The sequence below is a fragment of the Chionomys nivalis genome, chromosome 1, assembly GCF_950005125.1.
Source record: "Chionomys nivalis chromosome 1, mChiNiv1.1, whole genome shotgun sequence".
NCBI lineage: Eukaryota > Metazoa > Chordata > Mammalia > Rodentia > Cricetidae > Chionomys > Chionomys nivalis.
This window is the reverse complement of record NC_080086.1, coordinates 79,588,734-79,732,912: the sequence shown is the minus strand read 5'-3', so window position 1 is coordinate 79,732,912 and position 144,179 is coordinate 79,588,734. Positions and strand designations below refer to the sequence as shown.

Below are 144,179 nucleotides of genomic sequence, written 5' to 3'. Positions count from 1 at the left end.
GCTCTCAGGAGGCAGAGGCAGGCGGATCTCTGTGAGTTTGAAGCCAGTCTGGTCTACAGAGCTAGTTTCAGGACAGCCAAGGCTAATGAAGGAAGGGAGGAAGGGAGGGAGGGAGGGAGGGAGGGAGGGAGGGAGGGAGGGAGGGAGGGAGGGAGGGAGGGAGGAAGAAAAGTCATGACCAACCATTATGGTAGCACTTACCTGGAATTAGAGGCAAGAGGATCAAGATTCTAAGACCATCGTCCTGACAAGGTAAGTAGGAGGCCAGTCTAAGAAAACAAACAAGCAAAAAAGACACAGCACACAATAGCATCTCCTATTACTGCTGGAAAATAAACCCTGAAAAGGGAGGGAAAACCCACGGAATAAGAATAAAGCTAAACATTTCCAAATTATAAATGAATTGGTCTACTTTCTGTAACCACATGAAAAACATATCTGTGAATCCAATCAAACACTCTCTCGCGCGCGCTCACTCGTTCGCTCTCTCCTCTCATACACACAGAGGCACACACAGGCAGGCATGCACACACACTCTTTTTCACATACACACAGACATGTAAACATGCATTTGTATGTACTGCCACAGAAGTCTTGCTCCATCTAATCTCAGAGTGGCCAGATGGACACATGTTTACTGACACAGGCCTTGTCTATTAGTCACTGCCTACATTTATTAAGCACTTGTTGTATGCTGGCACTGTGTAGTTTAACTGCACTTCCGCAACCAACCCCTCACAACCTGCTTTACAAAGTGGACCCTGATATTTGTTCAGCCTCTTCTACTTCAAGGAAGTGGAGATTTTTAATTGTCACCCTTTGTACCTAACCGGGGGCACAAGAAGGCGTCTATGCTGAGGGTAAAGAGATTGGGTTAGGGTTCTTTCTGTGTGACTGGGCTCTGGTAATTCATCTAACTTTTCCTATCATCCTTGCTGCGTCTCCGGCTTTTCCTGAAAGTCTACGAGTGGCCTCCGGGCCCAGAAATTCTGCCGATTTCAACACGGTCCTTGTGCACTCACTGAGTGGTTTCTGGTTACCAAGTTTCTCAGAACAGTCCTCTGTTTGCAGGGAGCTCCACATTTCAGACTTTATCTGTACTTCAAAACAGTCTGGGTTATTGCCACAGTTCTTAGTTGCCACTAGAAGTAGACAGTGAGACTGTGTCACTGAAGACTCCACACACTTCCCTGCAGGGTATAAAGAAATCAAGTGAGGATTTGCTGGAGGTGTCCTCCTTGCGGGATGCTTTCATACTGCCAGAAGGGGCTGTGCAGCGTGGGGGGGGTTGGGGGGGACATGGACACAACACTCACCAACAGTCTCACTTGGCTGCAGACAGCTTGTGCTATGCTGTCAGCCTGCCAGGTGTGATACACACTCTGGGGTAATAGGGGCACAATCATCGTGGGGCAACCAGTTGCTTTCTGACTGGGTTTAAGGCCTTTTCTACAGGAAAGAATCCATTCCCCCTGCTGTAGACCTGTAACAAGCCTTGGCAGGCCTCTCAGAATTCCTAACGGGGACACTACTGTTGCTGTTCTGCTCAGGAGTTATTCTTTTTTATCTTCACTGTTGAGAAGCATACATTGGTGTCACAGTTCCATCACCCAGCCATCCACCAGGGAGGAGTTGCTAGCTAGCTAGGGTGCAGGGACGATCCCCTCTCCAGCACCTTCTCCCTTGCTCAGATGAGCTCCTCAAGCAAGGAATAGAACTAGAAAGAAACCTCGGGCCCTCCTACTGGTACCTTGGAGCACCCACCAAGACCACACTTCCTCCCTGGTTTTCAAGGGTACATTAACATAAGACAATGGCACTTTCTAAAAGCCACCTGAAAATAGGGGTGCCTCAACCGGCTTGATTTACAGATTTGTCAGAGCCAGAGGATGCTGTCTGGGATGTTTCCCTTCGCAAGCTCCAGTCAGAGATGACCCCATTCAGGTGAGAGTGTCAGTTCATGACCAAATGATACATTGTGTCTTCTCCTGGAGGGCGGGGTCTGCAGCTGCTCCTTGCTGCATGCCTTTGTAGATGGCAGACAGGCGTGTTATGCCGTGAATTCTGCTGCATCTGGGCAACGGCAATAAAATGTGGGTGGAGGCTAAGCAAGAGGTGAGTGGAAGGGCAGGGCGAAGGCCCTTTCTGCAAGGCTCCCCGCACCTCCCATTGGGCATGAGGACCATTTAGACTCATAGGTGAGAGCAAAGGAAAAGTCTCAGCACTTTTCTTTGCTTCTGTTGAGGATACATTTTTCTTTTGGCTCCCCTTTACACACCTGTAGTATTGGGGGTACAGGAAACTGACCAGGCTCCAGGTCCATTCCAGAGCCCAGGGTGTCTGCTTGCTGTGTTCTTTCCCACTTGGCATATGCTCAGGTGCCTCCTGCCAGGGTGGCCATTGTCTGACAGTCACAGGGGCAGCCGATCTGCCACAAGCCCTGTCTCTGTGTGCCTGGGCTTGTGACAGTTACCAATTCAAACGGGGTCAGATTAAAATGACCAAGAAGTCCATTGTGCCCTTTGGAAGCAAAGGAGTTTGAAAGTGCCTTAGGAAGTGGTTGAGAGGGACCTTGGAAGGGAGAGCAGTTGCCTCCCGGGAGTTGAGGGGAGTCAGGCAGAGCTTCTGCCCCCCACCCCCAGGCTCCCAGCTGCACACCTGCACCCTTTATTGTGGGGATGCTATATAGGGCAGCTCTCCACCCTACAGCACCCCCAAACCTCTGTGTTCGTTGGGGCTGAAGGAGCGAGCTCAGAAAGGCAGACATGCCTGTCACCCCACTCCTTTCCCAGCCTCCTCCAAGTTCCCCGGGCCATCTTGATTTATTCTTTTCTCTCTGCCTTTTCTAGTTAGGTCTGCCCTACTGGCCTGTCACCTTCAAGGCTCACACTAGCTTCTTGAGTACGGCTGAACCCTGCATCTTGAGTGCACAATAAATATATATCAACAACAGGCAGTATGTTTAAAATAAAAGGCAAATAGGGGGTTGGTCTTTATTATTTGAGAGCTCAAGTTAGGTCTCATGTAGCCCAGGCTGACCTTGAACTTGAAGAATGGCAGGCTTACAGGTTCAGACCAATCACAAGCTGTTTACAGAGAGCTGTTTTTCTTCTCTTTTTCTTCTCTGTATTGAACCTACAGCCTCAAATATGGTAGTCAAGTGCTCTACCACTAAGCTATATGCATCCTTAACATAAAATACTTTAAAAATTGGTCTTGACAAATATAATATGATTTTACTTATAGAAGGTACCCAGAGGTCAAATTGATGGAAACAAAAAATACATCAGAGCTGGGCAGTGGTGGCGCATGCCTTTAATCCCAGCACTTGGGAAGCAGAGGCAGGTGGATCTCTGTGAGTTCGAGGCCAGCCTGGTCTACAAGAGCTAGTTCCAGGACAGGCTTCAAAGCTACAGAGAAACCCTGTCTCGAAAAAAAAAATCAAAAACAAAACAACAACAACAAAAAATACAATAGAGAGAAGAGAAGCCCGAGTTAGTGTTTAATGAGCTTGAGTTTGCAGTTTCGGTTTAGGGAATTAGAAAAGTTATGCAAGACCCTGCCTCAAACAAACAAAAAGAATAGATGGTCCTTTGGTCTGAGAGCATACACATACAAGCCCACACATAAAAGTGTGCATACTATGCACACACACACTCATATGTACACAACCAAGACCCCCCCCAGTTCCTCTGGCTGAATAGCAGTCAGCTTCATGGAAACAGAAAACAAAGTAGTGGTTTCTGAGGCTTGAGTAGGGGACCCAATGCTTGTTCGGCGAGTCCCGAATCCTGCTTAGGACAGTGAAGAGGTTCTCATCCGCGAGAGGGGTGATGGCTGCACAGGGCGGGAGCAGGGCTTCTGCCACTGAGCTATCTGCTCAACACTGTGGAGGTGACTCGGGCTATGTGTGTGTTTAAATACAAACACTAGATGACCCCTGAATTGTGTGACAACCTGTGAATGAAGCTAAGACACCGCCAGGCAGGGGGTGAGAACAGCGCTGGGCCGGGCTGGACCAACACCCCAGCATCCGGCTGTGCAGGTCCTGAGGGTGGGGTGTGTCTCTGCCACCAGCACAGCTCCCTGGCAAGGTAACGGGCTTCTATGGCTTTCTTCTTCCTTTTATAGGCATTATTTCTGCTTGTAAATGATCTTTGGACTTTGAAGTTTCTTTAAAAATAATCAACAAAAATCAGGCATGGTGTTGAGAGCCGTAATCCCAGGACGGGCAGGTGGAGGCAGGAGGATCAGAAGTTCAAGGTGTAAGGCCTGGTTTACCTGAGACCCTGTCTCAAAAGAAAAAGTAATTGTAACAATATACACTGCATATTACCTGTAGAAGTTTAGAAATAGGAACAAAAGAACAAGGACCATCTTGGTGTTTTTATTGATGTTTTAAAAATATTTTCACATCATCATAACCATGTTGAATGTCTGTGTTTATAAAATATACTGCAAGCCTCCGGCTCCGTACATGTTTTTCATAATTCTAATACTTCATGTTAAAATTCAAAATCATGCTGTCTATTCCTTTGGAGAAGCATTTCAGCTGCTGCCCACGTTCACATTTGTGTGTATCCCTCGGTGCTGAGTCTGAGATGACAGACATCCACTAAAGCAGCTCTTCATGTTGGAATGACTGGGCACACAGGTGCAAACATTTTTATAGACTGGCTTTTTTTTTTATAAAATATTCTTAAATTTGGGGGAATTGAACCCTGGTCCTCTGGAACGGCGGCCTGTGCTCCTAGCTGCTGAGCCACCTCTCCATTCCCGACTCTGCTTCTTCTTTAACATTAATTTCCACCCCCTAGTCCCCACCCAATCTGACCAGATCAGAGACTACGAAGTATGAAAAATATATATTAAATATTAAGAAAAATAAATTTCTTCATATCCCTAAAAATATTCTTAAATTTTAATTGATATAATTGTAATTTATGGGATACAGGGTCTTACTGTCCCCCCACAAAAAGAATAACAAACAAAAACAGCTTCCTGTATCCCAGACTGGTGTCTAACTCGCTCCACAGTTAAGGATGACCTTGAACCCCCAGTCCTCCTGGCTCTGCCTCCTGAATGCGGGGAGCACAGGCGTGCACCGCCCTTGCCAGGCCTGTTTTGCACTGGCTTCTCTGGAGTGTGCTGCTGAGTTGGTTGAGTCCTCACTGCTCTGCACAGTAATCCCTTGCTGGTTCTTGGCCGTTATTGTCTCCCATTCTGCAGTTGGCCTCATCACTGTCCCCATTGCTGTCAAAAGCTAATTTGTTTGAAATAATTCATTTGTCAGATTTTGGTTTTGTTGCCTGTATTTGGGGGATGATATTCAAAAACATATTTCCCCATTTTTGTGTTACAGATTTTTGTTTATTTTTATTTTATTATTGTGTGTGTGTTACACATGTATGTGCAAGTGTGCCACGGCCCATGTGTATAGTCCAGTTCTCTCTTTCCACCTTTATGTGGGTTCTGGGGATCGAACGCAGGGCACCAGGCTTGTGCAACAAGCTCCTTTACCTGGTAAGCCGTATCGCTGGTCCCAAGCCACAGTGCTTTCTGGGCCACCACTCCCTCCCATTGTCATCCTTCCCCGTGTCGTGTTACAAGCGGTGGTCATCTCTTCAGCACTGATGCAGCTTCATATAAGATTGTCACATCTCCCCGCCCCCCGTTTTTCAAATGATCACATACGCATTGTCCAAAGGAATGGGTTTTCCTTGTGGCATTTTCATGTTTCTGTCATCTTCACTTTTCCGTCTCCCCTTTTTGCCCCCTCACCCATCATTACTGCCCCTTCCTTTCTCCTTATAGACCCCCTTCCATTTTCATGTTACACATTTCCTTTTTAAAAAAATAGATTCTACGTATGAGTGCAAACATACAGACCCACCTTCCTGGGTCAGGCTTATTCTTTTTAACACACTGGTCCCCAGTTCCATCCATTTTCCCATGAATGATGTCATTTACCTTCTTTACGAGTGAGGAGCGTTGCACTGTGTACCGAGGCACCACTAGGTTGGCTCCACGTCTTCACTATTGAAAACGGTGCCACAAGGCACATTTCTCTGCTGCACTGAGGTACTTTTTTCCCCCAGGAATATACCTAGGAATTGTGACACCGAAGCCATCTGGTGGTTCAGCTGATGACTCAGGGTTTCAAGAAATCCCCATATTGATTTCCATAGTGGCTGTCAACTTTTGTTTCTATTAATAATGTGCAATAGGGGCATCTTTCCCCCCATTGTAGCCAACACTTGCCTGTTTGGTTTTTTGTCAGTTTTGAAATTTTATCTACTTATTCAGTATGTGTATATGTGCATGTGAGTGTATATGTGTGTATGTGTGCATACATGCATACAGTCCACATGTGGAGGTCAGAGGATGGCTTGTGGGAACCAGCTTTCCTCTTCTACCATGTGGCTTCCATCCAGGGCTGGAACTACAGGCTTGACAGCAAGCACCTTTATTGGCTGAGCCATCTTACCTGCCCTTGTTTTTCCTTCTTTTCTTTTTTTCCTTCCTTCCTTCTTTTCTTTTTCTTTTGAGAAAGAGTCTCTGTTTGTAACACTAGCTGTCCTGGAATTCACTATGTTGTTCACTCTGTAGATCAGACTGGCCTGGAACTCACAGAGATCTGCCTGCATCTGCCTCCTATGCACTGGGATTAAAGGCGTGCGCCACCATACCAGGTCCCTTGTTTTCTCAATGAAATTCATAGTGATAAGTAAGGTAGAGTCTTAATGCAGCATTGATGGGATTTCTGGATGAGTAGCCAAAATCTTAGCAGTGTGGTTTTCCCAAGAGAGCTCCCTTTCCTTTAAACACGCAGCCTTGTGCTTACAGAGCTGAAGCAGGGCAGAGTGCTGTAAACATGCCAGGAACTCAAAACCCGGGATCCTAAAGTGCTGGGCCGTGCTGGGCTGTACTCAGGGACAAAGCAGGGCACAACGACTCTAGGAACAATCCAGTTTGCAGTCTCTGGATTGAAGCGCCAAGGGCACTGACCTAAGCCACAGACCGAGCCTGAAGCAATGCCCAAGTCAGCATTCCCACGGGGACAGAGCAGGAGAAGCCCACCAGAAGGGCAGGGGACAGGGGATAGAGGCCTCTGAAGCCCAGCTAGCCAAGGACTCACCATTTGGAGAGAGCTGCATTTGTGGGGGCTACCCCGTCACCCGCGACTGAGCTGGGGGCTTGCTAAAAGTGAAAGTGATTTTTGGAGGGCTCTGGAGGCGTTTGCTGCTGGAGAGGAGATGTTCCACCCCCGGGGTCCACACCAGCTTCAAAACAGGGCTTCTGCTTGCTTTCAGCTGAGGCCCCTTGGTTGCCTCTGCTACTTCTAGATGTTTCTGAGGTTACAGCAGGCCACAGCATGTTCCAGCCCAGGCAGAGGCAGAATGAGACCCTCCCCTGCTCCCTCAGCACAGCTCAGCTGAGAACAGAGCCTCCTGCAGGCTCCAGGGTCTCAGCAGCGTCTGGGGCATTGTTCCCTTTCTTCCCAACCAAACGAGAAAGACATCAGCCAGCCTTCCAGCAGGTGAGGAACAGGATCAGAGGAGCTCAGGGCATCCTGGAAATCACACAGCATAAACTGCAGAGCTAGGATTCAGACCCAGTGGCCTGACCTGACACCTTAACCTGTGTGGCCTGTGACAGCTCAGTAGTCCATAAGCAAGCTTTGTGACTGTGGGAAAGGACCAGGGGAGAAAGCCAGCACAGCCTCACAAAAACCCAGAGTTACTGGATTTGAGAGTGATCAGACAAAAGCACAGTTCACCCCTTTAAGAGTCTGTAACTCAAAGCAAATAAAGTCAGAGAGAATCAGAGGCCGGATGGGTTACATAAGACACAAGAAAGAAAGAGAGAGAGCAAGAGCAGGACAGAGGGACAGAGAGAGGGAGGGAGGAAGAAAACAGGAGAGGGAGAGATTAAGATGGAGAGGGAGGAAAAGAGACAGAGAAGGAGAGAGAATGAGAGGGAGAGGGCAGAGCGGGCTGGGGAGAAGACTCTAAAGCACTGGCCCTCAGGACTGAGGACCAGAGTTCAGATCTTCAGAAAGTCACATAAATGTTGGGTGGGCCGTGTGGCCTGACTGTGAGAACAGGGGCAGGATCCCCAGCAAGATCTGAAGAGTCATAGAGGATGATTTGTGACTTCAGCCTCAGATACACACGTGGGCGCGCATACACACACACACCCCACTAGGAAAAAAATGAAAAATGTCATTAAAAAGGAAGATAGGAGTTGGGCACTGGTGGCGCACACCTTTAATCCCAACACTAGGGAGGCGAGGCAGGTGGATCTTTGAGTTCAAGGCCAACCTGTTGAGTTCCAGGAGAGCAAAAGCCACACAGAAAAACCCTGTCTCAACCTCCACCCTGAAAAACATAAATCACGGAGGTATAATTAAATGTCAGGATACGGGGGGAGGGGTTTACGTGTGGGTGGGCTATAGCTCAGTAGGTCGAAGCACACGTGGAGCCCTGGATTCCATCTCAAGACTGGTTTGTGTGACGCTGGGCGTGAAACACATTTGTGTTAGACAACCTCTCTATCAACTGAGCTAACCCCAGACTCATTCTTTTTTTTTTTTAAAGATTTTTTTTAAATTAATTTATTTTTATCTTATGTGCATTGATGTTTGCCTCTGTGTGTGTGTGTGTGTGTGTGTGTGTGTGTGTGTGTGTCTGAGGGTGTTGAAACCACTGAACTAGAAATACAGACAGTTGTGAGCTGCCTTGCAGATGCTGGGAATTGAACTTGAGTCCTCTGGAAGAGCGGTCAGTGCTCTTAACCTCCGAGTCATCTCTTCAGTTCCTCAGACTCATCGTTAAGTCCTTGTGCTAATTTTTATTTGAGACAAACCTTCACTGAGTCATTCAAACTGGTCTTGAGCTCACTCTATAATCCAGGAAGGCCTTCAACTTGCCAGCCTTCTGCCTTGGCCTCCCTTAGAGTGGGATGGCACCATTAGCCCCAGATGAACTATTCTTCAATACAAATAGCAGCGACCATCTTTTTGCAGTTCATACTGAAATTCACGTTAATTAAACATGGCATTAAAACTGAGTGTGACCCTGGGTCACCAGACCCCTGGGTGTGTCTTTGAGGAGGGAGTGTGACTCAGGGTCACCAGACCCCTGGGTGTCTTTGAAGGTAGAGTTTGACCATGGGTGTGTCATTGAGGGTAGAGTATGACCCTGGGTCACCAGACCTCTGGGTGTGTCCTTCAGGGTGGAGTTTGACCCTGGGTCACCAGACCTCTGGGTCTGGTCTGTCTTTGAGGACGCTCCCAAAGCGACTTGTTTGAGGAAGGAAGACCCACTCTAAATGTGCACCGAGGTCCAGGTTCAAATAAAAGAAGTGAACTGAGCACCATGTACCCTCTCTCTGCCTCCTACTGCAGACTCCTTCCAGCTCCCACAGCTCGACCTTCCCCTACAGTAGTAGACTGTGCCCTCAAATTGTGCGCAAAAACACACCTGTCCTTAAGGTGCCTTTCTCTGGTGTTTTGTAGTAACAGCGAGAAAAGTGACTAAGAACCCAGCAGAGACAGGAAAAGGCCCTTTTCCAGCCTGCACACACCTGCTCTGTGCTGCGCACATCACAACGGGCGAGTCTGAGTCTCACAAATGAGCAGTTCCAATAAGGAACACGGGGCCAGGACTGTGAGATGCTCGCTCCCCAGGTCAAGGCTTGCTGCCAAGCCTGGCAGAATGAAGGAATTGTCACCCTCGAGCTGTTCTCGGATTTTCACACGGGGTTTGCACAGACACATAAATAAATAAGCATTTAAAAAGCATAGACGATATACGTTTGTTCTAATATACAAAATCTCATAGCCAGTCACTTATGCAAAACTATGCCTAACGTTATTTACAAAATTAGTCATCAGTCAAAAACCTCAGATTCCAAAAAGCACAGATAGAGCTACAACCTCAGGCTACAAAGAAGTAAAACTATATGTAATGAGTGAGTGAGGGTGAAGTGAAACCATGGGTAGACAGAAAAGTTTACTGGGGATCAAACTGCCTACACTATGGGGGAGGGGGCAGAGAAAGCAAAATGGCAGAAAAGCAAGATTTTATACAACAGTCAACAGGGTGGGGTTTTGAGGTGACGTGAAATGTTCCGATTGACCCAGAACTAGATGCCCTTGTTCAAGGTAGCTGGATCTTTGTGGGCTGATGGAGGAAGGTTCCCGGTCAGTGGAAACCTGGCTTATGAGATCTGCTTCCTGGTAACAAGAAAAGCACCTTTAGGCTTCTGTTTCCCAGCCAGGGACCTCTGTTGGGGTGCTGTCTCCAGCACTGCCCCTCTGGGGGCTGCTTTGGACATCTATCCACTTGGAAATTATAAACTTATTTTAATATCTCTTAGAAAAACTAACAAAAATTGAAGTTGCAGACAATCTCAAAATCACTTGGGCCGTAGCAGAAATGTACAGGACCTGAATGCCCACCTAATTAAGCAGAATTAATGAAACTGTATTCAGTTATCTCTGTGAGCTTCTGGGTACAGATGTGATATAAGAATGTTTCTAAAGCAGGCTGGAAACTGGGATATTCACCCCTAACTCCTCCTCTTAACTCCCCTGAGGTCGGCCCCTATGTCCCTACCCTGTCAATTTCATGTCCTCCTTTTCAGAATCCAATTTGTGCCAACACGGGTCTCATTTTTGGCTTGTAGTTGGGAGAAAGAAATTCTCTTTCCCAATCTCCTCCCCACCCCCATTCCAAATGGCTAATACTGATTCAACACCGCCCCCTGTAGGGTTGATCTTGCTTCAATTTGAGACCGGTGATCAGCAGGGTTAGACACCGGGCTATTTACTATTCCCAATCTGCACGAGTTGATAGAATGCCCATCTTTCCTAGACTTCTGAATTCTTCGTATCTTTCTTCTTTACCATTGTCCTGTAGCACACATGCGCTCCTTTCCTGCATCCTTAGAAAGAATAACATTGGAGCAGGGCGTGGCGGCACGTGCCTATAATCTCAGCACTTGAACCAGCAAGAGGACAAGGAGTTAGTTCAAGGCCAGCGCAGGCTATTTTAGACGCTGCCTCAAAAGAAAACGAGTTGGCCTGCATCTTCTCTGAGTTCACTCCCAACTCCACATTCTAATCCTATAACCCACTAGGACCACCGCCCCCAACTCCAATGCGCCACTCTTAAGTCCCAATTTCTGCCCTGACTCTGCATGCCGAGCTCTACCCTCAGAGCGCAGCTGCAAACTGCCAACACCTGACTTGTACAGAAAATGCCGTTTCCTCCGGCAGCAGTGAGGGAAAGTGCCGGGGGCTCTGTTCTAGGGCTTTCCCTGAACAGAAAAATGAATTCATGTGCCATAGGGGAGGGGAGATCCAGATCCTGCATCAATCCAGCTGGGCATTTGACCTTTGAAGCTAGCCCGGAGACTGGAGATGACCTTGCAAGCCCAGATGTAGTAATCCTACCTCCTCTCTCCAGCCAGCATGCTAGTCGGAAGCCAAGAGCCCTACCTTCCGCCTGGCTGGCTAAACACTTGCCCTTCCTTGACTCCACCCACAGTCAGTCTACAATTTCTTTTGATTCTGTAGCATCTCCTGTAGCCTGTAGCATCTCCTTAATGGTTTAGGTCCGCTGCGCACCTCACTGTGTCATCGCGTGTTCTCTAGAGGTTGTTGCCTTCGCTCCGGTGCCCCAAAGCGCACAAGACTGCAAATCCCACGAGTGACCAGCCCAGAATCCGCAAGCTGCCAATGCACACATCTCGGCAGGCCCCACTTGAGAAGCTGAGACTCTAGGTGTTGGCTCTGACTCTGGACACTTGCAGGGACATCCCAAAGGACTCTGACTGAAAAACGCAGAAGTTAAACTGGGAAACATTGAGTAGAGCTTCTCAACAAAGCCCCTCCCTCAACCCCAACCAAAAGGGGAAGGACATGGGCTGGAAAGATGATGGCTCAGTGGTTAAGAACACTAGCTGTTCTTCCAGAAGACCTGAGTTCAATTCCCAGCACCCACATGGCAGCTCATAGCTGTCTGTAGTTCTGATTTCAGAGGATCCAGCACCATCTTACAGACCTACATGTAGGCAAAACACCAATGCACATACAATTAAAATTTTAAAAAAGAGGAAGGACGGGGCAAGGAATGGAAAGCCCTGCTCCTTTTTCTTCTTCATTCTCCACACTGTGTTTCCCCATTTCTGACTTTCTCCTTCCCCATCATCCAGAGAAGAAACCCTCCACACAGGGTTCCCGACTGCAGAAGAGACCCGTGACTCTGCTGGGTAGCAAAAGCAGGGTCCACCTCCCCCATGTTCCTATCACTGCATCCTCTGTGTTACACAACTCACCTCTCAGGTGGTGGATCCTGAGCTGCTCAGATCCCTTCAGAAAGTCACGCGGGTTTGTCTCTCACCAGTAATGAAGTCACCGTTAAAGAACACCGGAAGGGAAACAGTTATGGTTGAACTGAGGTTGCTAACTGTCTTCTTGGCCTGGGCCCAAATGAAGCCACTTGGGGAAGAAAAAAAAAAAAAAAAACACAAAGTTTCCACTGACTTTTAAAAGTTTCTATTTAGAGTAAACTGTGTTCAAGATGATGGACTACCTCCCACACGACAAGAAAGAGTGCAAACAAGGGCTGTAGCGAGGAGGTCTTTTCCTAGTGTTCTGCCTGAGCTGTTAGGTGGCAGAATTCAGGACAGTCATCAAAGTAAAAGGAAAGTTGAAGACTCATTTGGTTATGGAAATTAACGAAACACCTGGTAGCAAAGAAATCATATTCACTAACCACCAATGAAACTCCTCTTTTAGCTGGGCTAGGTGGGACATCTCACAACCATGCAACACCCAGGGCTATAGAGTAAGGAAATTTAAAAATTAAAAAAAAAAAGAACCCAAATTCCTATTTTTAGAGATCTGAATACGGAAGGTGTATCCATATTCAAATTCACATCCAGTATGGAAAGGTTCCTCAGATCCTGTCATCCTGTTGAGACACCCAGTGGACAAGGAGTCAAAGAGGTGATTCGAGAAAAGGAAGGTTGAGTTGCCCATCAACAAGTGATGATATATTCAGTTTGTACCTTAACAAACTGGGGAGGTTTGAGACTCTCTCTCTCTCTCTCTCTCTCTCTCTCTCTCCATGAATAATAAAATAATAAAAACCCAGAGACAGATATTGAGGTTCAAGGTGAAAATCAGAAAAGCAAAGCAGCCAATCACTAGAGAGGCCTTTTACCTCTACCAAATCCTCAGACCAAATGGGCAAGATTCTGTCTCCACAAATCCTCAAGACTCCACACTCCAGTGAGTTCCTGTCTCTTCCCCTTTATATTCCTCTCTCCACCCAGCCATATCACTTCTACATCCATCTCCCTAGTGCTGGGATTAAATGTGTGTGACTCCCAAACACTGGGATTAAAGGTGTGAGCTACCACTACTTGGATCTGTTTCTGGATTGATCTTTTGTAGCCCAGGGTAGCCTTGAACTCACAGAGATACATCTGCCTCTATCTCCAAGTCCTGGGAAAGGTGTGGGCTACAACCTCCTGGCCTCTAGTGGCTTAACTTTGCATTCTGATGCTCAGGCAAACTTTATTAAAACACAAATATCATTACTCTGTCTCTGTCTCTCTGCCTCTGTCTCTCTCTCCAGTTAGGATGGAGTTCCACTCTGTCCAGTCTGATCTTGAGCTTCCAGTGTAGTGAAGGGTGGCCTTGAACTTCTGATCTTCCTGCTTCTGTCTCTCTGGTCCTGGGATTACATCATATGCTGCTATACTAAATTCATGTGATACTAAGGCTTCGTGTGTCACAAGTGAGCAAGCCTATCCCAGGATGAGAAAACTTGAGATTTGAACTCTACCTAACACATACAGGGATGTTGCTTACAGTGTTGACTGTAATAGCAGAAAAGCAGAGCCAGCCTTAAAGATCTGTCAGAACAGGAATGGATGAATGAACGGCGGCAATGGCTGCAGAACCCTCTTCTTCTTATATTCCCTTTACCTCAAACTTGAAAGTTACACAACCATTTACTCACTTAAAAATGATTGTGGCAAGATGCCTATAGGGCCGTTGTCTTCAGCATTTTGAACTTGGATAGTTAAGTAGCAAACAGATTCACACTGTTAGAGAGATGGCCACAGCCTTCTCGGAAGCATGCCTCACCTTGCAGAAGTGAAACTCGGCCCTATTTCACAGTAACTTCCCTCCCCACAGCCTGCCTGGCAACTACCATCTTATTTCCCTCTGAGGCTGACCTCACTGGCGTCCTAAGGAGCTTATCTCTTCTGAGCCCTTCATATCACTTAACAAGTGGTTTTCAAGCCTCATCCACACTGAAGCACACTTCTGGAAACTCTCCCTTCTTAAAGCCGAACAGTATTATTTTTATTTTATGTGTATGAGTGTTTTCCCTGAATATATGTTTATATACCACATGCTTGCCTGGTGCCCTTGGAGGCGAGAAGAGGGTGTAGGATCCCCGGAACCTGGAGTTACAGACTACCAACCCTTTGTTCTTACCTGCCATGCCTTTTCTCCAGCTCCCTGAGCTGTATATTTCACAGTTTATGATATGCTGCCTTCTGCTTGTGTGTCTACCTGTGCATGGACTGTAGATGGAGCGGCAGGCCGCTTCCCGCACCCCGGGAGAACTCCCGACCACCGGCTAGCTTTACCCGAAATAATTACATGAAAACTATATTCTTTTAAACAGTGCTTGGCCCATTCGCTCTAGCCTCTTACTGGCTAATTCTCACATCTTGATTAACCCATTTCTAATAATCTGTGTAGCACCATGAGGTGGTGGCTTCCCAGGAAGGATCTTAACTTGCATCCATCTTGGAGAGGAGAGCTATAGCATCTGCTTGACTCAGCTTTCTTCCTCCCAGCATTCTGTTCTGTCTTCCCCACCTACCTATGTTCTGACCTATCAGGCCAAGCAGTTTTCTTTGTTAATTAACCAATGAAACAACAGATAGATAGAAGACCCACCTACATCAGTGGACACTGCTTCCATGTTAGCTCTCGTGAATGTTGCTATGAGACTTGTTTTTAACTAGACATCAGTGGCTTTTCATCATCAAATACCTATTTTCCATGGAAAAAAGAGAGCATATTTAACAAGTGGTGCTGGCATAAATGGATATTAAACATGTAGAAGAATGAAAATAGACCCATATCTATCACCATACACAAAACTCAAGTCCAAATGGATCAAAGACCTCAACATAAAGCCAGCCACACTAAACCTTATAGAAGAGAAAGTGGGAAGTACACTTGAACACACTGGCACAGGGAAACACTTCTTAAATAAAACCCCAGCAGCACAGAAACTGAGAGAAAAACAATAAATAAATGGGAACTCCTGAAACTGAAAAGCTTCAGTAAAGCAAAGGACATGGTCAACAAGACAAAACAACAGCCTACAGAATGGGAAAAGAGCTTCACTAACCCCACATCAGACAGAGGTTTGATCTCCAAAACATACAAAGAACTCAAGAAATTGAACACTAAAAGATCACATAATCCAATAAAAAAAATGGAGTACAGACCTAAACAGAGAACTCTCAATCTAAAATGGCTGAAAGACACTTAAAGAAATGTTCAACATTCTTGGTCATCAGAGAAATGCAAATCAAAACAACTCTGAGATTCCATCTTACACCCGTAATGGCCAAGATCAAAAACACTGATGACAACTTATGCTGGAGAGGTTGTGGGAAAAAGGGAACACTTCTGCATTGCTGGTGGGAATGCAAGCTGGTACAACCACCACTTTCGATGTCACTGTGGTGATTTCTCAGAAAATTAGGAAACAACCTTCCTCAAGACCCAGCAATACGACTTTTGGGTATATATTCAAAGGATGCTCAATCGTGCCACAAGGACATGCGCTCAACTATGTTCACAGCAGCTTTATTTGTCATAGCCAGAACCTGGAAACAATCTAAATGTCCCTTGACTGTAGAATGGATCAGGAAAAATGTAGTACATTTACACAATGGAGTACTACACAGCAGAAAAAAATAATGACACCTTGAATTTTGCAAGAAAATGGATGGGGCTAGAAAACATTATTTTGAGTGAGGTAAACCAGATACAGGAAGACAATTATCACATGTACTCACTCACTCATAGGTGGTTTTTAAACATAAAGAAAAGAAAACCAGTCTACAAACCACAATCCCAGAGAACTTAGACAACAGTGCAGACAGTAAGAGAGACTTACATAGATATACTCTACATGGGAAGTAGAAAGTAGAAAAATAAAAGATTTCCTGAGTAAATTGGGAACATGGGGACCTTGGGGGAGGGTTGAAGGGGAGAGGGGAGAGGCAGGGAGGGGAGCAGAGAAAAATGTAGAGCTCAATAATATATATATATATATATATATATATATACACACACACACACACACACACACACACACATACTTATTTCCAATGTAAACCTCAAGGGCAATCTCATGGCCTACAAGCAGCATACCATTCCTACCTCAGCCATCATTCATTTTAAAGACAGAAGAATCTAGTAACTTAGGGGAATTTTTCATTACTTTTTCTTATCTCCTTGAATATAAGATTTTTTAAATGCTTTTTTTTTTTTGAGACTCATGTACCCCATGTTAGATTCGAACTCTACTATGTAATATCGCCGAGGATGGCCTTGAACTAATCCTCCTGCCTTAGCTTCCCAAGTGCTGGAATTACAGGTGTGCACCACCACGTTCAGCTCTGAACATAGGAATTTCACCTCTGTAGAAATTTATTTTTATGTCCCATGTGATATGAAAACAGAAAGGGGTACTGCTTGGGGAGAGGTAGGGACCAGTGAGAGAGTGGCGGGGAGACGGGAGAAGGTGGTGAGGTGGGACGAGAGCAAAGTATAATGGCATATTGGAGCACCGGACTGAAATCTCAAGGTCCAGATCAGGAGCAGAAGGAGAGAGAGCATGAGCAAGGAACTCAGGACCCCGAGGGGTGCACCCACACACTAAGACAATGGGGATATTCTATCGGGAACTCACCAAGGCCAGCTGGCCCGGGTACGAAAAAGCATGGGATAAAACCGGACTCGCAGAACATAGCGGACAACAAGGACTACTGAGAACTCAAGAACAATGGCAATGGGTTTTTGATCCTACTGCACGTACTGGCTTTGTGGGAGCCTAGGCAGTTTGGATGCTCACCTTACTAGACCTGGATGGAGGTGGGTGGTCCTTGGTCTTCGCACAGGGCAGGGAACCCTGATTGCTCTTTGGGCTGATGAGGGAGGGGGACTTGATTGGGAGAGGGGGAGGGAAAAGGGAGGCAGTGGCGGGGAGGAGGCAGAAATCTTTAATAAATAAATAAATAGATTTTTAAAAATAAATAAATAAATCTGAAAAAAAATTTACAAAAAAAAGAATGAGAATGCCATAATAAAAGCCATTATTTTGCATGCTAACTTAAAAATCAAAACATCTTATTTATTAACATCTATTTTATTTTTCTGTATGCGTGTGCTTATGTGAATCTTTGCCACCTGTGGACATCCCCAAGGAGTCCAGAAGAAGGCAATGAATACCCCGGAGCTACAGGCAAGTATGAGACTCTCTACGTAAGTGCTGGGAACCTACTTGGTCCTTTGGAAGAACAACAAGTGCTCTTAACTGCTGAGCTTTCTCCCTGCCCCTGTTTTTTGAGATGGGTCTCATTGTGTAGCCCAGGCTAGCCTCACACTCACCGAGATCCATCTGCCTCTGCTTCCCCAGGGCTGAGATTAAAGATGTGACCCACCATACCCAGCCAATCCATCATATAAATAAACTGAAAGAAAAAAACCATATGATCGTTTCATTAGATGCTGAAAAAGCATTTGACAAAATTCAACATCCCTTTATGATAAAAGTCTTGGAGAGATTAGGGATACAGGGGTCATACCTAAATTTAATTAAAGCTATATACAGCAAGCCGACAGTTAATATCAAATTAAATGGAGAAAAACTTAAAGCCATCCCACTAAAATCAGGAACATGCCAAGGCTGTCCACTCTCTCCATACCTCTTCAATATAGTTCTCGAAGTTTTAGCAATAGCAATAAGACAACATAAGGGGATAAAGGGGATTCAAATTGGAAAGGAAGAAGTTAAACTTGCATTATTTGCAGATGATATGATAGTGTACATGAGCGACCCCAAAAACTCCACCAAAGAACTCCTACAGCTGATAAACGCCTTTAGTAATGTGGCAGGATACAAGATCAATTCCAAAAAATCAGTCGCCCTCTTATACACAAAGGATATGGAAGCAGAGAGGGAAATAAGAGAATCATCACCTTTCACGATAGCCACAAAAAGCATAAAATATCTTGGGGTAACTCTAACCAAGGAAGTGAAAGATCTATTTGACAAGAACTTTAAGGCATTGAAGAAAGAAATTGAAGAGGACACCAGAAAATGGAAGGATCTCCCTTGCTCTTGGATTGGGAGGATCAACATAGTAAAAATGGCAATTCTACCAAGGGCAATTTATAGATTCAATGCAATCCCCATTAAAATCCCATCAAAATTCTTCACAGATCTTGAAAGGACAATAATCAACTTTATATGGAGAAACAAAAAACCCAGGATAGCCAAAACAATCTTATATAATAAAGGAACTTCTGGAGGCATTACCATCCCTGACTTCAAACTCTATTACAGAGCTACAGTAATGAAAACAGCATGGTACTGGCATAAAAACAGAGAAGTCGACCAATGGAATCGTATAGAAGACCTGGATTTTAACCCACAAACCTATGAACATCTGATTTTCCAATAAAAACTTTAAAGCTAAGTAACCTTCAATATCTCATTAGAGTTTTTAGGATGGCGATGTTGGGGGCAGGGATGAGAGGCATGGGGTCGCTTGTGTTGCTCCTTTTGACGGAGTGCCATTGCATTGTCTCACAAGAAAAAGCTCTACCTTAAACATAACTGGAGAGAGTGCCCAGCTCCTAATGAAATTGGTAGATGCCAATAGGAAACCGTTACTTATTTCCACAATGAGTCTGAGTTCAGCATCCATGGTTTTCCTCTTTTGTTTGTTTGCCATGCGGTGTAAGCACTGAAAATCTTAACCTTGCAGGTGAGCAGTTGCTTTGCTACAACTCACTCGTCTTTTGACTTTTGTCAAATATTTTGCAAGAGGAAAAAAGAGGCAAGCATAATAGTAGTCTATCATCACATTTCACTCAGTTTTGTTTGTTTATTTATTTGTGTGCATACGTGCACACAGGTGCACACATTTGTTTATTTATTTGTGTGTATGTACATACGTGCACACATGTGCCCACATTTGCCATGCTACACATATGGAGGTCAACGAAACAGCTTCTAGAACTGGTTTTCTCCTTTTACTCTGGGCTCCAGGAATCAGATTTTGGTCATCAGGCAAAGGCAGGTGCTTCTAAAAGTCAGAGGACAACTTGTGGGTCCCAGGGATCGCATTCAGAGCATCAGGTTGGCAGCAAGCTTCCTTACCTTCTGAGCAATCTCACCACCAGCCCCTGAGTAAATATTTCCTGAAGACTAGATGTGGCACTCTGGTACAAACATGAACCCAACCAGGTCTCTTCTTCAAGAGGCCATGGGTCTGGTAGGCTAGTCCAGATATGCTCAGGGTCCGGATGACACAGAGAGGGACATGCATAGTCTTTATTGCTTGGAATCGGGAATGCTGGGAAAGGATTATTCCAGCAGGAAAGCTGCCTCATCCATCTGGGTCTGTGTTTTATTTTCTCTTGTTTTGTTGAGATGGGCTTTCAGGTAGTCCAGGCTGGCCTTGAACTTCCTAGGAGCTGAGGACGACTGACTTCCTGATTCTCCCGCCACTCTTTTCACGTGCTAGAATTAGAGGTGTGCACCACAATACAGTGCTTGAGCTGAGGCTTGTGGAAGAGTTTGTGAGCAGAGAATAATAGCACATCCGATGGCGCTGAGGCAGGAAGGAGCTGAGTCTCCATGGAGGAATGGATACCAAACCTCGGAGAAGTGAAGTCAACTAGGAGGAAGGGAGGAGATGGGGCCATGGGGACAAGAGTCACAAGGCCTCACAGGCAGCAAAAAGACCAACCAACATTCTCCAAGGGGCCATGGGGAGCCCTTCTTGGCCCATGTACTGAGGTCCCAGGATGAAATTTTTGCTGAAAGAGACAAAAATAAAAAGAAGTTGATCATTTCAGAAACCATTACAAAGGTCCAAAAAGCAACCTAGTTCAACTTGGGGTGGGTGTGTCTCAAGTAGGGGAACATAAAAATGAAAAAAGTGAGACTGATATTTTTATTATGTATGCATATATATATATATCTGTATGTATGTATATATACGTGTGCATGCATGCTAATATGTGCACATGTATATATGTATGTATGCATTGTGTGCATGTATATATGTGGGTATGTATATATGTGTATGCATGTATTCATATATGTGAGTGTGTATGTATGCATGTAGGATGTATTTTGGGTATTATGGGAATTTAAACTCCCATGAACTCATAGGGAGAGGCACTATTAGAGGTGTGACCCTGTTGGAGAAAGTGTGTCATTGTGGGGGTGGGCTTTGAGGTCTCATATATGCTCAACCCATGCCCAGTGTCTCAGTTCACTTCATGTTTGCCTATGGGAGCAAGATGTAGCTCCTTCTCCACTCTCAGCTCCTCCAGCACCACGTCTGCCTGTGTGCCACCTTGTCCCGCCACAATGACAATGTAAACTCTGAAACTGTAAAACACCCAATTAAACGTCTTCCTTTATACGAGTTGCTGTGGTCATGGTGTCCCTTGATAGCAGTGGAAGCCCTAACTCAGACAGGCGTAGCCCTGAGGCTTGAACTGGGGATCTCACATGTGCTCAGGGAGTCCTCTACCAGAGCTCTCCTCTGAGTCCTTCACAGGCAAGTGTTTATAGTATAGTATTTTTGTTTGTTCTTTGAGAAACTCATACATATGTGCAATGTTATTTTGAGATTGTCACCACCACATCCACTCTCTGACTCCTCCCAGGTCCCCCGTCCCTCCTCTTTTCTTGATAACCCACTAAGTCTAATTAACGCTGCCCATACGCACATGGGTATGGGGCCATCCGTGGGAGCATGCTCAGCCTATCAGGGACCACACCCATAAAGAAACCTTACTCTCCATGTCCTCAGAGCCATCAGCTGCCAACAGTTCGGCACTAGTTGTGGGTCCCCAAGTGTCCCTCCCCATGCATGCCCTAGTGCTCGCTGGCTTGGTCTTCAGCTTGGGCAGGGAGTCACAGCTGCTGTGATGTCACGAAAATGAACGGGGCTCTAAAAAGAAGACATGTAAATGGCAAAAACTATTTTTAGCCATTAGGGGAACAAAAATTAAAACCACTTTGTGATTTTCTCTTACTCTAGTTAGAATGACTGAAAAGAAAATAAATGACAACGAAGCTAGCAAGGATGTGGGAAAGGGGGCCTTTCGTTCGCTGCTGGTGGGCGTGTGATCTGGTAAAGCTGCTGTTCAAACCAGGGAGAAGATGACTTAAAAGGCTAGAACTAGGAACACTATGGGACCCAGCGTGTCAAGTATTGTCTACACACATATGCATAGGTATGCTCGCGCGCGCGCGCACACACACACACACACACACACGATGGATTAGAGTGCTGTGTAGCCCATAGTCTGAGTGGACAAACAACGGCTGTCCTCTGACAGAAAGGCCAAAGATCTGGCAGTTGTCAGTCCATGAGACTGGTGTCGCAGCTGCCCCCATCTGGTGCTGGAGTCCCAGGGAAAGCCTACGGACTGGTGAGTTTTCAGACCGTGTTGAAACCCTGAATAAGTAGGCTTTAACACCATTGAAGGGATGTCTCGGGCAGAATCTGCGAGCTTGTCAGGAAAAGTGAGGGCACACAGGAGAAGCACATTCTTCCTTCTTCCACATCATTTTTTCTTATGTGTGCTGCACCAGAAGGTGTGGTCAGATTTAGGATGGATCTTCCACCCCAAGTAATCCAAGAGAAATCCCGCCCAGGTGTTCCCAGCTACTTGGGTTTAGTTAATTCCAGGTGCAGTGAAACTGGCAAGCAAGATTAGCCGTCACAGCCAGCTGTACTACTCCTGGGAATTCACCCAAAGGGTGACAGATCCTGCTCTGGAGACACTTGTTTATCCACACCCAGTGATGCTCTGTTCATAATAGCTAAGACTTGCAGACAGCCTGGATGTCCCTCAACTGACGAATGGTGGCCCAGTTATGCAAAGGACTCTTACTCAGCTGTAAAGAAAAATGATTGTGCAGATTAACAGAACTCTCAGCCCTACTCAGAGAAACTAATATAGTGGAAAGTGTTAATATGATGACTCCCAGCCAGTCAGAGCATCGGAATAAATCTGTGGAGTGCCCAGACAGAAATGGGACATCTCTATCACTCACCCTCCCCAACGCTCAGAGGATGTCATGGAAGGAGGAGGAGGAAAGATTCGAGAGTCAGAGGCTGCTGAAACAGCATCTTCTAGACATAGCAGGACCACTTGACATGTATTTGTAAGATACAATGAGCTCTTGGTAACTCCAGAGTTACCTGTTCTGTCTCTGAGCTGATGAGGGAAGCAGCCGGCTGCTTCGGAGTCACGATTCCAGGATGTCTCTACTGTCTGTGGCACAGAATCCTTATGAACATTGATGGCAGGGGTCTTTCCCACTGCTGTAATTCAGGCTTCTATAGTTAAAATCATTTCACTCCCATGTTTTAAAAACACAGGACAAAGCTCACTCAAGGGTGCCTCGGTTACTTTTCTATTGTGAGAAAACACCATGACCAGATAAAGGGAAGGAAAGATAAGGACCACAACTTATAAAGGGAAGCCTTATTTGGGGATTAAAGTTCCAGAGGGATCGGAATCCATCACCATAATGGCGGGAAGCATAGTGATGGGCAAGCAGACACGGCACTGGAGCAGTAACTGAGAGCTCGCATCCTCATCCACAAAGGGGAAGTAGAGAAAATGACACACTGGAAAGCCCGCTCCCAGTGACACGCCTTCTCCAACAAAACCACACCTCTTAAGCCTTCCCAAACAGTTCCACCAGCGGGTCACCAGATATTCAGCAAATGAACCCGTGGGGTCGTTCTCATTCAAGGCCAGACAAGGGCTACCATCTGTTCTATCCTTCATATCTTTAGAAATAAAGGTCCAGCCATGGCGGTGGGTATCTGTGATCCCAGCATTGGTGAGGCAGAGGCAAGCTGATCTCTGAAAGTCTGAGGCTAGCTTTGTCTACGTAGTAAGTGAGTTCCAGGCAAGCCAGGACTACATAGTGAGAACTTGTCCTTTAAAAAACAGGGCAAGGCGATGGTGGTGCACGCCTTTAATCCCAGCACTTGCAGGCAGGCAGATCTCTGTGAGTTCGAGGCCAGCCTGGCTCTACAAGAGCCAGGACAGGTTCCAAAGCTACAGAGAAACCATGTCTCAGAAAAAAATTAAAAAGGACAAGACATTTGTGCGACGAGTACAGTCATTGTTCTTTGTGCCTCCCCTTTCTTCAAGCTATCCCATGTGCATATCACACGATGGGCGCAGGAGATCAGCTGCTATGATGGACAGGCCCAACCCCCGCTCTCTGCACACCTGGGCTAAGCGAGCAAGCGTCTTAGAACTATGCAGTCACATCAGCTCTGCTGCCTGCTCCAGGGCGGATGTCGCTGTGGTTAACATTGAGACATCGGCTTCTGTGAAAAATATTATTGGGGTCACAGAAGCTCTTTGGTGGGTTTGACATGTTGCTTTGGCATTCCCCTCACCTCCCATGGTGCTCTGTGTCAAGGGGGACGGCACACTAGTGTCTGACAGTTTCTTAGCTGCGAGACTTGAAGACCCCTAAGCTCACTTATGCGAGACTGAAATGGAACGATTTTCACCCCAACTCTCTCCATCATCCTACTTGGGGACCTCGTTCTGAAGATGTACATGACTGAAGGTTAACTGTGGCCCTTGTTTGAAAATACTTTAGCATCTTTCATATTCTTCTCACTGTACCCTTTGGCCAGCAGGGTCCTGCAAACAAGTTTCTGCAGGAGGAGCAGGACCAAGTAAAATAGGAGCCTGTCATCTAAAACAAGCTTTGTTGTATGGCTGGCCTAAGCCTATGCGCTTCCTTGCTGTCCTCATTCATGTAAGTTCAGAGAAGCTGTATCTGCCCAGACACACACACCCTATGCACACAAATATCTATACACACTATATACACATATACACTCTATGTGCATATACACACAAGCATATATACTGTACACATATACACACACTATACATACATACACACTCTCGAAGACACAGGCGTGCACATACACTTGTTGGTCATTACCAAGGCTTTTCCTTCTCTAATGCCCTCGTCTTCTATTTGAAGGCATTGTGTGAGGCACCAGAGCTACCAGGATAAAGGTGCTTATTGCCAAGTCCGGCAACCTGAGTTCAGTCCCTGAAACCCACATAGTAGAAAGAGAAAACTGACCCTCATGGTTGTCTTCTGACCTTTAGTGCTGAGGTACGTTAGGGTACACACACACACGTGCGCGCGCGCACACACAAAATAAATAAATAAATAAATGAATAAATAAATAAATGAATAAATAAATGAATAAATAAGTAAATAGACGTATTCTTTTTCTTGTAGGCCAGGCTGGCCTCAAACTCATGAAGATCTGTCTGTCTCTACCTCCCGAGTGCTGAGATTTAATGTGTGTGCCACCACTAACTACCCTAAACATATTTTTTTAATAGAAAGTGTTGTGTAAACTTTATAATGTCAATGAGACAGTGTTACAGGAATATTACATCTCTGTATACAACAGCCTTGATGGTGCAGTAATTACATGAAACGGGAAACTGCCTAAATGCCTACTAATAGAACCAAATTTTGAGACAGCCGTGTGGAACGCATCCGGGTGAAGAACGAAGGAGGTCTACATTAGTAGTGTGAAAAGTTTTCTCTTCTATTCTCAAGTAGGAAAATTGAAAATATATATAAATTCATAACACTGCCCTTGTGGTACATTATTTGAAATGGTAAACACCTGTGCACAGGCAGCATCTAAGAGGCACAGCCACTGCGCTGGTTTGGACTGAAGGACTGAGGGCAGTGGGGAGAAATGAGATGGAGGCTTTCTCCATGTGCATTCCTGGATTGCCCTACATTTTACAACTGATGGTTGTTTATACCTTGGCATGTGTGCATGTGTGCCTGTGTGGGGGTGCACAAGTATGGGGTTCCAGAAGCACATGTACAAGTGTGCTCAGGAGTGGGGAGGCCTAAAGTTGGTATCTTTCATTGCTCTCCACTTTTTATTTATTTATTTGTTTGTTTGTTTTGTTTTTTCTCTGTGTCACAGTCCTAACAGTCCCTTGTAAATTAGGCTGGCCTCGAACTCACGGAGATCCGCCTGCCTCTGCCTCCTGAGTGTTGGGATTAAAGGCGTGCGCCACCATCACCCAGTGCTCTCCACTTTATATACTGAGCCATAGTCTCTAAGCTGAACCCAGAGCTCACTGATACAACTAGTCTTGTTGGTCAGCTTGCTTCATGCATCCCGTCTCTCCCTGCTAGCAACGGAATCACATGGATGCTGGGGATCCCAGCTCGGGAGCTCAGGCTTGCACAGCAGATATGCTACCCGCAGAGCCATCTCCCCAACCCCTTTGTCTTGTGTAGTAGCCCACAAGTGACTCGGTTTCCATCTGGAGTCCATTCTGGCTTAGGAGCCATTTGAGTTCAAGCTTGCCTGCTCTGCTTGCTCCAGTACCCTTGAGGGCTGTGAGAAAGTTCTGTTTAAAGTGATGGGAAAGAGCATTTTGCCCATGAGAAAAGAACACATTATCTAGTAGAAAGAAAGCTGCTGGTGCCAAACCTTGGGGCACATCCAGACAGAAGAAGCTGCTTGCTCAACGACAGGAATGGTCTTGGGGTTAGATTCTGACTGTGCTGTGTTTTGTTCTGTTTTGTAGAGAAGCTGACTCTGAAATAAACTCAGGGCTGTGCAGAGTAAGCTGGCAGTCCCCCGAATCTATCCTGTGTTTCCTGTAACAATTTCTTTCAATCTGACATTTCCTTAATCCTCACACCCCTACCCAGATACCCCCAGCTGATTTTGTTGGTGCACGCTCTGATATCCTTGTAATTTATAAAGTCACTTCAGAGCCGATGTGAAGTTTGAGTAGGTACTGTGGTTGCCATGGGAGCCTGGTGACCTGAACTCGATCCCCCGGAAACTATGTAAAAGTGGAGGGAGAGAATGAACTCCACAAACTTGTCTTGATTTCCACATTCATGCTGTGGCATGTATGCCCGCCCCCATCCCACACAATAATAATAAAATACATAAAATTATACTTTAAAAATTCTAAAACATAAAGCGTTCAGGTTAGAGTAAGCATTGAGATGTTCTAAGAGTAGGGAGCATTGAAACCAAAGCTGTTTTGAAAATCTCAATACTTGTCTGTGTATGTCAGCCATGTTGAGCTTGGTGGCTCAAGCCTGTAATCCTAGCACCCTGGAGACTGAAGCAATCAGATTACCACGAACCCAGCGCCTGCTTGGATTGTTTAGTGAGTTCCAGGCCAGCCTAGGCTACAGGGCTGAGATCTTGTCTTCAAATAAAAACAACAGAAAAGCAAACCACTTTGGGGGAGTGCAGTTCAGTAAACACATTAGGATGTGACATCACACACACGCGCGCGCACACACACACACACACACACGTGTTCCTGTAAGCTGGACACGGTGGCTCAAGCCTGTAACGCCAGTACTCTAGAAGCCATAGCAAACAGATTGCCACTGGGCAGAATTCGGCGTGTGGCAGAGAATGCCAGGCGACTTGCCTCAAGCTATAATCAAACCTTAGTGTGAGAAGCGCACCCTGTTTGGAAAAACACCCCTAAGTGGAAACCCCTGAAAACTGAGAGGAAGGTACATCAGTGGGGCCTGCAGCTTTCAGGACAGCAGTGCTCCAGGGACAGAAAAGAGTAAGTACCTGCACCCAGGATTCATCCAGCACACGCACGCACGCATGCACACACATGCATGCATGCTCACTCCCTCGCTTGCCTTTGAGTAGAGCAGGAGAGAAATGAGGTCCAAGGCAGACTGCACAGTCCTGGCATTTGTCAGGCAGAGAGCAGCAAGGGCTTGAAAACACACAGGATTATGTACACAGTGAAGGAAACATCTGTCTGCCTGTGAGGCTGTGGTCGCACAAGGGACAGAGTCGTCGGTGGTGCCAGCACCTACCCAAGGGCTAATCCCCAACCAAGTCAGGAAGCTGTTTTCATCTAGCTCTGCAGGTCGTGGGGAGACATTGCCAGGTTCCCTGGACAAGAGTGATGGTCACAGTATGTGGTTGGATCATCCAGTTAGAGGGAGTTTGGTGTGGAGGCTGTTGCCATGGCTCTAAGAAGGGAGGAAACTTTGCTGAGTTTCTGCCCTGGGTCGGAGGCCAGGGAAGAATTTTGTCAGGAGCTGAGTGCCCCCCTTGGAATTCTCCTTAGTGGAAGACACAAGGCCTTCTGGTTAATATCCGGTCTGCTGTGATCATTGTGAGTCTGATCTTTTCTCTTTCCATCTCAGTCTCTGGTCCTCACTGTAGGGGGAGGGGGAAGCACAAAGCAGTCTAAAGGGCTCTGTTGAGAGCAAAGGAAGTGGGAGGGCAGGAGGATCTAGAGTTCAAGGCCAGCCTTTGCCACAAAGAGACTTGAGGCCAGCTTAGGCTACCCAAGACCCTGTCTAAAAGAAAAAGCAAAAAGAGTTGGCTCTCCTCTCCTTTCTTTCCTGTCACTCTTTCTTTTTTATTAGTTTAAGATTTGGTGTTGCCGGGCGGTGGTGGCGCACACCTTTAATCCCAGCACTTGGGAGGCAGAGGCAGGAGGATCTCTGTGAGTTCGAGACCAGCCTGGTCTACAAGAGCTAGTTCCAGGACAGGCTCCAAAACCACAGCGAAACCCTGTCTCGAAAAACCAAAAAAAATAAAAAAACAAAAAAGATTCGGTCTTGCTCCTTCCTCTTTTCTGCCATTCTGGCAATCGAACAACCCCCAAGGGCCTCTTTTCAAGCTTGCTATCTTCCCCAGCCTCTGTTCTCAGCTGCCCCCAGCTACTCTGCAAGGCTCCATTCTCTGAGCTCCCTCGCCCCTGGAAGGTGATAACCGCGAAAAGGAGGGGAACAGTCTTTTCAGTGGGGGCTTCAGATGACGTCATATCCTCAAAGGCGAAATCAGCTCAGTCGGCAGCCAGCTAGCTAAGAGACCAGTTTCCTCACCCACCACGCCCCCTGTTCCTGGGCCCCTCCCCTAGCGCCCTAGCTTGACCTAAGCTGCTGGTGGGCGCACACCATGGCCTCGCTGGTGACCTGCTTTCTGTCGCTGACCCTGCTGCTTGGTGAGTTGATGATCCGGGGGAGGGCAGGGGCTGAAGTACGTCGAGGGTGTGGGGACTCCAGGCTGAGTCTCCTTACCTGGCACTCGCAGACCTTGTCGCTGAGCTCCAAGGTTCGGAACAGTTACAAATATCGTATGCGAAGACACCCCCTGAACTTGGCAAGGAGTTAAAGCTGAAGTGCAAGGTGCTGTTGTCCACTTCGCAAGGATGCACTTGGCTCTTCCAGAAGGACGGCTCCGGAGTTAAACCCACCTTCCTCCTCTATCACTCTATGACCCGGATCAAAGTGAATGACAAACTGGATGAAAACCAGTTCTCTGGCGAGAAAAATGACAAAGAGTACACCCTCATTCTGAAGAAGTTCGGCGAGGAAAACCAGGGCTACTATTTCTGCTCTGTGACAGGCAACTCGGTGGTGTACTTCAGTCCTCTCCTGCGGGCCTTCCTGCCAGGTCTGCGCACGGGGGTCCCTTCCCCTAGGTGTTAGGGGTCACATCTGGACATTTTCACACACAGGTGTCCTCTTAAATCTCCTGGGGCTCTTTGGGGGCTACTTTTACACCATCCCCATTTCACAGACCAGAAATCTGAGGCTGAGGTGCCAGGTGGGATTGGAGGTGCCCCGGATCTGGGATGGAGTTTGAATGCGTGTATTGCCCTGTCCATGTTGTCTCAGGGTGTAGAGCCGGGTATTGACTCAAGCTTTGCATTAGTGGAGGGCCACAGCTGCTGAGCTGCAGGACCTGGTCCAGGAGCACTAGGCCCAAAGTCACACTTGACTCCACGTGTGCAAGCCGCAGAGTGGCCCAGCGCTTGTCCAGGGGTCCCTTCTTCCTCTCTAAAAATGCCAGGAGGAGGCACTTTCTTGGGTAAAAGCTAAGCGGGAGGAGGTTGGGGCAGTGATGCATCCACCACACCTGCCTGACCCGCAGGCATCCTGTTGCTCCTGCAGGGAAGCCTACCACGCCAGTGCCGCGACCACCCACACCAGTGCCCACTGTCGGGACATCCCGGTCCCCAACTTGCCGGCCCGGGTCGGGTGCCTCAGGTTAGGAGCGCTCAACTGGAGTGGGCAGACAACCTGGGAGGCTACTTGCCAAGGAAAGCCTTGATCCTGGAGGGACACCTGGTCGGGGAGAGGTGCTGGGGGTGGGCGCGGGGGACTGTTCCAGAGGGTTTTTAAATGCCATTCACTGGGATCTTGACAGTGGAGAAGAGGGGATTGGACTTCGACTGTAATATCTTCATCTGGGCACCGTTAGCCGGAATCTGCGGGGTGCTTCTGCTGTCCCTGGTCATCACTCTCATCTGCTGCCACAGTAAGTCCTGGGGAGTCCCCGCGGGGAGGAGTCTGGCCCACTCATGTGCTTGTGGGAGATAAAGTTCAGGTTTTGGGGGTGGCAGCTGCTGCCCTGTAGGACCCGTGCAGCTATCCTGAAGGCAGGGGACAGGCAGCCTCACTCCCATCCCCGCTCGTTGTGTCCTCTGGGAGTTTTTCAAAACATAAAACTTACTTCAGGATCGCCAGAAGCAACTAAACCATCAGTTAGTACAGCCAGGATAGAGTAAACCCACCAGGGAAGGAGGCCGATGTGCCCCTGAGACCTGGCCCCAAGAAAGCTGGATCAAAACCATGGCTGACTTGCGATTTGCCTTTTATCCCACCCCACAAATCACTCACTCCTCTAAGTCCTGTCAGGTGACTGTGCCAACCAGGTCTACAGATTCCCAGACTCACGTGCGCGCCTCTGCACTACACAGTGTGTTGTCGTGTCCCCTCCCGTCCTCCCCTCTGTTGCCCCCCCCCCCCCCCGCGCCCGCACCCCCTCCCCGCACTGGAGACAGGGTTTCATGTTGTCTAGGCTAGCCTAAAACTAGTTATGCAGTCTAGGCCAACCCCAAAGTTCTGATCTGATCCTTCTGCCTCCTTCCATTTGGGAGTGTTGGAACTACAGGCATAGTCAGCCAAATCAAGTTTAAACTGTTTTCATTTTTAACTAAAGCTTGAGGACAGGGTCGGCAAAGTAGCGTTCACTCAGACTGTAGAGAGTTACAATCCTCCAAAGACTGGAGTAAAGAACGCTATTGAAACGTACCTGGAGATGGCAAGAGGCATTCACCCTCCTTTCTCCTTTTCTTCCCCTTCTAGGGAACCGAAGGCGCGTGTGCAAATGTCCCAGGTGAGTAGTCTCACCCTGGGCAGCCACAGTCCCAGTGGTCCTGGCTGCCCAGTGGCAGGTGGCTGGGGAATATTTCCCAGAAATATTTCATGACAGTGAAGTCCTGATGGCAGGGGACCAGGCAGAGTCAACCAGTCCCTGAAGAAGGAGAAGCAGAAGGCTGGTAAGGTATTAGAATTCATGTGAGAAAAGGAAGGACCACAAGGCTTCATGGGAGAGCAGTGTGGCTTACAGAAGCCCTCTTCAGTTAGCTCATATCCTTTAGCACCATCATCAAAAAAAAAAAAAAAAAAAAAAAAAAAAAAACTTTTTCTTTTCAACATAGCTCCCAGAGTACATGCAGTCTTTGTCTTGTTCTAGAAGATTCCATATGGGTGTTTGGGAGGTATATTAAGATACCCTCTACTTCCCCTCTTGATTGGTCAATTTTTTACAAAGAGAAAGTCAAGTTTTATTACTAAAATGTAATAAACAACACCCCTAGTTCCTAATTTCCCCATGAGAGCACAGGGCCTTCAGCTCCTGAGGACCTAGGGGATAAAAGGACCAGAAACAAAGGCAGTAAGCTCTCTGGTGGCTCAAATATCTGCCCCACCCAATTGCAGCTCCGCTGTTCTGAAATGATCAGAGTGACATTTAAGAAAGGTCCCAGTTTCCACTCTATCTGATCTTATGTTAGGACAGTTCTTGCCCCCCCCCAGGAGTGGTATGTAACAGCCCCTGCCCCCTAGGGGTGGCATCTAACTGTTCTTGCACCCCAGGGGTGGCATCATCTAGCAAATGTCCCCAGCTTTGCACTGGGGCAAAGGGGTTCCACTTAGAATCTGTCTGAAGCTACACAGCAGCCGCAGCCTCGTCTTGTAGATATCATCACCTCCAACTTTCAAACCACAGCTGCAAGATAAGGAAACCCATCTGAAGGGGCAGAGATGGGATCGCAGTCAGATTATCAAAACCAGACCTCCTAAAACAAGCCTGCAATATGCCGGTTGCCTGCTTCATGCAGTCAGCCTTGTATGCCCCATGTCCATGGGTCCCACATTATCAGAGGGCATGCCCATCATGAATACCATTTTGGTCATTCTTCCCTAAACTATAAACTATTTTACAGTTTTAGGTGTTACAGCCCATCTAGAGATGATCTGTGTAGCAGTGGAATGTGTATAGGCTATATGCCATTTTTATATGCAAAGATTTGGCTTTCCAAGGTGGATACCCCAAGCAGGGATCATATCAAATTCCTTCCTGAACAGCAAAAACAACTGTATGTTTTATTTTTCTTTTCATTTCAGGTTTTACAAAAATCTTTAGTTATTTTGCCCTCCGTTTATTTTATTTTCTTAAAAGAAAACAAATTACTTTTTTTTTTATTTTACATACCAACCCAGTTCCCACTTCCTCCCCTCCTCTCATACCCTCCACATCCCCCAACCCACCCCCCATCCACTCCTCAGAGAGGGAAAGGCACTTTGCTTTGGGGGAAGGTCCAAGACCCTCCCTACTATATCTAGGCTGAGCAAGGTATCCATCCAAAGAGAACAGGTTCCCCCAAAGCCAGTACAAGCAGTAGGGATAAATCCTGGTGCCCCTGCCAGTTGTCTCTCAGTCTGCCCCAGCCATACAACTGTCACCCACATTCAGAGGGTCTAGCTTGGTCCTATGCTGGTTCCTTCCCTGTCTGGCTGGAGTTGGTGAGCTCACATTAGTTCAGGTAGACTGTTTCATTGTGTGTCCCCATCATGGTCTTGACCTCTTTGCTCATATTCTCACTCCTCCCTCTCTTCTTCAACTGGACTTTGGGAGCCCAGCCCAGTGCTCCGATGCGGGTCTCTGCCCATTTCCATAAGTTGTTGGATGAAGGTTCTATGGTGATATTTAAGATATTCATCAATCTGACTACAGGACAAGGCCAGTTAGGTATGTTCTCCATTTTCTAGAGAAGGAAACTGAGGTTTAGGACATTTAGTGATTCGTCTCAGGCCACATTGTTAACATTGGGCTTGCAACTTGCATCTAAAACTGTTTGCCTTCCCCGTTCAGCAAGGTGACTGAGGCTGCGTGCAAAGGACAACCCACTGTGCACACTCCCTTTAACCCACTGTGTGCACTCCCTTTCACCCACTGTGTGCACTCCCTTTCACCCACTGTGTGCACTTCCTTTAACCCACTGTGTGCACTCCCTTTCAGCAGAGGAAAGTATTTACATTTTCGCCGGGTGGTAGTGGCACACGCCTTTAATCCCAGCACTTGGGAGGCAGAGGCAGGCAGATCTCTATGAGTTCAAGACCAGCCTGGTCTACAAGAGCTAGTTCCAGGACAGGCTCCAAAGCTACAGAGAAACCCTGTCTCAAAAACAAAACAAACAACAAAAAAACCCAAAAATAGTATTTACATTTTCATATCCAGGTGTGCATTTTGTATTCTTTGTATCTCCCTGTTGGAATCTGTGTTCAGCAGCTTAGCCATCACTTTAAGCAAAGGCGATGATTAAGTATCCAGTGTGACTGTGTTGCTGGTGGTATGCCAACCGCACACAGATGAAAGCCTGTGAAGGGTTTTCCTTATTTTCGCGAGCCGTAATGTACTTGGTTGCTTCTGTAAAATGGTCACTTATGTTTGTTTACCTTTTCTGAATACTCTCATTTTGAAATGTGAAACAGAAAAGCCTGCTCTTGCCCTAAAACCTGGCACTCTACAAATTAGCCCCCAAGGAATTCACACATCTAAGTAGCAACTGAAAGGCAGACAGGGTTGGGAGGAGCCGCTCGGGTCTCTCATCTTGCACTGAACAAGCACCAACTTTCAGTGTGACATCAAGTTCAGGGACTTTGAGCTTCTCTGCTTCACTAAGGGTGGTGCCTTAACCCTTCTGGAGCCTCAAATCTGACCTCAGGTCACCTGGTGACTTAAAATAATTAGCCTCAATATCTCCCCTTCCTGGGACTCCAGAAGACTTTAGGAAGCCTAACTGAGCTCAGATCCTGCTTCAGCAGATAGCTGTGTGACCTGAGGCAGGTTCTCTAACCTCTCCTGAGCAATGCATACCCCTACATGGGTGTCACAAGGGCTAAGGGAAAGGGTAGCTGAGGTCATTCACCCATTCCTGCTGGCACCCTAGGGACAAGCTCTCAGAGCCATTAAAAACTGAGGGCAGTGTGTGCTGTTACTACATTAAAGAGGTTCTTCTTTTGTTTGTTTGAGACAGGGCTTCTCTGTGTAGTCCTGGCTGTCCTGGAACTTGCTCTGTAGACCAGGTTGGCTTCAAACTCAGAGATCCACCTGCCTCTGCCTCTGAAGTGCTGGGATTAAAGGAGTGTGCCACCCCAGCCAGGCTCATTAAAGAGATTCTTGCTACAATGATGGTCAATCTCCTGCCTCTCTTTCAGGCCTCTGGTCAGACAAGCAGGCAAGCCCAGCCCTTCAGAAAAATTTGTGTAAGATGGCGCCAGGAAGCCACAACCATTACATGATTTCAGAGACCTCTTCATTCAAGAGATCAAGCCCTCCTTCAGCATTTCCCACATTCCTATATATTGTTCTCTGTATTATTTTAGTGGGGGTGGGGGTGGGAGCCATTTCTTTTCTTTATGCATTCATTTTGGCACAAAACAGGACCACACAATGTCTACAGGACCACAAGGGTGTCAGCTCTGTTGCTGCATGCACAGAATGGGGTAAAGAGCAGAGTGACACCAGAACTAGCTGAATTTTCAGGGTTAGGCGACAATCAGCACCCACTTGCTCATCTACATTCCTTGTCTGCCAATCACATAAAAGAGGCTAAAGGTCAGAGATGGGGTCAGCCGGGTCTGTAGGTCAGGAGAGAACCCAAGCTGGAAGAACCTTTACCGGCTGGCTCAGGGAACTTGCCTCCGTACCTTGAGCTCTTTGCTGGGCTGTGCCTGTATAGTGTGCAGGCTGTGTAGTGGCGTGGTTCTGCTTCAAACCACAAGGGAATGAGCAGTGTCACCTGTGATCTGCTCAGTGCTGGCCATGAGTACAGATGTCACACAGCAAAGACACGAGAACTTCCTTTATGCCCCTGGACATTAGAGCTCCTGGCAAGGGGCAGTGAGACAGGCAGTACTAACTCCTACAAGTCTAGGGGTAGAGTCCTGGACAACAGCTCCCTCTGTTGCTAAAGACCACTGCTGTGAAATCCTGCATTCTTTCTGCCCTTGCACTCAGAGGGTGAGGTTTGACAGATACGAGTGGAGTATCTGAGCAGCTGTCGACATTTCTAAACATCTGGACTGGGATGTGCTCGTGGGGTCACAAGTATGTTTATACTTTATAAACACAGAATCCTTGGAGAGCATTCCTTAGCAGCCCTGGGAGGCAGATGTGCAGATGAGGCAGGGCAGGCTTGCGGGAAGAGGCTGGCTGTCAAGACCGCTATCCCCATGTGAATTTCCTCTCACAGTATCATAGAAGCAACAGATGCTATGGAATAAAAAAAAAAAACTTGAAGGAACTAAGAGTCATCCATGATCTGATTCTTTCCCATGCATATATATGTAAGAAAGACACCTTGGGCTTTAAAAAGGGATTATAACATATTTTTGTAAGTGGCTTTAGTAAATAAACATTTATATCATTTAATGGTTAAATGGCATCTCATATTTTGGTTGTGCTCCATTTACTATTTAACTTATTGCTTCAAACTCCCTCCTATTTTTACACTACTAAACTTTGCACACATCTTTGCAGTGTGTTTATTGTTTTTGCTGTTCAAGAAAGGGTGTCATGTACACGCTAGATTCGAAGTCCCTACATAGTTGAAGATGATCTCGAATTTCTGTCATCACGTCCCCAGTGCTGGGATTCTAGGTGTGTGCCGCCACGCCGTTTATGTGTTACTGAGGCTATGTGCCACACACACATCCTACCAACTGAGCTACACCCCTCAGCCTGGGCATGCCTTTCTCTAGGGTATATACCTGAAAGCAAAATTATCAAGTCAGTGCCCTCCTTCACTCTGTACTACTATCACTTCAGTCAAAATGGATTGATCAACTTCTCTGTTGCCTTTTTATTTTCTCTTGGTGACAGATGAGATGACAATTCTCCTACAATCAGGCAAAATCTTCACTTTTTTGCTGAGATAAAATATATATACTGGGGTCGGGGAGGCATACAAGTCCTGAGTGTTCGTCACAGAGTAAGAACACCCCCATGCCCAGAAGTGGCTCAAAACAGACAGGCACCAGCCACTACACAAACCTGTCTTCTACTACCAGGCCCCCTGGTAGGGATTGAACCTAGAGTCTCACATAGTGACTACATGTTCTACCACTGAACCATGTTGTTCAGGTTAGCCCCAAACCAACCAACCTATTTTGGAATCCCCCCTGCTGTGTGTACGTGTGTGCGTGCACTGTGTCGTTGTGTTGGTCAGAGGACAACTTAAAGGATTTGGGGAGTTGGCTCTCTCCTTCCACCACATGGGACCCATGGATTGAACTCAGGTAGTCCGGTGTGGCAGCAAGTGATCACTTGCTGAGCCATCTCACCCGTTGTGAAGTTAGTGTTCCTGACTTCACTGCAGACAATGTCAAGACAGGCTGGTATAAAGCACAGTTAGTGTTTATTTGGAAGAGATTTTAACATAGATATAAGCTTGAAGGGTTAGCAGAAAGATGTGTGCTTGTGTGCTTAGAGAAAGGAAATGTACACTTAGTGTGGGCGTGGGCTTCTCCGGACTCACACTTGTCTCAGAAGCTCTATTAGAATTCTGGAGACTCAAAGGATTTTTAAGGAATGTCTTTTTAGTTTTCAATAAATAAAAGTGCGCGCGCATGTGTGCCGTCCCTGTATATTTTCTCTTCAGCTTTCAGCTTGGATGCTCTGTGGTTTGATGAAAAGTGGTCCCACAGGCTCACAGGGAGAAGCACTACTGGGCGGTGTGGCTGCATTGGAGTAGACGCGGCCCTGAGGAGGAAGTGGGGTTGGGGGCGGAGGGTGTGCTTTGAAGTCTCAGAAGCTCAGTTTCTATTAATCCCCATTCTGTCACATGGCTCTTTACCTCTCCTCCATTCTATATATCCAACTCTCCATGTTTAGCTGGTGAAACCCACCTCTTCTTCGGAGAGTTCCAATCTCTGCCTGGAAGTACGGGCCATTCAGCTCTTTATTAAACTAAGCAAGGTTAAAAAGGGACACATCTTTACAGTTTGCTCAAATATCCCACAACACATCAGAGAAAGAAAATTTTTTCTCTAGCTGTTAAATTGCTTTGAAGAGAGCCTTCCACATTTTTAGAAAGCCCTTGAGTCTTCTGGGAAAACAGCTCAGTTGGTAGGTGCTTGCCTAGAAATTCCCTGAACCAGTGGTTTGAGGACCTGAGGCAGCACTTACCAATTTCCAAAACGGCAGCAGACCATCTCCACAGAAGAGACTAACGGTGACAGTAGCAGGGGTTACAAGTGTGAAGCATGCTTCATAGTTCGGTTATTTGAACGTGTATTCTCTTGCAAGTGACTTTGTTTCTAGGTAACCAAGTAACCCACTTGTACAATGTAGTAATACTCCCTATCCCAAAAGAAGAAATAGGCATCTGTAGACTTCCTGAACAGGCTAGAGCCATGCTTCCAGGACAAGATAACGAAGTGAGGTTTACTGAACTCACAAGCAATGCCATGTTGATTGGGTCTCCCCAGCATTTTTTTTTCACTTATGTGTATAAGTGCCTTGATGTGCCCCCCCTAACCCTCACCAGAGCTGGAGTTACAAGCGGTTGTTGACTGTGGGGATGGCTTTTTTCCCCCCTGAAAATACCTCTTGCCTTCAGAAACTGAGCTTTCACCTGACTTTCCAAACAAGTTAAAATGTGCCTGTGAGTCTGGTGGCACACGCCTTTAATTCCAGCACTCAGGAGGCAGAGGCAGGCTGATTTCTGAGAGTACAAGAACAGCCTCCTCTACAGAGCGAGTTAAAGGACAGTCAAGTCACACAAGAAATCGTTATCTCAAAAACAGACAAATAAAATGCCTGTGATCAAGCCTGCTTCGGTTTAACTAGCCTTCAAAAAAATAACATAGCTGACTTTGTTATGTATGGGACTTCCATGTAATCAGCTTTTACAATCTAAATACAAAGCTTTAATCTTAAAATTATATCTTCCATGCCCATGACGTACTTGTGTGTGTGTGTGTGTGTGATCATTTGCTGAAAGGAGCCAATAAAGTTGAAAGCAACCTTAAAAACAAGCAAGAATACACCATAAACACTGGAAGTGTCCGGCTGTAACCTGTTGTTAGAAGTAATCTGGTTTGTGACTCTGAGTGACAGTCTGGGTCAACAGGGACCACAAAGTAACGCCTTCCCTTGTGAGTGTTAAGAAAAAAATGATTAAGTGATTCCTCTTCCCTTTCTCATACCATGTTTTCCATGCTGTTCAATAAAATAATGCAAAGCCTTTTGTTACACACATACTGAAGACAGAGAAGTAGAGAATTAAATTCGGGCTCCTGGTTTAAACTACTCCAGGAGAATCCGTTATCCTCTAATGTGGTATCAAGACAGTGAACACTGATGTGGGAACTTCACTCGGGTCCTCCAGAGGAGAATCAAGTGTTCTTTATTTATTTATTTTATTTTTTCGAGACAGGGTTTCTCTGTGGTTTTGGAGCCTGTCCTAGAACTAGCTCTTGTAGGCTGGTTTCGAACTCACAGAGATCCGCCTGCCTAGAATCAAGTGTTTTTAACCACAGTTATCTCTCCAGTGTCCAGGGTCTCCCCATTTTTATCACTTCCCAAGATAAAGAGTAACCACCCTTCCTAGTAAACACACTTATGCCTGGGGATCTCAGAGCCCCAGGATGACGAGTTCCAAATGTGCCTGGGAGGGACCTACACTGTCTTTCAGACATTGCTATCAGATGCAGGCCCCAAAGCATATCCCATAGGAAACTGAAGTTTGAGAGATGAGTGTTGGGCAGAAAGGTTCTGCTCAGTGGCCACAGAATGAGAGAGTTTTGCTAACTCAGCTTTCACACTCCTGGACTTATAGGAGCTGCAGATAAAGGGAGATGGACATTCATGTCTTCTCAGCAAGGTCGGGGGAATCTCTTAGGAATCCAACTGTTACCCTTTAATGAGTGTTCTGCCTGCATGTATGTATGTGCACCACACACATGCCTGGTGCCAGAGTCTCCAGGTCTTTTTTTGTTTGTTTGTTTACTGCTGCCATGGCCTGTTTTGTCATGGTGACTGGTAGGTGTCATTAGTCTTCAGTGGGAGCTGGCAGGGAGAAACCAGGCAAGTCTAGTCTAGGTTAACCCTGCATTTCTCAAATGGTCAACATGTCTATATACACAGCCAAGTAGAATCTGACCCACCCCAAAGGTTAACACAAAACAAAACATGCAGTGTGAAGGAAGAGATGTCAAGCATTTTCAGCAACTTCATCAGCATCAGACATCCACAGGTCCAAGTTAGCGACTGTTTCTGGCAGTCACACCCTTCACCCAAGGTAGTAACTGTTACAATGTGGCAAAGGTATTATCTACAGAGTTGGAAGTTAATAATATTACCTAGACATGTAGCACCACCTCCAATTAGCAATGTTTAAGTCAACTAAAAGGTAGTGCTTATTTAGGGCTCTTTCCTCAGTGATTCTGTATTAGTTAGTTTTGTCAATGTGAAGAAGAAACCCCAATCAAGGAAATGCCTCCAACAGAGTGGCTTATGGGCAAGTTGCTTTTGGCCATGGTGTTTGTAACAGAAAACCAACTAGGACAGACACCAAGGAAAACCAAACTATGGTGGCAAGATTCTGCTCTGAAAGACTGTCCAACACTCGGGCTGACTCTAGGGGCTCTTTCAGGTTATTTCATGAGACAAGATTTTCCCTTGGTAACAAAACTAGAAAAAGGAACACAGGTTCTTGTTCTCTACAGATGATCGTGTTTCCTGTAGAGGTTAGACAAATTCAGCCTCTGTTCTTACCCAGAGTGCTGAGGTGCATCCCACTTACCCCCAGATTTGGGAACACAGAGTACCCTCTTCTTCCCACACTGCTGGTGATGAGATGCTGACAGGGACTTTCTCCTCTCACAATAAGCACCTCCACATCCCACCCGGACTTGTCACCTGGCGAGTTCACAGACTGGTTCCACAAACACTTTTTAAATGTGCAATTCTTTAATCTTAAAAAATATACACAGGAGAAGCCATATGTTTTACATAGGAATACACACAATAACAAAGCATTTCTTATAGTTTTCCAAACTCTAATGTATCAGTCCGAAATTTATAAATTAAATATATCAGATTTTTTAAGTTAAAATGAGATCCCTGAAACTACTGGATATGTTAACTTTCCCCCCCAAAATAAAATGAGCAGAGAGTATCAGTATGATTTAAGTAAGGTTTATTGTTACCTTTATTGCCTATAATCTAGAAGATGCAATTTTATTGTGCCTTTGCAAACAGGATACATCTCTTAAAAAACTGATCAAAAATTTCCATACATATAGCTCTATATGATAGATTACAGTGCAACACTATTCATAATTATAGAAACACTATAGAACCCAGGAGCACGGGGTAAGCCAAAGAAATACAATCCTGAGCCATCTGAGCAAGATGATCTGATGAGTTCTTAGTGTGAGTTAGAAAACGTGGTGAAGGGCATGCGCGCTGCGGTCATGAATGAAACAGGGCCAGCAGCGGTTGCTTGCTAGCTTTCAGGGTGATGGGGAATTTCCACACATGCACACTCATTCGCACTCCTGTGTCCTTCTGCTTCCCTCCCATCCCAGGACATTCACTCCAGCCCCTTCCCAAAAGAAATGTTCAGGCACTAAACCCTACAGAAGCTCACACCTGCCTGGCTGGGAGTGGCTTCAGTCGGCTACTACAAAGTGTAGGTATCCAGCCATACCATGGAGCGAAGCACATGCTAGGAGTCTAGCTGCTTTTTCCTCTTTGGAAATAAATGAAGCATATGCCTGCTACAGCTTAAAAATGCCTTAAAAAAATTTCTCTTGCTACATCTCGAAGTAAAATCAACAGCGGAAAACTCACCCTAAAACTAACTGCCTCGTCCGCTACTAAAATAAAATACATTTGCCACTCTGTTTTTGGTATCTACTCAATTGTAATTCAGAATGGAAAGTTAATGAAGCTTGTACCTGCTTATGGTGAACACTGCAGTACCACATATAACCTGTCAGCTGCAGGCTTATGAAACACCAAGTTTTGTATGTGATCCTTGCTACATATTCCCTCTCTGTATTCCCCAAGACCACAGTATTCTATTGTAAGATAATGTACAGACAGTTCAATGGTGAAAAGTATTTGGTTTGTCTTCACCATACACATCCTAGAGATGAACTGAACAAGCCACATCTCCATACCTTCCCTGAAGATAACCTGAGTCGGCGGACTAAAGAGACGGACAGCATTGTTGTCAGTCTACTTAATGAGAGGTTGGGCTGGGAAAATAGAGGGCTTGTGTGGTCCACCAGCAGCTAGAATTGTGCAGATAATCCAAGAGCTCTTGGCTTTTGACACTGTCCTAAAGGCTGCCATCACTGAGGTGGAAACAGTACATAGCATAAAAATAAGGAATCTGAGCTGCACAGTCTATGGGACTGGTTACTTGGAGAGGACGACTGGGGGATCCCCATCCCCACATGATTTGGTGTGGGTTTAATGTCTCCCTACACATTAGCTGCTGTGGAAAAAGTAAAACGAAAAATTTACTTCCTTACTTATTTTCAATTAAATGCTCACACACTCACAAAACACATACTCTCTGAATATGAGGTGGCTCTTTTTCTTCAATTTTTTAAAAATAAAGAGGCACCAATACCCGTTCATTTATGTATTAAAAGTCTCTATAATCATCACTGAACAGAAATGGCATCTGTGATGATCACACAAAAGAGAAGAGGAAACAACAACTTCAGCCACTGCGGAGAAGCTCTGGCTACACCAGAATCTAAACATTTGCTAGTACGGTTTTATTGGTTCAGCAGAGTCCCATGGCGGCCTTGGTCCACTACTGGGAAAGGAAATGGCTCTTAAAGAAGCTACGGCTGTTTCCAATGCCTGTTAGCCATGTGACTGGCAATCGTTGCCTCTAGCATAACCTTCTCTAGTAAGAGGCTGAAAGAGACAGATGGCATCCTCCTGCATGCTGGCATGAGCACGGCATCAGTGATGGCATGGTCTCACACCACTGTGAAGGAGGTTCTAGAGTAGAAAGGTCCTAATGTTGTACGTCAGCATCTTTGGTCAAGGTCTGGCTTCTTCAAATCCACCTCTGCTGCAGTCAGTCTCTCACAGATTAAAAGTTCACTCAGGTAAAGAAGAGCCTAGAACCTAATTTTCATGGTAAAACGTCATTCTTTAAAGTTTCACGAGCTTCACAAGAAACTGCCAATGTGGCTCACAGCACCAGGAGGACCAGGCAGAGCCTCTGTCCTTAAAATGGCCTGAGCCAACTATTTGAGGGTCTTGCTTCCAAAAAGGATTTGCCACCAGCCTCAAGAACACGTCTGTATCACACAAACTTTATGTGAAGTCTAAATGTCATATAGATGTTTGAAGTTGGAAGGTAAGAATAAGTTATGGGGGGAAAAAACCCTAAAAACTAAATTTGGCTTAGGAATAACAGTTATTTATTTATTTTATTTATTTATTTTTTTTAAAAAAGCCTGACACTCTAGAATTTAATTCAAAGGAAAACTTATCTATAGTAAACGAGTTTACACCCTCAACAGGATACTGCCTGGCACTCTGCCTTTTCTCCTGCAGTTCAGAGGCATCTCTGCTCCTCTTTCACTGCTTCATGGGATATGGGGAACTTTACAGAGCATCCCACAATAAAGCAGAAGTCATGTGAACCAGGCTGAGTTTGAACAAAGCATGCACTCTGAGCTGGGCCAATCATGATCCCGGCTAACCAAAACAGCACACAGGAGCCATCACCATGAAACTGACCACATGGTCATTCCACAGGGCTTTTCTGAGTATTATTCTTTCCCTTCACAAGCAAATGCCAGCTCCCCCAGGTAAACATTTCAGCAAACCAGGCTAGTACACCAGTGTGAATGCCAGCAATTTCTAATTAACTTAGCACCAAAGCTGTTATCCCCGTTCCCTTAAACCAAGTCCATCTGTATTTAATATAGGAAGAGTCACGTTTCTCTTTGCTTCAGTGTTTACAACTTCCTCATTTTCTCATGAAAGTACTCCTATGCTGATGTTCAGATCTATGTCAGATGAAACGAAGTTGTGGACTATCTGGTGACTTTCACACAGCACTCTTCTCAAGGTGAAGTATTTCATGGGTTTAAGTCAGATTATGTCCACAGACGTCTTTGCCATGTAGTTCTTCATACAGAGAATAACTCTTATGCAAGACTCTTTCTGGGAAGTGCATTAAATGAAGACACCTCACAAAAGAAAAAACATTATCTGTAGCCATTTGATTACTATACAGGTCCACAGTCAACTCAAGAAGACGCTGCAGGATAGAGGGGTGAACAATATCTAATCCAACACAGAACAATGTGGCCGCAGTACAGAAGGTGCTAGCGTCTACCCTTAATGACCTGAAGTGATGAGTCTGGCAACTGCATTTAGAACTGGAACATGCTTTTTCCCTTCCACATATACAATGTTTGATGCTGGTGTACATATTTATAGCCACATGCACAACACTGTGTGTCTGTGAGAAAAACTAATGTGATACCCAGCCAAGACTTGAAGGCAGACTTCAAAGGACAGGGTGCTAAGACCGAGAGACCATGTATCAACTTAGTAACACCCTTACTTCAGAATTCCATTTATTAAATATACTTTTTAAAAAGCACCTCTTGGTAATAAAAGCAAAGAACCAGTAATATCCCTTTCATTCTCACATCTGCCGGCTAAATTCATGATGGGATTTTAAATAGGAAGCCTGCTGGGGCTACAGACAGAACTCAAATGCAAGCGTGCTGACTTTGAAGCAAGAGCTAGAGCAGAGAAAAACATCAAAAAGCAACACAAATCTGGAATTTATCACAGCTTTCTTCCTTAAGCCAAAAAGAAAGATGAAACAAAAAAGCAAATTCGTTGTATAACCACAATTCACTTTGTCAAACTCCTATAAAGAATTTTCATTTAATTATGTATATATAACAAGAAAAAAAGTTCTTCCACAAACACGCTCAAGCTTACAATTATCAAGAAAATGACAGAAGTAAAAGCAGGAATATTAAACACAAGTCAGGAAGGTCAACTTCTGTTTCTGCTTTTAAGTAACAAAATCACCATATAGTAAGTACAAAACCTGCACTGAATGGCAACTGCTGGTGTGTTTACTTGATCAGAAACGGAGACCAAGAGTGATAAAAGCCCTATGGAACACCATCTGGAGCACACCCTCGTGCACACTAGCGTGTCAGTAGCTTCTGGAGCACAACTTATAAACCCGGCAGTCCTTGGATAGCTGCAGTCAATGGATCGCTCGTCTCGAATGTACCCATAATTCAGTTTCACTTACAAATTGCAAACAAACTCATTTCTTCAGAAAAATATCTGTTTGGCATCTCCTGGACTTTGTTCCATTGGGCAATATGGACATTTTAATCTAAACATAAGAGAGAAAAGAATGAGTCAAAGAACAAGGTCAGCACCGAGCACTTAGGTACCATATGTGCAGAAGCACAGCTTAAGTGTTTATTTTGCCTGGAGGATTAATTATGCCCCCTTAATTGTAACTGCCAGCCACGCTTTGAAGGGTCACGGAAAATAAACCTCAGTCAGATCTTCACCTGAAAGCCTCTTCAATACTTAGTAACTGGTGAAAATTGGTTTTTTTGGTTTTTTTAATATTTATTTATTTATTATGTATACAATATTCTGTCTGTGTGAATGTCTGCAGGCCAGAAGAGGGCACCAGACCTCCTTACAGATGGTTGTGAGCCACCATGTGGTTGCCGGGAATTGAACTCAGGACCTTTGGAAGAGCAGGCAGTGCTCTTAACCACTAAGTCATCTCTCCAGCCTCGTGAAAATTGTTTTGTAGGTGAAACAAAGACAATTTTCTGAAAACTGATTCCTTAATTTCAGAAGTAAATCTAACCTAAGCCCACCAAGGTTTACACTGCACCTGCCCCTAACTGAATTTCAAATGTGTGAACTGTATAATCTATTCAAGGACAGCAGATATGTTGTGAGCTGCCAAGCCTGCACCAGGAACAGCCCATACAGCCATCAGTGACAAAGAACACTGCAGGTCACCAGTGAACTGCACTGTCAGGGTTTCTGTGTGGTCTGGGCAGGGCAGAAACAGTTTCTTTCAAGCAGGAGCCCTCCCAGAAACGGGTCTGCCCACCATGGCCCAGAACCAACACCAGTGAAGACTTTTCTGTAACTGCTTAGGCCAGAATACCTTTGAGACTTTTTTTTTTTAAGTTGGGCTCATTATCTATAAAAATTACCAATGTCTATTGATGGGGAAGCTCAGCCAATCACATTTGGCTAGGGTGTGGCCGCCTGGGGCCAGGGAAGAAAAACCCGGGAATCCAAGGTGTACTCTCTCTTTGCGACATATTGTGGACATCGGAACTTTTACCCCGGTCATGTGAGTTTTCCCCGTTTCCAATTATTAAATTATATTTGTTATTTTTGAGCTGGTCTGGTTAATTCTAGCGCACCGGTCAAATATGCCTTCAGTCTATGTACTTATAACCATGATCACAATGGCAGGAATTTATCACATGTGGAGAACACACACTGGCACTGTATTCATCAATAGGAAGTCAACTAAACAATTATATCCCATAATGCAGAGTAGCCTACATTTCTGGGGGATGAAGGCAGGAAGTAGGCTGAAACAATCTCACGTAGCTCAGGATGGCCCCTCCAATTTGCTATGTAGTTGAAGATGATTTTGAACTTTCTACTAGATCCTCTTGCCTCTGCTACTCAAATGCTGGGGCTATTCTGGTAACTTTAACAATAACAAATGGCTCTTTTGCAGCATATAAAAAGACTTCAAAATAAATCCCTAACTGAGAAAGGCAAAACACAGAAAGGAAAAGGGCATATTTAGTCCATTACTCTTAAGACCTTAGAGGGAATCAGACTACATTTATAACTCTAATCTCCAAACCCTTGAGCAGATTAAACTAACCAAACAGATTAGATGTTAGCCACTTTCGATGAATAGTTAAGAAACTAATTTCTGAATCTAGTTATGGACTGAGCATGGTGCTGCACTCCTTTATTGCCAACACTTGGGAGGCATGGGCAGGCAGATGTCTGAATTTGATGTTGGCTTGATCTTATAGATCAGCCAGAGCTATACAAAGAAACCTTGTCTCAAAAAACAAAAACAAACAAATGAAATACTAAATAAATGCATAATTCATAATTTGTTTATCCTTATTACATCTTCATGCAAAAAGATATGTATTTAATGCTTAATAAATCAGACACTTACTTGCTACCATTAAACATTTTATTCAGGGCATCTCTTGATATAATATGACCACAAACCAATTTCATGGGTGGATTGTTATCTGTTGTTTGCTGACGAAGAATGGGGCAGGCAAATATGGAGTGATACCAGCACTTTTTACCAAGGTCCACTTCAATCTGTTAGAAAAAGAAAATGCAGAAAGGCTAGTTAATCCCTGAAAGCCATCCACATTACCACCTATTGTGCAGCAAGCCCATCTGTTTGAAGCGACTCTGTGGAACTGTCTCAAAGAAAGGGAAGCCTTAGGATTCAAGTTGAGGTAAACTAGTCTGCAAAACTACACTACTACTTTGTAAACCAGACTCTGAGGTGTTAGGGAATCAAACACAATGCTTCAGAAGCTAACACCATTTTTCAGTGGTACCAGGAAGCAAACTCAGAGCCTGGTCCATAAGTGACCAACCACTAAGCCACATCCCTGGACTAAACACCTTGGAAATTTATCAGAATGTAACCACAGGATTGCGATACCCTGACTGTTCTGCAGACAGCACTGAGGTGATAAATACAGCGCCACAACCCCTCCAAGGGAAGTCTATGTACAGCTGTCCTTTGTGAGAGCCTCGGATCCAAGCTTCCTATGCAAACTGTGGGGAGCGGTTCAGAGAAAACCTGAAACAGGGAGGGGAGGCAAGTTTTGTCTATCCTCCCCCATTTCCTTTCCCTTTTTTTTCTGTTGTTGTTGAAGTGTTGGGAAATCCAATGCAGGGCTCTGCACGTGGGCAGGTAGCTTTAAGCCAGCACTTCACCCTACCCCTCGCCCCGTCCCTTATGCAAATACCTTTTTTTTTAATTCTTGAGACAGGATCTCAGTAAGCTGTCTAAGCAGGCCTTGAACTTGAGATATAAGATACCCCTGCCTCGGCTTCCAAAGTACCTGGAAGTACAGGCTTGTACCACCAGTTCCAGCTTAAGCTAAATCTCAGCAGGATCTTTTGTGATTTGTATATTAAAACTCATTGCATAGTATCACCATTACATTTTTGCCACAAACATATCAAATCATATAAAAGCTTGAAGTCATCTAGCAGAGCAGCTGCTTCATACCAATTTCCAGTCTCCCTTCCTTCTCACTCTGTAATAGTTACCGTTCAAACGTTCATTACTGCCAGGTGTGGTGGCACACATCTAATCCCAGCAGAGAAAGGGGATTTGAGTTTGAGTTCCTTGCCAGCCATGGACACAGAGACACACTGACTCAAAAAAATAAACAAAATTAAAATAGACCTATTAATAAAGTTCTTTAAGGAAAAACTGACAAAGAGTAGGGGATGGAGTTTAGTATTCACAGAGACCTGAGTCCAAACTACAGCACTGCAAAAATGGTAGAAGAGACCTATCAACTCAGTACCCAGGAGGATCAGAGGAATCCTAAACTGGACATACAGTAGGAGTGGACACACAGTAAGAATATCTTCAAAAAAGAAAAAAGAGGACAAAGTACATCAAAGCCATCGTGGGGAAACATTACCAGCCACTACCTCCTGTTGCTTCCCTAGCCCCAAGTGCACACTTTCAGCTGGGGTCCTACTGGTTGCTCTACTTCAGTGTGCAGTCTCAAAGATGCTCACAGCATGACCATAAAACTGCCAGTGCTGGGAATCTTCTCACGGCATTGAGTTTTTTTCCTTTGTTCCAGCAGCAGCAGCAGCAGCAGCAGCAGCAGCAGCAGCAGCAGCAGCAGCAGCAGCAGCAGGGTAGAACGCTGCTTCTGTCCTGACCACATGGAGCATTGGGAGGACACCTGTGCCTTCAATCACAAACCATCTTCAACAAGCTCTTAAAAGTTGATGCAACCAACTGACAGGCTTACAGCTGGAAGGACAAAGCAACTGCAGACAAACCTATGTGCAGGTGTGGCAAAGAAGAAGCCAACACCAAAGGCTTAATTCAGTCCTCCAGGGTCTGGACACAACTGCGTCAGAAATGGTAATTTTAAGTTAAAGCCTTAGTGTCCTCTGCCAGAGGAAACACATAAAATAAACTCTGCACAGTGTGCCTGCCGCCTCTAGGCTTCAGTAGCCCATAAAGAGAAGGGGCCCTCTTTTTACAGATAAACTGCTGCCCATAAGTGAGCTTACTAGAAAATACAACTCTCCCACTTCTAAGGACTGCGTTCATCAGCTTGCAACTGAAACTTGAAGTCAAAATTTTGGATACACTCCTCCAGTGTCTCCAAAAGATTCTATGTCCTACATAACTATTTTCTTATTTTGGCTTTTGTTGTTGTTGAGACGGGGTCTCAACTGTGATGCCCTGGCTGCCTTGGAACTCATTATGTGGGCCAGACTGGACTCAAACTCAAAGATCTGCCTACCTCTGTGCCTCCTGAGTGCTGGAATTAATGTGTATGATTATTCCCTCATGCCTAGTTTAATTTCAATTAGTTAACTGATTTGTTTCCTTTTGAGAGTGGTGCTGGACCCAAAGCTATATTCCCAACCATATTCATCACCCACGTTACGTGCATTTAAACAAACAAAAACAAACCCACTGAATGGCTACAATAGTGTTTCCTGAATAAATGGCATGATGACCACTTTTGACTCTTAAAACGCCCATATTCTAAGGAGGGAAGAAGGGTAAATAAATTGTCAACAGAACTCACAGGTAATTCGTCTTTCTGGTTCCAGACTCCAGTGCACTGTCTCTGCTCAATCACAGCTTTGATGTTAATTAGCGCAGGCAGCGCCACACAGCCTGCTGAGAAACTGAGGGCAGAGGGGGAAGATCAGTGCCAACCCCCAAACACAGACCCTGGCAACTCTTTCCTCTAAAAGAAAAATAAACTGATTTTTCTCCCTCATCCTCCTGCTCCCAGCCCTCAGTTATATTTCCTGTAGTTATTGGAACAAAAATCCCCTTTAAAAACAGAACATAAAACCCTAGGCCTACCATAAGCCTAGCCAGAATGGGAGAAATTGGAAGAAAAAAAAAAGCAAAATTGTCTTCTGATTGGATGGTTTAATTTTCAATCAATTCCTCAGCAACTAGAAAAAAAAGAATAACCGGTTCCACCCTATCAAAAGAGAGGCAGCTCTGGCACTCAGTGCTAAAAGGGAGGCCCCCATTTTAAGCATCAACCCCATAAGCCCAAAGGAGGGAAGAACAAGAACGAAGTGCTGATGTGCCTCCCGTCACGGCGGCTCGTGCCTTCACACTTCTGAGCCTGTCTCTCTAAGTACGATTCTGTAAGGTCATGCGAATTAAACCTTCCAGTTTTCCCTCCAGCGTACAACATTAAAAAAACAAACAAACAAAAAAAAAACAACCAAACCAACTACAATCACATCACCAAACTCATCAGAAAAGCCTTTACAAATTCATAACCAAACTTTCAACTTAACCTTCATCATTGTGTCAAAAGATACAAACATTTGGCATCACTTGCTTCCTTCAATGTGACAAGCTTACTTCATTCACTGGAAAAATAACTGTAAAATCCAGAATGTGAATAACTGTGGTTTTGGTTTTGTGGATGACATCACTTAATGTTAGAAATTAAAACATACCAATTAAAATCATAATAAACATACTATAATTTGCATGTCAGTTGCAAATTATTCCAAGTAAAAACTATAGCAGGCTTTCTTTTGGGCTACCAAGCAGCTCCCAAATCATGACATGGAGACTTATTATCAGTTATGAATGCCTGCCCTTAACTCATGTACGGTTGTCCCACTTACTCTTGTAACTCATTGTAACCTGTTTCTATTCATCTACCATTTGCCTCGGGGCTTTCTTACCTTCTTTCATTCTCTATGTCCTACTTTCACTGTTTCCTCCATGTCTGTGAGCCTGGCAGCTGCCTGGCTGGCCCTGTACATCTCTCTCTTTTTCAACCTTGTTCTCTCTTCTCTCTTAAACCTAGATTCCACCTCCTACTGATCCTCTCTGCCTATCACTCTACTGTATAGCTATGGCTGCTCAGCTTTTAATTAGATGAACCAGGTACCTTAGGTAGACAAGGAGAAACAAATGTAGTACATCTTTACATAGTTAAACAAATACAGCACAAACAAATGTAACATGTCTTTACATTGTTAAAGTAATATGCTACAACAAAAACCATATTTTATAACAAGACAATTCATAATTCAATATACAGGTACTTTGTCTATACAAATGCGCTATTGTGCCACACAGAATACTAAAAGATGTAGATACAAATGTCAACTTAAACCAAGTATTTACTGCCTACCCAAGGCACTGTGGAACTCAACAAGCATTTCATAGGCAGTCAGTAGACTAGTAAGGATAGGCCAGTATCAACAGCCCCACAACACAGACCCTCATCTGTGCAAAGGTAAGCAGTGGAAAAAGGGTTCTGGACTACACTGGCTCCCAGAACACACTTGGAGAGCAGTGCCTTGAAACTGTGTCACTGCCAACTATGGCAAGCACTGTACCCTTCTGCAGAAAGACAACACAATCTACTTGTCTACTTGTTTAATCATAAAGGCAACAAGAAAAGATGCCCAATACAGTGCCCATTTCAGAGCAAGCAGGGCCATTACTGCACCTGACACTGAGAGGAGACTCCACAGAGAGCCCCAGGAGGGCACAAGCATCCCGTGTAAAGATGTCACAGATGTCAGCCCACTGATTTGCATCAAGTAGGTGAACATATGGTGAATTCTCAATCCCTTGTCTCAGGTACACGAGGCTTCCCATCAATACCTGAATGTCTAAAAGAAAAAGCATCAGCACAGCAGAGGAATGCACAGTCGTGTCTGAAATAACATACTTGTCAACAATCAGCTGGGAAAGTTAAGAACATCTCCAGCCCATGTAGCATATCCTAAAATAATGCAAACATGTTGGTCCCTAATCTTGGTTGTCAAGTCCCTCCCCTAAAACTAAGGACACAGTATGAGAGAGGATGAGAAAAAGGAAGCAGTAGAAATACTGAATTTGGAATTCCTAGTCTTACACTATCACATGTTTGCTGAAGAAGTAGCCATACTCACCACACTGACACGTGAAAGCAGCACATGGTGACACAGCAGTGTCCAAGGAGCATGCCACACCTTGGTCTTGCCAGTGTCCTTACATTAAGGAATCCCCACTCTGCAACGTCTCTGGCTTCAACGCTGTACTGCTGCTCTAGTGTCAGTGTGCAATGTTCGCATTACTGTTATCCCAACAATTTTATTCGTTAGCAAATGTGTATGGCAGACACAACTGATGGCTACTGGCTCCTTCCAAACATTAAAAATCTCTGACTTAAGCCATGCTGGTGGTGCTCCTCTGTATTCTCAGCATTCTGGAGGCTGACACAGGAGAATCAGTGTGAGACCAGCTTGGACTACTGAGAGACTGTCTCAGTTCCTTGTACTCTCTCTACCCTGTGCAGGCTCCCCCCCCCCAAAGTACAAAGGAAAACAGGTCTGACTCCAGACTCACCTTTTTGATGATTTAGAGCAAATGGCTGGAAATTTTTCGCATACTGTAAGGCTTCTCGCTGATTTGTAGTTCCACCCATTAACAAGCTAATAAAGTACAGTCGGTGTAGCTTAAATTCCAAGGAGCTGTTCTGGGCTATGAGCATTTCTCGGTTGGATACTGCCCACCTAAAACAACAGAAAAAGTTTTGAAGAGTAATCAAGGGCATGAGCAAGGTGCTTTAAAAGCTGGTTGACATCTAGCACGTGAAAAGGGGGTCTGGTCTGCCATCTTGTGGAAAGTTTAGTAACATCAACCATTAGGAGACGCAAACACAAGGGTAAAGTTAGAGAACTGTTACTCCTTTAATGAGGCTAAATATATAGTTCAATAAAAAGAATAATTTAAAAAAACAAGGAGGATATGAGTCTGGCAGGAGATGCGTTGAGGTAGTGGGGAATGGATATGATCAGAAGGCATTGTACACATGTATGAAAACTTAAAAGAATAAATAAAGCATATCATTTAAAATATATTTTAAAAACAAAACAAAATAAAATATATCACTATACTGTGAGTAACACAGCCTGGGGCCACATGTGTCCCACACAGCTATGAGTGGCCCAACACAAAATTTGTAAACTTACATATACACAAAGAACCCAGTTTCCTACCAGAGACATTCGTGCCCCTATATTTGTCACTGTAGCTAGGAAATGGAAGCAACCTAGTCAAACAGATGCATGGATAATGAAAGTATGTTTACAGATATAATGTAGAATATTATTCAACTCCAAAGAAAAGGAAATTTGCAGGAAAATGTGTAGATTTATATAATATTAAATATGATCAGCCAATCAGAAAAAAAAATAGCACATTTTCCCTCTTGTTAATTCTTGAGCATGAACTTTGAATATGACAGCATCATGTCACAAATTCAAAAGGGTAGACATCCCTGGTTGGCACTGGGTTAGGTAAAAGAATGTCCAAGTAAATGTCAATTAAAGAATAGCTTTTACAGTTGAATATTTAGGGAAATAAAGCTTCTTTATCTCATCTGTAAACTTTAACACTAACTTGTGGTACATTTCTGCTTGTGCCACTGGTATCTACTCACTTATGGTACCTCAGTGGTTAAGAGTTCCTGTTACTCTTCCAGAAGACCCGGGTTCAGTTCCCAGCACCCACATGGCAAACCCAAACAGTCTGTAACTCTAGTTCCAGGAGATCCAATGCTCCTTCTGGCCTTTGAGGGCACCTGACACACACACGGTGTATATACATCCATGGTAACAAAACACATGCATAAGATAAGATAAATCCTAAAAAAAGACAACAAGTACCTTGAGAATTATCTGTGTGTGCTGGTTTTGTTGGTTTTGCATATTTCTGTTGTATTGCTGGGGTTTGACCCCAGGGCCCTTCTGTATGTATTAAACACTCTCACTAAGCTATATCCACAGCCCCTGGCCCCGTTTTCTAGTTTTTAGTGCTAAACAGAGTAGCATAAAGTTGGACAAAGGCTTAAAAATAAGAGATTCCAGACCGACAATGAGGTAGTACAGCAGATAAAGGCACTTGTACAGAAGCTTTTCAGTTTCAGGAGGTCCCATTTATTAATTTTTTTCCTTTCAGTGTCTTGTGCTACAGGGGTTATATTTAGAAAGTGGTCTCCTGTGCCAATGTGTTCAAGTATACTTCCCACTCTTTCTTCTAAGACCTTCAGTGTGATTGGCTTTATGTTGAGGTCTTTGATCCATTTAGACTTGAGTTTTGTGCATGGCGATAGATAGGCATCTATTTTCATTTTTCTCCATGTTGATATCCAGTTATGCCAGCACCATTTATTGAAGATGCTTTCTTTTTTCCATTTTATACTGTTTGCCTTTTGGTCAAAAATCAGGCGATTTTAGGTGTATGGATTGGTATCTGGGTCTTTGATTCAGTTCCATTGGTCTTCCTGTTTTTATGCCAATACCCGGCTGTTTTCAGTCCTGCAGGTCTGTAGTGGAGTTTGAAGCCAGGAATTGTGATGCCTCCAGAAGTTCCTTTATTGTACATGACTGTTTTTTTTTTGTTGTTGTTGTTGTTGTTTTGTTTTGTTTTTTTTTGCTTTTCCATATGAAGTTGAGTATTGTTCTTTCAAGGTCTGTGAAGAATTTTGCTCAGATTTCGATGGGCATTGCATTGAATCTATAGATTGCTTTTGCTGAGAGTGCCATTTTTACTATGTTAATCTACCTACCCAAGAGCATGGGAAATCTTTCCATTTTCCAGTGTCTTCTTCAACATCTTACTTCAAAGATTTAAAGTTTTTGTCATATAAGTCTTCCACTTGTTTGGTTAGAGTTACTCCAAGGAAATTTATGCTATTTGTGGCTTTTGTGAAGGGTGTTGTTTCTCTGATTTCTTTCCCAGCCCTTTTATCATCTGTGTACAGGAGGGCTACTGATTGCATGGAGGGCCTGCTTGTTCATCCTGGCCACCCTGCTAGCTCAGCCCCGAAATAACCAACAAAAATTGTATTAATGAAATTACTGCTTGGCCTATTAGCTCTAGCCTCTTATTGGCTAACTCTCACATCTTGATTTAACCCATTTCTATTAATCACATGGCAGTGGCTTACCACGTCTAACCGGTGTCTGTCTCAGGCAGAGGATCCATAGCTGCTCTCTCTGACTCTGCTTTCTTTCTCCCAGCATTCAGTTCTGTCTTCTCAGCCTAAGTTCTGCCCCTATCAGGCCAAGGCAGTTTCTTTATTCATTAACCAATACAAGCAACACATAGAAAAAACGACCTCCTATACCAACTGATTTTTTTTTTTTTGTTAATCTTGTATCCTGCTACATTACTGAAAGTGTTTGAGTCGTAGAAGTTCCTTTGGGGTCGCTTAAATAAACTAGCATATCAACAGCAAACAGTGAAAGTTTGACTTCTTTTCTGATTTGTATCCCCTTGATCTCCTTTTGGTGTCTTTTTGCTCTAGCTAGGACCTCAAGAACTTTATTGAATAGATATGGAGAGAATAGACAACTTTGTCTTGTTCCTGATTTCAGTGGGATCACTTTGAGTTTCTTTTCATTTAGTTTGATGTTGGCTTGTTGTATATTGACTTTATTATGTTTAAGTATCCTTTATATCCCTGCTCTCTCCAAGACCATTATCATGAAGGGATGTTGTATTTTGTCGAAGGCTTTTAGCATCTAATGAGATCATGTTGTTCTTTTTTTTCAGTTTGCTTATATGGTGGATTACATCGGCAGATTTTCATATGTTGAATCATCCCTGCATCTCTGGGATGAAGCCGACTTGATTCATGGTGGATGATTTTTTTCAGATGTGTTCTTGGATTCAGTTTGCCAGTATTTTATTGAGTATTTTTGCACCATGAATGAGACTGGACTGTAATTCTTTTTCTTAGTAATGTTGGTATCAGGGTAACTATAGCTTCATAAAAAGAGGTTGACAATGTTCCTTCTTTTTTTATTGTGTGGAATAATTTGAGGAGTATTGGTATTAGTTTTTCTTTAAAAAATCTTGTAGAATTCTGCATTGAAACCATCTGGTCCTGGGCGGTTTTTTTTTGTTTTGTTTTGTTTTGTTTTTGGTTGGGAGACTTTTGATGACTGTTTCTATTTCTTTAGCAGTTATAGGTCTATTTAATTTGCTTATCTGTTCTTGATTTAATTTTGGTAAGTGGTATTTACCCAGAAAATTGTCCATTACTTTTAATCTTTCCAATTTTGTAGAGTACAGGTTTTTGAAATATTACCTAATGATTTTCTGGATTTCCTCCATGTCTGTTGTTATGACCTCCTTTTTGTTTCTGATTCTGTTAATTTGGATATTCTCTCTGCCTTTTGGTTAGTTTGGATAAAGATTTGTTTATTTTGTTGATTTTCTCAAAGAACCAACTCTTTGTTTCATTGATTCTTTGTACTATTTTCTTTGTTTATATCTTGTAGAGTTCAGTTCTCAATTTGATTATTTCCTGCCATCTAGTCCACCTGGGCAAGTTTGCTTCCTTTTGTTCTAGAGTTTTCAAATGTCCTGTTAACTCACTAGTGTGGGATTTTCCTAGCTTCTTTATGTAGGCACTTAGTTCTATGAACTTTCCTCTTAACGCTGCTTTCACTGTGTCCCATAAATTTGGGTATGTTGTACTGTCATTTTCATTGAATTTCAGGAAGTTTTTAATTTCTTTCTTGACCCATTGATAATTCAGGCAGGTGTGCATTGCTTAATTTCCATGTGTTTATGGGCTTTCTGGAATTAGTGTTGTGTAGAATTCTAACTTTAAGCCATGGTGATCCAATAAGGTACATGGGATTATTCCAATTTTTGTATCTGTTAAGGTATGCTTTGATACCTAGTATGTGTGGTCAATTTTTGAGAAGGTTCCATGAGATGCTGAGTAGAAGGTATATTCTTTTCTGTTTGGATGGAATGTTCTATAGATGTCTGTTAAGTCCATTTGGGTCATAATACCTGTTAGTTCTCCTATTTTAATTTTCTGTCTGTCAGACCTTTCCAGTGGTTAGAGTGGGGTGTTGAAGTCTCTCACAATTAGTATGTGGGATTTAATAAGTGATTTAAGCTTTAGAAGTGTTTCTTTTACATATGAGGGTGCCCTTGTGTTTGGGGCATAGATGTTCAGTATTGAGATTTCCTCTTAATGGATTTTTCCTGTGACTAATATGAAATGTCCTTGTCTTTTTATTGACTCTAGTTTGAAGTCTATTTTGTTAGATATTAGGATAGCTACACCAGCTTGTTTCTTAGGTCCATTTGATTGGAAAAAAATTTCCCAACCCTTTACTCTGAAGTGTCTGTCTTTGAGGCTAAGGTGTGTTTCTTGTATGCAGCAGAACGATGAATTCTGTTTTTGTATTCAATCTGTTAGCCTGTGTCTTTTTATAGGTGAGTTGAGTCTATTTATATTAAAGGATATTAATGATCTGGGATTGCTAGCTCCTATTATTTTAGTTTTCACTGCTGGTGATATTATTCTGTGTATTTTTCCCTTCTTTGGGATTTGCTGCTGTGAGATCATCTATTGGCTGTATTTTTATGGATGTAGCCAACTTCCTTGAGTTGGAGTTTTCCTTCTCAAACTTTGTGTAGGGCTGGGTTTGTGGCTAGGTATTGGTTAAATCTGGTTCTGTCATGGAATATCTTGTCCATCTATGGTGACTGAAAGCTTTGCTGAATATAGTAGTCTGGGCTGGCATCCACGGTCTCTTAATGTTTGCATAACACTTGACCAGGACCTTCTGGTTTTCATTGTTTCCACTGAGAAATTAGGTATAATTTTGATAGGTCTGCCTTTATATGTTACTTGGTTTTGTCCTTTGCAGCTCTTAATATTCTTTCTTTTTTCTGTATGTTTAGTGTTTTATTATGTGGTGAGGGAACCAGTCTATTTGGTGTTCTGTAAGCTTCATAGGCATATCTTTCCTTTGGTTGAGAAAGTTTTCTTCTATGATTTTGTTGAATATATTTTCTGTGCTTTTGAGTTGGACTTCTCCTTCAATCCCTATTATTCTCAGGTTTGGCCTTTAAATGGTGTCCTGTATTTCCTGGATATTTTGATTAAGCTTTTGTTAGATTTAATGTTTTCTTTGACCAATGAGTCTATTCCCTTTATTGTATCTTAAGTGCTTAAGATTCTCTCTTCCATCTCTTATATTCTGCTGTTTATGCTTGCATTTGTGGTTCCTGATTGTTTTCTCATAATTTCAGTTTCTATAATTCCCTCAGCTTGCGTTTTCTTTATTGTCTCTGCTTTGGTTTTCTTTTTATAATATACTTTTTTATTGATATTTATTGAGCTCTACATTTTTCTCTGCTTCCCTCCCTAACTCTCCCCTCCCCCCAGGTCCCCATGCTCCCAATTTACTCAGGAGATTTTGTATTTTTCTATTTTCTACTTCCCATGTAGAGTATATCTACGTAAGTCTCTCTTACGGTCCTCATTGTTTTCTAAGTTCTCTGGGATTGTGGTTTGTAGGCTGGCTTTCTTTGCTTTATGTTTAAAAACCACCTATGAGTGAGTACATGTGATAATTGTCTATGTCTGGGTTACCTCACTCAAAATAACGTTTTCTAGTTCCATCCATTTGCCTGCAAAATTCAAGCTGCCAATATTTTTTTCTGCTGTGTCGTACTCCATTGTATAAATGTGCCACATTTTCCTTATTCATTCTCCGATTGAGGGGAATTTAGGTTGTTTCCAGGTTCTGGCTATGACAAACAAAGCTGTTATGAACACAGTTAAGCACATGTCCTTGTGGCACGGTTGAGCATCCTTTGGATATATACCCAAAAGTGGTATTACTGGGTCTTGAGGAAGGTTGTTTACTAATTTTCTAAGAAATCACCACACTGGCATTCAAAGGGGTTGTACCAGTTTGCATTCCCACCAGCAACGCAGAAGTGTTCCCTTTTCCCCACAACCTCTCCAGCTTAAGTTGTCATCAGTGTTTTTGATCTTGGCCATTACAGATGTAAGATGGAATCTCAGAGTTGTTTTGATTTGCATTTCTCTGATGACTAAGGATGTTGAACATTTCCTTAAGTGTCTTTCAGCCATTTTAGATTCATCTGTTGAGAGTTCTCTATGTCTGTACTCCATTTTTTTTTATTGGATTATGTGATCTTTCGGTGTTCAATTTCTTGAGTTCTTTATATGTTTTGGAGATCAGACCTCTGTCTGATGTAGGGTTGGTGAAGATCCTTTCCTATTCTGTAGGTTGTCACTTTGTCTTGTTGACCATGTCCTTTGCTTTACGGAAGCTTTTCAGTTTCAGGAGGTCCCATTTATTAATTGCTTCTCTCAGTGTCTGTGCTGCTGGGGTTATATTTAGGAAGTGGTCTCCTGTGCCAATGCATTCAAGTGTACTTCCCACTTTCTCTTCTATGAGGTTCAGTGTGGCTGGCTTTATGTTGAGGTCTTTGATCTTTTTGGACTTGAGTTTTGTGCATGGTGATAGATATGGGTCTATTTTCATTCTTCTACATGTTTAATATCCAGTTATGCCAGCACCACTTGTTAAATATGCTTTCTTTTTTCCATTTGATATTTTTTGCTTCCTTGTCAAAAATCAGGTGTTCAAAGATATGTCTACTGATATCTGGGTCTTCTATTTGGTTCCATGTTTTTATTTTCAAGTCTTAAATAGTTTCTTTCATCTGTTTGATTGCTTTTTCTTGGTTTTGTTTAAGGGATTTGTAGATTTCTTCCAATTTTTTCTTTGTCTCTCCATTTCTTTGAGAGAATTTTTCATTTTCTCTTTAAGGGCCTCAAACGTTCTCCTCAAGTTACTTTTAGCTCACTGTATTCTGCTTCATCTACATTTGACTGTTCAAGTCTTGTTGTTGTAGGGCCACTGATTTTTATTGGTGCCATATTGCTCTTTGCGGTGTTAGTGTGTTCTTACCTTGTCTACCCAGCTTTTTCTCTAATTGGTGTAGTTGGGGCTGTGTCTCTAATGATCACTCTTCCAAGTGCCAGCAGATCCAAGGCTCAGATGGTTGCTCCTCAGGGTAACAGTTCCAGTAACCCCAGAGGTCACTCAGTCCTCCCATTAGATGCTCATCCATACTGGGGGTCGTTCGAGCCTGTTCCCATGGAGGTTGCTTGCTTGGGGCTGCTCCTGTTGAGGTCACTGACTTGGGCATGCCTGCCTGCTCTGGCTCAGGCCTGTTCCCTTGGAAGTCCTGATTCAAGTCAGGACCTGCAGGTCTCAGACTTGGGCCTGCTCCAGTAGAGGTCACTGGCTCAAGCTTGCTCCTGTGGAGGTGGCTGACTCAGGCCTGCTCAGGCAGAGGTTGTGGGCTCAGGCCTGTTTCCACAGATATCTTTGGCTCAGGCCTGTTCCCTTGGCAGTTGCTCCCTTATATCCGTTCCTGTGGAAGTCACTGGCTGAGGCCTGCTCTGACGGAGGTCCCTGGCTGAGGCCTGCTACCTCAGAGGTCCATATTTTGTGTTTTAAAAAATAAAGCTAGCCTAGGCAGCCATACAGGCTAGGTAGTGGTGGTACACACCTTTAATCCCAGCAGCCAAACTAGTTAGTCATAGAAGCCAGGCGATGGCGGTGCTCACCTTTAATACCAGCAGTAGAGAGGAATATATGGTGGGATGAGATAGGAACTCACTCTTTTCTCAGTCTGAAGATTTCCTAGAGGTAATCTACTCTCTACTGGCTGGCTGATTTGCTTTTTTGATCTTCAACTTGAACCCCAATATCTGTCACCCAACTTTTGGGGTATGAATTAATGAAAAGCCATTTTCCTATGGCTTTACACTCACCAGCATAGGCGGGAGCTACATGCAGCTGGTGTCACCACACTACTGGTCATTTCCTTTCTTTTCTCCTGGTGGGCTTTCCCTGAACCCACTCAGGCTGCTGCCAAAATACGTAGCTGTTTGAAATTTAGTCAGGCTTTTACTGTTCTACACAGCAGTAATAAGCCTCACATCTTCAACTTCATCAGCGGCAGATTTGGTGAGAAATTAATTTTTCTTTTTCTTTTGACTTTTGAGACAGGATTTCTCTGTAGCTTTGGAGCCTGTCCTGGAACTAGCTCTTGTAGCCCAGGCTGGCCTTGAACTCAGAGATTCACTTGCCTCTGCCTCTTGAGTGCTGGGATTAAAGGTGTGCGCCACCACCCAGCCTCAAGAAATTGGAAATTCTTAAGGGTGGAATTAGTTAAAAGGGAGAGTTTTTTCCTCCATGTTAAAAAAATGGAAGATACAATTATGATAGAGAAACTTAGATCTCTGTATAATTATGTGATGCATGATTTAAAAACAGAACAACTAAAAGAACGGATAATCAACCAGGATTGACATGTTATTAATTATCATTTTGATAATCCTTGTTGCCATTTTGATAATTCTTGGTATATATCTTAAAAAGTTGTTTGGTTTGACTGCCATAATACAGGCCTTAGAAAAACTTAATAAAACAGGTCATAGAGATATTCAGATCCAGATAGAGTTTAAGGGAGAACCAATTTCAGCACTGCGTTATAAGTTCAGAGAGGAACAGCCTAAGGTTTTCAAACAGTCAACCTTAATACACCTCGCAACCTTACAGGAACAACTGCCAAATGATAGATATCCCAAAGCTGTGCAAGAGTTAAATGGACTCCTGTGGAAATGTTGGGAGATTCAAAGAAGCAACAGTCTCATATGGCATGCATTCACTTTTTGTGAGGCAAATGTTCAGTTTGTAATAGAATTATCCCTAAAGACTGGACAGAATTGGTTAAACCTGTTTTAGAGCCTGGTCCACAGTTACAATGGAGTAACTGGTTCAGAGAAGAGGCTAAGACTATTGAACAATGGAGTAAAGCTAGAGGTATGGAAATCTCCCAAGATCAAACTTCTTGAAAAAGAAGCTTATACAGCTGCAGAAAGACAATCTTTATGATGACCACATCCTGGCTTTATGCCACACAGCAGCTTTGAATGCCTGGGACTGAATTAGAGAAGTAGAAAACTGAGTCATTTACTAAAGTTATGCAGAACCCAAAGGAAGCCTTCACGGATTTCTTACAAAGATTGACTTCAGCACTATGATACCAAATTCAGAAATTAAACAAATAACAATTGAATCCCTGATATTTGAAAATGCTAATTCTCAATGCAAAGGATAATTAGGTCTTTAAAGGCAAGGTCAGTACCCTTGGAAAAATGGATCTGAGATACAATCAACATTGAATCTCATGATCAAGATGATGCTTGGATAGGAGAGGTGATCTCCAGAGGTTTGAGGGAAAATCGAAATATCAAGTATTATAATTGTGGCAAACAAAGTCACCTTAAAATAAATTGTAAAGAGGGTGTTCCCAGAAAGAATGTTTATTCTAAACATAATCCAAAACAGAATGCTCTTCCCTTCTGGATTACGCAGAAGGTGGCAAAAGCAGTCACTGGATTAATGAACATAGTTGAACAAGAGATATACAAGGTAACCCTTTGCCACAAGCGCAAAGTTCTTGAACCTATACCAAATCTGGTTCAGTCATTTTCTGCCATCATAAAAGGAAATTCTTCTCAGATCAATTAAAGAACATAATGCCTATTGTAAGAAACCACACTGCTCTGGATAATAGAACAACTATAGAAGAAAGAACAAAAAATTCAGGAGAAACCATAAAGTGGGTATTTTGGCAAACTTCTATAAATGAACAAAGACCAAAATTAAAAATACAAATAAATGACATTGTCATTGGTAGACACAGGTGCAGATGGATATAACAATTGTTTGACTGGAATCTTGGTATCCAAATTGGCCTCTTCAGGAGGTAAATGTTCAGCTTTTAGGGAATGGAACTTTTCAGGTATAACAGAGCATGAGATGGGTTGAATGCATTATGGCCAGAAGGATAGAGAGGAAAACTAAGGCCATATATTGCTAACATAGCAATGAATTTGTGGAGACATGATTTGTTACAGCAATGGAATACTAAGATTAACATTCTCTCAATCTTAGAAACAAACTAAAAATTAACATATGTTTCTGGGAAATTTTTTACAAGATATTTTAAAGAACAGTCACTGGCTATTCAGGTTATCCAAGAACAGGGCATAGAAGCTGCTGATCTTCCAGAGGTCCAGCAGCTCTACCTTTAAAACGGTTGTCAGACAAACCTATATGAGTTAAGCAATGGCCCTTAACAATAGAGAAACTACACTTGGGAGGCAGAGGCAGGCAGATCTCTGTGAGTTCGAGGACAGCCTGGTCTACAAGGCTAGTTCCAGGACAGGCTCTAAAACTACAGCGAAACTCTGTCCAAAAAAAAGGAAGGAAGGAAAAGGAAGGAAGGAAGGAAGGAAGGAAGGAAGGAAGGAAGGAAGGAAGGAAGGAAGGAAGGAAGGAAGGAAGGAAGGAAGGAAGGAAGGAAAAAAAACAATAGAGAAACTGCAGGCTTTAGAGCAGCTGATACAGGAGCAACTTGATACTCAACATACTAAAGAACCAAACAGTCTTCAGAATTCTCCTGTATTTGTTATTAAAAAGAAATCTGGAAAATGGAGAATGGTAACAGATTTAAGAATTGTTATTAAGGTGACTCAGCCAATGGGCTCTCTATAGTCTGGCATTTCTTTGCCTTCTCTATTACCAAAAGGAAAGTCTCTTATAACTATTGATTTAAAAGATCGATTCTTCACTATACCTTTACAAGAAAAAGACAGAGAAAAATTTGCCTTCACAGTGTCAACTTACAATAATTCTCAGTCTAAGAGATATCAATGGAAGGTTCTTCACGGGGAATGTTAAAGAGCCACATCCTATGCCTTTATTTTGTAGGGAGGCTGCTGGAGATGATACATAAGCAATTTCCTCAATCTATAGTTTACCATTATATGGATGACACCTTATTAGCTGAATCAGACATAGATACTTTAGAAAGAATGTTTGAAGAGGTAAGGAATAGTTTGCCTTGTTGGGGATTACAAATTGTTCCTGAAAAAACATAAAGAGATTCTATTATTAATTATTTAGGCTATAAAATGGTTTACAAAAAGACCCCAAAAGGTGCAAATTAGGAGAGACCAATTGCAGACTCTTAATGACTTCCAAAGATTGCTAGGAGATATTTTCCATTTAAGGCCCACTATTGGGGGAAAAAAACTGATGAACTAATTAATTTAAACAAAACCTTAGATGATGGCAAGAACTTAAACAATCCTAGGAAATTATCAGCTGAAGTTGAGAAAGAATTGGTTTTGATAGAAGATAAATTACAGAAGGCACATGTGGATCATGTGGATCCAAATCTTAACTGCATTCTGGTCATATTACCCTCTAAACATTCCCCTATAGCAATTTTAAAGCAGAGGGAAGGTATTATCTTTAATAGATCTTTTTACCACATAAACAGAACAAAAAAATTAAAAACTTATGTGGAAAAAGACTCTGACTCTGAATTAATTCTACAAGGAAAATTGAGACTTCATCAAATAGCAGGAATAGACCCAGCATAAATCATAGTATTTTTTGATAATGATGAAATTGACAAATTATGGGCAGAAAGTGAACCCTGACAAAGAGCTTGCAGTAATTTTTTGGGAGACATTAACAAGAAACATCCCAAAAAGCAAGAGAATTCAACTTATAAAGAGAACTAACTGGATCCTTCCTCACACTGTACAGGACACACCAATAACTGCAGCCTCTACAGTCTACAGGATGCAAATAAATCAGGAAAGGCAGGCTACAAATCAGAAAATTTAAGTAATGTGGATCAAAGCCCTTATGACTCTGTCCAAAAATCAGAATTATATGCTATTCTTATGGTACTAAAGGATTTTAAAGAACTTCTCAACATAGTTACCAATTGGCAATATGCAGAAAAAGTTGTTATGCATATTGAAGTTGCTGAATTTATACCAGATAATACAAAATTTACTTTATTATTTATTCAATTACAAGATACAACCAGGAGTAGGAATCATTTCATATACATAACATACCCAATCCCATTCAGATCTGCCAGGTCCTCTAGCACAAGGCAATGCAGAAATCGATCAATTATTGATTGGAAATGTGCTGAAGACCTCAGAATTTCTTAAAAAAAAATATCACATCAACAGCAAAAAAAGACTTCCATTAAGTGGCAACAAGCCAAGGAAATTACAAGGAAATGTCCTACTTGTTCTTTATATGACAGACACTACTATCTACAGGAAGCAACCCAAAGGGTACTCAAAGAAATGAAATCTGGCAGATAAATGTGTTCTATTTTGGAAAACTAAACTATGTACATCACACCATTGATACCTGCTCAGGTTTTCAATGGGCGACTGATGTAGGTGGGTCCTCTTTCTATGTGTTGTTTTCATTGGTTAATTAATAAAGAAACTGCTTGGCCTGATAGGTCAGAACATAGGTGGGTGGAGTAAACAAAACAGAATGCTGGGAAGAAGGGAAGTGAGTCAGCTGCCATGTTTCTCCTACCCAAGACGGACAGTGGTTAGAATCTTCCTGGTAAGCCACCACTTCATGGTGGTACACAGATTATTAGAAATGGGTTAATCAAGATGTGAGAGTTAGTCAATAAGAGGCTAGAGTTAATGGGCCAGGCAGTGTTTGAATGAATATAATTTGTGTGTTGTTATTTCGGGTGTAAAGCTAGCCGTGCAGGAGCCGGGCGGGACAAAAAGCAGGCCTGCCTGCAGCTCCTTCCACAGGCAACTGCTCTGAGTTAGGAAAAAACTGATTTGGAAATCATACATTTACTAGAAGTTATGGCCCTCACAGGTAGGTATACCTGTACAAATAAAGACAGACAACACTCCAGTATGTCGCTAAGAAAATGAAACAGTTTTCTGCTTGTTATAATATAAAGCATATTACTGGCATGTCAAAAAAATAAAGCTGGCAGCCACCCCAGCAGCCATGTGGACAGAGGTAAACTTTTAACAATTGTCTCCTGCCACCCAGCTTCCCTGCTAGGCAGGTACTGCAGACAAAGGGTAGCTTATAACGGTTGCCTCTATGGGACCCTCTGCTTGTATTCCCTTGATTTTTAACTGTCCCCCTATGCAACTCTACTCTCTGCCTTGCATTCTTTCAGGGACAGTAAAAAGCGCTGTGTCAGGCATGGGTTTTCGCAAACATCATAAGTTACCATTCTAACGTCCTATAACCAAAAGCTGTAAAACTTAAAATGTAATGTGACTTTAAGTCTGACCTACAAGTTGTAAAAGCTCTTTACTATAAGAGGAGGCTCAAAAACCAACCCCTATTGCCACAGTTCCAGGAGCCTGATATTCTAGCAGTGGTCGCAGCTATAGCTGATGAGCTTTGTGTGCCCCATGGTGATTTTTTCCCCCTTTTTCTGGTTTATTGGACTTTGGTGGTCTGTCTCCCCATCCCTGCATGACTCCCAGACCCAATAATTTCCTTCTTGGGTGTCTGAGGTAGTTGAAGACTAGATGGTTATAGTTATAGTTTTCCTTGTTTATGCGACCCAGAAAAGAAATTTATTAAAGTGTAAAGTGTATAAGGTTGAAAGATATCAAAAGATAGTTTTGGGTGGTAATGCATGTTATAATACAAAGTAAATTAGGTACAAAACAGGATAGATAATGGAGTGTTTTCTCTGAATTTGTCAAAAGTAAAATGGACTAGACACTGTTGATGTACTTACTGCATATAGTTTTTCTTATATTAGTTATAGCCTTTTTAAACTTTAGAGAGAAAAGGGGAAATATAGTGGTATTTTGTTTATTTTAATAAATAAAGTTTGCCTGAAGATCAGAGTGCAAAGCAGTCACACTAGTCAGTCATACAGGCCAGGCAGTGGTAGCACACACCTTTAATCCCAGCAGCTGTACGAGTCAGTCATAGAGCCGGGCAGTGGTGGTGCACACCTTTAATACCAGCACTAGAGAGGAATACAAGGCAGGATGAAACAGGAACTCACTCTTTTTTCAGTCTGAAGATTTCCTAGAGGTAAGAGCTCTCTAGTAGCTTGGCAGCTTTGCTTTTCTGATCTTCAGCTTGAATCCCAATGTCTGTCTCTGGGTTTTTATTACTCATGCTACATCACAGTTCAGATTCAAAGAGACTGCAGCAACTCTGCCTTGGTTTTATTCCACTTTACACCACAGCTTCCTATGGGCTGAGGGCTCATCCTAGCTTCACTTTGCTGTTGTCAAAGGACATGTAAATGTCACAACTCTTTGGCCACCATGTTCTCCAAATGAAGAAACTTTTGGGCCTCTTTCATAAACAGACCCACAAATGATGCTACTTAGTGACTGATCAGTGGAGTCCACTCTGCTTAGCCTGTGAAAGGCTCTGTGCATTTAAGGTTCTGTGTCTGTAATTCCCATCATCCCCAAAATAATAACATGCTCACTCATATGGTTAGCTCTCTCGGAGTCTGCTCTGCTGCTCCCTCGCCTCCCTTAAATTCGTCACTCAGGGGGCTGGAGAGATGGCTCAGTGATTAAGAGCATTCATTGCCTGCTTTCCCAAAGGTCCCGAGTTCAATTCCCAGCAACCACATGGTGGCTCACAACCATCTGTAATGAGGTCTGGTGCCCTCTTCTGGCCTGCAGGTATATATGCAGACAGAATATTGTACACGTAATAAGTAAGTAAGTAAGTAAGTAAGTAAATAAATAAATAAATAAATAAATAAATAAATTTTTTTGGGAGATTTCATCACTCAGAATAACAATGAAAGAAAAAAGCACCTGGCCAAGCCTTACAACATATACTACTATACGCTTTCCCGCATGTTAAAGGCTACAGATACCCTCCCTTTCTATTTCTAGTCTTTCTTGGGGAGACTTTTTCTACTCTTCCTTTTTTTTTTTAACTCTTGGGACTAACTGACAATACTCAGCCATATAAGCATGGACTTAAAGGAAAGCTATTAATAGAGCAATCCAATCCAAATGTCTTCAAAATTCAAAAACCAAAATTAATTCAACAAGAAAAAGCTAGCAAGCCCATAACTTGACTGTGGAGATGGATCTCTAACAGTTCATTCAAAGTATCACAATCCTCTGGGTGTGGGCCCAGGGACTCACTGCCCCTCTCAGCCTTTCCTCCTACTCCATCTTTGTGTCCTGCCAAACTAACCCACAAAAGCTCTCTTAACCAGGGATCCCACAGACCACAATGAACCAGAATCTAGAAAGGGCAAAACAACCAAAAAATGGAACACCCACCCAAAAATGACAAGTCCAGATACCTATACCAAGAAACACATCAAACATCCTAAGTCCAGATACTTAGAACTGAGCTCCAAAATACAAATATGAACAACAAAGACAACATGCCTCCTCCAGAAACAAAACCACTGCAATAGGCCCTGAGAAATGCAACTCAACTGATGCACAGACAGGGGCTTCAAAATACTGATCGTGTATGTTAAAGAGGGTGTGAACAAATGTCTCAATGAAGACCATGGAAACACACTGGAATGAAATAATGAAAACACTTCAAGTACAAACAGAATCACTAAAGAAAACCAAAACTGAGATAAAACTGTAAATGAAAAATTTAGGAGATAAAAAAATCTCATAGGAAAGCCTCACTAACAGGTTATAGGACAAGAAGAATCTCAGGCATTGAAGACAAAGTAAAAGAAATGGATAACTAAGTAAAAGAAAATGTCAAATCCAAAAAAATCCAGGTACAAAGCACTAGGAAATCTGGGACACAACGCAAAGACCAAGTCTACAAATAATAAGAAGAGAGGAAGGGAAAGAAACCCAAGTCAAAGGCAAACAAGGTAATTTTTAAAACAAACTCACAGAAGAAATTTTCCACATCTAAAGAGGAAGTTGCCTATCAAAGCATAAACATATAAAACACAAAACAGACAGGACCAGAAAAAAACTACCCATGACACCTAACAACCACTAAACATACAGAACAACAACAAAAAGGATGTTAAAAGAGGCAAAGGATAAAGACCAAGTCACTTCTTTTTTTTTTTTTTTCGAGACAGGGTTTCTCTGTGGTTTTGGCCTGTCCTGGAACTAGCTCTTGTAGACCAGGCTGGTCTCGAGCTCACAGAGATCCGCCTGCCTCTGCCTCCCAAGTGCTGGGATTAAAGGCGTGCGCCACCACCGCCCGGCCCAAGTCACTTCTTAATGGAGACTCTGAAAACCAAGAGGCCTGGACAATATTCAACAACTTGAGACCACAGATGCCAACCCAGAATACTATACACATAGCAAAACTACCACTAATAATTGGGCAGAAAAAGAAAACGAACATTCCACAATAAAACCAAATTTAAGCAGTTTCTATCTACCTATCCAGATCTACAGAAGGCACTAGAAGGAAAACTTCAGCTTGCAGAGGTTAACTATATCCAAGAATATACAATGAATAAATAATCCCACAACAGTAAATCGAAAACTGTGTGTATAGAGAAACAACCCACATTATAACAACAAGTAACAGGAATCAATAAACACTGCTCATTGATAACTCTCAACATCAATGATCTCAATTATCCCAGTAAGACTGGATCATAAAACATGATTCAGGGTCCGGATAAAAGTGCTCAGTGGTTAAAAGCACTTGTTGCACTTGTAAGAGGATCTGGGTTCGATTCCCACATGGTGGCTCACAGCAATCTAACTCCAGTTCCAAGGGACTCAATTCCTTCTTTTGACTTCCAAAGGCATCCCAAGCATGCACATGATGTACAGACAGACAGACATGCAGACAAAAATGCACAAAATTATAAATCTGAATAGTAATAATAATTTTAAAAAAATAGTACTCATCTTTTCGTGGCATCTAAGAAACATACCTCATCATGAAGGATAGACATAACCTCAGGGAAAAAGAATGAAAAAGTATTACTAACAAATAAACCCAAGCAGCAAGTAATTGCGGCTATTTTTAGTATCTGACAAAACAGATTTCAAACTCGACCTAATCAAACAGGTAGGAAAGGACATTATACATTCACCAAAGGGGAAAATTCACCAACAGGTACAGGAATTCTAAACAACTATCCACAAACACAAGGACACCTAGTTCATACATTACTACAGCTAAAATCACATACTAACCCTCACCCAATAATAGTGGGTGACTTCAACACCCCCCTCTCACCAACAAACAAGACAGACATATGGACAAAAACTAAACAGAGAAATCCTGAAGCTAAATAATGCCATAAATTAAGTGGACCCCAGGACACATCTATAGAACATTCCATCCACATACTAAAGAATATACTTTCTTCTCAGCAGTTATTGGAACTGTTTACAAATATTGAGCACATACTAGGACACAAAACAAATCTCAATACTGAATAAAAAATGGGTAAAGACAAAAACTGAGAAGAAAACCAAAAAACTTTGGAACTGAATACAAAGGAAAACACAACACAGGTAAACCTATAGGATGCTATAAAAGCAGTTCTAAGAGGCAAGTTCGCAGCACTAACTGCCTACATTCAAAAAAAAAAAAAAAAAAGAGATAGCTCTCATATGAACAACACATACCTGAGACCTCTAGAACAAGAAGATATATTATTCAAAAAGAAAAGGCAAGAAATAATCAAACTCAGGGCTAAAATCAATGAAATAGAAACAGGGAAATAAACAAAACTTGCAAAGAATCAATGAAAGGCTTGCTTCTTTGAGAAAAATCAACAAGTGACAAAGTCTTAGCCAAATTAGCCAAAAGACACAGAGGAGAGTCAAATTTATAAAATTAGAGATGAAAGAGGGACATTATCACAGATATCAAGGAAATGCAGAGAATCATAAGAACATACTCCAAAAATATGTACTCCACAAAATTGTAAAACTAAAAGAAATGGGTGAATTACTTGATATAAAAGTTAAATCAAAGTCAAATAAGCAACTTAAACTACAAGCCCCTAGTGAAATAGAAGCAGTAACTACAGATCTCACAAACAAAAAGAATCCAGGGCCAGAATGTTCAACTTAGAATACCACCAGACCTTCACAGAATAAATAATAATAATCCTCAAATTCTTCCACAAAAATGGAAACTGCAGGAACTTACTAATTCTTTTTATGAAGCCACTATGACCCTGATACCAAAACTGCACAAAGACCTAACAAAAAAGAAAATTAGAGATAAAATCCCTTAAGAAAATAGATGCAAGATTTCTCAAATTACTTACAAACCAAATCTAAGAACACATCAAAAAGGTTATCTACCATGATCACATTGGAGTCATCTCAGAGATGGTTCAACACATATAAATCAACAAACATAATCAACCATATAAACAGACTGAAAGACAGAAACCACACAATCATCTTATTAGATGCAGAAAAGGACTCTGACAAGATCCAGCATCTCTTCAGGATAATAGTGCTAGAGAGACTATGGGTACAGGGACATACCCCAACACAATAAAGGTGATTTCCAGCAGACTCACAGCCAGCATTAACCTAAATGGAGAGAAACTTAAGCATTTCCACTAATATCAGGAACAAGATAAGGATGTTCACTCTCCCCATATATCTTCAATATAGTACTTGAAGACTCAGCTAGAGCAATAAGACAACTGAAGGAGATCAAGGAGGAAAAAAAAAAGTCAAAGTATCTTTGTTTGCAGACGATAGGAGTTTATACATAAAAGTTCCTAAAGACTCCACCCAGAAACTTCTATAGTTGGTATCTGCTATAGCAGGACACAAAATTAACATACATCCCCCCATACACATGCACAAAAACAGTGATCTTCCTATATATAAATAACTGAGGAAGAAATCAGGAAAACAACACCTTTCACAACAGCCTCAAAAAAAAGAAAAAAGAAAAAGATCTTGGGATAAGTCAAGCAAGTCAAAGATGTGTATAATAAAGACTTTAAGATGCCAGAAGATGAAAAGTTCTCCAAGTTTATGGATCTGTATTAATATCATGAGAAAGGCCATCCTACCAAAAGCAATCTACAGATTCAATGCAATCACTATCAAAATTATATCACAATTCTTCACAGAAATTGAAAAAATAATCTTCAGTAACATATGGAAGCTGGCATAAGGTTTTATCCATGGTGACCAATGAATCAAAATTAAAACCCACACATAATTCTGCACATTTTTGATAAAAAGCAAAGAAGTCAAAAATATGCACCAGAGAAAAGACTCAAAAAATGGTTCTGGTCAAACCAGATGGCTGCATGTAGAAGGTGTAGAATTCTGTAAATAGATCCATATTATTACCTGGCTTAACTCCATTAAGGTCCTTGATCCATTTGGAGTTAAGTTTTATGATGTGCCTGCAAGGTATGTTGGTGCTATAACAACATAAATGTTATGGGTACAATCGATGGCTTTCTAATTGCATGTAAGGCCTACTACATGAGATGGAAACTGATCCGACACGGCCAAGAACCAGAGATCTACTATTACTCTGCTACAGAAGTGCAGCATTAAAATGACTCCTAATGATACAGTGCTATACTCATAGATGACTGTCTCACTCACCCAATCACAGAAGTTCTGTCAGTAGGTGGAAATGAACACAGGTACACTCAGCTGGACAATGTACAGGCAGTGAGATAGATGCCCCATGTACAGGTGTAGTTGGCCAATACAAACACAAAAACTTAATAGTGTTTTTTGTAGACTTTTTTGTTTCATTTTGCTTTGTTTTGGCTTTGTCTTTCCAAGACAAGGTTTTCTGTGTAGCCCTGGCTGTCCTGGAGCTCGCGCTGTACACCAGGCTGGCTTTGAACTCATAGAAATCTGCTTGCCTCTGCCTCTTGTGTGTTGGAACTATGGGTGTGAGTCACCGCCACCACACAGCTGTTTTGGCACTTTTTGGTTTATTTTTTATCTTTTGCTTATTTTGTTTCAAGTTTCCTTTTAGTGTGTTTTTGTGGATATGTGCTTCTTGTGTTCTCGTTTTTTGTTTTGAAAGAGAAAAACAGGACATAATGTTGAATAGGTAGGGAGACTGAGAGGATCTTGACAGAATTGAGAGAGGGAGAAAAACATGATCAAAATATAGTGTATGAATTTTTTTCACAAACGGGGTATTTTCAAATAGAGAAATCTTGGCTACTGGATAATTCCATTGTTAGAAGTACTTATGTTTTCTTATCTCAGAGAGATGTATCTTTTAAAAAAAGATTTTATTATTATTTTTTACATTATGTCTATGTTTGTGTATATACAAATGAGTGCAGTCTTTAAGAGTGTCAGATCCCCTGCAGCTAGAGTCACAGAAGGTTGTGAGCCATTCAACGTTGGTGCTGGGAATTAAACGTAGGTCCTTTCAGAGAGCAGTTAAGTGTTCTGAGCTGCTGAGCCATCTCTCTAGCCTTTGTCCTTTTTGTTAGTTGTTTAAGAAATTAAACAAAGAGGTGAGATTACTCAGTGGGTAGAGACACTTGCCACCAGGACTGACAATCTGAATGAAATTTCCAGGGTGCATATGGGGAAAAGAAAGAACAAACTTCTATAAATTATATACGCATGTACATAGGCACACACTAAATAACATGTTAATTATTTTTTCTTTAAAAGAACTCAGTCATGTGTGGTGGTGCATGCCTGTATTCCCAACACTGAGGAGGTTGATGCCAGTATGGGCTATATAGATAGCATTAGTGAAATTTTGTTTCAAAAAGAACAGGGGGAGGAGATGGAGACTAGAGTATTACACATGTGAATGATACAAACACAAACAAGATGACCACTGATCCCAGTATTTGGGAGGTAGAGGCAGGACAATCAGAAATTCAAGGCCAACTTAAAAGATACCTGAGACCCTATCTCACAAGAACAAAAAATACTCAAACTCGCAGAGACTCAACTGCACATGCGGTTCTCAGACATACAGGCCCACTTTGTTCCAATACAAAGCCCTCAGTAGGACAGAGATTATGCATATTCTTTTCCTGAGGACCAGGCTTGAATTTTCTATAAACTTTCATGAGCAGTAAATTTGAAACAGAAAAAGATGTTGCCACCTCAAATGTTTTCTTCTGTCTTCGAGACTCCCTACTTTTCTGTAACCTTGTCGCTGATACCTCATTACACTGTTTTCTGAGACAGGTAACCCAGACTGGCCTCTAACTTCCCACACAGCAGATGATGACTTTGAGTTCTTGATCTCCTTGCCTCCACCTTACAAGTGCTAGGATTAGGTGTGTGCACCATACCCCATTCTTTTTAATTAGCCTCTTTTTAATTGAAGTGTTCTTTCTCCATCATTTTGCATATAAACAGAATTAGTTTAAAATGGATCATCTTTCTTTTTTGGTCTTTTCAGAATTAAGGTCAATTAATTGGATAAGAAGAAGGAACTCAAACTCTAGGGGGAAAACTCCAACTTGTTCAACCTTGGATGTCCTTCTCCACTGTCTCCCCATGAGAAGAGCCTTGTTTCCTCTGCTGTCTGTGGCTACTGAGAGCTGCCTAAAGTGAAAGGCTGCTCACCAGTGAAAAGCTTCAAAGTGAAGAGCAAGAAATGGACATCACTAACTATTTAAAATTTAAAAAATTATTTTTGTATGAATGCTTTGCCTGCATGTATGTCTGTGTACCATGTACAAGTATGGTTTCCAGAGGCCGAAGAGGGAATCAAATGCCCTGGAACTGGAGTTACAATTGGTTGTAAATCACCACGTGGGTGCCAAGAATTAAACCCAGGTCCTCTGAAAGAGCAAATGAGTGTTCTGAGCTCCTAAACCATCTTTCTAGCCTCAAGCAGAACTGCTGTACACTCAGTACATTATTCAAATCTCCAATCATCAGGTGCTTCCACTTGCTTCCTCCATTTGAACTTTCTAACCTGCTTTCTATTTTTAAAAAACTGTATTTTATTCATTCATACTATAGTTTCTCTTAGGTCTAATAAGGATTCTCTCATTTATAAGACCACTAATCAAATATTATACCATGAAACCACAAAGGCAGTCAGTCTCATCCCACTTCCTTCCGACTTCTCCCCTTTCCTACCTAATTTCTGGCCTTAAGAGATTCGGCAACCTGCCTGGTATTGTTGGTAGCCTGTCCCACCTAAAACCCTTAAGCTATATAAACCAAAGTAGTATTTTCCTATTGTATGTGAAAAAATCTGCAACCTTTACTTTTCTTTCTTCCTCCTTATAACCATTTAGTTATTTTTGGTTCTTCAAGGTGTCCTGTGGAGGGTCTTGCAACTAACAGAGGCAGTAGAGGAATACTCTCTGACAGGTCCTGGGAAATCATGTTATGATCTAAGATGGTCACCTTTCATCAGTAGTGATTCTTAAGACGTCCCCCAGAGCCAAAAGACTGCATCTGGGCCAGCATGAATGCATTAAGCCTATCTACAGAAGATACAGGTAAACTCCTTATAAGACAAATGCAAACTGAATATACTAAGATGCTGTCCTTTCCTACAACATACATGTTATCAAACTTGCAAAGACTTTATTATTGTTGTTGTTATTATTACTACTACTACTACTACTACTACTACTATTATTATTATTATTATTATTATTATTATTATTACTATTATTGTTGCCCACCCTACCCCCAGACAGGGTTTCTCTGCCTTTGCCTCCCAAGTGCTGGGATTAAAGGTGTGCACCACCATCACCTGCTGAAGGGACTCTTTATACCTGTGGCGTCGTTTTATTTTGGAACAATCTGTATAGAGGAAACCCTGGCAGAAAAAAAAAAAAAACTCAATCCAAGTTTTAAATGTACCATGACCCAATGCTCTAAGGAGGCACCCTACAGACTGAGCAAGGCACAATGAAAATAAAAGAAATTAATCACTGCTGTACTGATTATTATATAAAATGCTTGAAACTAGCAAATATCTATCAATATACCTGAGTTTTATTTAACTACTTTTGGCTTAACCAAAGATTTAACCAAAAGAAGTTAAACAAAATCCAGGTATAAACTTAAATACTATGCAGCCACTTGAGAAAACAAAACAAAAAATTATTTTTTGTCTATTCCAATATAGACAAGAAGTTCGATTTTTTTTTCAAGTTAAAAAAAAAAACACAAGATATAGAACAGTATGCAATCATCTGTACAACAGACCCAGACATATAGACATCCCACAACCAATATAATATCTATAGCATTGAAGACTTACTTATCCAGACGGATGCACAAGAAAAGGTTAATAGTGGTTGACTATGTAGTGAGATACTGGGTGACTTACAGTAAGGAAGTGAAATCTCACACTACATTTTTACTTTACTGTGCCTTCTAATTCTTTTTAAACCTGGTACATATATTTGGGATAATTAATGTTAACCCTAAACTCAAATATAGAGGTTTCATGTTATTGACTGTTTTCTACTCTTAACTCTTTTGGGGGCAGCCAACCAGATTCCAAATAAATCACATGAAGACTTACTATTACTTATGAATGTCTAGCTTTAATTTGGCTTGTTGTTAGCCAGCTTTTCTTAAATTATCCCATCCACTTTTGACTCTAGGATTTTGCCTTTCAATATTTCTACACAGAAGCTGTGTAGGTGGATAGCTAGCCCCTTCTTTTCTTGCTCCTTCATCTTTCCCAGATTTCTCCTATTTATTCTCTCTGCCTGCTACCCCTGCCTATCCTTTTCTCCAGCCTCGCTATTGGCCGTCCACCTCTTTATTAGACCAATCATGTGTTTTAGACAGGCACAGCAATATAGCTTCAGAGTTTAAACTACTGCAACATAAAAAAAAGAAACACATCGTTGCATCATTAAACAAATATTCCAAAGGATAAACAAATGTAACACATCTTAATCTTCTACAACAGTTTCATATAAAATAAACACTTAACAATGTAATTGAGGGGAGCAGTTTCAAGACCAAGTTTTCTCTATGTAACAGCCTGGCTATCCTGGAACTCTTTGTAGACCAGGCTGGCCTTCAATTCACAGAAATCCACTTGCTTCTCAAAGTAATGTTTTTGAAGGGAGGCCAGAATCAAACTTTTTAACTTGTGAATACTGTTTTTTCTATAACAATCTCTTACACTGACTCCATGCTCATGAAGTGTACATTAAACCACCTTCTACTTTGATCAGCTGCCCATGAACTGTCTCAGAGTCACAGGCAACTCAAAGCTTTTAAAAACACTCCTGAAGTGTTTTTTTAAAAAATAAAATAAAAACAAAATTTTTCCCATAAATGCACAAAGTTGAAGCCAGATCCCAACTGTTTCAAATCTAACAAGGTAATATTCTTTCTGATGTTTTAACAAGGAACCAGCTGGCTTCACGGGACACAGCACTTTGCTTTTGAATGCTAGTTACTGTAGTAACTGCAAAGACAATTTCCAATCACTTAGCCTTTCCTTCTCCAAAAGGAAAAGTGGTGAGCACTTCTAAAGCTAAAGGAGTTCAAATACTCAGCACAGTCACACAGTAAGCAATCAATACAAATTAGGTGAACACCCTCAAAAAACAACTGGAGAAAAAAATATCTCTTGAAGAACAACCCTTATCACTGTAGAACTGGGAAGCTCGGCACACTTCTGTACTTGGGCTCCCTCACTCTTTATCTAAGAGTAAATATTAATTTTGTAAACAAAAAGTCATAGATAAACTTCTTTAAATTTAACTCCTAGCTGTGTCACAGTCTAAAACAACCCAAAAACCCACACTATACGTTAAACATGTTATCCCAGCACCTGGGGTACTAAGAGACAGAAAAATCACAAGTTCAAGGCCAGTCAGGGCTATGAATAGCAATACCCTTTCTCCAAAAGCAAACTAAAACCAGTAGTCCTCATACACAATATACAACAGTAAAACTCATCTTACAAAGATACAGTTAAGAAAATTCAGTTCTGAACAAATCACTTATATTTTTAATTTTTGTACAGAAATCAGAAAACACACATTAACATAAGAGCCCTCAACTGCTCATCTGGGCTAGTTCTAGAAATACTCAAATTTTAAAAAGAACTTATCAAATGTAGAAAACTATGCAATAACCTCCACCCAAACCTCAAAATACAATTGCCTGTTTTAATAATTAAAACACCACATGGATTATTCCCAAACATAAATACCGATTTCAGATCATCCAAGTTTTAAAGCCCCAGGACTCTACTTTGATTATCTTGTTCTTTTATCTTCATTTTATATTATTTATTATAAATATCCTGGTAATCGAGTCGGAGACTTTAGCATGGGACAAATAACTAGTTCCCTTCCTTCTTCCCCGACCCCAGATCTCTATACAGAATTTCTGCTCTGTTCATGAATATCACCTAGTTTTCATAACCAACTAAATCACTTCTCAAAATGACAGCACAGCACCCGAGCAGATTATGGAAGCTCAAATATCACATGAAGATTGTCAAAACAATGGTGCTTCAGTTATAATGCTAGCCTACACAAAGCAGTGCTTCAGCACAGATAAGGAAGCCCTTTTCTCTTCTGGAAACATGATCACCTGTTAAGTTAAGCAGGCTGCCAGGTTCTCGTATTATATAGTCCATATTTCACTTGGTTAAAAGAAATTTAAGTGTTCTTTCTTGAATCTCCTGAAGTTTACCAGATAAAATAGGCCTATCTAAGTATGTCTCATGTGTTTTACAAATATTTTCTTACAGAGTTCCCCTCGCAGCACCTTAGAGACAGAGTAACTTACTCAAGAGCAGGTCTCAGAACTCTGACTTTTAATGCTTCTAATATTCGATTTAACTCCACAAATGGTTCTTTTTGACTTGGATCCACAGACAGTCCAGATTCCTGGAAGGAAAAGGAACAGGAGCAACAACTTGTTAGGATATTCATTCGCAATGGGAAAGGCTGATCTAGGTTATAAAATGCAGGGCTCTAAAGACAATTTCCCTTTAGCATACATTTCTGTGGCAGACTGTCCCCACCACTATGCTTCTACCAAGTCTGAGCTGAGCACCAAACCACGAACTAAAGCTGAGTGTGGTTCTGCATGTTCAGGCCAATGAACTGCAAGCACACACTCATTCCCAGGATGCAAGGTGCAGCTGAGGTCTGTCACAGGAGGAGGAAACACCGGAAGCTGCAGAGCTAAAGGAGTGTCTGAGAACTTCACAGGCCAGATGCTAAGAACCTCGCTTACTACCTCTCTTTCCACACGAAAAAACAAACAATTCTCAGTGATATAATTTGCTGTAAGATGTGTATGGACACATACACACACCTCAAAAGGTATGAAGAAAGACCCGAGTGCCATTTATCTCAACTGTTTCAAATAGAAAAGACCAGCTTACAGATTGGTTTATGATTGATTCCCTTTAAATTATTTTATCTTCTGAGTTCTTCATTTTTAAAACAAAAAACAAAAATGCAACGGAGTGGAGTTTGGACAAATGAAAAAGGGACTGAATCCCAGTTCCTTCAGAAAGGCTCCCCAAACAGCCCTGGGCACATTCCTTGACTCTCCAAACCTCACACTTCTCATGTGTAGAACAGCAACAACTGCTACTTCACAGTGGAGTGGAGAGGAGAACAGGGTGTGGCTCAGAGGAAACATACAGCACACAGCAGCTACTACTACCATCCTCATGGTGTTCCTGTCTAACAGAAAAGCCGAGCAAGGCCCACCAGGAGTCAATTTTAGTTTGCAATTCATCTGATACACTTTTACTAGATCAGAAAAACAAACATTAAAATCTTGTGTCTTTCCTCTTCTCTGCTCTATTAACCTTTCCTATCAAAGGAGGAAACAGGAGTGGACAGTGCACCCGCAGTGCTGGGGAAGCTGAAACGGGAGCAGTAAAGGGACAGCCTGGGCCACACAGGAAAAATATCATCACTTCTGACACACTGACTAGATAGAAACCAACCTGTCAGATTCCAAATAAGGAAAGAACAACTCAGATGTTTAACTTTAAGAGTGTTAATTTCTTTTTTTCCTTTTTTATTGACTTTTATTTATTGATTTTTTTTATTGAGCTCTACATTTTTCTCTGCTCCCCTCCCTGCCTCTCCCTTCCCCCCATCAACCCTCCCCCAAGGTCCCCATGCCCCCAATTTACTCAGGAGATCTTGTCTTTTTCTACTTTCTACTTCACATGTAGATTAGATCTATGTAAGTAAGGGAAGGGCAATTAAGGCATTAAATTGCAGCACCATAACTTCTAAGAACGTAAAAAAATTTCCTAGCAAAATAAAGTTACTCATGGTATTAAAAAATTACAAACCTATCTACAGTCTGAGGTACATACAAAGTCCCATCTGCAGATAATGCAAACTCCACAGCATTGCCTTCTTTATTTTTCCCTTGCTTTGCTGGCATGCGGTTACCTGGCAGAGCTCCTCAGCTACATCCAGCATTCCTTGTCGGAAGAAGTGTTCCACCATCACCTCGTTGAGAAGTCGCTGGCTATCCGCCTGCCAGCAGCCATCTATTCCCACACTGCTAATGTCAGAGTCAAAATTCTGGGGGGAAGCAGAAAAGAATCGTGAATAAGTGACTTTCTTTTTCACACACCTAACAGAAAGAAACAAAGGTTTGCATCTTACTTTGGTATCAGTTCAACTCATTTATACAATCACAGGCAGGAGCTTTCCTAGTGCATCTTTTAAATCCTTTCACTCTTGAGAACTACTGCTGGAATAATCACACATAATAAAAACGTAAAAGTAACTTGAGGAGCACTTTGGGAAAATGTATAGATTTAACACTGACTTCTGTGAAACTGAAACCAATAAACCAATTTGTGGGCATTTTACTAGAGCAGTATTTTCAGAAATGTGTTACAGTATCTGCTAAAAGCATGCTCAGTACAGCACTATCTGTAATGCAAAGGACAGAAACACACACACACACACCCCTCCATCAACGCAGGACTGTTAAATAAACCATGCTACAGCCCAACAACTGCAGTTCTGAGGCTGGGAGTGAGGAGGTGGGAGAGCCAGACAGGGAGCGCAAAGAGCAGTTTACTATTACCAGGCCCACACTTGAGCTATGGATACATAGTTTGGACTCACAGAGTACACTGCAGACTCTGAAACTGACGTAAGGTACATTCAAAACGGTGAACACAACTGGATCTGCGACCTACGGAAGACTGCCGTCCACACGGGGAAGGGCAGCGCAGAGTTGTCTGGCACACAAGGAACCAAACACAGCTCAGGTGGCACAGAGAGGAGGTGACAAGCACCAAGGTCAAAAGGACAAGTGTTGAAACCCAAGGCTTCCAAGCTATCATTACAAAAATTTTCCAAAAACAAGGGCGAACACTAAAAAAAAAAAAAAAAACTGAGGGTTACTTGCATGAAAACACCTGTGGGGTTATTTACTGGAGAATGGGTCATTTAACAGTGAAGAAAAATGATTCTCCTTCCTCCAGCAGTCAAAAACTGCCAAAAGCTCCCCAGCTAGAGTGGGGTCTCAGGAGCCCTCACTCATCCTTATTTTCTAATACAATCTCTTGTGCTAGAACTTAGCCTCACCAATAGGAAAAACACAAACAACTTAAATGCTAAAATAATGCACATATGAACTTACTTACTAATGAACCATCATCACCTAAAAAGATTCTGAGTTTTACTTCTGCTTATCAGATACCCTGTATTTGAGAGTTGATTCAGGGCAGGCCACCGACACTTTAAAACAAAGTCATTTATAGTTTCTGTGCTATCTATAATAACCAAAACACAAGGGGGTAGTTTATTCTTCTGAACTCTACTAGAAACTCAAAGAATGATAGGGCTATTTTACTACCCCAGAAGCCATTCAAATGAATAAAATAATGGGTATCTAATGATGTGATCTACTACAAACTCAGGAATATGCCAATAATTCTCCACATGCCTAAGCTTATGTAACAAGCAGCAACCATTTAGAGTTATACCCTTCACTGGTCTGTGAACACACATAACCCCCAGGGTGGCAATAACTCATCTAATAATTACTTCTCAATCTTATCAACCTCCTATTAATATGTCACCAGGTATTTAACTCCCCAGGAAAGAAGGAAAACAACCAAGGAAAATAAATATGCTTTCAAAGACATTTTACTTGTTAATATGTATTACCAGTTTGCTTGTTTTTAGAAACAAGTTCTCAGGCCCAGGCTGCCTTCCAACACACCTGTAATAACCGATGACCTTGAACTCCTGACCTCCTGCCTTCCTCACAAGTACAGACTAAGAGTATATAGATAGCAAAATGCCTAGCATACTGGCAGATTTTTTTTTTTTTAATTTTTTGGGTTTTGTTGTTGTTTTTCGAGACAGGGTTTCGCTGTGTAATAGCCCTAGCTGTCCTGGAACTCGCTCTGTAGACCAGGCTGAACTCAAACTCACAGAGATCACTGGCAGAATTTTAATAGTCACTAATAATTTCTGTTGAAGGACTACGCTTCCCAGCTTTCTTGAGGACTACAGAAGTCATTTCTGCCCATATAAGAGGCCACATCCCATCTTCCTCTGTAGGCATTTTAGCCATTCATACATGTGAGTAATAAAGATGCCCCCTTGCCATGAATAAACATTCTTTTTTTTTTTTTTTTTTTTTTTTTTTGGTTTTTCGAGACAGGGTTTCTCTGTAGCTGTTCCGGAACTAGCTCTTGTAGATCAGGCTGGCTTCGAACTCCCAGAGATCCGCCTGCCTCTGCCTCCCGAGTGCTGGGATTAAAGGCGTGCGCCACCACCACCCGGCGTGAATAGACATTCTGCCTAAGGTCAGACCAAGCCTCTTCCCACCTTCTCCCCCTTACAGCTGCTTTTAAAATAATCCAACAGTTATCACCAACACTATCTGCTCACATAATGAAATTATTTGGATACTTAATTTCTTTAAGATACATACCAAAAATAAATGCCGATTCCTGAGTATAGTATTTAAACAATGTTATGGAGTTTTACAAGGATGCCTTCACATTTTTCCTTTCTAAAGGCTTACTATGGTTACTACTACATGGGAAAGAAAACTGGAAAAGCGCTTCAGCAGAGGCATACTTAGTCACATTGAGGCTTTGGAATGTAGTTGCTCACTTTGGAAAACAAGCAAGAACAATGCATGTTTCTGAACACCCTTCTACCGTGTTTACTTAAAACAACTAAGGAAGATAGGAAAACCTTTCACAGTTTTATGTTCCGGTTGCACATTATAGATTATAAACAGATGTTGAGATGCAAAACAAGTCAAATTCCCTTTGTTATAACTGCAGATTCTTTTTCCTTTTTTTGGGGGGGGGGTGATGAATAACTATTTTTTTTGCTTTTTTATTTTATTTTTTTTAAAAAGTAAACTATCTTTTTTCATTTTACACACCAATCCCAGTTCCCACTCCCTCCCCTCTTTCCATCCCCTCCACCTTTCCTCCCACTCCCCTTCTATTCCCCTGAGAGTGCAAGGCACATTGGTCCATGGAAGGACCAAGGCATTCCCCCTACTATATCTAGGCTGAGCAAGGTATCTATCCAGAGAGATTCTAAAAGGTTCTAAAAGGCCAGTATAAGCAGCAGGGACAAATCCTGGTGCTACTACCAGTGGCCCAGCAGTCTGCCCCCAGTCATAAAACTGTCACCCACATTCAGAGGGTCTAGCTTGGTCCTATGCTGGTTCCTTCCCTGTCTGGCTGGAGTTGGTGAGCTCACATTAGCTCAGGTAGACTGTTTCAATGGGTGTCCCCATCATGGTCTTCACCTCTGCTCATATTCTCACTCCTCCCTCTCTTCAACTGGACTTTGGGAGCTCAGCCCAGTGCTCTGATGCAGGTCTCTGCCCATTTCCATCAGTTGCTGGATGAAGGTTTTATGGTGACATCTGAAATAGGCATCAATCTGACTACAGGGCAAGGTCTGTTCAGGCACCCTCTCCACTACTGCTTAGGGTCTTAGCTAGGGTCATCCTTGTGGATTCCTGGGAATTTCTCTAATGCCACATTTCTTGCAAGCCCCATAACGGCTCCCTCAATCAAGATATTTTCTCCTTGTTCTGTCTCTATCCTTCCCCCATCTCAACAATTCCATTCCCATTTCTTCAAGTTCTCCTCCCCCTCCCCTTATCCTCTCCTCCTCTTCAGCCCTCCATTCCCCCACTCCTACAATCCCAATTTTCTCAGGAGATCTTGTCTATTTCCTTTTCCCAGGGAGATCTGCATATGCTTCTCTTAGGTTCTCCTTGTTACTCAGCTTCTCTAGGGTCATGGACTGTAGACTCGTCCTTTACAGATAGTACCCCCTGAGGATAACTGCAGATTCTTACTCACTGTTGCATCACTGGCATTCCTTCCAGCCTGTTACTAGGTGACCAAACACATTTACATAGCTACCCAGGAAATCAAGCAACACTGTATACCAGCACAGGCACTAATGTAAAGAAATACCTGTCTGTTATTAGCATCGTCTGCTTTACTTTTTCCTTTCATATTCTTAAAACAATGAGAACCAACCTATACATAGCACTTCGGAAGCAAAGACCAGAGGATCCTGAATTCAGAATCCACCTGGGTTACACAGCAAAACCCTGTCTCAATATGCCAGGCATGGTGGTACACACCTTTAATCCCAGCACTTGGGAGGCTGAAGCCTGAAGATCTCTGAGCCTAGTCAACAGAGTGAGTTCCAGGACAGCCAGGACTGCACAGAGAAACCTTGTCAATAAAGAAAAAAGAAGCCTGACATGATGTTCTTACCCAGGGAGGAAGGACCAAAAAAGGCAAAGCACATGTTCAAGGGCATGTCCATTTGCACAGGATGCAATAAAGCTTGGAAAAAGAAATTCACAACACACTAAATCTAGGACTATCTCTTTGGAGATCTCATGAATTCAACCAAATCAACTTAAAGACTAGTTTTCATTGCTCACCAAATACATTCATAAATCATAGTTACTAACAGCTCATGGTAAAATAGTGTTTGTTTTAATTCTTAAGTGTCAATTCGCAATGTTATTTTAAAGCTTCCCATCTACTTTTTAAAAAACCTGACATATGACTCCAATAATTGTTCCACTGCAGGTCACTGCTGCACCTACAAAGAACTGGGTTTTTTTTCAACATCTGGTTAATCTGGGTTAGAAAGAGAGACTCCAAAGGACTCCCAACAGAGCAAGCAGACCTGGACTGGGAAAAGATGGCTACTTCACACTTAACTCACAAAGATTACAAGTTCAGAAGATATGGAAGCAAACTCCCCAGTTCATGAGATGGACAGACTGAGGAGAGCCACGGGCAAAAAGAACATGAAATTCACAAAGGAGGCCATCCTAAAGGTTACATGTGAGAAGATGCTCCACCTCAGAAGATCAGAAAGGTAAAGTGAGTGTGACCAGACATGACTTCACCCACCGATTGGTTAATCTTTAAAGATTTGCAAATGTAGTGAGAAATGAGGGAACAGGACTGCCAAACAGGTTGGGCATGACTGTAAACTGGTATAAAAACCCCCTAGGAAAATATCTGGCAACATCCTGTAAAGCTGATAATAAACGCAGGATCCATGAGGAAATACACCTGTATGGAGGCATAGAGTAGACAGCAGTGCTTCCCAAGCTATGGCTGTGAGTAAACTCAGAAGAGCAGCAGCGGCAGCTGCAGCAGTAGAGGCGGAATCTAGATTCCAACGCCATCTTTCTTGACATCTTACTGCCTCCTTTGTACAATACTCACACTCACACCTCTGCTTTGGTTTTCAAAGTGAAGAGAAAGGTAGATAGAGCACACTAGTAAGCTTTTACTTTACAAGCACAAGGGCATAAGCCACACCCCACACTGAGATCTTAAAAAGGATAAACATACTCCATAACCCCCGTCTGTCACACCCCATCCAAGGATCTCACGGTCCAATCTGCTGTCCCACTGTCTCCTTATTAGAACAGAACAGAAGAATGTCAGTGATTTTATTCTCCCAGAGATGGCAAACATCTTTTACCATTCTACAAGGGGAGAGAGATGCCTGTGCATATAGCAGGTGCTCTCAAGGCCCTAAAGATCACTTCTCCCAAGGAATTCTAGCAGAGAAAGGGACCTTAAAGTCTCAGATCTAGGTTTTAAGCTCAGCTTTTCCATTTTTTCTCCGGCTCTAACATAAACCTCAGTTTCACACCCATGCCCAGGAAGGCACTTGCTGGAATGCAGATTAAATTAAACAGTTGTTCAAGATGATATAAATAAATAATGTACACGAAATGTTCCACAAGTATTCATGCAATAACAAATATCCAACATGCAATAGGTCAATCTGAGTTAGTCCTTGCCACCAACTCTGACGCCACATTTAAAACAGCTTACATTAGAAAACACAACTTTTAAAGTCTCATTGTTGCTGCTGTGTGTCTGTATGATGTACTTGTGGAAACAGGCAGACACATGAGAGCCATCGCGCATGCCTGGAGGAATCAGTTCTCTCCTTCCACCCTGAGCACAGGGGTCAAACTCGGGTCATCAGGCTTGTGCATTTTGTACTTTTATGTGCTGAGCCATTAGAAAACATAAACAACCAAATAAAAGAACGACAAAATCCTTAATTTAAAAATCACTTAAACTGGGTATGGCAGCAAATTTGTCTAGTCCCAGAAGGATCCTGAGGAGTTCAATGCCAGTTTAGCTTAAGCTACATAGCTAAGACTGCTTCTCTTAAAATAATACTCTCTCATACACACACCACTTGGATCCAATTACAGATTCATTTGCACAATTTGCTGCATAGGTCTTTTTATGATTCTTGGCCTAATTTGCCACGGGGGCTAGATCAAGCCCAGTACTTCATCTTCCATCTTCCTGATGAGGTAAAGTGAGACTCCTCCAGTTTAGAGGGATTATCTGACCCTCATCCTGTGAGACCTGACTACCAAGCTCTAGGCTTTCTTCTGTGGCCTGCACTGTAACTCAATAAACGGTTCTCATCTAAACAATGTAGCTTCATTCAGTTTGGAACAGGATTTTACCAAGAAAAAATTTGGCCTTATAACTAGAGCAGATGATGTAATATGACAGATGGCAGAGAGAGCGAACCTCCAATGCAGTGCCCCTCTGGGCAGAGGTAGTGTGCTTCCACGCCAGTGCTGATGCCCAATAAGGACGGACCCACAGATCATTTAGTGCTTAGTTAGGACGCTTGGTTCATATAAAAAGACGTTGGTTTTACCCAAGCAAAGTGAATTTAAGGAAAGTGGTAGGCAGGGGATAACTGCCTCAGAGATTCTCCCTCTTCTCTCAACACCTGTGCTTTGTCTCCTATGTCAGACTAGCTTCCTTCCAGGAACAACCACCAGACACCCTTCTCCTAATTAGGGTGACTACTGCTGTGAGGAAACACAGGGAGCAAAGCTACTGGGGGAGGAAGGGGTTATTTGGCTTACAGTTCCACATCACAGCTCACCATCAAAGGCAGTCCGGACAGGACCCTGAAGGCAGCAGCTGAGAGGCTATGGAAACTTGCTTTTGATGGCTTGTTTAACCTGGGTTGGTCTCTCTCTGTCTCCCTCCCTCTCTCTCTCTCTCGTTTTTTAAGACAGGGTTTCTCTGTAGCTTTGGAGCCTGTCCTGGAACCAGCTCTTGTAGACCAGGCTGGTCTCGAACTCACAGAGATCCTCCTGCCTCTGCCTCCTTAGTGCTGGGATTAAAGGCCTGCACCACCACCACTGGTTTTCAACCTGCTTTTTTTAAAAAACACCAAGGACTACCAGCCTAGGAGTGGGGTACCACCCACCAGAGGCTAGTCTCTCCCCTATTAATCTCTAATTAAGAAAATGCCCAGCAGGCTTGCTACAGCTTGATCTTATAAAAGGCATTTTCTAAATTGAGGTTCCCTCCTCTCAGATGACTTTAGTTTGTGTCAAACTGACATAAAGCTATCCAGCACACTCCCTTCCCTACTGCTCTAATGAAAACCAATCCCCCACCCCCTCACCTGGCTGCAGTGTACACACCTGGCTGGGAAAGGATCCACAGAACAAGGACTGAGCCAGGCAGACAGAAGAGACTACAGCAGCTCCTACTGCAACTTCAAAAGCAAGAGCTTCTAAAGGTCAAGATACTTTACTACACTTTAACAAATACCTCAATATAGTTCAGCCATGGCACACTGTATTTTGACTTTTATCACTCTTATTTGGGGTAGAGAATAGTTTGGTAAGTTTTATTTTATTCTTAGGGAAGTCTTCCTTGCTTTGCAATCACCATTTCCTCTTATATTGGAGAGAGAGAGAGAGAGAGAGAGGGGGGGGGGGGGGGGAGAATAAAGTCATACCTGTACTTCAAAGCTCAACTTAGCGCTTTCTTCTTAATCAGAGACAACAATTATCTACTCTTCTTCTTCTTCTTTTTTTTTTTTTTTTTTGGTTTTTCAAGACAGGGTGTCTCTGTGGCTTTGGAGCCTGTCCTGGAACTAGCTCTGTAGACCAGGCTGGTCTCATACTCACAGAGATCCGCCTGTCTCTGCCTCCGAGTGCTGGGATTAAAGGCATGCGCCACCACCGCCCGGCTTATCTACTCTTCTTAATAACCATCCTCTACTACAGAAGGACACATTCATCATACACTACAACTTTAGTTTGTACTCAGCTTCACTCACTCATCACCAATCACTACTTTAAACTAAGCACAAAGATCTTTTTTTCCAAAATCTTTTCATTAGAGCAGTTCTCTCACTCATATGGCCAAAGGACTGTAACCCAGTCCTTAGCTCTGCAAGGGGCTCTAAAAGATGTACCAACTCTGCAACAGCAGGCAGGGCCAACGGGAGGCACCAAACTACAAATGACACTGAAATTTAGAGAAGGGTGGAGTTGAGGGCGCAAAAGAAGCCTCCTGTCCACAAGGCCTGTTCCAGGCTTTTTTTTAGTCACCAGCATCCAATGCCACTGGCCAGCCTTCAGACTGCCTCTTACTCAAACCCCACGGCTGCAGCCACAGCATGGTAACTTATTTGGGGTGTGGGGTAAGACCTAGTTCATAAAAGGCTGAAGGCAGTGAAGCAACTCCAAGGACAAAGGATTGCTCAAACCGCAACACCACACAATTAAAAACACACAGTCATACTCCAGTGGCCACTGATTAGCACAGGGGAAGCTCCATTGTACCAGGGCCTGGGCTGCTTACTGCGAGTGGGTGAACATGTAGCACCAACGAAGTCAAAGCCAGACCTGATCTCAAACATGAGGCATCAACTTCCCAGAACCAACTTCTAGACAGGTAACCTGTATTCTGGATGCTGGCCTTCATCCTCACCAAGACACCAACAATCACCACAAAAAACACGGCTGCTTAGTTACCCTTCCATTATGTTCTGAGCAAAAAAGATCTCCCACCAACTCCAGCTGTGATGCTGCCACAAAACAGAAAACACCTTTTAAAGGCATTCTTGTTCTTCAATCCTGGAGAGAGGGGCTTCCAAACCTGAGTTTACTGCATCAAGTAGTATACTATACAGTACCTAATGGGAGCAGATTTCAAGAAACTATCCATATTCTTTAAGGAACTTGAAGCAAAAAGCTTATACACACTACCTATGATGGGAAAATGTCCAGGGTGGAGGACTCAAAGGTCAACTTCTACCATCAAATAAGGTAATCCCAGACTCTGTTGTCTGACTCTGCAAACAGTCAAGGAAATGTCAGAGGAAGGGGCTGAGGAGTGATCTGGACTGCCACATACCACGCATGTAAGAGTGAACAGCTCAAACCAAATGACAAGGCCTGGACCTGACCCTGGGAAGGAAAGTAGTATCATTTTCTTAACATATTTGAGCAGCTAATGGGCTATAAAAGGAAGGAAGGAAGGAAGGAAGGAAGGAAGGAAGGAAGGAAGGAAGGAAGGAAGGAAGGAAGGAAGGAAGGAAGGAAGGGCAAAACTGTGAATGTACTGGTGTGAGAACTCTGGGCAGGGCGTGTATAGGTGATGGTTCCCATCCACAATCCTCCCTGGAGCTCATAGGAAGGTACCAAGTCTCCTGCCACACCCATAGCCACTACGCTGTCCCTGAGTGTAGGTTCTGCGGCTTCCCACAGAGGAAGGTCCCGCTGGCCTGATCTGGACACATTCTGCCACCTAATTTCCAAGTTTTACTTCCAAACGAAGCTGCAGTTTGGGCTCTGCATCCGAGGCCAAAGGCTGCACTAACTGCTGCCTCACTGTCCTTGCTGCTGCAGACCTGTCTGTGCACAAGACCTCACAGCTGTGCTACCGCTTTCCATTCCTGAAACCAGTTAACTTGACATAAAAGGCAGTTCCAACTGGTTTCCTGGAACTATTTTTAAAAATATTAGCTATCTCACTTTTTATACTGTCAGCATTAAGACTCAGCATTTTGTTTCCTCAATGTTAGCTGCTCCATCTAGTGGCAGAAATCCAGTTTGGGCAATGCCATTAAATTTTTACCCATCATTTCACCCCAACATTACTAGACCTGCCATACCTCACTGACTTTCAAGTAAAGTTTAAGATCAAATTCTCAACTGAAAACATTTCCAAACCTCGGTCTGCCCTCCAGGCTATATATTCAGGGTATGTTGTTCAACATCTCTTCACCTCAGTTTCCCCCTAACTCAATGACAACAACATACTAGCATCATAGGACACACAAATGCACGTGAAGCGCTCAGCTCAGTATAAGAAATATAGTCACCACCGCATAAGCAAAGCTCCCACTTCTCTGTCCGTGACCACCACCACTTATTGTCATCCTATATGATGTCAGGTTAATCCTCCCCTGATTTCACGTCTTCGCTTCCGTCTATCACCTGCTGGACAGAATTCATAATCCATACATCTTTACCAGCCTGACCTCTCCTCAATATCGGGAAGAGGACTGACCCTAACCAAGTCAGTCCTTCACTCTTTAACATGGGTTATATTTTTGTTATCTATCCTAGCAGAAAAGCTCACTTCCTTGCTTTCTTCTTTCAAATCTTACAGTCTTCCAAGCCATATTTAAGATACTAACTCTGCAAACCTTAGAATCACCAAAAGTACAATCTTTCCTTTACAATTCAACTTGCACTTGCCTCAGAACTTTTTCTATTATTTTATATGTTAAGAAAACCCACCACGCCTTTAATCCCAGGAGGCAGAGACAAGCAGATCTCTGTTGAGTTCAAGACCAGCATGGTCTACAAAGCAAGTTCCAGGACACCCAAAGCTGCTACACAGAGAAACCCTGTCTTGAGAGAGGAAAAAAAAAGAGAAAACCTAGCACTTTTACAACACTAGTTAAGATTCCTAGCACATAGTAACATACACTTTAGATGCTTAAAAATCTCATTATTATTCATTTTAGCCCCCCAACAACCCTAAACAGAATTCTAAGAAGAGGTAGAAAATTAAAAACAGCCCAACACACTTTGCTAGCAAACAGTGAATGAATAAATTCAATTAAAAAAAAAATCAAGAATTCAAGGACTAAAATACTTTAATAGCCAACACATTAAAGTAAAAACTTCAATGTTTTATATCCACAATAACAAAAAAGCCAGAGAATTTCTTACATAATACGAACTTCTTTTCTGTTAACATTTTCAGAGAATAAAAAAAAATTAATACTGGGGCTAGAGAGATGGCTTGGCAGTTAAGAGCACTGACTGCTCTTCCAGAGTTCCTGAGTTCAATTCCCAACAACCACATGGTGGCTCACAGCCATCTATAATGAGATCTGGTACCCCTTTCTGGCATGCAGGCATACATGAAAGGAATGCTGTATATATAATAAATAAATAAATCTTTTAAAAAATCTAATACTAAAATGAAAAACGAACACTTAAAACATTAAAGAAAAAAATCTATCATTTGGCACTTTAAAAAGCTACACTAAAAGTTTCTGCAGAAACACACACTACAAGTAACACAGGCTTTTGAAACAAGCAATTTTTAACCCCGACTGGTATGTCTGTGACTTTAAGCCACCATCCTTTCAAGAATCTTCTGAAAAAGGAAACACAATTAACCTGAAGGCTCCATTGCAAACAGGAATGCCCTAGGTCTTATTTGCACAAATATACAGACCACCTAATAGATGGGGACTGTCTGGTTGGTCCTTTAACTGTTCCTTTTCCCTTCAAGAAAGGCCACGATTTGTTCTCCTCTGTGCTGTTCCAAAACCCTACGTTTTGAATCTGTAGAAATTGCATACTCATATCTATTCATAGGGTTTAACAGTCTATTTTTTTTTTTTACTTTAGACTGTTCTCTGTTAATATGATTTTTAAACAACAAATCTACTCCTAAGGAACCAACTGTTTCTGCCACCTTTGAAGGGAGATGACATTGCATACACCACAAAATTAAGAACAAGAAGTCACAAGAATAGTAAAATTATGTAGCAAAAACATTTAAGAAGGAAAAATAAATGTAGTTTAATGATAAATTCCAGTGTGGTTTTCAACACCAATGTAAAGGCAAAGTGTAATATAATACTGCCCATGTTTAAGGAAGGAAGCTTTGAGCCTTCACAGTTATACTCTCTTCAAACTCCAATGGAGATCATGAAGGGGGTCACCAGGGATCTCAGAGAAATAGCAATTTAAAAGTCCGGGGGTGGGCAGGCAGAACTGTGGCCCTCTGTCCTGCACAATAAAGCTCTGAAGTCAAAAAAGAAAAAAAAGAAAAAAAAGAAAAAAAAAAACAAACCTTAACAAGCCAGAGGAGTCTTATGTAACAACAGCCTATAGATTCCTCATGCATACACAAAACCTCTTCACATCTAGGAACATCAGTTGGGAAAGAGCTTTCTCTTCAGGTAACATAGTAGATACCAAAAATATGTACGTGCTTAGAGATACCTGAAAACTGAGTCATCTAAGACTTCCTCTGTGGCTCTGAGCTACAATCCAGCAAGTACTTTGAGTATCAATAATGTTGTAGTTTCCTACAATGGATGAGAATCTATGTACCTAGAATTTAAACTACCTTCCTAAAAAGAAAATTCTGAAGGAGCTATTCTGTTTCTTTCAGAATAGTTCAGTTATTTAAATCCTTATAAGTTCCAAGTACATAAAAAAATTCTCAAAAGTGTGAGACTAAATAAAATACCTAATAAGAAACATGTTTCTAATATCTCTCTCAACCCAGGTCAGAATGTAAATTATTAACTATAAATGTGTTCCCTAGATAGTCATTCTCAAAGGATACTCTATTTTTAGCACCAAGTACATCTTACTACTTTGCTTAAAGACTAATCAAAATATTTGACAACCCTTAGTAGTGTCTATAAAAGCCTGCTGCATCTGGAGGAAGTCATGCACACCAAGTCACCTGCAGAAAGGCAGTCTAAAAACAAAAGAGAATTCTGATGATAATTTTGGCAGGACAGAAAGTATCTATCCTACCACAGCATACACACAAACCCAAGGAGACTGCTGGGACCAACCCATCTACTCCAAGCACGGGCTCTTGAGCAGTAACTCGCTCACTGTCATGAACAGGTGTCTGCGGAACAGGTGATGACTCCCTAACATTAACTACAGGGAGCAGCAGGCCCAGTGGTCCAGCAGACACCCTTAGGAGCATGCCAGAGTTTTCCCTCTCTATGCCATCAGAACCTCCAGGATGCTTTGACCCACAGAGATGTGCAAGCTTCTTAAGCAAACACAAGGCTCCTCACCCATAGATTATTATTATTATTATTTAAGATTGTCTCTCAAGTCCCCACCACTCCATATGTACCAGAAAACCACTTCAGGGGGCTGGAGAGATGGCTCAGAGATTAAGAGAACTGGCTGTTCTTCCAGAGGTCCTGAGTTCAATTCCCAGCAACCACATGGTGGCTCACAACCATCTATAATGAGATCTAGTGCCCCCTTCTGGACTGCAGACATACATGCAGGCAGAACATTGTATACTAAATAAATAAGTAAATAGCCGGGCAGTGGTGATACAGGCCTTTAATCCCAGCACTCGGGAGGCACAGGCAGGCAGATCTCTGTGAGTTCGAGACCAGCCTGGTCTACAAGAGCTAGTTGCAGGATAGGCTCCAAAGTCACAGAGAAACCCTGTTTCAAAAAACAAACAAACAAATAAGAAAACCACTTCAGATACCAACTGATAAATTCCAGTGCCACAGTATCCTGATACCAAGCCTACTTCCACAGCCATGTTATTGCATCAAGTTACCAAACAAGTTTCAAACCTCAAAGGTATTTCAGAGAATACTCATTATGTTGCCAGCCTTTGCTATCTGCCCAGCCTCTGCCATCACTAATTCAAGTTCATCACTCTTTGACAGGCTGCTAAAACTGCCCTAAGTCACATAGTCACTTGCAGTCCTAATGTATAATCACACCTATCAGCAAATGCATCTCTTTAGAAGTTGTCCGGATCTAGGCACCACTAGGCCTAGTCTTTCAATACTTTAACTCTACAGGGCAACTGATGAGTTTCTTGGACACACTCTCCCTCCAGGCTGTTCTGCCATCTGCATTATGCTGCCCTCACTGTACATACAGGTTAAGTAACTCCGCAATGTTCAGGAGGTATGTTTGCTACAAAGATGTCTCCATCATTATGACTCCTCTTTCAAAAGTTCACAGCATATAAACAAAAACGGTCATGGCCACTCACACTCTCTAATAGGTGGAGGAGTCAGAGACATCAGATAGAAACCTTGGGTAGCTCTTAACCTCCATCAGAACTGTGAACCCCATGGGTAAAATAGCTTCAGTTCTAAATCTGGAAACTGCTTAGGATACAACCACTAAGTCAAAGATAATTTAATCAAGTAATGTCACAAGAAAAAAGAAAGAAGTCACCCAACTAAAGTAGCTTGCCTGGCCCCTAACAACCATGTCACTCACTCACACGAAGACAACACTGAAAAAGAGCAATCAGCCTGCCTACAGGAAGACAGGAATTAGGGGGAAGGTGGAGACAGATACAAGGGTGTTACTCTAATCATCCCACAACACAAACAGGGTCATCGCCAGGGAAAGCAACAAAGCTTATTCCTATAAACAAACTCCCACATAGTGGCTTAACATTTCTCTGCACCTTTGCTCATCAGGACTCTAGTCATATAAGCAAATGGGTAAACAAAACTATAAAAAGAAAGAGTTTTGTTGGTTTATTTTTGTTTCCATTTCTCAAATAACAGCAACTTTTAATGAGTACCAGAGTAAATGAGAACTATATAAGTTATCAGAAGCAAAGAAAAGAATGGCACAGAACAAATTGAGAAAGCAAAGGATGTAAAAATACTGGGAAAGGAAGAATGTTAGAAACACAAAGCAGTTCCTCTGGGGCAGGTAAGGGACTCATTAGGTAAGAGAGTTTGCTGCCAATCTTGATGACCCGCGTTCGACCCAGAGATCCACATGGGTGGAAGAAGAAAACTGACTCCCAAGTGGTCTTATGACATGCACACACATACATATAAACATATAGTAACTAAAATGAAATTAAAAACAAAAACAAATTCTTCAATTCCATACCTTATCAATGGCTTTTCCAACTCGAGAAACACTGCTATGGATGTCTTTGTGGTCAGAGGCCAACTTTTGAACAGTGTCCTTTATTCTTTTGCAGCACTGTGTCAAAACAAGTGAAAGTGTCCCTGATAATTCGGCATCTTGACCTAATAAAAAAAAATATTGGTGACTCACTAAAGCAAACTCCACAAAGAAAGATGGGAGAAAACACAGAAATATCAGTATCTCTTTTGAAGCAGATGGTCACACTCAGATGTTATTTTTTCAAGTAAACACTAAGAAGTAACTGAATCTATTTATTTTTGGAAATTAAAAAATTAAAATCTTTTTATGAAACAAACTACCTCCACAATGTCATTACCACAGACTGTGAACTACATCACCATGCAGTATCATAATGCTAATAATGATAAGTGATGAACTCGGAAACAGGATCAAAATCCTAACAAGTATTTACTGTACACCCACCATGGGCAGTAAGAAAGCAAGGAAACAGCAACCCAAAACTTTCCCCTACGACTTACCTTCTGGTGCAAGACACAAACACCTCGATAAGGCAAATGAAACAGTATGACAAAGATTGCTACATGCGAAAGAATCACATCACATACAGAAATTAATTCAAACAGAATAAAGTTCCCAAACTTAAAGTTGAAACTGTCAGAATCTTGTAAGAAAAAATGTATTCTGATCTTGGGTTGGCCAATGAATTCTTAAACATGACATCAAAAAGCATAAGCAACCAAAGGAAAATAACTAAGTGACTTCATTAAAATTCAGTTTCTGAGCTGGTGTGCCTGTAATCACAGCACTTGGAAAGTAGAATTTAAAAGATCAAGAATTCAAAGCTAACCTTGGCCACAAGAAATTCTGTCTCAGGAAGCTGAACAGAATGGGAGTATATATTTGCAAATCATACTCTTAATACTCAAGAATAAAACAAAGCTAAATTTACAAGGAAACACACATACAATGTATCAAGAAAGCGTAACTCAGTGGTGGGACATTTGCCTAGCCTGTGCAAGGTTACAGGTTTAATCCTCAATACAGCAAAGTAATAATAACAAAACAAAAACACACAACTCAACGACAGCATGACAATTCAATTTAAAAGCAGCCAAACTTTTGGTTAGGGAGATGGCTTAGTCAGTAAAGTCCCTGTTGCACAAGCATGAGTATCCCAACCACCTACACAAAAAGCTGGGTGTAGCAGCACACACCTGTCACTCACCACGGTGCTGGGGAGGCAGAGGCTGGATGATTCCTGGTGGGTGCTGGCCTGACAATAACTGAATCAGTGAGCTCCAAGTTCAGTCAGAGACTCGTAACATCACACACTACATAAAGATGGCTCAATAACAAACAACAGCCCCTATATAATGATGTGCAAAGTCTATGCAAAGGTGTGTGTAAGTACATGCCAATGTTCACACTACAATGAAATTCCTGAACAGGGCATTTCTGCAGTTAAGCAATGCCTGTCTATCTGGAAGCCCAAGAAAGCATTATGGAATAAGCTGAAGGAAAGTCCTATTCAGAGAGGATTCACTAATGCATTTTGAAATGGACTCAATGGAAAGCAGCCAAAGGTAAAACAGGCTTGAGAATCACTAAAATGACCTAACTGATTGAGACAAGATCAAACTTCGCAGTCCTAATGGGAGTCCTTATGTTTTTCTGATCTTTCCACGAAAACACAACTTCTAGAACCTTCCTGTGGAGGAAATTTAATCAGATTTACTTCCCAGATTAAAAAATACGAAAATAATAACACAACCATCTTTACCATAACTAAAGTAGAGCCCAGCTAGGTTGGCCACTTGTCACCCAGAATAAAGTCCTATGTTCACTGTCTCTTTCAATGTTATAAATTCCCTGGACCCCACCCACATGCACAGACCACAACTGCCAGCACTGATGATGGAGGAAGGTCATTGGTTAAATAATAAAGAAACTGCTTGGCCCTCATAGGTTAGAACATAGGTGGGTGGAGTAAACAGAACAGAATGCTGGGAGGAAGAGGAAGTGAGCAGATGCAGGGCAGCTCCTCTCAGGGGCAGACGCAATGAAGCAAGCCGCCAGGTCAGACATGCTGAATCTATCCCGGTAAGACTGGTGCTACATAGATTATTAGAGATGGGTTGATCGGGATATGAGAATTAGCCAGTAAGGGCTAGAGCTAATGGGCCAAGCAGTGTTTAAAAGAATACAGTTTGTGTGTCGTTATTTTGGGGCATAAGCTAGCCAGGCAACCATGAGCTGGGGTGGCAGGAACACAGCCCGCAGCTCCTTCAACACACTGACAGTGACATGACTTGATTAAAACCAAGCAAACGACCATCACATACATTGGGCAAATTAAAAATCATTTCTGTAACTGTTGGGACATAGATCAGTGATGGCATTTGCCATGCAGGATCCCCCATACAGCAAAAAGGCCCTAAGATAACTTCAGTGTAGCAGAATAAAACCTTTAAAAAATATAGTAACATTTGTATTATTTTGTTGTCGTTATTGTTGTTGTCACAGTAGTCATTTTTAGATAAGCCTCACTCTGCAGCCCAGGCTGGCCTCACACTCAGGGACCCTCCTATCTCAATTTCCTAAGTGCTGCTATAGGAATGAGCTCCACACCTGACTAGCACCTTTTTTTCAGAAACAGATTTTAAGTATACTATGTACAGTACAAACCCAGACATTCAACGAAGTTAGCATCTGTTTTTTGTGATACTTAACTAAGACTCCAGGTCTAACTGTGGGTTTCCACGCCTAACCATTTCAGGATTTATGTTCACTAGTTTCACAGAAACAACATGTTAGAAAAACATCTGTTTCCATAGCATCCTATGCTTCCCCAACAGGATTTTATAATTTTTAGCTTTGTAAGGCACCTTACAAAGCCTGATGACACTGATCCCTGGAACCCAAGAAGTGGGAAAGAACTGACTCATAAAACTGTCCTCTGGCTGGGTGGTGGCGGCGCACGCCTTCAATCCCAGCACTCGGGAGGCAGAGGCAGGCAGATCTCTGTGAGTTTGAGGCCAGCCTGGTCTACAAGAGCTAGTTCTGGGACAGGAACCAAAGCTACGGACAAACCCTGTCTCGAAAAATTAAAAAAAAAAAAAAAAGAAAAAAGAAATAGCAAAACTGTCCTCTGATCTCAATGCATGTCCACACACACAAAACTAATAATTTTTCTCAAAAAAGTACATACTGATATCAGAATATAGTAGAGTAAATAAAAGAGGTGTCTTACAAAGCTAAAAATTATAAAATTTCTAGTTATGTGCTAGTTTTCATAAGCTACCAATGCATTTTTAGCATCTACCTTCATTTGGTCTATATTTCTTCTTACTCATCACAAAGCTGAGAAATGCATGTGCCCAATTGTGGTAATATTCCCTCTATTTCACTCATCTAAATTCAATCAAGTCATAGACAGCAAAATTGAAAACTACATTTGTCTGATGCCTAGAGTTGATGCTAAACAGCTGCACAAGCACATGTTGTTAACAAACAGACCATCCTTAAACCCACAGCTGGCAGTGAGCAGCATCCAAATGCAGAAGACGGGATCGACTCCTCAGCTGACAATCAAAGTGCTAATTAAGTTTACAATAGAGAGCTTAGGTGTCAATACACCATTAAGTACAGGCTGCACAATAGCCATACAAGATAAGACCCTCTATAGTGGAAAATATCATAAAACCAGTGGGGCAAAAAACACAAGGGCACTAATACGAAAGATCAGAGTTTCAAAAAGTCTAACATCTACTGCCTAAGACAAAAATATTTTGGCAAAAATGAACTGTCAGATTCCCTATAAATCATAGACATTTAAATATTTTTATGAATATGCTAGAGGCAGAAAAGAGTTTATAAATATTCCATATACTGCATGAGCTCTTCTGAATTATTTGCACTTTTACAAAATGGACAGAGATCTTAATAGAATAGAAAACAAAATAGGATACAAGTTTTCTGGTGCAGAGAAACAGAACTCCTTCCAGTAAACATAATTCTAACTACACCTAAAAAAACTGAGACCTTGGGCTGGAGAGAGGGCTCAGTGGTTAAAAGCACTGCCTGCTCTTCCAGAGGTCCTGAGTTCAATTCCCAGCAACCACATGGTGGCTCACAACCATCTGTAACGAGATATGGTTCCCTCTTCTGGCCTGCAGACAGAATACCAAGAATACTGTATACATAATAAATAAATCTTTAAAAAAAAAAAAAAAACTGAGACCTTGTAAATTTGTATTCCAGAATTCAATGAAAATCAGTTCCTAAAAACTAAAACAAAACATTCAAACAAACAGCTCCACAGGGGCTGGAATATAAGAGTACTTGCCTAGCACAATGAAGTCTTAGGTTCAAATCCAAGCATGGGGTTGGGGATGGCATTCGCTCATAATCCTAGCACTGAAATGGAGGTGGGGTAATGAAGAATGGCCATAAATTCAAGGTCATCCTAGGCTATCTAGCAAGTTCCAGCCCAGTCTAGAATATGAGACTGTCCCAAAAAATAAACAAGCAAATAAATAAAATTTTAAAGCATAAATTCAAACAAGTCAAAAGAATATTCTTTTTATTAAGTATATTAAGTATCCTTAAGAAGACTAGAGGGGTATATTTTTATTGTAACTCACTCTTTTAGAGTCTTTTTTTTCTTTTGAAACCTTTTATTTTTGTTTATTTACTTACTTATTTCTAAATGTTTTCGAGAAAGGGTCTCACTATGCAGCTCTGTCAATGGACTCACTATGTAGACAAGTGTGGTCTCAAACTCACTCCAAGTACTGGGATTAAAGGTCTGCCCCACTATACCCAGCTTAGAGTCTTAATATTTAAAAATAAAATGAAATCAAAACTAACTCATGAAAATGTCAAAAGCAAGGGGGAAAATGATGACATTTGTATTCAATTAACATTTGAGCATCAAAGCTTTGGCCAGCAGTGCTCAAGGTCCGTCATGTTACTAGTTTCTACGCACACACGTGTTTTCAAATGTCTGCTACACGGCCCTAATTTTTAAAGACCCCTATTCAAAACACAGATACTTAATCTCTAAGTATCTTGAAAATCAATAGTTGAACCCATTGTAACATTTAAATCTGGATTTCATATTTTAAAAACCAAACTCAGATTTGTCCTGACTCTTTCAAACTTTGCTTTGTTTTTTTTTTCTTGATTCCATAATTATTGATTTTACTCCTGCCTAAAACCTTACATAACCTTTGATTTTTCAACCTTTGCCCCACTCTGCCAGACTCCATTCTTGCACAAGTCCTGGTCACTCTCAAAGATCCCCTAGGAAGCCTCTTCACATCTCTACCACGATACCCAAAGGAAAGGCCCATGCCAGCAGATCAAACTAAACTGAGCAGCACTATGGGCAACAGGCCTCCAATCATACCCCTGCCCATCCAAACTGAAAATGTCACCTCAAAACTCAATGTCAGTGTCCTCCCCGTTTCTCTTTCACTAGTGTCCATGACGTCATAGAATGCTCCCAATTTATTTTTAATGTTTTCATCCCATGTTCCTTCAACTTTTTCTGCACCTTTGTTCTCGCCACCCTCTTCTACTGGTTTTCCATCCCATCTTCCTGCTTCCCGTATCTCCACTTGTTACTAAAACCTATCATCCTAAAGCAGACTCCTTTCTCTACCACTCACCAGCACTTGATCCACATGGATGGTCTTGCATTACAAGGCACTGTTTTTGTTAAAATTCATACCAGTCTCATCTCCTTAATTAGAAACAAAGTTCACAGATACTTTTCCTATAAGACTTAAGTAATTTCTGGAATAATCTGCATTACTATACAGAATTAGACACTTAGAAGATAAAATACTCTTAGCATGGCTGTATGTCAAGCATCAAAGCTGCATGAACTAAGTACGATCTATCCAGAATTTGGAATCATATGAACACACAGGTAGGACACAAGGCTATAAAGCTAGGTAGTAAAGTTGGGCTAGTCACCAACACTTCTCAGCGAACATTGCTGTTGATAGTTCAGAATTCTTCTATTTTTATCAACATATGTGATCAGCAAATGTGCCTTTCCAGAGCTCCTTTTCTGCAGAATGGAAACATGTGGCTACATATATTCTGACACAGGATGAGCAGAGCTCAAGGTGACCAGGACCACAAACTCCAGCTCCAGGTACTGACTAAGGAAAAAGGACACAAAACCAGAAATGCTGGCCCTGTTTCTGTTTTTTTGAGCTTGATCAGCCATCTTCACCTCAATGTGGGGAAAATTCTGAAAATGCAAGTAATCATGAAAAGTATAAATGATGCAAGACAAGACTTCCTGGTGACATCTTTTGTGTTTCGGGAGCCAGCATTGCTTAACCTTGGCCCATGTGGTCATATGTAAAAAAAAAATTCTACTTTAATTAAAAGCACATGAAACTCAAAGAATAATGGATAACACATAAATCTAAATGAATAATGTTTCAAATAACAAAGAATTATCTACTACATCTGGACAGGAATGGCTAGCAAAAGTTAAATTCGCTTCTAAGTCCAACTGGAAACACACTGACCTTTTATTTTCCTACTTAAAATAGCCTGAGTAGCTTGGCAACCCATCTATTCTGCTCTTACCGTGCTTGAACAATGGGACAGCCATCCACCCAAATTTTTATTTATGATTCACTCACATGCTACTTTCTACTCTAGAATTAAGTTTAGACCACACTGTATTCAATTCAAAGCTCAGAAGTCATTCTTCTCTCAAGAGTATCTTACTAATTTTTAGTGCAATTTCAACAAATGAAGCCTGGTTATGTGAGCTAACCTGAGTTAACTAAAAAATAAGGCTAAAGGAGTCTACCATGACCTAACTGATACTTTTGTGATCTAAATATGAGCTTAAAATGTCACATCCGTATGTTTTTCATACTCATCTGCCTAATTACCTTTGCATCTTTTCACTCTCGAGCTTAAAACAAGAAAGAGCTTTGACACTAGTAACCAAACGCTCAGCTATTTTCTGACTCAATAGGAGTCACAGTTTAAGTTTTACAATTACAAATACAGAAAATGAGTTTTATGATGCTAATATATGAGGCAGCAAAGGGCTCAGATAAAGGCTGCTACCAAGCCTAATGACCTGAGTTTGATTCCTGGGCCCCACAGGATGATATCAGAGAACCAACTCCTGCAAGTTGTCCTGGCTGCCACCTGTGTTCTGTGACACTTTCCCATGTACACGCATGCATGCGCGCGCACGCACACACATACTAAATACATGCAAAAAAATTGCGTAAGATGCTTTTCTGTGTTCATCACTCCACACAATAGTGTCTTTAACCAACTCACCAAACCTAATCATAGTAAGTGTAAATACACAGCCAATGCCATTTTAAAAGGTGACACATTACCCTACTGCCCCCATTTTTTTGAGGTGCTAGGCAAGCAATCCTACCACTGAGCTCCATTTCCCAAATTCTTTTTTTAATGTTTCTGAAAACTGGCATCTTCATCTGTCAGTTAGACAACTAGGAGATCCTGGAACAAGAATGATGGGGAAGCTTGTTCCCAGGAACCTTTTTATTGTTTGGATTCAAACTACTGCATGTATTATCTACTGAAAATAAATAAAATTTAGATTTAGAAAAGCACAAGAACCCCCTTTAAGGGCGAGGGACACACACAGCTCAGTGGTCAGGAGCTTATCTAGCATTCATAAGGTTGGGGTTTGACTCCTAGAACAGCCAACCTCCTGTAGTAATAGTCTAAAATAATCAAGAAATATATGGCACATCCTTAACTCTTACGATTATAATCCCCAACTACATTTTAAGCATACTGTGAAACTGTTACCAAAACTGTTACAGCCTCTCTCTTGTTCTTTATCCTACCACAAAATGCCAACAAAAAATTTTAATGTATTTTCCACTAGAAAAATGCCAAAAGGAAAAAAAAGATAAAAGCACAATTATGACCTTTGGCTTATTATACTTAATATCCGGTCTATGACCTCACAAATACCAGTGCCTGGGAAGGATAAATCCATGTACATAACTACAAGCCCATGTGAAAACTGAGTGCACATACATGTACGAGTAAAACATTGCCCACATTAGACCAAGGGCATACTGGAAAATATCCCCCAGCCAGCATCAACCACAGTAATCTTACATGAGACCCAATTTTTTCCTTCTGAGAAAACTTCCAGCTGAAAAGTGGACACAACTGAATGGTGGGCATGTGCTCCTCTCCTTTCAGCTGGGGAGTTAAAGAACATGAACTTCACTCAAAATAATTCAGTTAGCTAAGAGCAGAGCTCAGTTCTTGACCTCCTAACAAATTAGGTTAAAAAGTGGTCTGACTGTCCCAGACCAACATTTAGGGCAAATGGACAACTCTGTCTAGCCCTCTGACTTTGGGCACTCCACAGAGGCCTATCCTCTGGCCTCCATGCCCTATCCAAGGCAACAAAGAGAGCTCTAGAGTCAGGCTCCATGAAAAGCAAAGGCCTGGTTCAGCCAGGCTTCTCTAAGCTCTCCCTAGCCTCCTAGGCCCATACTCCTCTTATCCACCTAGCTGCCCTAGAACCACCCCAAACTCAAGGCCTGAATTTCCTTCTTAGAGTCTTATACTTCATTATTCCTCTAGCAGAAGCTGAATACTTCACAAAAAAAAAAAAAAAAAAAAAAAAAAAAAAACCAGCAAAAGCAAACCTTTCCCAGCCCCTTTCCAGACTGATAAACTAGGGATGGATAGAGTGGCAGAGCAGAAACTAAAGCACCAGATATGAGTGACGATCCGTGCCATCCTCACTCTCCTGAAGAATATGCATTAGGAAACCTACATTTAAAAGAGATAGCTAATAGGGAAGTTTCACATGAAACAATTTTAGGTCACAGAGATGCCAGTCCCCTTGGGTGGTGTTTACAACCTGGAACAAGGTGGAAGAGCTTACTAACTCCATTTAAGTATGTTTCCAACACGAACTTTAGAACTATGGTCATTTATTACAGTTGTCTGTGTTCCCTCTTAACTCAGAAACCCCACTACAGTCTCAGAGTAAGCCTAAGAGAATTAGAGTTATTTAAAATTGGACTAATCCCTGCTACTGGTACAAGATGCTTCTGAAAGAGGAAGTTACCCACCAGAATACACAGCGAGCTGTCCTTTATCGGTCTGGTGAGCTGGCGTTACAGCCCCCAAGGTTCTACTCATTCTTTTCTCCCAACATTACCACGCTAGCTTGGAATGTAAGATTCAGAGAACCCTAACAGAAGATCCCAACTCGAGCCCCTCTCTCAGATCACAGGAGCCTACCAGATTACTTGCCCAGATGGGTACATTCCAAGCCTTAAAACAGTTGTAAACTCCGTTTCCGTAGGCATACCTTTGAGAGGGGCATACTTAAGATTCAATGTATTATCCACCGCCCATCACCTGCATGAAACTTTAATTTAGAAATCAGCTGCTTCAAAAAGACCATGGCCAGATAACAAAGCATGTAAATCTTCACTCAAAAGAACCAAGAAACAAAAAGACTACCTTAAAAACCAGACCTAGTATTTGTGGTATATGTGCTTCTTTCATGTTTTTTAACTATCTTTCATCACTTAATCCTATTCAACTTATTCAAGGAAATTAAAAGAGCTGCCACAGAAGACTGGCAGGTAGTTCACAGGAAAGTTAAAAATAAAAAAAGGGGAGGGATGCTGGAAAATAAACACAACTCACAACTGTGTGTAATAAGAGTACGGTATACTCTCATTAATTAGTGTCTACTACCCATCACAGCATAGGTTTGTGAAAAGCTCCCCTACCAAGCAAAGAGACCTAAACTCTACCATCATTCTACCCATCTGGGGCTGACTCTAATTTCCCTAAACTGACCTAACACATCTTTCTTCTACTATATTTATTCTTCTGTAAGGAACTCTGTGTTCCATCTTCTCTCTCACATCCTCCCTGCCCAACCCCCCAATCTCTGGTCTGGTCCCCAAAAGTAGACCTCATTCCTTCACCTCTCCAAGTAAAAGCCCTATATTTATTCTCTTTCCCTACTGGCTTCTTCCTCTGGAGAAAGGGAGTGTGGCGTCTTCAAGCACTGAACTGGAGCCGCCTTGGTGAGCCCTCCCATTCAGGAGCCACTGTATTTTTCTTAACCCCAATAATCTTTTGTCCACAAAGTGGTCAAGCATCAGCTAAGCAGCCTCTCTACCTTGCTTGTGTTAGAGCCTAAGATCTCTCATCCTATGACCTCCTCCTCCACTGTCTTCTTAGAAATAACAGAAACAGGTGATACACTTTCTAGTGTTTGGGTGGTAACCTCAAACAAACACTAGAAAGAGGAATACAGGAGGGCCATGAGTTCAAAGCTGGCTTGGGCCACACAGTGAGACTATCTCAAAACACCACACACAAAAGAAAACAACCAGTCTCACATATAACCCACGGCGGTTGTGCAATCTTCAGCAAACCCTTGAACTTGATCTCACTAATCAAAATTTGCAAGATGTTTCCAGATTCCCTCACACTCTGCCTTATACCCTGCTTGTATCAACTATATCATCACCACCAAAACAGTCAGATGTCTACTTACATGCAGTCATCCAACATCTGTTTTCCAAATATTTACACAGAAGCCCTTACTACAGTTAAAACAGTACCCCTCCCACCAATTACTATTTCAACCACAATGGCTCCAGCTTAGCTCTTCCCCAGAGTTCCAAAGTGACAGCGGTGTCAGAAGTTGTCAGTCTCCTTTACCAGGGAGGAGCAATCACCCTCAACTGCACTGTGTGGAAAAGGGAGATGGAGAGGAGAGGAGAGGCAGAGCTAACACTGCCGTCATCCCACCTGCTACATCTGCATTTCTCCCTGGCTAGCAGCAGCATCCCTTTAATTTCTGTCCAGCCCACTAGCTAAAAAGGGCTCGGCCTCTTGAATAAATCCACTGCAAGTCCTTACCTCACACTCAGAAAGAGTCAGCATTGTGGCTCCCAAGTACCAGACCTTCAGTGTTATTTTTTAAACACAAAACCCTTTCTCAAGCTAGCCCTGGCATCTGTCTTCCAAGATGTAGGTCAATTAATGAAATAATCGATCTAGGCAAAGCACTTTCTACGGAAAATCCGTTTGCTGAAGGGATTAACAACTACAAACTGGACCAGATTAAGACAAGTAACTAACAACTCGACAACCGCTCCGTCAGCCTCCGAGAGGCTACAGCAGGAGCGCTGGATGGTTTGACTGAGCCGGCTTCCTAGGAATCCAGAGTTCAGAAGAACTGCCTGCTCACAACAGTCCAACTCTGAAGTTGCAGGAGCGGCTGATGTGGAAGCCCACACCTAATAGTCAACTCTCTAGTCCCAGAACCACCAGGGGAAAAAGTCCCCGAGACCGAGATAGTGGACAGAGCCCCGAGCAGAAGACCCTCTTTACCACTCGCACACCTGCGGCCCCCTCGACCACGCAAGACCCGCGTCCCGAGCCGTGTGCGGCCGGCTGCTCCCCCCAGGCCACCGCGTTTCCGGGTGGGTCTGTGCGAGGAGGGAAAGTCGCCGCGGCCTGGGGACCAGCAGACGCAGCGACGGGCCCCCGACCCCCGCGCGTTCCGCCGCCCTCACCGTGGCTCTGCAGGATCTCGTGCTTGAGGCCGCCGGTGTAGTCGATGAGCTCCTCCAGGCCGCGCTCGCACAGCTGCCCGTAGCCCGAGAACTTGTGCAACACCTTCTCCAGCTCGCGCTCCACCGTCACGCACTGATCCATGCCGGAGACCGCCGCGCTCGGTTCCCCGGCGCTCGATGGTCCGCAGCGATTCGGCCCGGGCCCCACCGAGGCCGCGTCCTGCTCCTCGTCCCCCAAGGCGGCGGGCGGCGCGGGAGGCTAAGGTAAGGCGGGCGCGCTAGCAGCGGCGTCGGGGTAGCCCCGCGTAGCGCTTGCCCGCCCGCCCCATGGCGCCCCGGCCCCGCCGCTCGCGCTCTCTCGCCCGCCCCACCCGGCGCCGCGTCCCGCCCCGAGCCCCCTGGCTCGCCGCGTTCGGCTGCCCCCCGGCGGCGCCACCGATTGTTTTTGTTTTCACGGGAACCGGCCGATGACCTGGTTCTCCTGGGCGGCACCAAGAGCCGCGGCCCGGGAGGGGGTCGAGCCTCCCTCACGAGCCGAGGAGGCGGCGCGGGCCGTACCAAGCGCGGGCTCGGTGCGGGGTGCGTGGGGGAAGCAGCGGGCTAGCGCCGAGCGGAGGGACGCGCCGGCGTTCGGAAGGCGTGGGCCGTACCACGCGGGAGGCGGCGAGGGAGCGCAGCGAGGGAGGAGCGAGCGGCGCAATTGGTCCGCGCCGCTGAACGGGGAACTTCGGCGCTCGCGTCAACTACGCGGCCGGTAAACAAGAGGGTGGAAACCGTCCCCGGCGACTCCGCCCCGAAGCGAAAGACTGACCAATGGGCGCGGGGGTTACGAAAGAGCCGGACATCCTCCAATCCCTGGCCGAGGCGTAAAATCTTAGCCAATCCGGAACGAGGGGCCAAACCAATGTGTGCGCTGTTGGAGGGGGGTGGCTTGGAGAGCAAAGCGAGGATCTCCTTCTACCGGGAATCCGCGCAGTGAAGCTAGGCAGGAATCCACAGGGCTGTTTTCCACAAGACTTCGCCCTAATCGCTATTTATGTTATCTCCGTGTGGCATCTTGACCAAAGTTCCGGCTTTAGGCCCGCCTCCCGAGACGAAAGGCAGTCCGGCCGCCTAGGGGCGGAGGGCCCGGGTGGGGTCGCTCACCCGGTGGAAGGTGGTGGCTCTTCCTGGGATGGTGGTGCCTAGCGTCTAGCTCTCGTTCCCTGCTGTCCCTCCGCCTGTAAGTGGCCTTTCCTGTCGCTTCGTCCACGTGCTGACGGATTGGCAGCGGTCACGAACACGCGTCGGCGAGCGGGCAACCTGGCCCTTGCTCCTTGCCCTTACCTTCGCAGGTTTACCACGGGGTTCCTGCCTTGGCCGGTGCCCTCTTGCTCACCAGACTGCTACCCCACTAGCCTTTCGCCGAGTCTCGGCCTCACAACTCCTACTAGGTCTGGGAGAGTTCACCTTCCAGGTCCTGAAGTTTCCAGTTTGCTAGTCTACTCATAGCATCCCCATAGCCACCATGATTGTGTCACCTCTGCCTCCCCACATTTTCTCCATCAATTCCCCCATACCTCTTATGGCACCGTTTTCCTCCTACATACATCATTTGTCACAGTCTTAAATACTAATTGTTTGGAGTTTCGTTTGTTTCACTTGCATCACTTAAGTAAAGCTGTGAAGGCCACCCCCTTTGTTGTGGTATGTTTGTTATCTAGAACACCGCCTGAATTGAGGTGGTAACCCTTTTGAACTTCGATTCCCGTTTCCATCATGTGGAAGCAAGTGGGGAAAAAAAAAAAAAGAAATACTTCCTTGGTTGGTTAGACTTAATGGGACAACATGTAATGGCCCCTAATGATAAAGGGCGGTGCTGGATATATGGGCGCCCCGGCTGATGGTATTTCAGGGCTCCTTCCTATCCATTATCACTCCGTTTGTTTTATCCCTCTTTCTTGGCAGATGGCCCTGATTCCTGCCTCACCAAGGTAAAAACAGCGTAGCTCCAGCAACCTTACCATTCTCCTCAAAAGGTTTCCAGCGAATATCCATTTTGTAAAAGTTCTCAGACACACAAAGGAACACAAGGCCCTCTTTCTTCCTAAGACCAGCCGGAGGGCGCTGAGCCTCATCTTACAACGGCATAGATCCTCCTGGCCACCGTACTTTGGTTCTTCTTTCCTGCTTTGGAACTGGAATGAACCTGACTTAGCCCCAAGTGTGGACAGCCTTCCCTTGGGCCCCTGAAGCTGTTTCCCTCCGACCTTAGCTGCCCCACTGCACAGACAAATCTGCACTTGTGCCTCCTCTTTATCCAATGATCTTGATAATTTGTCACCTTTTTATGCCTCCCCTCTTTTTTCCTACAGGTTGCTACAATAGCTAAACGAGATAATCTATGCAAGGCCTTCAACATAACGCCTGGCACAGGTAGGCGCTATTATTAGCCACTAACCAGAAATAAACAGTGACCCTCCATTAACCGCAGCTTCAAATCAGTGAGCTGCAATGACGCCCAGTGTAACCTGTCACAGCCCCATCTTATGACCCAGAACTGTCACACTGTCACTGTGAGCTGAGCACAGCTCATTCATGCCCCCCCTCCATCCCCATGGCAGGACAAATTGTATTTATTGGTAACACCTGAGCCTGCACAGATACAGAAAATACTAATCCATACTTAAATTAAAATTGATATGAAATCAAAATTTTCGTTCCTTAATTGTGCTAGCCACATTTCAGATTCTCAGTAAGCTAACTGTGGCTAATGGCTGCTGTACTAAGCAGTGCAGAGTGAACAGTTGCCTCCCTGTTGGATGTTCTCGTGAGGCTGATTGAGGCTTTGACGGCAGTAAAACCACTAGGTCACCTTCCTACACCACATGCATGCCGTATTTCTGGTTCATTTTCTAATTGACTCCACTGTGTGTACCAGCCTGGCTAATTTATTGTCGGCTTGACAAAGTATCTGCAAAGAGGAACCTCGACTGAGAAAGACGCCTCCCTCAGATTGCACGTAAGCAAGCCTGATGGAGGTTTTCTTGACTGATGATTGACGTGGGAAAGACCAGCTCACAGTGCCACCTCTTGGCAGGTGGTCCTGGGGTGTCTAACAGGCTGAGCAAGCCAGTCAACAGTACCACTCCATGGCCTCTGCTTCAGTTCCTGCCTCAGGCTCATGCCCTGACTTCCTCAGCAACAGAGCGGCACAAGCTGGAATAACACACACACACCCTCCAGCTTTTGCTTGTGGTCTTTATCACAGCGATGGGAACCCTAAGTAAGACTTTTCCATGGCTGCCATGGTAGGTCCCAAATCAGACCAGGCTTCTTTCCCTTCTCTGAGTTAAACAGCAAAGATGTTCTCAGTGTGTGTTAGAGAGCAATACAGTCGGTGAGAGGAAGCTTCCAGCTGGAGAGGCGGGCTAAGTAACATAGAGGGTCTCATGTTCCTTTTGCATGGGTCTTCTCGCCCACTTCATAGTTGTGTTAAGCCTAAGCGCTGAATTCTCAAAGAAGGATCTTTAGAAGCAAGAAGTATTATGGGGGTTGAAGAGATGGCCCCATAGTTAAGAGCACTTGCTACTCTTGAGGAGTTCCTGGGTTCAGTTCCCAGAGCTTACAGCCAACAGTCTGTAACTTCAGTTCCAGGGGTCTGATTCCCTTGTCTGGCCTCTTCAGGCTCTGAACTTACATGGTTAAGTACAAACATAAAAATAAATAAAACATTTTAAAAAAGGATTATGGGTTTGAATATGAAATGTTCCCCATGGGCTCATGTATTGATCACTTGATCCCCATCTGGTGGCAGTATTTAGGGAGTTTCCTTGGAGGGAGTAGGTCCTGAAGGTGAGTCTTTGAAAGTTGGATTGGTTCCCCAATCCTTTCCTTGATTTCCTTACCCACTATGAGGTTAAGAACCTCCATTACCTATTTCTGCCACAGTGGTATTCTTCCTAGAGACCTGAGGCAGAGCAAGCCCAGACAGAACCCTCTGAGACCATCAGCAGAGGAAATCTTGCCCCTTTTATGTTGTGTGTGGCAAGTGTTTTCTCATAGTGATGAGGCAAAGTAGCGGATCCTGAGAGAGAGAATTCAGTCTTCAGAACAGCCATGAATGGTTTTTCCTATGATTTTTGCATTTTTGCCACAACAAGAAACTTATACACATGCTAAGGAAAGCCCATTGCAGTGTTGAGTGGACTCCTGGGCTTGCATCCAGTTCAGTATAGAGAACCTTCTCTTTGCAGTCGTGGACTTTGCTCTGGCCTCCCCTCCACTCTCAGTGATTGTTGGGGGCATGTAAATAAACATTAACTAAAAAGTAAAGGAGCTAGGGTGTCACTAAGTAGGAAAGCATGTGTGTGCATAAAGCCCTACATTTGATTCCTGCACCAGGCTAAATAAAAGGGATGGCATATGGCTGTTAATATTGACCATCAATTTGATGAAATCTGGAATAACTTGGAGACCAGCCTCTGTGCATGCCTGTAAGAGAGTGTCTGGATTAGGTTATGTGATCTGGGAAGAACCACCTTACATGTAAGCAGGCACCTTTCCTTGAGGGGCACCCCAGACTGGATAAAAAAAAGAAGCCTCTGGACTGTGGCTCCAAGGTGACAGCTGCTTCACGCTCTTGCTGCTACGGCTTTGCTGCTCCGTGGCTGTCCCTTTAATTTTCCAGCCAAAGCACACCATTCCCTGCACCGCTTGGCTCAATACTTTGCTGCATCAACAAGGCAACTAACCAATAAGGAGGTGGGGAGTGTGTGGTCGTTTGATCAGAATACATACTAATCCTAAGAAAACTAGAGATACAAATATGAAAACCAAACTAAAAATCCTTTGAAATCCCAAGACCTGGGAAGTGGGAGGAACAGCTTTGGGGTGAATTTCTCCAGTTATTCCTATGCTGACACCTTCATGTGCATTTTCACCAGAGAGATTTCATTATATTTACGGCTTTACTGTTTCATCATTGAGAAAGGGTCTCATGTATTCCCAGGCTGTACTCAGACTCTTAATGTACCGAGAGATGAGCTTGAACTCCTGATCTCCCATCTCTGAGTCCCTGGTGCTGGCATCGCTGAGAGTCCAGGAGTACGCCACAGTAACAGATGTCATAGGGCACCAGGGGTCAAACCCAGACTCTGCATTCTGTCAGTGGACCTACACTCCTAAATCCACTTCAGTATCTTTGTTTGTTTGTTTGTTTGTTGAGACAGGGTTTCTCTGTGTAGCTTTGGAGCCTGTCCTGGAACTTGTAGACCAGCCTGACCTTGAACTCACAGAGATTCACCTGCCTCTGCTGGGCTTAAAGGCGTGCACCACCACCGCCCAGCTCCGTTTCACTGTCTTATAAACAGCTTTTGTTGTCTAGTAACATCAACAACAACAAAACCCACAACATTTTATTCTTTTTAGATAACTGCTTTGCACTGGGGAGAAGGTTCAGTGAGTAAATGTTTGCTGTGCAAGCGTGAGAACCCGAGTTTGAGCGCCCACAACCCACAGAAAGTTGGATGCAGTCGTGTGTTGTACTCCTGGCACTTCTACAGAGAGATGGGAGGTAGAGAGGGGTTCATGGGACAGTTAGCCTGGGGCACTCAGTGGCAAACCACAAGACATACCACCTCATGCAAATTAGAGGGTGAGGACTGACACCTCAAGTTGTCCCCTGAATCTGTACATGCCACGATGTATATATACCCTCACTCACAAGGTGAGCACACACATCATACACAACGTTTTAAAATGGAAATAAAGTGCCCTGGTTTTTGTCATCTTGACACAAGCTAGATTTACCTGGGAAGAGACTGAGAAAAACGCCTCTATCAGATTGCTAATGACTGGTATGGTAGAGCTCACTGGGGGTGGTACCACCCTTAGGCAGGTGGTTCTGAGGTGTCTAAGAAACCAGGCTGACCAAGCCAGCAAGCAGCATTCCTTCATGGCCTGTGCTTCAGTTCCTGCCCCAATTCCTGCCTTGAGTTCTTACCCTGACTTCCCCCCACAGTGGACTGTGACAGGAGCTTTAAGAGGGAATAAACCATTCCTTCCCAGGTTGCTTTACATCATGATCTTTAAACCCAGCAATAGAAATCAAACTGGGACTTAAAGGAATAGATTGATTATTCTTATCTGGAAACCAGAGAGAAGCAATATAAAACAAAACACAAGAAAATCTTAATTTCATTTCCAAGATAAAGGCCGGGCGGTGGTGGCGCACGCCTTTAATCCCAGCACTTGGGAGGCAGAGGCAGGCGGATCTCTGTGAGTTCAAGACCAGCCTGGTCTACAAGAGCTAGTTCCAGGACAGGCTCCAAAACCACAGAGAAACCCTGTCTCGAAAAACCAAAAAAAAAAAAAAAAATTAAGCAAAATATACTTTGAGATAAGGACAAGAAAGACCATGATGATTACTGGAAATGGACCAGTAAGGTTTTCACAAATCTTGAAGCCAGTGCCTGGCTTTGTTATAGCTCACAGCTAAAAGAAAAGGGCAAACTGACCAAATGTGCTGTTAAGAAACATTGAATCCCTTTCCGGCGGTGACGACCTCCCTACGAGAACATGCCTCTCGCAAAGGATCTCCTTCATCCCTCTCCAGAGGAGGAAAAGAGGAAACACAAGAAAAAGCGCCTGGTGCAGAGCCCCAATTCCTACTTTATGGATGTGAAGTGCCCAGGATGCTATAAAATCACCACGGTCTTTAGCCATGCACAGACGGTAGTCCTGTGTGTCGGCTGCTCCACTGTCCTCTGTCAGCCTACAGGCGGGAAAGCAAGACTGACAGAAGGATGCTCCTTCAGGAGGAAGCAGCACTGAAAAGCACCAGATTCGAGATGAGTGGGAACCATCCCAATAAACACATTTTGGATAAAAAAAAAAAAAAAAAAAAAAAAAAAAAAAAAAAAAGAAACATTGAATCATGAAAAATGTTCCTCTCTAATCTTTCACAAAATCGATTTCCATCATATTCATTTCTGGAAATTACCACCAAGCCCATCTTAAGAAGCGAATGAAAACACGAGGTGCAGTGGCCTGTATTGACAGCGGGAATGCTCTCCGCTCTTTGTATCCGCTGTATGGTCTGGGACACACTGACCTTTACCGGCTGGACGAACAATGCTCGTCGTGACCTGCGCTCTAGGGTCTGGGGCAGTGCGGAGAACAACATGTTTCTTCTATGCCCATCTCCCCCGCCCCTTTCTGCTCCATTAACATTAACAGAAGTTAACCCTCCACGGCAGCCAAGCCCTCTCAGCATAGCCTTCCTGCTTCTCAGCTAGCGTGGCTCTAATCTGGCTACCAAGTGAAAAGGGTTCTCTCCTCTGGACTGTCTGTGAGGATGGTCCCTGGTATCTGGTACCAAGCCCCTGGGGGTACTTATGCCTTGTGGACCTGTTCCTCTGGGTTATATTGGTCTGATTCATTTTCTTTCAGTAACCTGTCTTAGTTTCCTGACCTCTCTTTCGTGTGCTTTCCCAGGTAGAGCAGGAAGCGTGCTGACACTAACCTTGGAGCAATTCCTTCAATGCCTCCCAGCCTCAGTCTCCTTAGCTGTAAAATGGAAGCTGTATGTTCCTTCCCGTCATCTCTGAATGACAGAGATGTCGGTGCTTATTAAGTCACACCAGATGCTGTGCAGTGAAACAGATATCGGGAGATGCATCCTCCCTGCTTTTGAAACTTCTGAGTTTGAATAATGACTTCCTCTTTATGGGAATGTAATGAAGTGTGTGTGTGAGGGGGTGGCTTTGTCTTGAATAACAGCTACCATTTACACAGTGCGTACAATATAAAATGTGCTCTGTTTTAAATATGTACTATCTCAGACTAGCGAGATGGCTCAACAGATAAGAGCACTTACTGTTCTTGCAGAGGGTTGTGTTCCCAGCACCCATATCAGGTGACTCACAACTGCCTGTAACAAGAGATCTGATGTTCTCTGGCCTCCCCGGCACCTGTACATGTGGTACACAAAAACTCATGAACAGACACACACACACACACACACACACGTGCATGCACTCACACCCACACATAAATAATTAAAATATGTAGTTATCTCAAGCAATCATTTAAAATAAGTAGTATTTCTATTTTGATCTGCAGTTTACAGATGAAGACAGTAAAGCATAGAGGTTATAATTTAAAAGTACAATGTTAGGGGCTGGGGAGAGATGACTCAGACAGTAAAATATTAGCTACTCATAGTATGGGCTTGGGTCCATATCCCCAGAAACCATATTAAAAAAATGTGGGGGATTCTTTTATTCACATCTCCCCAGATTTTCTTTTTATCTTCCTGCAGCCCCTCCTCCCACCCTGCCCCCACTCGCTGGAGACTCCACCTCTTGGTGCAGACCCATGTGCCCCCAGCTCTTCCTATTGACTCCTTCAGCCTTTCCTACTAGCATAGCTTAATTCCTTTGTGTCATCCGAGACCAATAGGAGTGCTCTCTACCAGGACCCCATACCCACCACTTTCCCAGCATCCAGAGAAGGGAACAGCACTCAAAGATCAGATATCTCCACCAAGAAACACCTCGAACATACATCATAACTGCATGTGCCTCGATCCAAACCCCAAACCACAAAAATGAACAGCCAAGACAATATGTATGGTCCAGAAACAAGCGATTTTATTGTTGAAAGGCTCTGAGAAATGCAGTTTAGCTGGCGCACAAAGACAAAGACTTTACCAATCATGAGTATGTTAAGGACCTTAAAGAGGATATGAATGCAGTGGAATGAAATAATGAAAACATTTTAAGAAACTTTTTCAAAGTAGAAACAGAATCACTAAAGAAAATCCAATCTGAGATAAAACTGGAAATGAAAAATTTAGGAGATCATACAAAAACCTCAGAGATGATCCTCACCAACAGATTACAAGACATAGGGGAAAGAGAATTTCAGATCTTGAAGACAAGGTTGAAGAAATGGATAACTTAATTGGTCAAAGAAAATGTTAAATCAAAATGTTAATCTGATGTAGGTGGGTCTTCTTTCTATGTTTTGCTTTCATTGGTTAATTAATAAACTGCTTGGCCCGATAGGTCAGAACGTAGGTGGGTAGAGTAGACAGAACAGAATGCTGGGAAGAAGGGAAGTGAGGTCAGATGCCATGGAGCCAGCTGCCAGGTCAGACATGCTGAATCTTTCCCGGTAAGCCACCACCTCGTGGTGCTACACAGATTATTAGAAATGGGTTAATCAAGAGGTGAGAATTAGCCAATAAGAGGCTGAAACTAATGGGCCAGGCAGCGTTTAAATTTGTGTGTTGTTATTTCAGGTGTAAGGCTAACCATGCAGGAGTCGGGCGGGACGAAAAGCAGGCCTGCTCGCCTCCTTACTACATTAATCAAAATGTTAAAAGTCAGAGAGTTTGGAGGTTGCTCAAATGATCAACAAGCACAGTTGCAAATCCCAAACCAGGGTGTGACTGCTTGATTCTTTTAGCATTAAAGTTGCTCATTTAGGTAGGTCCATGCTATCCTACCAGGGTCAGGATATGCAGATGTACTTCTGCTCCTTCTTTTGTAACTATGAGGTCACCTGGGGGAGGGTGGCCTTCAGGATAAGTGATATAGAGGTGTGCCAACAGAATACTAATAATTTAATGTCTCAGAGTAATAAAGCGGTTGACTGATTTATAACATGATATCCTTTGTATCATGTTAACAAAGTCCTTTGTTACCTTCTCCCCTCCCCATTTACATTGGGTATAAAAGCTGTGGAAAAATGAACACAGGTGATTTCAGTAATCACTGGAATACCCTCCCATTATTATTCTATGGTTTCTGTCTTATTATTTTTTATGCATCTCCATATTCTTTACTTATATTTCTAAAATTCCCACACCCCTACCCTGACAAGAGGTATTTTTGTCAAGGCCAATCCTTGACATATGGCACCCAAGATGACGACAAGAGATGACTGTGTAGAGGAAGAGATGTTACAAGAAGCATACAGAACACCAAAAAGACCATAAAAGAAGTTCCCCATAACAACAATCAAAACACTAAGTGTACGGAATACAGAAAGGCTATTAAAAGCTGCAAAGGAAAAAGACCAAGTTACATACACAGGCAGGCTCATTAGAGTAACATCTGACTATTCAATGGAGACTCTGGTAACCAGGAGGCCTGGATGTATGTTTTACAAACTGAGACCACAGATGTCAGCTCAGAACACTATACACAGCAAAACTATTACTAACCGTTAACAGAGAAAGAAAGTCATTCCACAATAAACCCAAATTTAAGCAATTTCTTTCTAATCCAGGTCTATAGAAGGCACCAAAAAGAAAACTTCAATTTGCAGAGGTTAACTATATCGAAGTGTGTTTATGGAGAAAAAAACCCACCTCATAACAACAAGTAACAGAAATCAATAAACACTGCTCATTGATAACTCTCAATATTAATGGTCTCAATCCCCCCAGTAAAAAAAGACATAGACTAACAGACTGGATTAGAAAACAGGATCCATCTTTCTAGTCCATCCGAGAAAAAGTCTTTACCATCAAGGATAGACATCACCTCCAGTAAAGGGTAGAGAAAGGTATAGCAAGCAAATAAAGCCAAGAAGCAAACAGTTGTCTATTTCAATATCTGTAAAAAATATACTTCAGACCTTCAAAGAAGAATTAATATCAATACTCCTCAAATTCTTCCACAAAAATGGAATCTGAAGTAATAGTTACTAATTCTTTTATGACACCACTATCACTCAATACCAAAACCACCCAATCCAACAAAAAAGAAAATTATAGGCCAATATCCCTTATGAACATAGATGCAAAATTTCTCAAATTAGTTGCAAACCAAATCTAAGAACACATCAAAAAGGTTATCCACCATGATCGATTGTAGTCATCTCAGAGATCCAGTGATGGGTCACATACATAAATCAATAAAATTCACAATATAAACAGACTGAAGGACAGTAACCATGCAAACATCTCATTAGATGCAGAAAAGGCCTCTGACAAGATCCAGCATCTCTTCAGGATAATAGTGCTAGAGAGACTGTGGGTACAGGGACACACCCCAACACAATAAAGGTGATTTCCAGCAGACTCACAGCCAGCATTAACCTAAATGGAGAGAAACTTAAGCATTTCCACTAATATCAGGAACAAGATAAGGATGTTCACTCTCCCCATATATCTTCAATATAGTACTTGAAGACTCAGCTAGAGCAATAAGGCAACTGAAGGAGATCAAGGAGGAAAAAAAGTCAAAGACGATAGGAGTTTAAACATAAAAGTTCCTAAAGACTCCACCCAGAAACTTCTATTGCTGGTATCCACTTTCAGCAAAGTAGCAGGACATAAAATTAACACACTCCATACTGAAATTACCTGGCATGAGTGAGAAGAAAACACGGAACACACAACAAACCTGCTTAGGAGTTTATTAGAGGGGGTGTGTACAGGCCTGGAGAAGAAGATGGTGCATCCAGCTTTTAAAAACTGTCTAGCGCATGCACACAGGGGGTTGACGTCACCCATGTGCAATGTGGTTGCATTCGGCTACGCCCTTGTGTGCATGCGAGGTTGCATCATTCACCTGTGACTCAGCTAAGCCCTTGTGTGTATGCATGGTTATACCATCCACATATGACTCAGCTAAGCTCTTTTACACATGCATGAGTCCCACCAGCTGTGTATGACGTAGTCACGTCAACCCTCTGTGCGCATGCACTAGGCAGCTTTTAAAAGCTAGACTCCCACCCCCCCTTATTTCTCTCTTTCTCTCTGCACACTGACTTCCCTGTGCACACCCTCTCTAATAAACTCCTAAGCTGGTTTGCTGTGTGTTCCGCGTTTCCTTCTCACTCTCACCAGGTAATTTCACATACCCCGCTCCCGGACATAAACAAAAAGGAAAGAAAAACAATAGCTTTCCACATACAAACGGAGAAAGAAACCGGGAGAACAGCACTTTTCACAATAGCCTCAAAAATTAATCTTGGAATAACTCAAGGTAGTGAAAGACTTGTTTAATAAAAACTTAAAAATATTTTAGAAAGAAATAGAAGAAGACACCAGAAGATATAAAGGTCTCCCATGCTCATGGATTAGTATGCTTAATATCATGAAAATGGCCATGCTACCCAAAGCAATCTACAGATTCATTGCAATCACAATCAAAATTATATCATAATTCTTCACAGAAATTAAAAAATCCCTTCACTTTCATATGGAAACACACATGTGAAAGGAACAAAGAGAGAAAGGAAGGAAGGAATTCTGAATACTAAAAGAACTTATGGGGGGGTATTACCATCCAGATTTTATTACAGAGCTATGGTAATAAAAAGTATATAATATTGGCATAAAAGCAGACGCTGATCAATGGAATCAAATGAAGACCCAGACAAGCGCTTGAGAGATAGCTCAGTGGTTAAGAATCCTGGCTGCCCTTCTAAAGGACAGAAGTTCGATTCCTGGCAACCACAGTTTTGCCGGGCGGTGGTGGCGCACGCCTTTAATCCCAGCACTTGGGAGGCAGAGGCAGGCGGATCTCTGTGAGTTCGAGACCAGCCTGGTCTACAAGAGCTAGTTCCAGGACAGGCTCCAAAACCACAGAGAAACCCTGTCTCGAAAAACCAAAAAAAAAAAAAAAAAAAAAAAAAAAAAACCAAAGACCCAGACATAAGTCCATAAGCCTATGGACTCCTGTTTTGTTTGTTTGGTTTTTGTTTTGTTTTGTGTTTTCAAGACAGAATTTCTATAATAACCCTCTATGTCCTGGAACTCACCTTGTAAACCAGGCTGGCCTCGAGCTCACAGAGATCTGCCTTCCTCTACCTCCTGAGTGCTGAGATTAAAGGCGTGTGCCATCACACCCGGCATGGACTCCTGATTTTTACAAAGAAGTCAAAAATACATACCAGAGGGAAATTGTGCTGGTCAAACTGGATTGCTGCATGTAGAAGTGTGCACACAGACCTATATGTCTCGCCCTGTTCTGTACTTAACTCTAAATGGATCAAGGAACTCCACATAAAACCAGATATCCTGAATCTGACAGAAGAGGAAGTAGGCTTGAACTCACTGACACAGGAAAGGACTTTCTGAACAACACACAAATATCATAGGCACCAAGATTAAAATTGATAAATGAGACCCCATGAAGCCAAAATCTTCAAAGAACACCATCACTCAGGCAAAGCAGCAGGTTACAGAATGGAAAAAGATCTTAACTAATTACATCTAACAGAGAGTTAATACCTAAAATATATAAAACACTAAAAAAAGCTGAACATCAAGAAAACAAGTAACCCAATTTGAAAATGATGTATGAAACCAAGCAGAGAGTTCTCAAAGAATGAGACACCAATGAGTGAGAAACATGTAAAGAGATGCAAATTAAACTGCTTTAGATTTCTTTTCATCTAATACCAGTCAGATTGGCCAAGATCAATAAAACAAATGACAGCTCACGGAAGAGGATGTAGGGTAAGGGGAACACTCACCCGTTGCTGTTGGGAATACAGACTTATATATCCACTTTAGAAATCAGTGTGGCATTCCTTAGGAAGCTGGGAAGAGATCGACCTCAAGATCCAGCTATACAACTTGTGGTGCTTTGAATGTTCACGGCCCCATAATCTCGTAGGGAATGACACTATTAGAAGCCGTGGCTTTGTTGAAGTGGGTACGGCCTTGTTGGAGGAAGTTTGTCACTGTAGGGGCGGGCTTTGAGGTTTCCAATGCTTAGGATGCTGCTCAGTGTCTCAGTTGACTACCTGCTGCCTGTAAGGTGTAGGGCTCTCAGCTACTACTCCAGCAGCATGCCTCCCCATTGTGATAATAATGGCTGACTCTCTGAAATTGTAAGTGAGCCACCCCAGTTGCATAATTCCTTTATAAGAGTTGCCATGGTCATGGTGTGTTTTCACAGCAATAGAAACCCTGACTAAGACGCCACTCATGGGCATATACCCAAAGACTCTACCTCCTACAGCAGAGGCACTTGTTCAACCATGTTCATTGCTGCTCTATTTATAATAACCAAAAATTAGAAACCACAGACAAAAAGAATAAGTCTGTTCTCTCTTATTCTGGTTGTTAGATTTTAAGCTTATGATTTGTGTGCTACAATCCAAATAACCACAGAGGTTAGGTACTTAGTAAGGGGCCAGAGAGACTCTCCCAAGGAAGGAGTAATAAAATATGTTTATGGAGAGACAAAGGAGAAACTAGAATAGGAAGGGCAATGGGAGAAAAGGGAGAATATGGGTAAGGACAACTAACACTAAAGACCATTTGAAAAACAAATTGAAACCTACTATTGTAGAAGCTTCCTAAAATGTATAAATATATGAAAGGAATCTAAATGGAGTCACTAAATAATAAGGTAGACAATGTCCCAGGTGGACATCTTAACTCCCAAGTAAAACCTGTAATGCTAGGAAAAAGTTTTATCTTGTTGGGCTGTTGGTGAAAGAGACACTATGGAAACCGCCAAAATTCACAGGCTATTGACAAATCTATTGGTTACTTTCTACAACCTGGCAGTAAGGCCCTATTGCTGAAGATAATACTTAACTTATGTCCTTGAACATGGAGGAGTTCAGCGGGTGCCCTGCTAGAAGCTCCATCCTACTGACTAGTGGTCACGGCACTGGAAGCAGCCTGCAAGTTACCTGAGAAGTGTAGTCATCAGTAGCACCCAGCTCCAAACCCTGCAAATTACAACAGTGACCAGCGTGTGGACTGTATTTGTGCAATGTAACAAGTGTTATAGAAGCCACCAACTACTTTATGCTTGGATTTAAAGTGCACTCCATGAAATGGAAGCCATACCTGACACTGCTACAGTGGGCAAGAACCAGAGACTAGCTAGGTCATAGGTCTAAAGGAAAATCTACCGATAAAGGAAAATAACATTAAAATGATTCCTACCGACAGATCAGTGCCTCACTCATCCTATATTAAAGAAGCCTCTTGCAGTAGATAATTAACATAGAAACCCACAACTGGACAGTGTGCAGACCGTGGTATAGAGCATCCCATCCTAGAAGGTATGCTTTCATCAAACCCTTCCCTCAAGGCTCAGGGATCTATAAGGAAGAGGAGGTGGAAAGATTGTGAGAGCCAGAGGAGGTGGATGACTCCAAGAAAACAGTGTCTTCAGACACAGTAAGACTGGTGCACAAACTAACTCAGAGACCGCAGAAGCACACACAATACCTGCACAGATTCTGATGTGGGATGCCCTTCTCTATAGATGTTGCTTTTATTGGTTGATGAATAAAGCTGTTTTGGCCAATGGCTTAGCGAGTAAAATGTAAACAGAAAGAATAGACTCATACCTTTGAGTCCTAGCAAAAACTACAGATTTTGGTTAGAAGCATGTATATGTTTCTGCTGTCCAGAGAACCATGTATGGTAGCTTTAGAATGAGCTAACAAGTTGGCTTTGTGGAAGAATCTGGATACCTTTTGCTCTTAAACTGACATTATAACTGCCCTAGTCATTAATACTATCAGAGATCTAAGAAGGATAAGTAAAGTATATCTGAGTACAGACCAAATAGTTTTCAAATCTATTAAAAATGACAGGGACCAGAGTTCGTATATAGTTAGTCATACCCAGGTCTCCATATTCCATTGGAGGCAGAAATATCCAGAACAACGGTCTTACCATCTAAGCCAGGCCCATAGGTGAATTTTTTTCTTTTTCTGTGGAAAAGGGACATGGAAAAGACTGACCTTATTTTGTCTAGGCAAAGAGGTGCAATCAGTTCTCCAAGGTCCACAGTCTAGACTGGGTCCTGGCCGCAGGTGTTGCAGTGGGGCATCTTGCCCAGTGGTCAGCATCTCTGTCATCCAGGTGGAGACCTTAGGTTACTGCTAGGATCTCAGAGTCTCTGTCTAGTCTGATAAACTTTTTAATCATTATTTTAAATGCCATATTCTGCAGATCTCTGAAGTATGAGGGCTGTCTAGGTATGTCTGATTAAACAAACTTTCTCATTATTTGTTTTAAGTTTGACTTTGAAAACATTCCTGAAACTAATTATATCAGTATTTTAAAGATGACTGACTAACTTGTATTTTTAACAGTCTATAATAAGTTAGCAGCTTTCACAAGACTAGAACTCCACACTCTGTGATGATTTTGAATTAAAGCTAATAAAGAAACTGAATTAGTCATTCCGAGGATAAACACAGAACAAGTTTATATCTAGCTGTTAATGCTGTCTCCTGCAAAGGCAAGGAACAGGTCCCAGGGTGAAATGGGAACAGGAGGGAGTCTAAGAGCTAGCATTGCCCTAGGGCAAACTGGTCTATCTTCCTGCTGATCTATAGAACCCATCTTGGCAGGTGTGTACCAAGTTGTTCTGGGAAAGCTGCCCTGGGCCCTAAATCTTTCCCTATTTACAAGTACTGATGACAGGACTCAGTCATGGGTCCTGTCTGTCCAGGGGCTCAAGGGGGTGATACGGGAACCTCAATACCATCAGCCAAACAGTATTGATCCGTTCTCAAACAAAAGCCATCAAGTCTGTTGATAAGAAGAAGCAAGATCTTTAGGGGCCGGTTAGAGCTTAAAGTAAGGTTGCTAACCAGGGAGACCAGCTGAGCAAGTTTTCATCCAGCTTTTGTGTGAGCTTTCTGTTCTCTATCATTAACAAGGTCATTGAATCTCTAGTTACCCAGAGTGATTGACATAAAAAACAACATTCTTTCCCCAGAAGAGGAGGTCCAAACCTCTTAGTATCAATACAAAAATTTATGACTCAGTTTATTTAAATAGCTTAAACCCAACAAAGTTAACAAAGATAAGGAGGGTAAACATACATTTTTAAGCCTGAATAGACCTTAAATAAGGAAATATATTTTTAAACTATTAGTTAATATTTTTAATGCTTTTACACTTTAATATAGTTTTCCATATTATTGTGATCCTCCCATTACAGAATTTTTCCTGTTGTTATTTTACAACTGCAGTTTTGCCTATGTTGTGAATCTCAATCCAAACATCTGACATGCAGGGGGTCCCAGACTACCCCTGTACAACCTCCAACTGCCTAGGTCATTGTCTTCTGCATCACAAGAAAAGAACATTTCCGTTTCTGGTTAGCTTATGGCTCTGACCCTAATTTTTAGTCTTTTATTTTAAGTTCAAATATTAACAATATAAAACATAATATAAAACATTTTATAGCACAGATGTCTCACAGCCTTATAAATTTATTTAAATTTTTTTAAAATAAATCTCTTAAATGTCTTCCTGCAATATCAGGAATATCAAAAAAAAAAAGTACTTCTTTGGTCCCACCCTCAACAGCATATATGATGGAGGAAGGTCATTGGTTAAATAATAAAGAAACTGCCTAGGCCCATTTGATAGGCCAACCCTTAGGTGGGTGGAGCAAACAGAACAGGATGCTGGGAGAAAGAAGCCCAGTCAGGAGTCGCCATGATTCGCCCACCAGACACAGACGCATGTTAAGATCTCCCTGGTAAGCCACCAGATCGTGGTGCTACACAGATTATTAGAAATGGGTTAATCTAGATATGAGAGCTAGCCAGTAAGAGGCTAGAGCTAATGGGCCAAGCAGTGTTTAAAAGAATACAGTTTCGGGGGCTGGAGAGATGGCTCAGTGGTTAAGAGCACTACCTGCTCTTCCAAAGGTCCTGAGTTCGATTCCCGGCAACCACATGGTGGCTCACAACCATCTGTAATGAGGTCTGGTGCCCTCTTCTGGCCTGCAGGCACATACACTGACAGAATATTGTATACATAATGAATAAATAAATAAATAAATTTAAAAAAATACAGTTTCTGTATAATTAATTTGGGTAAAGCCATGCGGGCGGCCGGGCGCCAGGAACGCAGCCCACCGCTCATATTACTACACATATACATAGCCTGTCTTTTATTTATTTATTTATTTTATTTATTTATTTATTTTCTTTTTTGGTTTTTCAAGACAGGGTTTCTCTGTGGTTTTGGAGCCTGTCCTGGAACTAGCTCTTGTAGACCAGGCTGGTCTCGAACTCACAGAGATCTGCCTGCCTCTGCCTCCCAAGTGCTGGGATTAAAGGCGTGCGCCACCACCGCCCGGCATAGCCTGTCTTTTAGATCTCAGCCTGATCACTGTAGCTGCTGCTTCTGGTGACTATCACCTGGCGCTGGCATTTCTTTTTTTTTTCATATTTTATTTTTTTATTAATTAATTAATTTATTTAATTATTAAAGATTTCTGCCTCTTCCCCGCCACCACCTCCCATTCCCCCCCTCCCCCAATCAAGTCTTCCTCCCTCCTCAGCCCAAAGAGCAAGCAGGTTTCCCTGCCCTGTGGGAGGTCCAAGGACCACCCACCTCCATCCAGGTCTATTAAGGTGAGCATCCAAACTACCTAGGCTCCCACAAAGCCATTACGTGCAATAGGATCAAGAACCCATTGCCATTGTTCTTCAGTTCTCAGTAGTCCTCATTGTCCGTTATGTTCAGCGAGACTGGTTTTGTCCCATGCTTTTTCAGACCCCGGCCAGCTGGCCTTGGTGAGTTCCCGATAGAACATCCCCATTGCCTCAGTGTGTGGGTGCACCCCTCGCGGTCCTGAGTTCCTTGCTCGTGCTCTCTCTCCTTCTGCTCCTCCTTTGGATCGTGAGACTTCAGTCCAGTGCTCCAATGTTGGTCTCTGTCTCTGTCTTCTTTCATCGCCTGATGAAGGTTAATATTCAGGAGAACTGTTAAGGTCCATTGTTGTAACTGCACATTCTTTGGGACTCTAGTCCTGCCATACTTTTGTAAACCTCAGCTGTTTCCTATGATTCCTTTATGTCTTTATAACCATTATCACCTGGGTGACTCTTAAATTAAAGTCTAGCTGGCAGGGCAAGGTGCATTTGAGTATAAAAACAATGAGGTGCAGCTTTGATACTTTAAATCATATACATGAGTTATCATGCAAAAATCTATCCCAATGCAAACTATCTTGGAGATTTGTTAGGCCCTCTCCACATGGCCACCTTTAATCAAGATGGCAGTGAAATCTTGTGGCATCCATTTTTTTTAACTCTAGCAAAATGACAATCCAAAATTTAAAATGGAATTATTCCTTATGGTTTCTTTTAAATTACCATGCATAGATTTTAAGTAAATACAACATGGGTCTAGCAAAGGAAGAGGCATATCCAATTCTAGAGCCAGCTTTTAAATTAAAAACAAAAAAACCACCATATAGCAGTTTTAACATTATCTATACCAAAAATTAATCTGAAATTTTGTTAACCCAAATTTAGTAATCAGAGCTCAGTGATAAATTTCTAAAGTCAGGCCTGTAAATGTGGCCACAGCAGTGATGGCAGAGACATCAAAATTAGTCAGACCATTTCTGTCTCAGCTCCATGTTTGCAAGAAAACTTACATAGACAAACTTTTCAACAAAACAAGCATATTTAGTATTTGTATGTATGAGAAACCACAGCAAACATAGTTACCAAAGTCTTTCTTGTGGCTTCACTCAGTGGTGTATGATATATTGTATTATACTATTCTAAACAAGAACAGAAACATGCATATACTATAACAAAAAAATCTTCAAATTTACATCACATAAAATTCTATACCAGGGGCTGGAGAGATGGCTCAGAGGTTAAGAGCATTGCCTGCTCTTCCGAAGGTCCCGAGTTCAATTCCCAGCAACCACATGGTGGCTCACAACCATCTGTAACGGGGTCTGGTGCCCTCTTCTGGCCTGAAGGCATACACACAGACAGAATATTGTATACATAATAAATAAATAAATATTAAAAAAAACTTTATTAAAAAAATCCTATCCCAGCGTGAAATATTTGAGACCAAGAGTAGTTTTTTTTCATGCATTAACCATTAATAATTTGTAACCAGCCCCTATAAATGATGACAGATATTTATAACACATTGGATCTGAATGATCAAAGCAGCTCTGGTGGAGGGAAGGCTGGCTATAATGTCACAACATGGCCATTACAGCAACACCTATAGCCGGAGTCCTTGACCCAGGGAGCCAAACCTTAGTCAGGTTTGTCCCGAAGTTGAGGCCCACAGCCCGCAGGGCAGGCGGAGGGAACGCATCCACCAGCATGGGAGGGGCAGGGTGGTATGTAGTTGGGGGGGGAGATTGTTAACCTCTCCAAACCACAGCAATTAACCCTGGATTTTCTGTTTAGTGTTTAAAATCCTATTGGGGTACATCTGTCCCCTACAACTGTGGCTGGCAGCCTCGCTATGTTGCAACAATAAGGCTGCATAGCCCAGCCACCCATCCACACAACCATGCTGCCCTGCAGCCTCGTGCTTGGGGCCAAGGCTGACTCCTTTTCATGAAATAATTAAGGTAGAGGTTATTTGTCCTATTCCTTTTAGTAAAATATACCCCTATGCTTATGGCCCTATCTCTGAAGTCCTGTAAGTGATCAAAATATCAAAATCAAAGAAGTCATGATTTGAGTCTGCCCCATATCGTCAGCGTCAGCCTAAGTCAGGACAAAAACACAACAACACACAGACATACGGGGCAATGAACAGGACAATGGCGCCAAACCAAACCAAAGACGACAGCCTCAAGTTGTTTTGTGGGTACGGTGCGCCCGGCTATCTACCAAACTGAGATATGCATCCTACTTGTCTCTCTGCTAAACTGGGACCGCTACCTGCTACCCATGTGTCTCTCCACAGAACTGAGACCCCTACCCACCTGTCTCACCCTCTGCAGAAGGGCCCTGGGTATGTCTCCTCTAGCCACCCTGCCTGTGATCTTTTCGTGTCCACCTAGATTGTCTACAGGCTCTTACAGTTTCTGGGCCTGCTGACACGAGACATGAGACGCAGACCTGAGACATGAAACAAAACACAGAAAACTCACCAGCTGGTTGAAGGCTCTACCGGTGGTAGTCCCAGTGGGATTGGGGAATCCCGGACGAGCTCCCAAATGTTATGCCCAAATCTGCAATGAACCCAAAAGCCAACAAGGAGACCGAGTCTCATATGTAAAAGCAAAGAGCGTTTATTTTATGCAAGTTTGCAAACTCGGTGTCTCCACATGTCCAACGTATTGGATTAAATGGAGAGCCCTGAGCTCAGTTAGAGTTGGGATTTTATAGTAGTAAAGGTAGGGGTGAGGGATTTCTGAGATTCAGGACCCCTGATTGGCTGACATTTGTCTAGGAGTGTCCTGGGGAGTATGTGCTGGCAGGTGATCCTGTCTACAGCAGTTGGAACATTAGGCATTTCCTTTGGATGGTCTGTTTTTGGGTGGTGCTTGGGTAATCTTAGTTTATGGTCCTTTCTGCAATCAGACATTGCTTCAGGGCAAACCACTGAGACTCAGGTCTCCATTAAACTTATCAATGGCTGAGTCCTACTCTGGCAGGTGATAATTTTTGGAAGTAAAGAATTTCCTTTGGGTGATCTGTTCATATTTAGCTTATCATGGCTGACTTCTACATAAAAGTAGGTGGGAGGCTTAAACAAAGATACGGAAAGACAGTTAAGTGGAGTTGAGGAGATGCCATACAGCCCATCCAATAAGCAAGATGTGAGGTAACAAGCCACAAGCCTCATGGTAAAATATAAACTATAGAAGTGGGCTAATTTATAGTTAGAGCTAGCCAGTAAAAAGCCCAAGACATGGGCCAAACAGTTGTAACTGATATTAAGTCTCAGAGTGGTTATTTCATAAGTGACTTCAGGAGCAGGCAGGTAGAGAGAAACCAGTGCACGGGGACCAGTGGGACAGAGAAAACTTCCAGCCACAAATGGCACACAATGTTTAGCAATGGACATCCACATAAAACCTAAGAAAACTTCTAGACCCACAAAAACAGAAATCAATTGTAGCTTCTTGGTAGTAGCATTTTTTTCAGATAGGCTCTTTGCTGGCAGCAATCAGAGACACAGCTCCTTTAAGGGATGGCCTCCTGGTTTCTGCTAGTGGCACAAATGGCTCTGGCTCTTTTGGGAGGTCCTGCTACAGAGCACTTAAATGGGATTTGTGAACAATGTGCTACATGTTGCTGAATGACAACATGGACCCTCTGAGTCCCTGGAGCTGGGATGCTGAGCATGACTCACAGAGTTAGCAGTGAACATGGCTCCATCATGTTGGATTGGGCAGAGTCAATGGAAAAAGACACAGCTTTAGTCCTAGCCACACCCACCTAGCATTAAAAAAAAAAAAATCTCCTGGCCAGCAAGGGATTACAGATACACAGTAAAGGAAAGGAAACCTCTAAATGAGTCAGAGTGTGTTTAAAAAATGTGTGTGGGCTTAGGAGAGAGAGAAGAAAGAGTACAGACAGCCATAGATTAAAAGAATAAAGATAGTAAAATAAATACTAAAAAATAATTGAGTATAAAAAGCCACATAATGATGGAAAATGCCCAGAGAGTTTGGATTATGTATATTATTGTGTTTTCTTAGAATTTTTTGACTGCAGAGAGACAATTGATTTTGGGGCCTGCTAAGAAAAACTAATATAAGTATTTTAAAGTATGGGATACAAACATGCATAATAAAATAATTCTTTTAAAGAACAGTAAGAAAAGTAAGATTTTTAACTCATTTTCACCTATTTCACAAACTACTGTCTCTGCTTTCATCTGAATTTTGGATCCATTTCATCCTTGCTTTCTGGAGAACTTTTTACAGCATTTACGAGGAATAACTATTGATGACTTTTTTTTAAAAAAAAGAGTCTTTATTTCTCTACCTTTTTGAAAAAATAAGGTTACAAGTAGTCCAGGCTGGGCCGGAGCCTCATATAACTGAGACTGAATTTGAACTCTTGATTCTCCTGCCTCTATTCCCTTCACTCTTTGTTTTGCTTTGTTGTTGTTGTTCTGTTTTGAGACATGGTTTTATGTATCCCATGCTGGACCCCAAAACTTACTAAGTAGTTGAGGATGACCTTTAACTTCTGGTTTGCCTACTTCTACCTCCCGAGTGTTGGAATTACAAGCATATGCCCCCACACCTAGTTTTTGTGGTACTGGGATTTGAACCCAGAGCTCCGTGCATGCCAGGCTAGCGCACTATCCACTGGCTACTTGAATAGTCTGCCTCCTTCACTTTCGAAGGATCCTTTCACAGAGTAGAGAATTCTAAGTCAACACTTTATGTTCTCCATCCTGCTGTCTTGCTGCTTGCCTAGTTTCTGAGTTGGTTGCAGTTCTTTTTTTTTTAATTTGCTCTTGAGTGAGATGTTTTCTTCTCTACTGTTTTTCAAGATTTTTGTTGTTGTTGTTGTTTCTGGGTGATCTGGCATATTTCAATATAGCTGTGCTAAAACATTTCCTTCTCGACTTCCCAAGGGATTTTTCTGGTATAGGTGCCACGAGACTCTGGTAAAGCTCCTGGAAGTAAAATTCAGGAGTGGTGGGAATCCTGCATGACTGGACTCCTCCTGGAGTGGTTAACTCTCAGATGTGCCCATGTAGTCCCAGCAATTCCTTAATTATACTTTATGTTTTTCCTATCAAAACCTGTTTCCCTCAAAGGCAGTATTTTGTCCTTTTTTGGTTTGGTTTTGTGTAAGACAGGGTCTCATGTATCCCAGGCTGGCCTAGAATTCCTGATTCACCTCCTTCCACACCCCCACTCCTCCTCCACATGCCAGGACCACAGGCAGGGGTCACCATGTCCCCCAAGGGCCAGAACGACACATGGGTGCCACCCTGCCTAGCCCCATTCGAAGGTTTGTGTTTGTTCATTTCTTCTCCAATCCTGTGAGTCTCTGTATCAGCCATCAGCTCTCACTGTGCATCTGTGTGGAGTGGGGCCTGGGATGTGAACTGCTGATGTAAAGTATTCATCCTGCAGAGGATCCAGTTGCTAAACTATTTTGTTGTTGTTTTGTTTTGTTTTGTTTTGTTTTGTTTTGTTTTGTTTTTCAAGGCAGGGTTTCTCTGTAGCTTTGGAGCCTGTTCAGAAACTAACTCTTGTAAACCAGGTTGGCCTCGAACTCACAGAGATCCACCTGCCTCTGCTTCCCATGTGCTGGCAAAAAGTATAGCCTTTGTTCCCTCACCAAAGAATGGAGAAATGTGGCCCAACAGCAGAAAGCAGCAGTCTCTTCCCTGGGCTCCAAACAGACACTGGTGGCACAAGAGGACGTGTAGTGCCTCCTGACCCCTTCACATGCGGCAGTGGGAGGCAGGGCTCTAACTCCCTAGTGGGTGGTTTCGGCAGAGCTGTCTTCTGAGCCGACCTCTGTCCAGTAGAAACAGGAAGTGCTCAAGAGTTCTAACAGGCAGAGTCAGCTGTTGAAACTCACACACACACCCCAGTCAGAGACGATGAGAGTAGGAGTTGGTACTCCACTTGGCTGGCATTTGTCAGCGTAGCAAGGGTAAAGCTGAACTTCAACACCATTTACACAGCGGTGTGTGGGCCCTCCAGTTTTGTCAAAGTTGTGTCAGCATGACCGGGGGGGGGGGTGCGGGGGGGTCACTGCTTGTTAAAAATAAAAAGGAGGGGAAAGAAAGGAGAGGGGAAGGGAGCAGCAGAGGTGGTAGGAGGGGACAAAAATCTCACAAGAAACTACCCAGAATGTCTGGATACTTAAGAAAAATCATCCAAGAACCAGAAAGATAATGTATGAAAAAGACAAATCAACATACATCAAGTTGTGAGAGGAAATGGTGTTGGCTTACCTAAAAGTAATATTAAAAATCGGTATCATAAAAGGCTTCAGCAATAATTTGAAAATTCTTCTGAATCAAATTTTTAAAATCCATCAGAAGGCTGATGGGCTGACTTGGCAGGTAAAGCACTTGTCCCCAGCCTGATAGCCTGACTTCAGTTCCTGGACCCCACATGATGGAGCGAGAGAATTAATTTCTGAGAGTCATTCTTTGCCCTCCATATGCATAGTGCACTCTCTCATACACACACAATGCATACATACATAGCAAGTGTCATAAAATATTAAACTGCAGCAAAGAAACAGAAATGAATGAAATTCAGACAGAAGAATGGGAAAGCACAGAAAATTCAATTCAAAATGTGCTGTAGAGACTCAGCAATAGAATGAAAACCCCAGAGGCTAGACCCGGTGACTCTAGGGATAGATCTGCAGAACACACTCAATCTGAACAGAGCAAAAGCAGTCCTAGAGATCCATGAGATGCTTGAAGTATTAAAAAAAATGAACTAAAATTTCTCCCTGTTTGGCAAAAATTCAAGAAGCTGAATCAAACAAGACAAGCACAAAAAAATCTGTGCCAAGACACATAGTCATTTCTGAATGCTAAAAGTTAAGAAAAAAATATTGGAAAAGAGCAGAAGTAGATGTTACCTATAGGAAACGCCACCATGAGTGACAGCAGGTTTTCCTTTTCTCTTTTCTTGTGTGTGTGTGTGTGTGTGTGTGTGTGTGTGTGTGTGTGCACATGAGCCTGGATCTGTGGGGCTAGAAGGAAGTGGTATATATTTTTCCTTTTTCTCCCCAGACAAGGTCACAGACTTGTGGCAGTCCTCCTGCCTCAGCCTCCAGACCATCAGAATCAGATGCACATTACCATGTTCGAACTACAGAACATTTTTTTAAAAGTATTAAGGGAAAATAATCTCAACCTAGAATCTTATGTCCAGATAAAATTTCTTTCAGGGATGAAAGGGAAATCAAGACATCTCAGCTAAGAGAATTCATCACCAGAAACCCTATCCAGAAATTGGCTAAAGAACATCCCTAAGAGGAAGGGAATGAGAAAAGAAGGAACTGTGGGATATTAGGAAGAAAAGCACGGCTAAGAAAAATGCATTATACAGCTAGGGGTGTGGCTTGGCTGGTAGACCACTTGCCTAAGGTGCTCAAAGTCCTGGACTCAGTCCCCAGCACTCACTAAACTGGGCATGTTGATGCACAATGGAGGTAGAAGGACGGGAAGTTCAAGGCTGTCCTTGGCTACATACAGGTTTCAGCGCCAGCCTGGGGTACATGAATAAAAGAAAAACTCTGTTTTTTTTTTAAGTTTCTAAATTGTTAATTATTTTTAAAAATACTGATTCTATTCTAAGTCATGTAAAAAAAATGGTCAAAACAGTTATGTTGTAAACTGAGAGAATGATGATTCAAAGGGAGCTGTAGTAGCTAATTTTGGTTGCCAACTTGATTGCACATGGTCTATGGTGGTGGTGGGGGGGGGGCAAAAGAGAGTTTCAGATTCTACTGCCACTAGAGTTACAGGCAACTGTGAGCCACCTAATGTGGATGCTGGCAACCAAACTCCAGTTGGCTGAGAAAGCGGTGAGCCAGTGTTTTCCAGCCCCAAACACTTTCTCTTTTAAGTTGTTTCTTGTTAGGTGTTTGATTGTAGAAACAAGAAAAACAACTAAATCAGAAAGGTGGGGTTTCTATGTTTATCTTGAATGGGTAAATTGATGACATCAGCCTGGACCATGATAGATTTACATAATGTGATCTAGACAAAACACAAAAAACAACAGCAGAAACACAAAAGATACTTTAAATGCCTGAAAGAGAAAGGGAGGGTTATTGTTAATGGATACAAAGTTGCTATTTGGATGACCTAAAGGTTCTAGAAATAGATCCTGGTTACAGTTTCATAAGTAACTCATAAGGAAGATACAAAAAGAAACTAAATGACAAAAAGTAGAACACAGAAAAAAAAACATAAAATGGTATTCTTAAGTTGCACATAATTACATTAAATGAAAATGGACATTATAAATACTGCAATGAGAAGATTAAATTGGCAAAGAGATTTTAAAATCACACCAAGTACATGAGTGTCTACAGTGTGTTCACTGTGAATATGATAAGGGCATATTGAATGTAAAAGAATATATCGTGCAAACACTAATCAAAAGGAAACAGCAACCTCTTTGTTAATACTACAGGAAGAAACTTCAGAACCAAGAAAAGTATTAGAGACACAGTGAGCTTTGTACTAGGAAAAGATCAATTCACTGAGAAGCACAGCAGTTCAAAGTAGGTAAGTACTAGGCAAAACCCATGAAACAAGACAACTAACAAAACTGGGAGGAAAAAGAAAATACATTTATAAATCCATAATTTATAGAACAACTAGATAGAAAATTAGTAAGGAGTTGGTGTTGGTGGTGCATGCCTTTAATCCCAGCACTCAGAGGCAGAGGCAGGCTGATTTCTGTGAGTTTGAGGCCAGCCTGATCTACAGAGTGAGTTCCAGGACAGCCAGGGCTATAAAAAGAAACCTTGTCTCAAACAAACAAACAAACAAACAAACAACAAAAAGAAAAGAAAAGAAAATTAATAAGGACATAGAGATCAAAATCATGGGCACGAAGATGATTTAGTTGGGAAAAGTCTAATAAGCACAAAACCCAAGTCTGCACCCCCAGAACCCAGGTAAAAAGCTGGGGATGACAGTACATTCCTGTCACTCCAGCTCTGGAGGCAGATATCCAAACCAATGAGCTTCAGGTTCACTGAGAGATCTTACCTCTAAAAGAGGGGAACCGGGGTGCTGAAAAGATGACTCAGTGGTTAAGAATTCTTGTTTCTCTACAGAGGGGCCTGGGTTCAATTCTCAGGTCCCACATGGTGGCTCACAACCATCCATAACTTCAGATTCAGAAGATCTGTTCCCTCTTCTGACTTTCACTGGCATGCACAGGACATGCATACATACATACAGGCAGGCCAAACACTTTTACATATAAAATACAAAATAAATACATGTTAAATAAATAAATCAGCAAAGGCAGAGAGCAACCGAGGAAAGCCACTCAGCACTGGCTTCTCGCCTCTCCACACAGGCGGGCTGAGCCTTCGTACACTGCGCATGCACAAGCATTTGCCCTGACAACATGGGCCTCTTTGAGTGCTTTCTTTAAAATGTGTGAAAACAGGGCTTGCAAGATGGCTCAGTAGGCCCTGTTTCAGGGTCTGGTGATAGCTCTCAGTCCCTGGACCCACAAGGTAGAAAGAGAGAATTGGGTCCCTCAGGTTGGCCTATGACCCCCCACATGCACACACTTCACAAAATATTTTTTAATTATTAAGATGCATGAAAATATACAAATATTTCAAACCAGTTTTAGCTTTATTTTTGTTTCAAAAAATGTGTGTGTGTGTGTTGGGAGATGGGGGTACGTGCGCATGCGTGTACGTGTCTCCAAAAGCCAGAAGAGGACATCAGATCCCCTGGAGTTGGAGTCACAAGTGATTGTGAATCACCTGACATGGGTACTGGGAACTGAGCTCAGGTCCTCTGTAAGAGAGGCATGCGCTCTGAACTGTCGAGACATCTCTTCAGCCCTCAGTGTGTGTACAGCTTTTGAGAGTTAGTATAAGGGAAAAAGAACAACCACTCTACGTCCCTAACCACTGTGCTGACAGCCTCTTACCCGTGTTTTCCAGTATTGTCTGATTTAATTGTTCCTTTTTAGTTTCTTCATCCTCCTTTTTTTATGTTTCCCCAATTTTCCTATCAAGTAACTAACAGGACACTTTGTGCTAGAGTATTTATTTAAGTGCATGGCTTTGGTTGTTTTCCTCGAATTCAAGACAGATCCTCCCAAATCTGTCACCAGGGCAGTGCACCAGTCGCTATGCTGTTGCTGTGATAAAACCCCACAGCCAAAGGCAGCTTAAGGCAGAGAGAGTTTATTTTGGCTCATGGCTCCAGAGGGTTAGAGTCCACCGTTCATCATGCCAGGGAGGCAGAGCAGCGAGCTCAGGCAGGGCAGCCGGAGCAGGAAGCTGACAGTTTATATCTTTAATAGCCAGTGTGAAGCCGAGAACCAGGAACTAGAAGCAGGGCAAGGCTATAAACTCTCAAAGCCTGCCCCCAGGGACAGACTTCCTCCAACAAGGCTGTGCCACTTCCCCAAACAGTGTCATTTTTACCAGCCTGATGGTGTAAATAATTTGTCTTATTAAGTCATTCCAAAGTTATTACACAGTTTGATGCTTTACCAAACACGGTCTCCATTTCTGTGGGCTAGGAATCTGGGAACACTTAGATGCCACACTCATTCACAGGCTGTAACCAATCACTGCTCACCGACTGCCAATCAACTGGGGAAGAGTGTGGCTGAGGTCACTTACGGGCTGAACTCTGCCTCAGCTCCTCCAGAGGCCTCACAGTCTTCTCTGTGGGCACTTGAGACAGGCAGTTGGCTTCCCCTGGGATGAGCAAACAGGAAGGCGTGAGCCAGACAGACAACAGCCTGTTTTTACAGCCTCGTCTCAGAAGTGACTCACCTGCTGGGATGCCAGCTGTTAGAAGCCAGTCACTAAGCGCAGGCCACAGTGCAGGTGAGAGAATTGGACAGGTCCAAGAATGAGGGCGGGCAGGTCACTGGGAACCTTCCTCAAGGCAGTCTGCCTTCTGACCCTGAGGGTTCACACCCCGAGGTTTCATAATGCAGTCATGTGCAGAGCACACAGCCTTCCAAAGTCTCCCCAAGTCTCACCGGACTGGAGGTGAATAGCTGGACACTATTCACGGTTGGAACTGTGCTCCTCTTTTCTTATTGATTTGAAAAACGAGAAGAGGATAATGGTCTTCACTACGGAAGGAAACTTTAGGAATTCGCACTGGCAAAGCCAGTTATATGCATGAAGTTCTAAAAATGAAAATATAGCCAAGGTTTTTCTGATTGTTGATTTGAATATCCTGGAGAATTTAACAGCCAGATTTTAAATATTCTCATTCAATTTCATTTCCATATTTGATTTGAATCTGAAGATATACCCGGAGATGAAAAAGTAAATTATGCAACTTAAATGTCAGTCGGTTACCCCTTGTAATGTGCTCCCTTGAGGATCATTCCTACTTCATGTCACAACTCAGTTCCTGACTGCAGGGGTCCCAGGAGATACAATCAACAAACACATTGCTGAACAGAAGGGGAACCCGCCTTCTCCAACCACCTTCAGGGCGTAGGTCCAGTCCCTAGCTATAGCTGTGTGCAGCTGCAGTGACCCCGCTCCATGGACTAAAAGGAAGGCAGCAGAAATTGCCAGGGCTTTTGCCCTTTAGCTCTCTAACCTGCCTCTGTGACATGTGACACACATTTTCTTAGGCATAAACAAACACCACAGGGTCAATTCCTGTGCCACTGAGCCCAACCAAGGGAGGGACTTCAGTAGCCATTTCTCCTTTATAAAGATTTATCTCATTTTTAAAGGTGTGTGTGTGTATGTTCACGCAAGCACACGAGCATGCCCCTCCTTGTCCAAGAGTGCAAGTGTCCACAGAAGACAGAAGAAGTTTCGGATACACTGGAGCTGAAGCTGCAGGTGGCTGGGGACTGCCTGACATGGGTGCTGGGAACTGAACTCCAGTGCTCTGCAAGAGCAGAACATGCTCTTAACAGCTGAGCCATCCCATGGCCTCCAACACCATCTCTACGAGAAGCAGGGTAGAGCACTCGACACAAACCAGAGGGCATGAACTAAGTCAACAGCTCCCACAGCATCCATGGCACACGGATGACTTCAGGACTCCCCGGACACCCAAACCTGTGATGCTCGAGTCCCTTAGATAAAATTCCTTAACATTTGCTTATGACCTCACAATCCTCTTGCATACTTTACACAACTCTCAAGAATACGAGTGCAATGTAGATAGTATGTTGTTAGACCGTATTGTTTAGGGCATGGTGGTGGGGAGAAGTGTCTGCACCTGTTCTGTACAGACGCTTTCCTCAAACTGTTTCCATGTTGAGTTTGTGTACGGAACCCACCCTTAAGGAGGGCTGACTATAGTTTGACGGCATGACAATAAAATCTACCTTTCTTATCCCCATCCTAGAGGATCAGAAAGTTTCTTCTCTGTTAGAACTTTGAGGGCTTTTAAGGAAACAAGTTTTGAGGATTACATTATCAAAATTAGGAGAGGTTCTTAAGTTACCTCATTTATTAGAGACAAAGGTCCATTCTTACTTTTGAAAAAAAAAAATAAAGAAAAGAAAATCCTTCAGTGGGGACCTAGCAGGCATCTTTGAGGGAAGTATTGTTTTTAAAAATATTGTGTGTCTCTGTGTGTGTGTGTCTGTGTGTGTGTCTATGTGCCTGTGCCTCTGTGTGTGTCTCTCTGTGTGTGTCTGTGAGTCTCTGTGTGTGTGCCTGTGTCTCTGTGTGTGTGTCTATGTGCCTGTGTCTCTCTGTGTGTGTATGTCTATGTGTGTCTCTATCTGTGTGTGTCTGGTGAGTGGTGCATGCATGTGATATGCAGGTGTTTCCACTGTTGTATAAGCATGTGTGGCTCAGAGCAGGACCTTGGGTACCCTCCTCTATCAGTCTCTTCCTTGTTGCCTAGAGACAGAGCACTGACTTGCCATTTAGGATAGACTGGCTTGTCAGTGAGCTCTTGGGATCCTTTTCCTCTGCCCCTCAAATCTGGGCATACAGGTGTGCACAGATGTGCTCTACTTTTTATGTGAGGACTGGGGATTCAAACCCAGGTCCTAGGGTTTGCATTTTGAGTGCTCTTACCCATTGGGGATTTTGTTTTGTTTTTGCTTGAGGAACTCTAAAGGAAACAGTTCACACAAAGTCAAATGGTATATTATAAATAATAAGCAGTCATCTCCTAAAATACAACTTATGGAGGTCACCATGCACTGCCCACTTGTCTAGGGGTCACCATCGATGCCACTCATTAAAGCAGTAACCTTCCTTGTCCATCTCATTACTGACCCAGTGTTCTGGAAACAGTTTAAGCTTCCTGCTCTAATTTAAATCAACCCCCTCATGTTCTTTGCTCACAATCTTCTTGATCCTGCTGTTTCCCACCCCTTGGAGACTCTTGAATCCTGCTCTATGCTCAGAGATTCCCTATGCCACATGAACCCCCCAAAAGATTGCTTCTGTAGATTGTTGCTAATTCTTTTCTTTCTTTTTTTAAAAAATAGATGTGTGTGTGTGTGGTGTGGTGTGTGTGTGTATGTGTTTTAACTGCATGTATGTATGTGTATTATGTGTGTTCAGGTGCCCACAGAGGCTAGTGGGGCCATCAGATCTCCTAGAACTGGAGTTACAGGAAGTTGTGAGGTGCCATATAGGTACTGGGAATGGGGCTTGGATCCTCTGCAAGAGAAGCCAGTGTTCTTCAGCGCTGAGCCACCTCTCCAGCTCCTTGCTTGGATTTGGATTATTAACTTCTTACCAGTTTGTAGCCTTCCCATGTCTAAAACCTCGGGACATTTGTTTCTCAAGCCCATACCCTTGGGGATGAAGCAGGTTGCAGAGTGGGAGCTGGCCCTGTGCGGTGTCACCACATGGTGGCAAGCAGGGCTGCACCCTTGAGATTCAAGGGTGCAGGAACAGGAGAAGCCCTTACTCCATTAAACAGGTTTCTGCCTGCTTTATAGCAAACTTAAAATTCCAGAATACAACTAAGAGATATTTGATTCACAGGCAACTTAACAATCACCTGCAACTCATGTTTCAAAGCATCTTACCAGAAATATTAAGTGTATCAAGTATCATGTATGTGAACATGCATGTATGCTTTCTATGATATGTATGGATTTATTTCCTCTTTACTTACAGTATGTTATGCTTTTGAAGAATGTCTTGGGTTTTTAAATTTAAGCTAGGTTGTTTTGCAGGCAGTTTCCTACCTTTCCTATTATTTTTAATTATGTGTCTGGACGTCTGTGTAGGGGAATGTGCACGTCAGTGCAGTTGCCTAGGGACGCCAGAAGAGGGCATCAGAGTTACAATTACAGGTGGGTTTGCACCGCAGATGTGCGTGCTGGGAACTAAACTCAGGACCTCAGCAGGAGTAGTAAGTGCTCTTAACCGTTGACTGTCTTTAATCACCCTGTCGCCTATTTTAGATGACTGTCCTGAGGCCCAGAAGTAAATGATGCTTCTCTACCCAGCTTTTCTCTTCAGTCATTTTTACATACAAAATATACAAGTCTCTTACCGGCTCAGGTACTACCAAGACCCACATCGGGTTGGTCCACACTAACATCTACCCCATCTGTGGCCTGTTGGAGTGTGCAAAGGGACTGATGCTGTGGAATGATAGCCACGGGATCTCCGTGACTCGGGCAGGGCACCAACAGCTGAGAGGAGTTTCCGTGCGGGTCCAGTGATGACGGTGCAGTACAGGCCAGAGGCCTTGAACCAAACCCATGACTCTGTAATGAACATTGGTGGGTCGGGCTGAATAGACGAAAGGGTGTATATACTGTGTGATACACAGCCGCTCTGAATGTGGCTAGGAGGAATAGAGAGATGCTGGAGAGACCAGAAAGACAGAGGAGTGAGGTGGGGTTTTGTTTGTTTTGTTTTTAATTAATCTTGGGGGTTTCTTTTGGGGAGGATACTGCAAGGTGGGGGCAAATATGAAGGGACTGGGAGGTGAAAGGGATTGGGGTGCATGATGTGAAATTTCCAAAGAATCAATAAAGGATTATGTTATTAAAAAAATACAGGTCTTTATTTTATAGTCAGGAACCAGAACTTCTCATAGATTTTCCACCAAATAGAAGATTACACTCAGCTACTTAGGAAAATTCAACTTTAATTTTACTCTCCCACGGCTATTTATGCTAGGAACCAGTCTGGCAATTTTCACTGACTTTATTTGATGTGATGAGACACCATGACCAGGGCAACTTATGAAGAAAACATTTATTTGGGGGCCTGTGCACAGTTTTAAGAGGGTAGTCCATGATCATGGTGGGGAGCATGGTGATAGGCAAGCTGTAGCCGAGAGCTCACATCCTGATCTGTAAGCTTCAGGCGGAGAGAGCAACTGGGCCTGGGGTGGGCTTTTGAAACCTCAAAGCTCACTCCTGAGGGACACACCTCCTCCAACAAGGCCACTCCTCCTAAACCTTCCCAAACGTTTCCACTAACTGGGAACCATGCGCTCAAACATGAGTCTATGAGGGCCATTCTCACTCAAACCACCGTACTGACCTATGGTACTCATGGAGCAACTCCTCCCTGGTTTCCCCTGGCACGTCAGTGGTGCGTGTAGGATGTCACGACTCCCTTCATGTTAACTCTTTAAGACAGTGTCACGCTGGCAGGATCGCCCTCGCTGGAAGTTGAGCTACTATTTTTTTTTCAAAGAAAAATCTTTTGGATGTAATTTTTTTCTCTTGGTTTTCTAATTATTTTTTAAATTAGTGTATATTTATTTTGATTTTTATTATTTCCTCCCTTGCTTTAAGTTTAATATTTTTCTAGTGCTTTAAGATAGAAGCTGTCATCACTGACTTTTGAGCTTTTGTTCTGCTCTAATCTCAGTGTTTGTGTTTTTAAATTACCCTTTGGTGCTGCTAGGAGCACACCCCAGACATTTTGGTGACTGTGTTTTCATCTTCTTTCAGTTCAAAACTGCTTTGCAATCTCCACCTTGATTTCTTCGTGATTCATTATTTTGTTCTTAGGTATTTGGGGTCTTTCCAGCAAACTTTCAACAGGCATTGGTACACAGTATGATTTGAGTTCATTTTACTTTATTGACAATTGCTGTATGGACCAGAATAAATTATATTTCGATAAATTTTACCATGGACACTTGAAAAGAATACATAGTCTGACACTGTTGGATGGAGACATAGTGCCAATAAATGAGGTTGATTGACTGTGGTGTCAGCTGTGGAATTCTCTGCCTAAAACTGTAGCTTCCAAAATGGATACATATGTCCCTGAAGGTATGCAAAATATCTATTGAATATATACCACATATAATATGTTACTAAAATAACATGTATACATATGTCCTTAAGATAAAAAGAAACTAAGTTTAGTAATATTGACAGATTGGCAATGCCATTTACACCTTCTGTTATTTGTTTATTACCTTTATACATTGTAACATTCAGGTTGGCTTCTAAAATGACTTTTGGAGCTAGATTTTGGATTGTATGAGTCAGATTTGCATCCGTGGGACAAAATACCTGAGGATAATTAGTTGAAAAGGAAGAAACTTTTTTTGGCTCATGGTTTCTAAGAAGTTAGTCTATGGTTATTTGACCTTTGGGTCTGTGGTGTTACAGTAGATCACGGCCAAGCGTGTGGCCGAGGTTGTTGTCCTTGAGAAAGCCGTGAAGCGAAGAAAAATACAGGAGTAGTCCAGGTCCTGATAATTCCTTCATGGCCACATTTTTAAGCCATGGAGGTAATTCCAGAACCAATCTGTCACAGATTTTTAAATTTTGGAATACTTACATGAATGATCATTTACCTAGAGATAAAACTCAAATCTGAACATAGTTCATTGATACAAGCCTTGTAAATATGGATTGAAGGTAAGGTTTTATCTTCTTAATGATCTTGTGTTTGAAGCAGTTTGTGTGTTGTACTGAGTGTCACACACCCACCACCACGGTACCCCTGGTTGGAGATGCTGAAGAAACTGTGCTGTGCATGTAGAATCTTCCACTTGCTATCACATTAGTGCTTCTTTGTTGCAGGAGCTCCTTCCGCTCCTTCAGCCAATAGCCGCTGAGATACCAGCCCACTGGGGCATGGTCTCTCTCTCTCTTTAAAAAAGCGGCAACTGCCCGCCACTTGCTCTCTTGCTTTTCACTCCGCTTCCAGCTCCTAGACTCCTTTCCTGATCTCGCAGACACTGATCTGTAAGTTTTTCCCCTTTTAATCATAATTCCAAACTGGTGTGGGATTGTTTGTGACTTACACCTTCACTTCTGGACTTGGAACACTGAAGATCTTCAGGGTAGTGTTGCTCCGCGTCTCCTACAGTATTTCCTACAGGATTCAGGAACATGGTCGATTTTGTCTGGGCAGAGTGGTACAGGTCCATAATCCCTAGCAGTTGGGAACTGGAGGAAGGAGGAACAGGAGTTTGAGGTTGTCCCCAGCCACACAGTAAGTCCGAAGCACTTGAGACCCTACCTCCAAAAATGAAACAAGGGCCTGTAAAGTGACAGATCTTATCCAATACTTGGCCTTGTAGTCAGGTGACACCATACAACTTTTAGCCCCATGAGGAGGTTCACAAGCATACTCTTAGTCTGGAGAACCCTTGAAATTATTTCCAAGTCTCAGGAAAACTCTATCTGGGAATCATTATGTTGTAGATGTGACAATCTGATAATAATTGCCAGTTTTCTTTTGAATAGGCAATGATATATTTTTTCTGACCATCTTTTATTTTGGTCAGCTGCTTTGCTAGAATCTTTGTCTACTTCCTCCCCCCCCCCCTTATGCGTGTATCCAAACCACATCAAAACTCCAGACCGAGGAGGCTCTGATGAGCTCGATACACACTGCATGTGTGCAGCTGTAGCTCCGTCCTCATTTAAAATTCAAATGTCTCCGAGCCATCTGTTATTTAGTTAAAATTAGCTTACCTTTCTCGAAATGGATGTCCTTAGTGCCTTTTCATCAAATGTGAAAACTCTGGAGGAAAAAAAAGCATACATTTTTGTAAAATTACTTGCTTAAGACAAAATGGGACTTGACTTTTCTGAAAATGGAAGTAGTCTGATTTATATTGCTCATCAATTGACTTTCATTAATGTTATTTACAACGTGAAAATTTGTTAGCAATTTTGTTGGAAGGAAAGCCACTAAAACTATAAACAATATAATATGCTGGATAAAAAGGATTAAAACTGTTATTTTGTGGTTTACTTCTTAGGTTATTTTATTTATGTGTATGAGTGTTTTGCCTGTGTATATGTCTATGTACACCGTCTGCCTGGTGCCCACAGAAGTCAGAAGTGGACATCTGGTCTCCTATGGTTGTGAGTAACCATGGAGTTGCGGGAATTGAGCTCAGGGCCTCTGTGAGAGCAAAAAGTGCTCTTAACTTCGGAACCATCTTTTCAGCCTCCACACTATTCTTTTAGAATTAAACCTAAAAAGAAAGAAAGAACTCTCTGCTTTTTGTTTGTTTGGTTTTTGTTTGTTTGTTTTTTGTTTTGTTTTGTTTTTCGAGACAGGGTTTCTCTGTAGCTTTTTTGTTTTTTTTTAATTAATTAGTTAATTTACTTATTAAAGATTTCTGCCTCCTCCCCACCACCACCTCCCATTTCCCTCCCCCTCCCCCAATCAAGTCCCCCTCCCTAGTCAGCCCGAAGAGCAATCAGGGTTCCCTGCCCTGTGGGAAGTTCAATAGCCAGAACCTGGAAACAACCTAGATGCCCTTCAATGGAAGAATGGATGAAGAAAGTATGGAATATATACATATTAGAGTACTACTCAGCAGTAAAAAACAATGACTTCTTGAATTTTGCATGCAAATGGACAGAAATAGAAAACACTATCCTGAGTGAGGTAAGCCAGACCCAAAAAGAGGTACATGGGATGTACTCACTCATATTTGGTTTCTAGCCATAAATAAAGGACATTGAGCCTATAATTCGTGATCCTAGAGAAGCTAAATAAGAAGGTGAACCCAAAGAAAAACATATAGTTATCCCCCTGAATATTAAACTTCATCAGGCGATGAAAGGAGACAGAGACAGAGACCCACATTGGAGCACCGGACTGAAACCTCAAGGTCCAAATCAGGAGCAGAAGGAGAGAGAGCACGAGCAAGAAACTCAGGACCGCGAGGGGTGCACCCACACACTGAGACAATGGGGATGTTCTATCGGGAACTCACCAAGGCCAGCTGGCCTGGGTCTGAAAAAGCATGGGATAAAACCGGACTCACTGAACATAGCAGACAATGAAGACTACTGAGAACTCAAGAGCAATGGCAATGGGTTTTTGATCCTACTGCACGTACTGGCTTTGTGGGAGCCTAGGCAGTTTGGATGCTCACCTTACTAGACCAGGATGAAGGTGGGTGGTCCTCTGTAGCTTTTTTGGATCCTGTCCTGGAACTAGCTCTTGTAGACCAGGCTGGCCTCAAATTCACAGAGATCCACCTGCCTCTGCCTCCCGAGTGCTGGGATTAAAGGCATGCGCCACCCACCGCCTGGCAGAAAGAACTCTCTTAATTGAAGCCTGCTGTTGTGTTTTTGCTGCTCCAAAACAGATTTTATTTTTAACTAAAGGAAGGCAATTTCTTATGTTTATTTTTATTTTTGTTATTTTGAGACAAGGACTCTACATAGCTTCTGCTGTCCTGAAACTCACTGTGTAGACCAGGCTGACCTGGAAGTCATGGAGTTTCATATCTGCCTCCAGAGTGCTGAGGTTAAAGGCTACCATATCTTGCTGGCAATTTCTTCTTTTTTTTTAAAAAAAAAAATTTATTTATTTATTTATTTATTTATTAAAGATTTCTGCCTCCTCCCCGCCACCGCCTCCCATTTCCCTCCCCCTCCCCCAATCAAGTCCCCCTCCCTCGTCAGCCCGAAGAGCAATCAGGGTTCCCTGCCCTGTG

The 144,179-nt window shown here is 42.8% G+C and overlaps 3 protein-coding genes across 4 annotated transcripts; 2 read left to right on the top strand and 1 right to left on the bottom strand.

Moving 5' to 3' along the window:
- The first annotated feature begins 28,359 nt into the window (after positions 1-28,359).
- Cd8a (CD8 subunit alpha) lies at positions 28,360-35,167 on the top strand. The gene is made up of 6 exons (XM_057782488.1): positions 28,360-28,420; positions 28,510-28,872; positions 29,373-29,468; positions 29,629-29,739; positions 30,570-30,600; positions 33,987-35,167. The coding sequence occupies exons 1-6, from the start codon at positions 28,375-28,377 to the stop codon at positions 34,036-34,038; spliced, it is 699 nt and encodes a 232-aa protein (XP_057638471.1). The 5' UTR covers positions 28,360-28,374; the 3' UTR covers positions 34,039-35,167.
- Positions 35,168-39,731: 4,564 nt separating this feature from the next.
- Rmnd5a (required for meiotic nuclear division 5 homolog A) lies at positions 39,732-106,521 on the bottom strand. 2 transcript variants are annotated; one of them, XM_057767593.1, is made up of 10 exons: positions 105,887-106,521; positions 94,281-94,423; positions 79,211-79,345; positions 77,571-77,671; positions 51,491-51,657; positions 50,607-50,772; positions 48,693-48,795; positions 46,046-46,200; positions 44,102-44,188; positions 39,732-43,007 (listed from the first exon to the last, which is right to left on the bottom strand). In XM_057767593.1, the coding sequence occupies exons 1-9, from the start codon at positions 106,026-106,028 to the stop codon at positions 44,125-44,127; spliced, it is 1,176 nt and encodes a 391-aa protein (XP_057623576.1). In that variant the 5' UTR covers positions 106,029-106,521; the 3' UTR covers positions 39,732-43,007; positions 44,102-44,124. The 2 variants fall into 2 exon arrangements, with proteins under 2 accessions (XP_057623576.1, XP_057623568.1); XM_057767585.1 differs by having other exon boundaries at positions 39,732-44,188; positions 105,887-106,519.
- A 5,901-nt stretch (positions 106,522-112,422) lies between these two features.
- LOC130881230 (40S ribosomal protein S27) lies at positions 112,423-112,750 on the top strand. The gene has a single exon (XM_057780660.1). It carries the CDS (start codon positions 112,445-112,447, stop codon positions 112,697-112,699), a length of 255 nt encoding a protein of 84 aa, XP_057636643.1. The 5' UTR covers positions 112,423-112,444; the 3' UTR covers positions 112,700-112,750.
- The last annotated feature ends 31,429 nt before the right edge of the window (positions 112,751-144,179 follow it).

Excerpts from the sequence above, each read along its gene's own strand:
- Rmnd5a (XM_057767593.1), bottom strand. The coding sequence starts at position 106,028 with ATGGATCAGTGCGTGACGGTGGAGCGCGAGCTGGAGAAGGTGTTGCAC. Across the intron at positions 94,424-105,886 it reads CGAGATCCTGCAGAGCCACG|GTCAAGATGCCGAATTATCA; the intron begins GTGAGGGCGGCG and ends TTTTTTTATTAG. Across the intron at positions 46,201-48,692 it reads ACCAGAAAGACGAATTACCT|ATTGAAGTGGACCTTGGTAA; the intron begins GTGAGTTCTGTT and ends TTTTTCTAACAG.
- LOC130881230 (XM_057780660.1), top strand. The coding sequence starts at position 112,445 with ATGCCTCTCGCAAAGGATCTCCTTCATCCCTCTCCAGAGGAGGAAAAG.
- Cd8a (XM_057782488.1), top strand. The coding sequence starts at position 28,375 with ATGGCCTCGCTGGTGACCTGCTTTCTGTCGCTGACCCTGCTGCTTG. Across the intron at positions 28,421-28,509 it reads GTCGCTGACCCTGCTGCTTG|ACCTTGTCGCTGAGCTCCAA; the intron begins GTGAGTTGATGA and ends TGGCACTCGCAG. Across the intron at positions 30,601-33,986 it reads CGCGTGTGCAAATGTCCCAG|GCCTCTGGTCAGACAAGCAG; the intron begins GTGAGTAGTCTC and ends CCTCTCTTTCAG.